This window comes from Hevea brasiliensis, chromosome 2 (genome assembly GCF_030052815.1).
Source record: "Hevea brasiliensis isolate MT/VB/25A 57/8 chromosome 2, ASM3005281v1, whole genome shotgun sequence".
Lineage (NCBI taxonomy): Eukaryota > Viridiplantae > Streptophyta > Magnoliopsida > Malpighiales > Euphorbiaceae > Hevea > Hevea brasiliensis.
In genome coordinates, this window is record NC_079494.1 from 7,691,305 (window position 1) to 7,835,483 (window position 144,179).

The 144,179-nt window shown below is 35.5% G+C and overlaps 4 protein-coding genes and 1 long non-coding RNA gene across 10 annotated transcripts; 2 read left to right on the forward strand and 3 right to left on the reverse strand.

Moving 5' to 3' along the window:
* The first annotated feature begins 39,828 nt into the window (after positions 1-39,828).
* LOC131170498 (uncharacterized) lies at positions 39,829-41,165 on the forward strand. The gene is made up of 3 exons (XR_009141227.1): positions 39,829-39,903; positions 40,352-40,409; positions 40,989-41,165. It is a non-coding gene; the product is annotated as an uncharacterized LOC131170498 (long non-coding RNA).
* Positions 41,166-49,132: 7,967 nt separating this feature from the next.
* Positions 49,133-62,737, reverse strand: LOC110649287 (uncharacterized). Of its 2 annotated transcripts, none has more exons than XM_058133526.1 (5): positions 62,527-62,737; positions 62,090-62,401; positions 61,750-61,945; positions 60,818-60,949; positions 49,133-49,598 (listed from the first exon to the last, which is right to left on the reverse strand). In XM_058133526.1, the coding sequence occupies exons 2-5, from the start codon at positions 62,386-62,388 to the stop codon at positions 49,476-49,478; spliced, it is 750 nt and encodes a 249-aa protein (XP_057989509.1). In that variant the 5' UTR covers positions 62,389-62,401; positions 62,527-62,737; the 3' UTR covers positions 49,133-49,475. The 2 variants fall into 2 exon arrangements, with proteins under 2 accessions (XP_057989509.1, XP_057989504.1); XM_058133521.1 differs by having other exon boundaries at positions 62,090-62,433; positions 62,527-62,736.
* A 26,692-nt stretch (positions 62,738-89,429) lies between these two features.
* LOC110649261 (cold-regulated protein 27) lies at positions 89,430-91,899 on the reverse strand. Of its 4 annotated transcripts, none has more exons than XM_021803793.2 (5): positions 91,677-91,895; positions 90,817-91,011; positions 90,431-90,716; positions 90,150-90,262; positions 89,430-89,723 (listed from the first exon to the last, which is right to left on the reverse strand). In XM_021803793.2, exons 1-5 carry the CDS (start codon positions 91,764-91,766, stop codon positions 89,718-89,720), a joined length of 690 nt encoding a protein of 229 aa, XP_021659485.1. In that variant the 5' UTR covers positions 91,767-91,895; the 3' UTR covers positions 89,430-89,717. The 4 variants fall into 4 exon arrangements, with proteins under 4 accessions (XP_021659485.1, XP_021659476.1, XP_021659469.1 ...); XM_021803784.2 differs by lacking the exon at positions 89,430-89,723 and adding an exon at positions 89,863-90,065 and having other exon boundaries at positions 90,847-91,011; positions 91,677-91,899; XM_021803777.2 differs by lacking the exon at positions 89,430-89,723 and adding an exon at positions 89,863-90,047 and having other exon boundaries at positions 91,677-91,896.
* A 1,905-nt stretch (positions 91,900-93,804) lies between these two features.
* On the forward strand, positions 93,805-95,146 carry LOC110648775 (uncharacterized). Of its 2 annotated transcripts, XM_058133544.1 has the most exons (3): positions 93,805-94,344; positions 94,417-94,565; positions 94,897-95,146. In XM_058133544.1, the coding sequence occupies exons 1-3, from the start codon at positions 94,166-94,168 to the stop codon at positions 94,902-94,904; spliced, it is 336 nt and encodes a 111-aa protein (XP_057989527.1). In that variant the 5' UTR covers positions 93,805-94,165; the 3' UTR covers positions 94,905-95,146. The 2 variants fall into 2 exon arrangements, 1 of the variants encoding a protein (XP_057989527.1); XR_002493629.2 differs by lacking the exon at positions 94,897-95,146 and having other exon boundaries at positions 94,428-94,691.
* Positions 95,147-108,187: 13,041 nt separating this feature from the next.
* On the reverse strand, positions 108,188-114,331 carry LOC110649250 (uncharacterized). The gene is made up of 12 exons (XM_058133548.1): positions 113,936-114,331; positions 113,453-113,627; positions 113,042-113,125; positions 112,152-112,393; positions 111,411-111,642; positions 110,988-111,152; positions 110,764-110,895; positions 110,335-110,448; positions 110,165-110,212; positions 109,815-109,893; positions 108,949-109,005; positions 108,188-108,500 (listed from the first exon to the last, which is right to left on the reverse strand). Exons 1-12 carry the CDS (start codon positions 114,127-114,129, stop codon positions 108,442-108,444), a joined length of 1,581 nt encoding a protein of 526 aa, XP_057989531.1. The 5' UTR covers positions 114,130-114,331; the 3' UTR covers positions 108,188-108,441.
* Positions 114,332-144,179: the final 29,848 nt, after the last annotated feature.

A 144,179-nucleotide genomic window follows, 5' to 3' on the forward strand; every position in this document is an offset into this window, starting at 1 on the left:
TAATTTAATAAAAAAATATGATATTGTTAATTATTTATATAATTATTACATATAATAATTGGACTTTTTGAACTTCAACTGAAAATCCCTTTTAGCAATCTTGCAGATCTTGTTTCTCCCTTGCCTCCCTTGAGGTTGATGCGCCTCTTTGAATGTAAATCGGCTCTTGAATGTTAATTCTCCTCTTTAGATGTAAATTCTATCTTCCCCCTCAATTCCTGACTTGTTCTATTTATATCTGGTGTAAAAACCATAATTTCAGAGGAGTCCATTCGGGTTGAGTTGGAGCGAAGAAAAGTCGCATCAGAATTATTGTCAGGGGACTTTACACGGCCCGTGTAGTGTCACATGCTCCTGCCCTGTGTAACTTTCTACCACTCTTTGTTTTTTAAGTTTTCTTTGTCCAGAAGGTTGCACGAGGTCCAGAAAGTTACATGAGGCAAGTTGCACGGCCCGTGTAATTTTTGGCACTGTATTTTTCACGTTGTGACCTCCAGATCTTTTCCAAACTCATCTTTAATTCTAGAACCACATAAAAACACCTGATACAATATAAAAATCAATGAATTGAGTTGGATTAACATGTTTTCTAAAATAATAATGAAAACATATAAAAATAAACTTAAGAAGAAACTAAATGCTAATAAAATGCAATGCATGTTAACCTTAAATGTCTATATAATTTAATACAATCAAATACCCCCAAACTCAAACCTTTGCTTGTCCTCAAGCAAATTAAAACTTTATAAAAACTCATTGGGGTACTTAAAAATATAACAGAAAACTTGCACATAATTAGACACTCTTCAACCTTCATACCAATTCCCACTTACAAGGCATAGAGACCTCAATAGTTACCTGCTTAGAGCTTCACTCCCTTCATGGTGCTTTAACTAATTATTCCTCTATGCAAGGCCAATAATAAGTCACAAATAACTTGTTTTATCAGAATAGACTTGAGAAATACTTACTTTCCTAAATTTGCCTCTATTATGGATAATTGTGATAAAATGACTCAATTCCAACTCAATAGGCATATCTCAATTTTCTATCTCCACTAATGTAGCATACACTTTTCAAAAGATCAAAAGGTCTTTAAAAGGGTTGTAATGGGGCTAAAGGGATAATAACTTGGTTACCAATGAAAAGTTTTTAGGGAATGCAAATATGAGGATATCATGTATACATAAAATATCAAGTATACTAAGTTTATTCTATTGATTTTGTATGGAGAGGAAGGGTTTTTGGTTTTTTATAGTGCCAAACATGCTTCCATGATACTTATCTTGGGACTTCTTTTTCTTTTTTTTTTTTTTCCTTTTCTTCTTCTTCTTTGCTTTTTTTTTTTTTTATTTATGTCCCTTTTGTCCTCTCCCTCAAACTTATTGTTTTTGCTGAGTTGGAAAGGCAAATTTTTCTTTGATTTCAATTGCACACTTGCACTCTTTCTTGAGTTCTACATCCTCTCTCCATTTTTTTTTGTTGCACTTAATATACTTTTTACTTATGCATTTAGCCTCCTCAAAAGGATAGGATAGGTATTTTAAATTTATGATTAAATTACATTATATTAAACATTTAAATGGTATTTATATTTAAGAAAATAAACTCTAATTTAATTTTAAAATTTAAATTAAATTATTATAGCTCAAAACTACATAATTTTAAAGTTTGTTGATTTAACAAAAATTTAAAATCCCATGAATGAAGTTATAAAAAATTTTAATTTTAATTTTAATTTTAATCTCTTAATATTTATTTTATTTTATTTTAATTTCTATATTTTTATTAAATTTTATTTAATTTTTTTAATATTTAGTTTTAACCCTTAAAATTGAATTTCTAATTTCGCCCATACTCACCCCCAAAAAAAGATTGGATATCTAACTAGAAACTTGGGTGTTGTGACACGATACCGAAATGTTCAATGATATATTTGATTGATTACACCAAAAGAGATTTACTTCCCAGTTTCGACTACAACCTCCTCCGGTGCTTTGATGCCATGTGTTTTGGTTGAATGCTAGGCAACGACCAACCCATGCATGATCATGTTTGTTAGGCGGTATTGAATTTGTGATGGGTGTCAGGATTCAGGAACTTGAACCCTTTTTTCTCCTAGCTGGCTAACACAATATTCTTTTGCCTTCTGCTTTGCCAATCAGAGAGATATCTTATCGAGCTTTCACGTTTTTCATTGTCTTTGTACATATTCTGTTGAATTTAACCAGCAAATTATTGATCGACAACGAGACTGATATGTTGCATATTTGTGGTGTTTTGTCTTGTTTTTGGTCTTCAGTCTTGACCATAATCACATCTGCCTGTCCTGTCTTGCGATGCAAACCTAACTTCAGTTGCCTTAGTTGGCAAGTCGCAAGTCGCGTAATCATAAATATTTAATCCAATTAACAATGTGATACATTTTTTTATAGGAAAAAAATATTTTATTAATAACATTCACGAAGAATTTAACATGAAAATATTTAATTATAACTAAGTCAGTAGATCAACTCAATTATATTTTGATCTATAACGTATCATGCTAAGTAAATAAAATTTAAAAACCCTAAAAAAAAAAAAAAACACAACCCAATCAAAATAAAACCAAAGCCATCTATGGACTGCACAAAATCAATAGCTAATTAATTAACAATATTTAAACCGTATGAATAGATTAATTTTAAAATTAAATTATAGTAAAACTAATTTTTAAATATTAATTTATCCGTAGCTTATAAATTAATTCAAAAGCTTTTATGCATGACAATTTAACAAATAATTTAAATTAGTATACAATTTGAAATGATCTAACATAAATTTGCTTAAAAATAGATGAGTCTAGAGTGAGCACCATCTAATTTTAGATTTTTCTTGCCTAGATTATTTGCATTGTAGTCGTACGATATAAAATATATAGTAAAACTTATATATGTGTGTGTGGATATGTTTGTGTGTGTGTGGATCTCCCATATTTGTGTTGGCAAAAATTTCCCTCTAATTTTATCCTACAATATCGATATATTGTTGGATTTTAAGTCTCTACTTCCTCTCATAGATGTAAAAGCAACTATCTTTATAAAAGATAAATGATCGTTTGAAAATTTATAGTATAAAATCGATGTATGTACAACGATTTTATTATAATTATTCATTACGGTGGATCTCAAAGAAATCTTACCATGATTAATGGCTATAATAAAATTATTATATGTATATCAATTTTGCTAAGTAAAAATTCCCGATGTATGGTATATTTCAACTCATCAACTTTATAGTTTGATACAATTTTATAACCTTTGCATAAGGAAAGAGTTCCATCAAGTGCGTGCATACGTTGGAAGTGGAAGCAACGATAAACAAGAAGAATCCTATATCCAAACAATGAACAAGAAGAGTCTTTCACGATTTCTTAAATGATTTAACGGGGAACACCAATATACATCAATCTTACTAGCTAAGATATATCTTTAATGTCGACAACTCACTTCTATTTTTACCTCTTATTTTTCTTGATGAAAAGAAACTTGCTCCTCTCATATATATCTTCCATCTTAACTTTATAGTTTATTACAATATATATATATATATATATATATATATATATATATATATATATATATATATACACTCTCTCTACTGTACAGTATAAAGAAAATTGTAGTTGGCTGGGAAAGGAGATTTACCAACTTTTATGAAATCTTAGACTAAGGAAATTCATTAAAGGCATCAATATATGATATGTCTGCAAAAGTTAGAGGCTAGCTAGAGATTTTCTGCATAATAAAATTAAAAAATAAATAAAAAGATAGAGATCTTGAAACATATGGCCTTGGTAGACTTAGGGTGAAATGTCTAGGGAGAAAGGACGTTCATGTCCATTAGTAACCTTGCATGCACATTTACAAGACTCGTAAATTATCAAAACAAAGTGTCAATTTAATCCACTTAATTTATATGTGGTATTTTCACCTTAGTATTAAGATAAAACCTTCTAATAAAAACGATTTTAATAGTTAAATCCTTAAATTTACACTTAAAGTTTGCCTGAAAATCACTTACACCCCACTATTCAACCTTATCATTGCTTTTTTATACATGAGTAAAACTTTCATGATATTTTTCTCATGATAGTGAAATTTTCACTTGAAATGTTATAAATATAACATGAAAAACCTATACAAAGTGCGGACATCACTATAAATATCAAAAGAAAAAAACAATAAATTCTTGAAAATACATTGAATAATTTGTTGTGGCGACACCTCACGTCGGTGCAAAGCATCATGTGTATGCATGCTAGCTAAGATTCAAATAAATAGTACAGATTAGGATCAACATAAAATTGTGAACGACCTTGCTTGATAATGGATCCAAAACCTGAACCTAAACCTAAACCTAAACCTAAACCGAGCTAGAGTCAGAGGAGGGCCGTGTTTACATAAATTTAACTTGAGTACTATCATGGCGTCCTTTGATCCTTTCAGATATGTCTGGAGGTTTCCTACTTTAATTTGGAAAATTTATTTTTTAATCTCTCTATAAAATAAAATTAACTATTTAAATTTTTATTTTAAAAAATATATTATCCAATCCCTTTATTTTTAATCTGTTAAATTATTTAATTTTTTTCATTAATTTTTCTGTTAATCAATGCTAGTTAAAATATTATTTAGTTTCTCTATTTTGATGAAATTAATTAGTTAATTTCTATATTTTAAAAAACACAATAGTTCTTATAATTTAATTCTATTAACTCTTTAGTCCTTTCGATTATTTTAAATATTCTAAAATGTCCTGACTCTCTCCTCTTTATTTATCTCTTTCTCTTTCTTATTTCTCTCTTCTCATGTTTCTTTCCCTCTCTTATTTCTCTCTTTTTATGCTTTTTTTCCTCTACATCCACACTCTTCTCCTTTTCATTCTCTCTATATTTTCCATCTTTTGATTGAAAATGGTATAAATTATCTATACAAAAAGGTTAATCAACTCCTCTATACCTCCAAGTAATCAAGGCGATAATTAAGGAAAATTGTGCCCCAACAGAGAAAATACAAAATCGACACTCAAAGAATTGAATGAAAATACTTGAACAATTTAAAAAAATATAAATTTATATTTAGTCTATACACTTTTATCTAAAAATATGTTTTTCAAGATATTTTATTTTTCAAAATATAAGAAACAATCAATAAGTTTCACAAAAATAAAAGAATAATAGTAGTATTTATCAAAATATAGAGATCAACTAATTTATTTCACTAAAATAAAGGACTAAGTAATAGTTTGTCTAGTATTAGAATCCATTAACCAATAGAAAATTCGATAGAATAACTAAAAAATTTAATAAAAATAAAATATAACAATTAAATAATATATTTTTTAAAATATAAAATTAAATAATTATTTTCTTTAAAATAAAAAACTAAATAATAACTTTCATATTTAGTTTTATTTGCACAGAATTCTGTCTAGATTCGTTTTGTCTGCTTAAAGGGAAAAATCCTCTCATATAAATTGTAGACGCGTGTGAAATGAACAATATTCCTTGTTGTCTTTTTTTGTATTCCTTGTTGTCTTTGTGTGTTTATTTTACAAGGAGACAAAATGAATAGAGATTAGAGAGCAACTCTCTTCTTATACAATGAGAAAAGAGGAAATAAATTTTGATTTAATAATATTAAAATAATCTTTAAAATAGTAAAGTAGTGAATTCAAACCTCAATCGAAATTCAATTAATTATAAAAAAAAATAAAAAAAAATTAAATAAAACAAATAACGAGTGTGAATGTATGATAATTATTAGAAAATGTTATTGATTATGGATATAAAAGAATAAATAATCATCTAATAAAATAAGGACTACTGTTCCAATGAGTATTTTTATTTTTTTTTTATGGTAGGGAACTACAATATAAATTATAATCCTTATTGAATAAGGATCCTTGGTTTGGCTTATAAATAGAGATTAGGAGAATGTTTAGCTTGACTATTACCTTTTAATTTTTAATTTAAAATATATTTTTTTATTTTATAAATTAATTTAAAAATAATTAATTAATTATTTAGTAAAATTAACCTAAAATTAACTTTTAAATAGTTTAAATATTTGATTAATAAGTACTTAAAAAAACTTAATCTATCAAAATAAGAAAAAGCGGTATATCATTTATTGTTGTGATTTTTAAAATCAGAATACTTTTGATATTTTTAAAAATTGTTAGGATAATATAATTTTTTACTTGGTTAAAGAGTAGTTTTAAAATAAGTAGATAAATTATAAGTAAAAATAGATAAATCATAAGTAAAAGATACCTCATTTATGAATTTTGACTTATTTTGATTAAAATTTTTAACTTAAAAATCAAACTAAATATTAATCTATTATAAATTTTTACTTGTAATTAAATAAATTTAATCGATTTATGAGTCAAATTAAATACTCTCTGAATTATTGTGTTTTGGGTATTCAATTTAGACATAAATTATATGAAGCTCTCTTATTCTTCTCGTTTGTCTCTTTCAATTTTATTTCCTCCATTTTGTTTTATAGCTTAATCAATATGATGGATGGAGGAACGTTCAATTTCATATTAATTATTTAAATATTAAACTTTATATGTTGTCCTTATACTGTGGTATGGCGTCCGATTTTATCTCCAGACCGTGGTATAGGATTCGGTCTAGAATCCAGACCGTGATACGGCATGCGGTTTGGTCTCACACCGCATTAAAGGATTCAGTCCAGAGCTAAAACTCTCACCGAGGTATGGCATATAGTCTGGGGAGTATCTAATTTAGCGAAATCCTAATAGAATGGATGTAATAACCTAATTTTTTATATATATATAAAATATTTATAATTAGGCTATTAATTTATTGCTATTTAATTCATAGTGTTAAATTAGCATTTTCATAATAATAATAATAATTTATTATTATTTTATAAATATTATTTTACATGTATTATTATTGCTATTATTACTTTAAATTGTTCTTTGTAATATTGCTATGATCAAAATCAATTAGAGTTGTTTAAGATTAAATTATATTATATGTAAAAATAATTAATTTCTTTGGAGTATTATTATTATTATTATTATTATTATTATTATTATTATTATTATTATTATTATTATTACCAAATTTTTATTTAATTTAAATATAATAAAAGAATTTTGCACCTATTTGAATATATCTAAAAATTTCAAGGACTGAAAGGGTAATTAAAAAAATCCAGATTTTTTTTTCCGAATACGAGTCAGCCCACCCCCCGCCCCCTTCATGTTCTCTCTCTCCTTGCTACTCTCTTCTCTCTCCTCTCCCTCACCTTACCGATAACCAAATGGCCGACAACTGCCCCAGGTGGCTGTAACCCCTCCAGGCGACCCTCAGAGGCTGAACAACAGAAGCTGGTGGTCAAAAATCTGGTACCCACATGAAGAGAGAGAAAACCCGCCATCTCCACTTCCAAGCTTCATTCTGAGTATTTTTGCCCTCCAAACGGAGTGTTGGACTCCTGGGAGCGGGAGCTTTCAAATGGGACCAACCTCATCGGATTTCATAAAGTTTCCAATGAGGTAGAGGAGATAGAAGGTAGCTGCATTTTGGCCATTTTCTTGACAATCTGACTGTCGGATCTGCGATTTGAGACCACCGTTGAGATCAGTGCAACGAAACCTTCGAGATGGGACTGACCCTGCTTCGATCGAATACCATTTGCAAAAGGCGATTACCGGACAGTTCAAATTGTTTGGTGAGATTTTCAACCCTTTTTAATGCCTATAAATTAATTATAATTATATGATAATTATTAACAACTTAGGGGCTTTGTTTATGTATGATCGGATCGGCGATAGCTCATCGACACTCGAGATTAAGTTTTTAGCCCGGTCTGGGTGTCTAGCTGGCTATTCTGGAAAGGGGTTGTGTTTACAATCATTTCTAGTGTTTTCAGACGTTCCAAATGCATTTTAGGTAACAAAATTTGTAAAGGTAGTCCCTAACTCAAGTTGTGTAGTTTGTGCCTTGATTAAGCCAGCTGATTAAATTTGTAAAATATTTTTGGCTTAGTAAAATTAAGTAAAATAACTTTAATTAATATAAGAACGATGTAGAGGACCTCCAGAAATATTTTTATAATTTTTAAAGTGCTGAAAATAATTATTTGGACTATAGAGGAGTCAGAGACCCAAGCTGAAATTTGAAGGATTGGACTTAGATTAGGATCCTTGTAGGCCCCGGAAGGGCATTATAATTATTGTTGTGGGCCTGATGTCTTGTGTGTTGCTATTGTTATATTTTTCTTGCAGGGGCTTAGGTCCAGTTATAGGAGAGACTCTACTGAAATTTTGGCAAGACATTAGGATTATTCTTGCTTCTTTAATTAAATTAATTGGTTAATTCTATCAATAAATTGATAGAGGTCAGTATGTCTATATAGGTGATCGGTGTCGGCTAGCCTTTCTTATCTTCAATCGGACCATCTGTAATCGGGTCGATTAGTCTTTGAGTTAGTTATTGATTATTTTTGTAATTTCAATATTAATTATATATCTGGCATGTTCTTATATTTTATAAATATTTAATTATGCACATAAATAGTTAATATATAGGAGCACTTTGGTTGCTGCATATTTAATTATTGTTATGTATTTGTGATTACGACTTTGAGGATAATTTAGAGCTAAGTGTGTTATTTATATATGGTATATATAGATATGAATTGGACAAGTAGTCACGGCTTGAGCTAGTCTCGCTGGAACTTGATCCTTATGGATATGAAAAAACGGGGTGAGCATAGGTTTGAGTTGATCTCGCTAGCCCCTGCACTTGGATTATTAAGCGAAAGTCTATCTTGAGTTAACCTTACTGGCAGGTCTTGAATTAAGAAAGCTGTATAGGGGATCAACTCCCATATATGTATTGATGTGATACACTGAATGTATGAGTAGCTCCAAATTATCTTCTTGTGTGAATATCAAATGAATTATCATTATATGTGATGGATGTGTATTTCATTGTAGGATTGCACTAGTTTTAGATTGTTATAGAAACTGCATCTATAATCAATATCTAAACTCTCTAAGTCGAATGCTCATTCCTATTTATTTTTTTTTTCCAGGTTGCAGGATGAGCGAGTTTATTTTTCAAGTTTAACTTGTATTTCCCTCTGCAGGTTGTGCTTTTTAGTTTAATAGTTTTTATTGTGTCTATTTATTTGTTCGTTTATTTATCTATTTATTTAGTTACTAAAACTCTGTTGTGACACTGATTTATGAATATGTTGCATTAATTAATGAAAAATTAATGATATTAAATGGTTTGTACAAGTTCTGTATCAGGGTTGAGCTAGACTTCCCTAGTAGTGAATTTCTGATAGTTATTGGGTTGACCTAAATAATTTTATAATATTTTATTTTTACTTTGTTCACATGTTGGGACTTGATTTTGGTCCTGGTTATAGGTTTGAGAATAGTGAGACTTACTACAAGCCTCGGGAACTTTATACTGGCCCAGGTCCTAGTGTCCATCCAACCTATGGATCAGGTCATGACAATTATGGAATCAGAGCTTAAGCTCTAGATTCATAGGAAAGTGTATATCTAGAGTTATCACATGCAGAGTATAGGTTCCTATTTCATCTTTTTCTGTAATTTCTTGTTTTTAGATTCTGCATTGTTCCTCGGATAGTGTAAGAGTGCTTTAGTTTAGTGTTTTAGTTTTTATGGAGTACATGGTGCTATGAGTTAGAGCTAGAAAACATGTTGAGGTTTGCCTTAGGGATATGTACTCCAAGAAATGTTGTGTTTCTATCATAATGGGGCTAAGTGGTGTGCCTATCTAGTGCAAGGCATGAGTACATAAAGGTGAGTTATGGCAGTATAGCTAACCTAGATAGGGGTGAGGGTACCACTGCTAGCAGTCATTAGTGGATAGCCCAGTCATAGTAAGTTTATAGTATCAGTGGGTTCAAGAGAGATTAGAAATTGGGAAACTTGGTCTGTTGGGATATATCATCGTAACTATATAATGTTCTCGATGTTTGCACTATAAGCTATAGGTTACAGCACTGATATGGGATTATTGTGTAGAGCTGCCTGCATCCCTATGGTGTTCCATGATAAGGGTGTTTGTAGACAACCTTTGGTTTGGTATAAATATGCTAAAACAAAGTTTTATATCTGCAAAGGAGTTGGGAACTCCTAGTTAGGGGCTTAAAACCCTTGAGCTAGAATATCGAAAGTCATAGTTGGGCAGCAACTAGAGTCAGAGACTCAGTCACCCTCACATGAGCTAGAGCAATATTAGGAGTTGCCATAAGATTAGAGGTTTCAATTTGGTCATAGAATAAAGGTAACACCTGCAGAGTGGGACCATCTGGTCTTCAATGCAGGGTCTTAGATAATTTTGGTATTATGATGGATGTTTTACCTAAAGTTTAGTGAGAATAATATCTCCCTTATGTGGCAACAAGGCGTAGAACATGACTTTGCTTCCAAAAGGAGACAAGATGTCATGGTTATGATAAAAGAGTTGTTATGGCAAGGTGACAGATGTAGTGTCTCTTTTACAGTTAGTTGTGATGTAAGGTATGGTCTTGTCTTTTCTGAAGAGACAAAAGGTTACTACTAGTGTTGGTGACCTACAGAATGACATCCTAGATAGGACTTAAACAGTAATAGAGAGTTGTTAGTTCAGGTACCCTAAAGAGGGCATAAATCTCACTATAGAATCATAAGTGATGAGATCATGATGTATATAAAGCTTTTGAATTAATAATGGGTTTGGGTAGCTCGTAACTTAAGTTTGGCTACTTGAATTGAAATGGGAAAATAGAATCCTCGTAGATCTTCTCCTCAAGGTAGTAAAGGGTAATCTGTAATCTTATGGGTAGGAATAGAGATTGTATAGTGAATGTATGACTGCTATTTCCTGAATATCTCCTTAGCTTATTACTGCGCATGACAAGAGTATACTCTCAAAAGAGAAAAGGGTAAAAGCAGTAAGTCAGCAGAGGTAAATTATAGGATAGTAGTAGATAGAATAGGTACATAAAAGGGGTGTTAAAATAGTCAGTTCAAATGTAACAAGAGAGATAACCCGAATTCCAGTGAAAGTACTAACTAAAGTCGTCAAAGGACCAATTCTAACTAACATTGAGGTGTAGATGACTTAGTAGAAACAGTAAAAAGATACAAGTTTCTGACATAACGGTCAGGTCAAGAAAGAAAATAGAGCTAAATAATAAAATAGTAAAAGTTTGATTTTGGGTAAGATAAAAGGACTTGGCTAAAGAACAAACTGAAAGGTCCAAATTAGGATAAGATTAGGAAGAGTATAGTCAAGTTATAGAGGAGGCAAAATGCAATTCTAGGAAAGGTAAACAAGATAAACAAAAGAATAAGGATAGAGAGCTTAGAAAGGATGACATTAGGGAGAACGTTTGTCAAGGTATAGAACCCAGAAGTGTAGAACTCATAGTAGGTCGTAATTAGTGCATTGTTAGGAGCTAGAACATGGAGCTCACAGTTGTAGAATCAGGAATAGACTTTGTCTATTTTCTGTCCCTAAGGTAGAATAAGGGGCAATGGGACAAGGACTTTTTAGATTATTAATAGTATGAGGAAAGTTAGGTGAGGTATGCAACCAAAGTAAGCAATAACCAGAGGGTGTGCAATGGTAACTAGAAATATCTTATCAGAAAAAGAAGCAAAGTCAATAGGTCGTAAGTTGAATAAAACTTAACCTAATGGAAATAAAACTCAACCTAATTGATTCAAATATGCTTGACGAGAGAAAAGAATGAGGGATAATGGCATAAAGATTTGATGTTAGAATTCAGAATAATGAGACCTAGAGTCTGTAATTAAGAGTTAAGCAAATATTTTCAAAGTGACCAACTGGGTAACTTTATAAGAAAACATGAGTGACAATTTGATAATAGGTAACAGAACAATGGTAGAGGACAGGATAGGTATAAATGTTACTTACAAGTTATTAAGAAGTATAAAGATCAAAATAATGAATATAGGTAAGACTAGAGATAGTTTTGGTAGGATTTGATAGTGAGAGGTATCTTCCAGAATACTGCAGAAAATAAAAACACAGGATAATGATGCTATGTATGAAATACAAATGGAGTGTAAACAGATATAGTAAATTATGAGATTATATGCCAGGCAGAGCAGCGGAACAATGAGGAGTTAATGCAGTGAAATCCTATATGTAGAGCACAATAATTACGAAGAGATAATGAAATTTGAAGGGGAGGATCAAGAGATATGGGTAGATTTGAAGCTTAAGTTTGAAAAGCTGTAGGCAATAGATGTGGCTATATCAAGAAGAATGAATGCGTAAAGTATCTTGTCTAAGATTGTGATACAACACACATTTTTCACTGCCATGATAGTTCAAGTGAAATTTATAGGTTCAAGGATACCTATCTAACCATGAAAAGCAATTCCCTATAAAGGACAGTGGGGAATAATAATGTTTTGATAGTCATAACAGTAAAGAGGTACAAGAAGAATCATCCATGGTGAATGGCTTGTATTCCTTAAAATGAATAGTAGGTTAGTACCATAGTATGATACTATATGGTGGATGTGCTAATGGAAAAAGTTAGAATTCTGGAAGTAATGGAGTTAGCAATTAAATTAGGATTAAGAAATAATAAAAAGGTTAAAGTTAACGTTAATGGGATCGATATCTTCAAAGGAAAAGGGACAAGGTGAGAAAAGACAAAATGGAATGATATGAGAGGGACACTAACGGATGTTCAAGACAAGTTATGATAAAATAGTAGGTTAAAGGCACAGTGGAGCCTCGATCTAAGTATTAATGTGTTAGGAAGTACGTCAAAAAGTAAGAAGTTTTAAGCAGAAGTCAAGGAACTCCCTTTTCAAAAAAGGACTAGGATATGATAAGTTATGTTGATTGGATGGCTCAAGAATACATAAACTTTTGTCATGTCAGAGAAAAGACCAGTTCTTTTTTTGATGTCGATAGATGGTGTAAGGAAGGTTTAGCTTTTGGATGGGACTCAACACAATAGATTACCTATGAGATAGGTAGGAGCTGGTATAAGGACCTTATTAGTAGCACAAAACAAGTGAAAAATTCACAATATCATGGAATTAAGAAGTACATGTGCTTTGAGCATGGAGAAAAGTCTTGCTAAAGCTCCAATGGCCAAACAGGATTAGCAAAGATCTCAGGTAAGGTGCATGTAAAAATAGTTATTTTAGAAAGGTGCTTCATGAAGCAGTAAAAGTTACTTTGGTGCACCACAAAGATTGGTAATAGAAGAAAACAAAGATTAGATTTTCAAGCTCCTACATTAGAGTGCAATGGGAAAATAAAGAGCACTAGAGATGTTAGAAAAAGATTAAAGAGTGATTGGAGGTACGAGTTTCGCTACGAAAGGATGATGATGGCTTAGATGCTACAGCAAAGTTAGAGAATAGTAGAATAGGTTCGATAGCATATGTAGAGTTCGAGGAGCAATCAACAACTACCTTCTTTTCCTTGGCCCTTTTTGTTTAAAAAAATTTGAGGATGAATTTTCTTAAGGGGGAAAGAATATAACAACCTGATTTTTTTAATATATAAAATATTTTTAATTGGACTATTAATTTATTGCTATTTAATTCATGGTGTTAAATTAGTATTTTCATAATAATAATATTTTTTTATTATTTTATGAATATTATTTTACATATATTATTATTATTACTTTAAATTGTTCTTTGTAATATTGTTATGATCAAAATCAATTAGAGTTGTTTAAGATTAAATTATATTATATATAAAAATAATTAATTTCTTTAGGGTATTATTATTATTATTATTATTATTATTATTATTATTATTATTATTATTACCAAATTATATTTAATTTAAATTTAATAAAAGAATTTTGGACCTATTTGAATATACCTAAAAAGTTCAAAGACTGAAAGAGTAATTAAAAAAAAAAACCTAAATTTTTTTTCGAATACCAGTCAACCCCCCCCCCCCCCTTATGCTCTCTCTCTCTCTCTCTCTCTCTCTCTCTCCTTGCTACTCTCTTCTCTCCCCTCTCCCTCACCTTATCGATGAGCAAATGGCCGGCAACCGCCCCAGGTGGCCACAGCTCCTCTAGGCGACCCTCAGAGGCCGAATAACAAAAGCCGACGGTGAGAAATTTGACACCCACGCGAAGAGAGGGAAAATTGCCATCTCCACTTCCAAGCTTCATTCCGGGTGTTTTCGACCTCCAAACGGAGTGTTTCCGACGGCATTGGACTCTTTAGAGCGGAAGCTCTCAAATGGGACCAACTTCGCTAGATTTCATAGAGTTTTTGACGAGGTGGAGGAGAGAGAAGGCAGTGGTGTTTTGGCTACTTTCCTAATGATCCGGCCATCAAATCGGTGATTTGAGATCACCATTGAGATCAGCGCGACGAAACCTTCAAGATGGGACCGACCTGCTTTAATCGGACACCGTTTAGAAAAGGCGATCATCAGACGGTCCAAATCGTTTGGTGAGATTTTCGACCTTTTTCAATGCCTATAAATTAAATATAATTATATAATAATTATTAACAACTTATGGGCTTCATTTAGATGCAATCGGATTGGCGATAGCTCACCGGCACTCAGGACTAATTTTTCAGCTCGGTCTGGGTGTTCGACGGGCTATTCCAGAAAGGGGTCATGTTTATAGTCATTCCTAGCATTTTCAGATGTTTCGGACATGTTCCAGGTACCAGAATTTACAAAGATAATCTCTAACTCAAGTTGTGCAGTTTGTGCATTGATTAAGCTAGCTGGTTAAATCTACAAAATATTCCTAACTTAGTAAAATTAAGTAAAATGACTTTAATTAATATAAGGACGATGTAGAGGATCTCCAGAAATATTTTTATAATTTTTAAAGTGCTAAAAATAATTATTTGGACTGCAGAGGAGTTAGGGACCTGAGCTAGAATTTGGAGAATTGAACCTAGATTAGGATTCTTGTAGGCCCCGAATAGGCATTATAATTATTGTTGTGGGCCTGAGGCCTAGTGTATTGCTATTGCTGCATTTTTCTTATGGGGGAGGGGGGGAGGTTAGGTCCAGTTATAGTGGAGACTCTATCGAAATTTCGGCAAGACTTTATGAATTATTCTTGCCTTTTTAATTAAATTAATTGATTAATTATGTTAGTAAATTGATAGAAGTCAATGTGTCTGTATAGGTGGTCATTGCTGGCTAGCCCTTCTTCTCTCCAACTGAACCATCTATAATCGGGTTTACTAACCTGTGAGTTAGATATTAATTATTTTTGTAATTTTAATATTAATTGTATATCTGACATGTTCATGCATTTTATAAATGTTTAATTGTGCACATAAATATTTAATAGACATTTTGGTTGCTGCATATTTAATTACTATTATTTATTTGTGATTGTCGCCTTGAGGATAATTTAGAGCTGAGTGTATTATTTATATATGGTTTGGACGGATAGTCGCGGCTTGAGCTAGTCTCGCTGGAACCCGATCCTTCTGGATATAAAAAGACGAGGTGAGCACGACTTTGAGTTGATTTCGTTGGCCCTCGCACTTAAATTATTAAGTGAAAGTCCGGCTTGAGTTGACGTCACTAGCAGGTATTGAATTAAGAAAGCTGTATAAGGGATCAGCTCCCATGTATGTATTGATGTGACACAGTGGGTGCGTGAGTGACTCCAAATTATTTTCTCGTACGAATATGAAATGAATTATTGTTATATGTGATGGATGTGCATTTCATAATAAGATTGCACTAGTTTTGTATTATTATAGAAATTGTATCTGTAATCAATATCTAAACTCTTTGAGTCGAACGCTTATTCAAATATTTTTTTCCCAGGTTGCAGGATGAGCAAGTTTATTTTTTGAGTTTAACCTACATTTTTTCTTCGCACGTTGTGCTTCTTAATTTAATAATTTTTATTGTGTCTATTTATTTTTTTATTTATTAATCTATTTGTTTAATTTCTAGAACTCCTTCATGACACTCGTTTATTAATATATTGTATTAATTAATAAAAAATTAATGATATTAAATGTTTTGTACAAGCTGTGTATCAGGGTTGAGCTAGACTCCCCTAGTAGTGGATTTCTGACAATTATCGGGTTGGTATGGGTTAGCCCAAATAATTTTATAATATTTTATTTTTATTTTGTTCACATGTTAGGCCTTGATTTTAGTCTGGTTATGAGTTTAGGAATTGTGAGGGTTACTACAGGCCTTGGGGCCTTTATGCCTGCCCAAATCCTAGTGCCCTTTTGGCCTGTGAGATCGAGTCGTGACAATGAATTTGAGATAGATTCGAGTTTGAGGGATATTACCCATATCGAGTTCAAGTTTTATATGTTGGATATATGTTATCAAACTCATTTATATAAATAAGTAATTAAATATAAAATATTTATTTTTTATAATAATAATTATAAATTTTATATATAATTTTTTAAATAAATCAAATTTTAATATTTTATAAAATTATTAAATTTTAAAAATAAATTATTAATAAATAACATTTACATATATATATATATTAATAATTAAAATTATAAAATTAAATAATTAAAAATAAATTTTAATCAAATTTAAAATAAATTCATATACAAATAAAGTAATTTTGGCGATGTCCTATCCTATCTATTTGCCATTTATAATCTAGAATAGGATTCATACTGCGGCTTGGGATTTGGTGACCATGACATCCGAATTTTCTTTGGATTTGCTGAGTATGACATCCGAATTGGAATTTATGCTAATAAAATATTTATATAAAGTTTCTAACTTTAGTCTATCTTGTTTTTATTTTTTATATTAGTGGCATTGGAGCCTACTCATTTTATATTGATTAAATATTGTATTTTTTAAAACTAATAATTTTATTAATAATTTAGAAAAAAAGTTTTAATAAATTAAGTTTATTCTATAATTAAGATTCGTAAGTCATCACAATACATTCAATTTAAAATCTAAACTATTAGGTAAAAAAATTTAGAGTGACATTAGAAAATAAGATATTACAAAGAGAACTCTTAAAGACTTAAATCACAATACGATACTAACATAGCTACCCTAATAAGAAAGTAAATTACTACTTTAATTTGTCTCTAAATCTAAATTAAAATCTAATTGGACCCTTACAATAAAAGACGTATGTAATCATAAACAATTTATCCAAACTCAGAAATCATCTTCCAAGGAACTAACAGTATCCACCCTTAGAATTCATTTCAATATCTACACCTCTCAAATTGAATTTGCCCAACCAAATAAGTGCCTCTCTAAGACCAAGAACTTCAGCCACATTTAGAGAATGCACACTTGTGATATCCGACTGCCCATTAGAATCTATAACAAGAGCACCAGACGATGGACCTGCATGGTTAAAAATAGCGGCGTCCATGTTCATTTCAAGTGACCTGTCGAAGGCTTACACCAAATAGAGCTCTGCACCTGCTGGGAGGCACGATGGACTTCTACAGGCTGATCATTGGCGTGAAGCCACTCCCTAAAACTCTTAAGAGCCGAGCAACGATATATATATATATATATATATATATATATATATATATATATATATATATATATATATATATATATATAATGGAATGTCCATCGGTTGATTATAGTATAAAATATGTGCATTAATTATTACATTTTTCAACGTTGTAACTATATTAAATTTATTTATGATTATTTTATTAAATAATAAATAATAATCATAAATAAATTTAATATAGTTACAACGTTGGAAAATGTAATAATTAATTCCATTATATATATATATATATATATATATATATATATATATATGTATGTATTAAAATTAAGAATTATATATTTTTAAAAGAAATTAATAATTTATTTTATAAATATACATATAAGACATAATTAATACAAATAAAAATTTATTTATTACATATTTCAAAAGCTTTCAAATTGTTGATTTTTTTGAATATATACAAATACAAAACACGTGTTAATATAATATCAAGTAAATAATATATAAAAAAAAAATGTTCGACACAACAATTCATCAAAATAAAATATGACATTTCATAATTTTTAATATTTCATATGTGGTGTATATATATATATATATATATATTTTTTTTTTTTTTTTGAATTGTTACATTTCTTTAATATATCAACTATATATAAAACATGTGTTAATATAATATCAAATATATATATTATATACAAAAATTTCCAACACAAACACTTCACCAAAAATATAGTATAATATAAGTGCTTCATGATTCTTAACACTTAGGTATATACATCACATGTGAACTTTTAAATTTTAATTAAAAAAAAAAAAAAGAAATTGTCACAACCCAAATTAAGAGCCAAATCGACACTAGAACTTGAGTCAGCATAAGGCCTCAAAGCCCGTAGTAAGCCTAACTATTCTCTAGCAAAACCTTAAAGCCCATATCCAAAGTCCATTTTCAAGAAATCAGCCGGACAGAGTCAGGCCATAAACTGGACTACCCAACGAGAAATTTTTAGCTCACCCGACCTGTGATCACAATATATATATATATATATATATATATATATATATATATATATATATATATATATATATATATATATATATATATATATATATATATATATATATTCATCTCATTCAACCATACATGCATAATATTAAGTTTACAATTTCAAAATAATAATCTTTTACAGTTTCTAAACTAAATAAAATACTCCTAGTACATGCGGAGTTCTAGATTTTGAAATAATAACATAAATTATAGGTATTGCAATTTTAAACCTGTGAGGAAGAAAGCAAGTTAAATCACAAGAAAAAAGTCCTCTTGTAACCTGAAAAAAAATGGGTGAACAGGAGTAAGCGTTCGACTCATAGAGTATGAAATTGATTTTAGTTACAATTTCTATAACTATCTAGTATTAATGCATCCTTAAGGAATGAAATGCAACACAGATCAGCATATTCAATCAAATTCAGACAAAGAATAATTTGGAGCACTCACACACCTGTATGTCACATCAATATATATATATATATATATATGGGAGCTAATGTCCTATACAACACTCTTACTCCAATGCCAGCCAGCGATATCAACTCAAGCCAGACTTTCTCTTAATAATCCAAATGTGGGGTCAGCGAGATCAACTCAAAACCATACTCACCCCGACTTAGCACAAAAAGGATGGGGCCCCCAAGCGAGACTAGCTCAAGCCGATTTGCTCATCCTACCCATATCCATTACCAGTACTCCACATACATGCCAACACACGTACACAGCTCTAAATTACTCTAAGGTGACACCCACATCCATATAATTAAGTAATAATGCAACACAAAGTGTGCCTATGATAACTAGATACATATATTTATATGTGATGCATAGGCATGCTTTGAATATAAAATAATAATATTAAAATTATAATTAAAATCAATATCTACTCATAGTACTCCAAAAGTCACTGCAGTGGTTAGGCAGAGGAGAAATACTGACCCGGCTTACCTAAAAATTATATCACAAATTTATCAATATTTACTTAAAATGAAATTTTAAAAAGTCAAAGGACAACCTAAGTTTTGCAGAAAATTCGGTAGAATTTCCTCTATACCTAGGACCTACCCAACTTATAAAGTGATTTAAATGACACTTCTAAAGGTCATAATCTCACATCCACAACTCAACAACAACACATGACCCCTTCTAAGCTCTCTAAACCAGACAAGTCTCACACAAACCAACAACTCTATTATAAGGCTTAAAATGGACATCTTGCAAAAGTCATTCAAACTAGCTCTAAAAATTTTAAATTTTGCTCCGCTATCCTTAATAATGCTATAAGACTATTGCCAAAGGAATTATAATTTTTTAAGCACCCATGAATATTTTACGGATTTTTATTCTAATCCCGATACTAAGTAAATAAGGAAATTTAGGGTTTGGGTTTGCTTATGCTGATTCTAATGCTTGGAACATGTTCGAGGAGTCTAAAAATGGTGGGGAGGACCACGATTTTGACTTGATTCTGAAACAGCTCCGGCAGCCTGTCTGCCAAGCCTGAAAATGAAGATCCGGGCACTAGTCAAATTTTCATGAAACGAAAATACCTACATAAAGCCTACAACACTAGGAGCTAGAATAAAATATTTATGAAATTAAAAAAGCTCATTTAAAGCTCGAAAAATTACTACAGTCTATGGGACCCACCAAATTTTTGGTATCAAAAAAATTTGAAATTTATATTACCGCAATGCTCTCATTAAATGGAGCACACTGGCACTCTCGAAATCTTCGTGGGGTTCCCAGTTTGGGAAAAATTTAACCTAAAAGTCAAAATAGACCAAAATTTTTCGGGCTAAAATTAGACAAACTACTCGATGAAAATTTATAATCTTAGTGTTTAGGAAAGCTCTCGAGGTATAGATAAGGTTTGGGATAAGACTCGGTCCAATTGTTGGCTGAATCGATATAATTTTAGCTGAGAAGGTGAGAAGTCGCGCGCTACTCATGAGGGACTTTAAGTCGATTTTTTGGTGACTTGGGGCGACGATAGGTGAGGGGGAGGTGTCCAGGTGGGCACCTGCAAGTGGGGAGGGGCTAGGGTGGTCGGCCGGCATGGGGGAGGGGAGAGGAGAGAGAAAAATGAGAGAAAAGGGAGAGGGTGCGCGATGCAGGAGAAGGGGAGGAGAAAAAGGGAAGGGGCGGTCCTACCCAGTTCAGTTCGATTCGACAGGTTCCGATTTAAGATATCTAAAATTGAATTTTTACTCTGCTCTGGGACCCAAAACGAGGCCCAAAAATTTCGAAAAAATTTCATAAAACTCAGAAAAAAATTTTAGAGTCTAAATATATTTTTGGTTTTAACACGTGGTCTTTAAATAAATTTTTAAAAATCAACAAAATTTATTATCTCAAGAAAAATCAAACCCAATTTTAAAAATCTAGAAAATTCGAATTTAATTTTCAGAATATTTAATAAAGTAAAATATTATAATTTATATATAAAATAAATTCATAGTGTTACAGAAATACATGTTTATATTGACACGAATATGAAAAATATAAATGTGTAATTAATAATATTAAAAAGATGGGGCATCTAATGTAATCTAATATATATATATATATATATATATATATATATATATATATATATACCATTAATTGATACTTGATATAATTAAAAAATAATATTTTTTAAATTTCTTTTTAATTTATTTTTTTCTATTTATAAATTTAATGCTTAACTTAATAACATTATTTTAACGAAAATTTAAATTTCATTTTAACTTATCTTTTTTTAATTATAAATTTATTTATTAATATATTTTTAGAGTTGGGAGATTAAATAAGTGAAGACTCATACTTTAGCCTACCAGACAAGTGATATGCTTTTAGCCACTAAACTAAGTAATTTATTATTAGATAATGCTTAACTTAAAATTTTTCTTAATTGAGTTTAAAATTTTATTTTTAATTATGAATTTAATTTTTATGAGACTTATTATTATAATTAATAACAAAAAATTTAATATATTAAGAACTTTTTTAAATAATTGAATTCATGTGACATTTTCAACTTTATTTCTATATGACTATTAAAAATATATTATTATTAAAAATAGTTTATTGTGTTAATAAATTATATTTTTTATTTTAGAGATTCAATTTTCAATCATATTTTTACTTAATACTTTGACATTATTTGACACTATCATGTTTATATATATTAAAAAAAATATTAATTATCTTTTAAATCAAAAATTACAATTTTTTCTTTTAAAAATCTTTATTCATAGAATTTCTTGTACCTTTATTCTTTTATTCAGTTTAAGCATAAATAAGAAGTTATCTTATTCTTATCATTTTTATCTAACAAATTTATTTCTCTCCATTTTGTTTTATAGGTGGATCAATATTATGGCCGTAGGTACATTTAATTTCATTTTTATTAATTTAAATAATAAAATTTTTATATTATTTCTAAACTGTGATATAAAATATAATATTCTTATTAAAATATAAAAATATTTATACATATATAATATAAACACATATTATTAATTTAACATTATAATAAAAAAAAAATATTTTTATAGAAAACATCCTCCGTAACCTTAGATACGATTATCCTGCTTCAATTATGTAATAGTTAGAAAGAACTAGGAGTGAGCAGATTTCTATTCAAACAAAAAAATCATATTGAATAGAATCAATTCGATTCAATCGGTTTAATTTTAAAATTCAATCAGTTCGGTTCGGTTTTATATTATAAAAATTTTGATTATTTCGATTCGGTTCGGCTTTGAAGAGAAAAAAATCAGTTAAATCGAACTGAACTGAATAATAATTTTATATATTCAAATTAAACTAAATCAAACTAAATCGATTTTTGAATTGATTTATTTTTATGGGAATTTATGAATTAATTATATATATATATTGTTTAATTTCATTAATTAATGGTTATTAGGTTCAAATCATAATCAAAATTAAACTAAATAATTTAAAAATCAAGTCTAAATTAAAAAATTAATAAAAAATATAACTGATTGATTTGAACCGAATCAAATGAAATAGAACGGTTCAGTTTAATTCGATTTTTTATCCATTTTAATTTAGTTTAATTTTTAAAATATATAATTTAATTTTTATAATTTAATTCAATTTGATTCATTTCGATTTGATTTGAATGGAAGGCTCACGCCTAAAAAGAACAAAGGAGGCAAACAATCCAAGTAATTTTTTTTTTTTTTCTTAACGATGAGAAAGGGTTTTTTTTTTTTTTTTAAAGGAGAAAGAGAAACGTTGACGTACTAGCGATAGGAAAGTTTGTCCTCATCTTTAAATTATAAATTATAACAAAGTCTATAGTAAAATCTCTCCCCACTATTAGAATAAAAACCAGTTGGACCAACTTTTGGAAGCAGCATTTTAAAAAAAAAAATTTCAAAAACTTAATAAAACAAAAATAATTATATTATATTACATGCCGACTAAACAGTATATATATATATATATATATATATTTTTTTTTTTTTTATGAAAGGCACATTCGCCACATTAATTTAGCACATTCATTATAAATAATTTTAAAGTTTCCCATCCAATCTTAGTTGATAAAGAATGGAAGCAAATTGTGCGTTGTACAGGAGAGATAGCGCCCTCTCTAGGCAAGCCTATTTCTATCACTACTTTAACTGGTGGCCCGGCCCATGGGCTACCCTACCACGGATTAATTTTATTTTTATTTATTTATTTTATTGTGCACAATGTTTGGCCTGAGTCAAAAAGGATGAATACGAATGGATTAAAGTAAAGGAAGGAAAAGATAATTACTCTTTTGAATATTACCAAAAAAAATTCATATATCCCTTTTTTATGTTAAAAAAAAAAAAAAACAACTTTATCTACTGGTGTCCAAGTACAGAAGTCGGCTCTATCCTCCATATCCATCCATCTCTTTATCACCCATTGACTATTGCCTGCAAGTGGATCATAACAAAATTTGCAACTTGCAATTATCAACATTCTTCAACTATTACCACTATCGACTTTTTTTTTTTTTTTAATATCTTTTATATATGTCAATCTCTTCTCAAATATTATATAAATATATTTTTTTTTAAATAAGAGAATTATAAAACACGAAGATGAGAATGGGCAATCTTAATCATGATTAAATAAATTAAGAGATGAACTCCGACGAGGGAATGTGAATCTTATGGGAACTCAGCGATACAAAACAGCAGCATTAGTTAGCCAATCAACACATGCATTAATTTCTCAAAAAAAAAATAAAAGGTAGAATTGAATTTTCTAATGTAAAAGAAACAAATTTTTTATTGAGATGAATAAAGAGCAAAAGCAATCTGGAAGTTTCAGTTGGAGTTCCATATTGGTTGGATAGAAAAAATTGAAAGAGAATATATAGCAACAGAAAAAGGTAAGTCAAATCGGTTTATTTAAGCTATTTTGGTGGAGATCATCCTAAATTCAATACGTAGCCCATGCGGACAATCTTTTGCACAATGTAGTGTTAAGTTCATGGGGATCTCTCTATTTTGAACTTACCAGATCTTTAACCAGTGGTATTAAAGCCGATGGTTTAACAAGGACAAGTATAGAGACAGTAGTCGGTGGTTTACGTGGTGCTCTGACACGTGGATAGAAAAATCGAGAGACTCCTGATAAGCCCAATGAAGTAGGATAGCACTCTTTCGGAGAAGAGTAGACTGATCGAGTGGAGACTCTCGATGCACGCAATGACTCTCGCATGACTCTTAGAGGCGCATGTTCAAGTGGGTTTGATGGAGTAATTGGGCTCTTAGTGTTTCGTAATACACAAGTTAAAAGAAAAAGTTTCCATTCGAGGGGGAACAGCTCAGTAAGCCCAATGTAGAAAATATTTACACTTGAGAATGAGATTATTAGAAATATTTAAGTGTTAGAATTTCAGAGATGAGTAAGAGACATATAAGTAGGAATAACCTATAGACTCATTACCTTGAGGTTTTAGATTGGATGTGGTATAAGTCCGTGATTGTGTTTTTTCACAAGGCCTACAAGAAGGATCTCCTTAACTATTTTGGACTCCCTAGATCTCTAACAATGTTATATTTCCAGATACTAAAAGACATGATAGGTAGTGCAGCATGCTTAATCAATAACACTGATTTTGCCATACTCAGTGATCACCCTTCTTCAGCTTAATGACCAAGCAGATTTCAAACCCTCATGGATAGCCCAAGTTTCAGCTCCTGTAATTGAACATTAACCCTCTAATCCGAAATAGAAAAACAAACAAATTATTTTTCTAATAATTATATAAATATGTAAAAACGAATTCGTTTTCAAGTTCCATGCATATAGCTGGACATTGGAATGAAACGAAAGGGGAATGAAAAGATGGGAGAAAAAGACTGAAAGGGGAGAGATATTCTACATAGCTGTTCATCATCATATGAGAAAAAAATTATGGTTGAGATGGAATCTTGATTAATATCCGTTTCTAATCATCTGAATTGTAACAAGTGAAAGAGGACCTACAATGAACCACATCACAAATTCCAGCTGGAGTGAATGAATTATTGTGGAGAGGTAAATGGGAATCCAACAACATTATTCAGCATATCGAAATGGTCAAGATCATGACAGCTCTTACTGTTTCCACTATATATATATATATATATATATATATATATATATATATATATATATATATATATATATCAATTCCTCAGTACATTTTTAAAGTTGCCCTTATCTTTATCATCAAATTAATCACTGTTTTTTGAGTTTGATTATCGATCCTAGTCTTGATTGTTCTCTTTTACTTAGTTTTCAAAGTTCTTTATTCCTCTTTCTATCTTTCTTTAACAGATGTTATACAAGCAAATGGGTAGGCAGTTGTCATATAAGATAAGCTGTAAAGAGTTAGATGAGTTGGCTAATTTCCATATCATTTGAAGGGCGCGCGCGCGTGTGCGTGCACACACACATATATATATTTATATTTTTTTTCTCATTATTTAATTTTCATTAAGACTTGATATATACACGAGTTATTCAAATTTAGCTTGAAATCCATCCACTTTAATTAAATTAACATTGAGTAACTTAGCAAGTTGAATTCAAATATCATAATACTTAATTTGAGTAACTTGCTGAGTCTAATCAAATTTATTTAGAATTATTTTTTATTTTTTATATTAGTTAAAAATATTAATGATCAATCTCTGATATGAACTCAATCAAGCTTATTTGAGCTTATATTTAATATTTTAAATTTCTAGACATAATTAGTTAGTTGAGTCGAATTGAATTGAGTTCAACATATAAAAACGTAGATTCAACCAAGTCAATTCGAGTTTTTTTAAAATCAAATTGAGCGCAAGTTTGGTGCTTGATTTACTCAGCTTGATTACACCTTTAAATTGAACTCAAATTTTCATAGTGTTAGAGCTGACCCTATATGGGCTATCACCGGTGAGTATGTAGCCAATGTGGCTCGAAAGCATGTCATGATCAACACCATCCAATTATCTCTGTTGTTTTTCTTTATACTTTCTTTGTACGTGACCCATTTCCTCTCTCTGCAACTCGGTTTCAAGGGCTACTGTTGGCCATTTAGCTCTTCCTTTTCTTAGTCTTTTACCTATTTTCTTAGTTAAAACAGCTAGTTTGTTGGTGTTATGTAACACTCCTAATTTTTAAAATACTTATTTTATATGTAAATATTAATATTTTCTTGTATTAAAATTTTGGGAATTTATTTGGAATTTTTGGAATTTTAAAAATCGGGTTTGATTTTTCAAAGACAATTAACTTTGTTGATTTTTAAAAATTAATTTAAGGATCAGATGGCAAAACTAAAAATATATTTGAACTCTAAAAATTTTTCTGAGATTTTCAAAATTTTTTTGAAATTTTTAGGCCTCATTTTTTATCCCAAGGCGAAGTAAAAATTCAATTTCGAGTATTCCTAATCAAACCGGCCGAATCAAACCGAACTAAATCGAACTAGTCGAATCGAACCGATCCCTTTTCTTCTTTTTCTCCATCTCCTTTCTCTTCCCCGATGCCTCCTCCTCCCTCTCGTTTCTCTCTCGTCCCTCTTCCTCCGCACTGGTCATAGCCTCCTCTCCCCTCCCCAGTTCGCCAGTGACCTTTCCCGCCCCTTCCCTACCGCCGATTGCCCTCCAGGTCGCCGGAAAATTAGCCCAAAGTCCCCTTCACGTGCACACAGCAGCGCCCCCTTTGGCCAAAATCTGGTCTATCTCGCTACCAATCGGACTGATTATTGTCCCAAACACCTTCTACTTGTTAAGAGCTTTCTGTAGACACCAAGAACACCAATTTTCATAAAGTAGATTATCTAATTTTTACTTGGAAAGTTTTAGCCCATTTTAATTTTTGGGCTAAATTTCTCCCAAACTGAAAACCCCACAAGAAATCTGAGAGTACCGGTGTGCTCTACACGACGAGAGCTTCACGAGGATATAAATTTCAAAATTTTCTGACACTAAAATTTTGGTTGGTCCCACGAGCTTCACTGTGATTTTTCGACCTTTAAAAGAGCTTAATTAATTCCGCAAATAATTTTTTTTTACTCTTGGTGTTGTGGACTTCGCGTATGTACCTTCGTTTCATGAAAATTTGATAGTTGCTCAGGTCTATAATTTCAGGCCAGACAGACAGGCTGTCTAAAATTCTTCGAAATCGGGTCAAAGTTATAGGCTATCCCATCATTTTCAGACGCACCGGACGCATCTCAAGCGTTGAAATTGGCATAGGTAAACCCAAAACCTAAGTTTTCTTAATTATTGAGTGTCTGAATTAGATTAAAAATCCATAAAATATTCGTGATAAGTTAGAAAATTATAATTCCTTTTGTATTAGCTTAGTAATATTGCTAAGGACTAGAAAGCAAAATTTTAGAATTTTGAAAGCTCGTTTATATGGTTTTTGCTAAAAAGTTAGTTATGGGGACTAAAATATAATTTTTTCAGATTGTGAGTTTTGACTGTATTGGAGGGCCCAGGAGGGGCCATACGTTATTGATGAGTTGTGGTTGTGAGAAATTAAGAATTTGAAGTGTTATTTAAACTTTTTTGCAAGTTGGGTAGGTTCTAGGTGCAGGGAGAACTCTGTCGGATTTTCGACAAAATCTTAGGGCTGTCTTTTGATTCTCTACAACTGACCTTTAAAGTGTTGTGAGTAGATATTTATTTTATTTATAATTTCAATATTATTATATTTCTGGCATGCTCATGCATCACTTATACTTATATTTATGTAGTTAAATATTAGGCATGCCCTGTTTTGCATTTATACTTAATGATATTACTTTGGTTGCCGTGTTTTGATAATCTAGAGCTGTGTGTCTGAGTTGCTATGTATGTGGCGTACATGAATATGGGTAGGACGGGTAGGCGCAGCTAGAGCTTGACTCGCTGAGACCCGATCCTTATTATGGATAGGTCAGGGTAGGCACGGCTTTGAGTTGATCTCGTTGGCCCTCGCATTTGGATAATAAGAGAAAGTCCGGCTTTGAGTTGATCTCGCTGGTAGAGGTTGGAACTAAGAAAGCTGGGTAGGAGGATCAGCTCCGCATTTATGTATGTGCGAGTATGGATTTGACACGTGTGCGTGAGTGCTCTAGATTATCTTTGATGTGACATGACTTGGTTTATATGACTTGTATGAAGATGATGCATTTCATTTCTAAGAATGCATTAGAATTAGATAGTTATAGAAATTGTATGTAAAATAAATATTTACTCACTGAGTCAAACACTCATTTCTATCACTATTTTTCTAGGTCACAGGAGTTTTTTTTCTTTGTTTTTAACCTACTTTCATTTTTTGCAGGTCTATTTATTATTATTTTTTAATGTTTTATACTGTCAAGTATAAATTCTACATCTCCTCATGTGTAGAAACATATCATTTAGTTTGGGACTGTTATATTTATTAATTTGGGATTGTAATTTATAAACTTTATGTATGTGTAATTGTGTGGTTGGATACCTATGATGGATGAGGGAGTTGAGCTCCCATTGATTTTATTTTGGATTGTGGATGATTGATGGGTGAGCTGAGCTCCCCAATTGGATTGGTTTGATATTACAAGTCGGGTGAGTTGTGAACTCCCCCGTTGGATGGTCCATTTTATGGTCGGACTCTGTCCAGTTGATTTCTTGAAATTGGGCTCAATATGGGCTTATTGATGGGTTAGAGTTTAGTTGGACTTACTACGGGCTTCGGGGGCCTTATGCTAACCCAAGTCCTAGTGCCAGTTCGGCCCATAATTTAGGTCGTGACAAGAGTGGTATCAGAGCTTAGGCTCCAGATTCATGGGGAATATATGTCTAAGGTTTTGAGAAGAGTCTAGTTAGGAGTCACATGCAGAGAATAGGGTCCACATTTGTCCTTGCATTATTATCCTTGCTTCTAGTTTCTGCTTTATATACCTCTGTGTAATTATGAGTCTGTAGAGTTGTGTAGCATGCTGTTTTGAATTTTGTAGGCTAATGCTGCTAAATTTCAAGAAAATGCATAAAAGTAGAAGAGCTATCACTGCACCAGAACGAGAGGTGCTAGACGAAGTGTCTACATAAGGTGAGGCACCTGCCCCAAGGAGACGGGGTAGGAGACCTAGAGCTATTCAACTAGAGAAGCAGCAACCACCAGTTCAGGATTAGCCTTTTGTGGCCTAGGGTCCTATGGATCCAATGGCAGCTTGTAACACCCCTATTTGCATAGCCTGATATATTTTACTGTTCCGGTAACCAGTATTGGTCTGGACAATTAAGAGGAATAGAATCATGTTTAAGTCACATAGAAAAGCCCTGAATAAAAATTAATAGTAATTACCAGAAGGTCAAGTCTAAATAAGAAAAACAAAGCATAAAAGATTAAACGAGCCGAGGGTCACAGTGATGAGTGACCTTACCGGGAAGTGACTACGAGGTTAATTGTAATCCTAATTTTTAACGAGAAAAATTGACACCGCGGTCCTAAGGACTATGGCGAAGCTAGTGGAAAAGAGAAAATTACAGAAAAGAGTTGATAAGTAGGTCAAATAGTTAGGTCAGGACTCTGGAAGAAATACCGAATTATATGCAAACCAGATCATACCGGTTAGGGGCAAATTGGTCAATTCACCCTTAGAGATGACCCATGACCTAACTGTCCAATAAAATCAGAGAAATAAAAATTTCAGAATATAGAATTAAATTAAAGAAGTTATGGAAAAACAAAAAGAAAAGAAAAGAAAAAAAAAAAATATATATATATATATATAGGAATTATGATGTCATGCATGATGCAATGAATTATAAATTTTAAAATTTTAAATTATGGGAATAAAATTAGCTTTATAAGATAAAAGAATTAAAAGACAAATAAAAAAATAAGAGAAAAAGTTGTCTTCCTTCTACATCATGCCGTCCCTCTCTCTCTCTTGAAATTCTCTCACAAAACCTCCATAACCAAGCTTAATCAAGCTCTTAAACTCTCAACTTAACCCTAAATTCCATAAAATTTTCCACTAAAAACCCTTAAGTATACCTTGGTAAGAAGGGTTAGAGAAAGAAAATCAAGGAAAGAGTGGAAATCAAGAAGGGAGAAAGCTCCACATAAGGTAAGCTAATTCAATCCTTTCCTTTAGTATAAGTGAGCTAATTGAGTGGTGAATTGATGTACTCATGTAATGAAAAGTGAAAAATCAAATATATATGGGACCAAGGGAAATTCGCCCAACACTAGAAGAACTAGGGTTTGATTGGGTTTGATGCAATTGAAAGTGTAAATGAGTGTAATTTAGTGTGTAGATGTTGAAAATGCACTTTAAATTCACTAATTGAATGAAATACATAAATTAGGGTTCTCGAGTTCATTAAATTAGGGGAAAAATTAAAGGAAATGGTTAATTGATGCAATTGACCCTAATTGAGGCTAGAAATGGTCAATTGTGACCAATTGAGATGTGTTGGAATGAGTAGAAATGCAATTCAATTCAGATTGGAGAGTGTACATACAGAGTAAGCTGTATGTATGTTTTGTAATTGGTCTTGAGCAGTTGTACAGTAAATTGTAATAGTATTATTTTTGGAGTTTATGTTGTAAATTAAACTTGTGGATGTAAAGTAAATATTTTAAATGCAATGTGATGAGTTGATTTAATTGTTTTGAAATATTGTGAATTGTGAAAATTTTAGTTGAATTGTGTTGATTTTAATTGTATTGATATATTGGAGGTTGGGAATTATGATTGGAAAATCATTGGAAGTGCATTTTACAAGTTTTAAAATTTTTGGTTTTTCTCAATTATAGACGGCACTCTGCCGAAATTTTTACAAAATTTACAGAAAAATAAAAATGGTCAAAAGTTTTACCTAGTTTTTATACTTCAAATAAAAGTTTTTAATACCTGTTAAAAGTGCTTACCACCTTCAAAAGACGATAAAATTGTTTTAAAATCCCTTTTAGTGTATTTAATGGGTTATCGGTAGATGAAGTTCAGTAATTCATTAAGTATACTACGAGATCATGTTATGCCTTACAGAGGGGTAAGGTGTGAGATGTTTTAGTGGTATCAGAGCAACTTTTTAAAGTATGTTTTGACTTGTGAATTTGCATAGTTTCTTTGATAAGTACAACTGCTCAATGTCCTTATTTGATACATACAGTGCATTACATTATAAATATGAACTAATGGAGGGAAATCTCCTTGTGTTATTTTTTCAGGAGGTACAATACCCTCGAATTGAAATGGAAGAAGGGGACCGCTCTGTTGAGTAATCTGTAGAGGCTGAGGCACAAGGGGAAGCCCCAGCCCTTCAAAATGTGAGTGGATTAGTGGCATCAGCCCCACCAATGCCGCAGTTTCCTGCACAGTTTGCCCAGCAGATGGCTGCGATGTTTCAATAAATGGCTGAAAGCATGCCTATTAAAGCTTCACTTCAGACACCCATAGTGCAGCCTCTGCCTCCAGCAAAACAGTATGATAAGTTGCTTAAGTATGGGGCTACAGGGTTCTATTGCAAATATTCCCCGACAGTCACACCTTGGCATTTCTAGCATGGCAAGTAGCCAGTTTAGAGGCCAACAGGGTCGAGGTCAGGGAGGACACAGTTTTGGAGGAAGATCAGGAGACAGGAGTCAGTACCAGGGTTCTACAGTGCAAGGTAAAGGTCAAGCTCAGGTTTTTATCCTAACACACCAAGATGCCCAGGCTTCTAATACAGTTGTGGCAGGTATTCTTCTGGTCTGTTCTTTTAAGGCACGCGTCTTAATAGATCCGAGTGCTATGCACTCATTTGTTTCCCCTATATTTTCCTTGAGGTTAGGTAGAAATCCTGTAACATTATAGTGTCCCTTGTTTATGTCTACCCCTCTTAGTGATAACATAGATGTAGACATGGCTTTTCCTAGTAGCCTAGTAGTTGTAGATGGGAAAAATCCTCCCGACAGATTTAGTTGCTCTACCAGTGATGGACTTTGATGTAATCTTAGGGATGGATTAGCTGTTAACTCATTATGCCACCCTAGATTACAGAAATAAAAAGGTATATTTTCACATACCAGGGATAAAAGAATTTAGTTTTGATGGTGATCGAAGTGTGGCTCCATACAGTCTAGTGTCAGTAATTAGCGATAGAAAGAAGTTAAGGCGTGGATGTTAGGGCTATTTGGCACTAGTAAAGTATACATCTGAAGAAGGTATAAGTATGGAAGATGTTTCTGTTATCAGGAAATTTAGAGATGTATTTCCTAAAGAGCTTCTAGGGTTGCCCCCAGAAAGGGAAATAGAGTTCTGCATAGATATTGTGCCGGGTACAAACACCATTTTTATGCCACCTTACAAGATGGCACCAGCAGAATTGAAGGAGCTAAAGGAGCAGTTACAGGAGCTTCTAGACAAGGGTTTTATTCATCTAAGCACTTCACCTTGGGGTGCTCCTATTTTGTTTATGAGGAAGAAGGATGGATCCCTAAGATTGTGCATTGATTATAGGCAGTTGAATAAAGTGACCATCCAAAATAAATATCTACTTCCTCGGATTGATAACCTGTTCAACTAGCTACAAGGAGCGAGGTACTTCTCCAAAATAGACCTCAGGTCAGGTTGTCATCAGCTGAGAATCCAGAGTGAAGATGTGCTAAAGACAGTGTTCAATATAAGACATGGTCATTATGAGTTCTTGGTGATGTCTTTTGGATTCACTAATGCACTAGCGACCTTCATGAACTTGATGAACAGGGTTTCAGACCGTTCCTGGACTGTTTTGTCATCGTATTCATAGGTGACATTCTAGTATATTCTCAGACCAAGGAGGAACATGTGTGGCATTTGAGGGAGCACTAGCTGTATGCAAAATTTTCAAAATATGAATTCTGGCTGGGAAGCATCTCATTCTTAGGACATGTGGTTTCTAATGAAGGTATTCAAGTGGATCCCAAGAATGTTGAGGTAGTAACTGATTAGCTTAGGCCTACAACTATCATGGAAGTGTGGAGTTTTCTAAGTCTGACAGGTTATTATAGGCGTTTTGTGTAGAATTTCTCCAGGATAGCAGCTACCCTAACTAAGCTAACTCGGAAGAATGTCCCATTCATCTGGACAAATGAGTGTGAGGAGAGTTTCTAGAAGCTTAAGAAATGTCTAACTACAGCCCCCATGTTGATATTACTGGTAAGTGGTGAAGGATATACCTTGTACTGTGATACCTCCAGAGTTAGTTTGGGATGTGTTTTGATGCAACATGGAAAAATAGTGGCTTATACTTCAAGATAGCTAAAGAGGCATGAGTAGAACTACCCCACCCATGATTTGGAAATAGCAGTTGTAGTCTTTGCATTAAAAATCTGGAGACATTATCTATATGGCAAAATATGTGAGATATACACTAACCACAAGAGCTTGAAGTATATTTTCCAGTAAAGGGACTTAAATCTGAGGCAAAGGAGATGGATGGAGCTTCTGAAGGATTATGACTGCACCATCCAATACTATCTTGGAAAGGCGAATGTAGTGGCAGATGCTTTGAGCAGGAAGTCTTCAGGCAGCTTGGTGTACATATCTACTGAAATGAGGCCATTGATCCAGGAGTTACATGGATTGATGGATCAAGGGCTAATCTTGGATATATCTAAGGAGGGTGTGTTGTTGGTGCATTGCAAAGTAAGGCCAGACTTTCGGGACAGAATCAGAATTTCTCAGCACAGAGACCCACAATTAATGAGAATTGTAAAAAGATTGCAACAAGGAGAAGATTGTAAATTTGAGTTTGGTGTAGATGGTGCTCTTATGCAAGGCTCCAGGATATGTGTGCCAGATGTAGATAACCTTAGAGCTGAAATCATGCAGGAGGCGCACTACACACCTTATAATGTCCATCCATGCTCCACTAAAATGTACCATGATGTGAAAGATAGACACTAAAATATCTAAGTGTTTAACTTGTCAGAAGGTAAAGTTTGAACATCAAAGGCCATCAAGGAAGTTGTAGGAGATCCCTATTCCAGAATTGAAGTAGGAAATGATTATAATAGATTTCGTAACTGGGTTGCCTCATACCACACGTGGATATTATTCAATATGGGTGATAGTGGATTGTTTGACCAAGTCAGCTCACTTCTTGCCTGCATGAACCACCTACTCTATTACCCAATATGCCAGGCTATATATTTGTGAGATATTCAGATTACATAGAGTTCCTGCTTCCATAATATTTGACAAGGGAGCCTAGTTCACTTCTCAATTTTAGAGAAAGCTGCAGGAGGCACTTGGCACACAATTAAACTTTAGTACCACTTTCCACCCTCAGACAGATGGACAGTCCAAAAGGACAATTTAGACACTGGAAGATATGCTTCGTATGTGTGTCCTGAATTTTGGAGGTCAATGGGGTGATCAACTACCTTTGGTGGAGTTTGCCTACAATAATAGCTATCATTCCAGTATCGAGATGGCACCCTATAAGGAACTGTATGGAAGAAGGTGTAGATCTCCTTCGTGTTGGATAGAAGTGGGTGAGATGAAGGTGCATGATCTAGATCTTGTGCAGTACACCTCAGAGATGTTTCCTAGGATCAAGGAACGTTTGAAAACTACCTTTAGAAGGAAAAAAAAGTTATGCAAATCCTAGGCGAAGGGATGTAGAGTTTGCAGTAGGTGTTTATATATTCCAGAAGGTATCTACAATGAAAGGAGTTATGAGATTCGAGAAGAAGGGCAAGCTAGCACCCCGATACATAGGGCCTTTTGAGATTACTGATAGAATTGGAGCAGTGGCCTATCGATTAGAGTTACCACCCAGCCTTTCTCATGTCCACCTTGTGTTTCACATCTCCATGCTTAGGAAATACATACCTGATCCTTCCCATGTGCTACAACTTGATACAGTGGAATTGAACGAAGACTTGTCTTTTGAGGAACAGCCAGTAGCCATAGTGGACTACCAGATGAGACAGCCAAGGTCAAAATAAGTCCCTATGGTTATGGTTTTGTAGAGGAGCCAGTCGGTGGAAGAATGCACCTGGGAGTCAGAGCAGAACATGCGTAGCAAGTACCCTTATCTGATCAATATGTAATTCTGTCATGTATTCTGCCTTGTGTAAAATTCGATGACCAATTTTCTGTAAGGAGGGAATAATGTAACACCCCTAATTTTTAAAGTACTTGTTTTATATGTAACTATTAATATTTTATTATATTAAAATTTTGGAAATTTATTTGGAATTTTTTGAATTTTAGAAATCGAGTTTGATTTTTCAAATACAATAAACTTTGTCAATTTTTAAAAATTAATTTAAAGACCACGTGGCAAAATATATATATATATTTGGACTCTAAAAATTTTTCTGAGATTTCTAAAATTTTTTCGAAATTTTTAAGCCTCGTTTTTTATCTCAGAATAGAGTAAAAATTCAATTTCGAGTATTCTGAATCAAATCGGTGAAATCAAACCAGATTGAATCGAACCGATCCCTTTTGTTCTTTTTCTCCCTCCCCTTTCTCTTCCCCAACACCTCCTTCTCCCTCCCGTTTCTCTCTCCTCCCTCTTCCTCCACGCTGGCCACCACCTCCCCTCGCCTCCCTAGTTAGCCGGCAACCTTCCCCGAAGCTTCCCCGCTGCTAGTTGCCCTCTAGGTCGCCGGAAAATCAGCCCAAAGTCCTCTTCATGTGCACTCTACAGTGCCTCCTTTTCGGCCAAAATTTGACCGATCCGGCTACCAATCAGATCGGGTCTTATCCCAAACACCTTTTACTCATCGAGAGCTTTTCATAGACACCAAGAACACCAATTTTCATCGAGTTGATTGCCCAAGTTTTGCTTGAAAAGTTTTAGCTTATTTTGACTTTTGGGCTAAATTTCTCCTAAACTGAAAACCCCACAGGAAATCCAAGAGTACCAATGTGCTCTACACGATGAGAACTTCGCGAGAATATAAATTTCAAAATTTTCTGATACCAAAATTTTGGTGGGTCCCACGAGCTTCACTGTGATTTTTCAAGCTTTAGACGAGCTTAATTAATTCCATAAATAATTTTTTCTAACTCCTGGTATTGTGGGCTTCGCGTAGGCACCTTCGTTTTGTGAAAATTCAATAGTTGCTCCGGTTTATAATTTCGGACTAGACAGACAGACTGTCGGAAATACTTCAGAACTAGGTCGAGGTTATAGGCTACCCCATCATTTTCAGATGCCCCGGACGCGTCCAAGAATTGGAATTACCGTAGGTAAACCCGAAACCTAAGTTTTCTTAATTATCGAGTGCTTGAATTAGATTAAAAATCCATAAAATATTTGTGGTAGGTTAGAAAATTATAATTCCTTTTGTATTAGCTTAGTAATATTGCTAAGGTTCACGGGGCAAAATTTTAGAATTTTTAAAGCTCGTTTAGGTGGTTTTTGCTGAAAAGTTAGTTTCGGGGATTAAAATATAATTTTTCTAGATTGTGAGTTTTGACTGTATTGCAGAGCCCAGGAGGGGCTATATGTTATTGATGAGTTGTGGTTGTGGAAAATTGAGAATTTGAAATATTATTTGAACCTTTTTACAGGTTGGGTAGGTCCTAGGTATAGGAAGAACTCTGCCAGATTTTCGACAAAATCTTAAGGCTGTCTTTTGATTCTCCACAACTTTGTTTCAAGTTGTTTATTGATAAATTTTGATATATTGCTTAGGTGAGCCGGGATAGCTTTCTTCCTCCGCCCAACCACCACACTGGCCTTTAAAGTGTTATGAGTAGATATTTATTTTATTTATAATTTTAATATTATTATATTTCTAGTATGCTCATGCATCACTTATATTTATGTAGTTAAATATTAGGCATGCCTTGTTTTGCATTTATACTTGATGATATTACTTTGGTTGCTGTGTTTTGATAATCTGAAGCTGTGTGTGTGAGTTGGTGTGTATGTGGAGTATATGGATATGGGTAGGACGGGTAGACGCAGCTGGAGCTTGACTCGCTAGGACCCGATCCTTATTATGGATAAGTCGGGGTAAGCATGGCTTTGAGTTGATCTCGCTAGCCCTCGCATTTGGATAATAAGAAAAAGTCCAGCTTTGAGTTGATCTTGCTGGCAGAGGTTGGAATTAAGAGAGATGGGTAGGGGGATCAACTCCCCATATATGTATGTGTGAGTATGGATTTGACACGGGTGCGTGAGTGCTCTAGATTATCTTTGATGTGACATGACTTGGTTTGTATGACTTGTATGAAGATGAAGCATTTCATTTCTAAGGATGCATTAGAATTAGATAGTTATAGAAATTGTATATAAAATAAATATTTACTCTTTGAGTTGAACGCTCACTCTTGTTTACTATTTTTCCAGGCTACAGAAGAAATTTTCCTTGTTTTTAACATGCTTTCATTCTTCGTAGGTCTACTTGTTATTATTTTTTTATGTTTTGTATTGTCAAGTATAAATTCTAAATCTCTGCATGTGTAGAAACATATCATTTAGTTTGAAACTGTAATATTTATTAATTTGGGATTGTAATTTATAAACTTTATGTATGTGTAATTGTGTGGTTGGATACCTATAATGGATGAGAGAGTTGAGCTCCCATTGATTTTATTTTAGATTGTGGATGATTGATGGGTGAGCTGAGCTCTCCAATTGGATTGGTTTGATATTACAGGTCAGATGAGTTGTGAACTCCCCGTTGGATGGTTCATTTTATGGCTAGACTCTGTCCAGTTGATTTCTTAAAATTGGGCTCAATATGGGCCTATTGATGGGTTAGAGTTTAGTTGAGCTTACTACGGACTTTGGGAGTCTTATGCTGACCCAAGTCCAGTGCCGTTCCAGCCCATAATTTGGGTCATGACATGTTATATACCGCTAAAGCGTGTAAACTATAAAAAAAAAAAAATAAAACAAACACATAAAATACCAATATTATGTGGTTCACCTGCTCCACATAAAATTACATTCACGAACATATCATCTTTCACTATTAATAAAATATAATCATCAATTACAAGCTTAAAGATATCTACCCTTCACCCAATTACACCCAAGAGAACCCTCATAACAACTTCTTATAGTAAATATATTAGTTAGTCTTCTCAATATCCTCTAGACATAACCCAATATATTTACTACTTTAGTCCTCTCACTAATGGGCAAGTATTTCTTTATCTTGAATTTTATGTCCTTCTCCACCTTAGGCCGAAAAAGCTTATGAAGATAGAGAAGGTCATTTACGGCATGGACTACCAGGGGTTCTAATCCCATTTGCTTGCTCATAGCGAAATTGCCTATTGTGCCTGTAGCTGTGAACTGTCTGGCTCTTTCCCTCCATGGAATTGCAATGGGCAAGAGCCCTTTATCAATGGGCAAAGCCAAATCCTCAGCAATTAACAAAGTCATTTACTCCATGGGTTGAAACCACTCTCTTCAATGGGCGAAGTCACTCTCCATGCATAAAGCTAAATAACCTTTTCACCATTCTCCTATGTATAGTGTTAATTTCCTCACTTAATTTAGTAATAATACTTAAATACAAGTTCTACATAATATAAGAAATATTCCTCTGCCTATAGAGAAATATTTCTTCTACTCAAATTAATAAAAGGTCTCTCCAAATCTCACTAGTATTTTGAGTCATAAATCTAATAGTGCAGATTAGAGGCGGATCTATTTCTATAAAAGAGGGGTCAATTGACCTCTCTTTTTTCTTAAATCACCCTTATACATTTACATATTGGTTTAAATTGACCCATCATAAGTTTAAATATTAACCTCTTGTTAATGGAGAACCTATTTTTATTAATAGGAAATCAATTGACCCATATATATTAAGCAAATTATTGTGTGCTTGTAGTGTATTGGCACATTCACCTAAAAGTGTGAGTCTTATCTTTTTAAATTTAAGACTTAACTGCTTTTATATAAGTATTTGGCATATTATTTTTGCGTGCCAAATATATCATATAATTTGCTTATGTATTGGTATCGGAAAAATTTTCTCCTAGATCCACCACTAGTTCAAATCTATGGATTTTTTCAAGATTTATTTAGTTTTCTCTCCTTTTGATGGAGTTGGCCTTATAGGGCTTTTGTATTTGTCTCTTCATAGGATTTCTAAGCTTTGGAAAGAGATCCATGATTCAACTTACTTAGTGGACAAGATGATTTTCAAACAATTGTATCTGTCAAGGTTCTTCAAGATATTTGTCTCAACTTACCTATTAGTCAAAGATATTTTTAAACAACCGAGGATATAAATGTGATCTTAACAAATAGTAGGATATTAATGCATTTCTCATCCGTTTACAACTTTTGTATATGCAAAACACATGAACAAAATACACTTTTTTATTCCTTAGATCATTGGAAGGAGTATCTTTTTTCTTCAAATTTTTTTTTTTAAGTGTAAATGTATGAGCAAGTTGATATACTTTATGATATGGGTTTAATCTCATATGTAGTCTGGATATATTAATGAAATTTCTATCTTGAAAAAAACAAAAAAAAAAAAAAAGAGTGATGAGAACATTTGTTGAAAATTTGGCTCGGAGTTTGTTTTTCCTATTTGTAGGCTACTTTGCCAAACCCCCTGATCTGTCATTTTCATGATCTTATAGCCTGTCATCCATTGCTGCAATTCTCTTTTAAGCCACCTTTAATTCTTTGTAACACCCCTGATTTTTTATATATTATTATTGGGCTTCGTGTAGGTATCCTCAATTCGCGGAAATTCGACAGTTGTGGGATGCGTGAATTTCCGGCGAACAGGACCACTACGGAAAAGTCTCCAAATTGGATCGAGGTTTTGGCTACCCCCCCATTGTCAGACATTCCGAGCGCGTTCCCGAAGTCGGAATCGGCAAAGGTAAACCCGAACCTTGCTTTTTCGTAATTTTCTAGTGCTTAAATAGGATTAAAAATTCATAAAATATTCGTGGTAGCTTAGAAAATTACGATTCTTTTTGCAATAGCTTAGTAATATTGCTAAGGACCGCGGGGCAAAGTTTTATAATTTTTAGAGCTTGTTTGGGCAATTTTTGCAAAAATGATCAATTATAAAGACTAAATTGAAATTTTTTCATATTGTGATGAATGATTGATTTGATGGGCCCAGGATGGGCTGTGTGATGTGATTGAGTTGTGGATATATGGATTGTGGATATAGAAGTGTGTTTTGAGCCCTTTTGCAGGTTGGGTAGGTCCTAGGTATAGGGGAGACTCTGCCGGATTTTCGGCATGACTTAGGACGTATTTGGTCTTTTCTTTATTTGTATTGAGTCATTTGTGTTAAATAAATGTAATGTAATTGTCAGGTGAGCCGGGACAGCCTTCTTCCTCCGCCCAGCCGCCACAGTGATTGTCGTCAAGTCTGTGAGTAAAATATTAATTTTAATTATAATTTCGATATTATTATATGTTCAGCATGCCCATGCATCACTTATATGCATATATTTATGTAGTTAAACTCTAGGCACGATTTATGTTGCATTCATAACTGTTAATGTGCCATGAGTGTTGTTGTGGTAATTTGGAGCAGTGTGCGTGCGTTGGCGTGCGTGTGATGTGGTGTGGACTATGGATAGGACGGGGTAGTCACGGCTTGAGTTCTTCGCTGGGACCCGTTCCTTCGAGGGGTAGTCACGGCTTGAGTTCTTCGCTGGGACCCTCGATTTGGTTTATTAAGCGAAAGTCCGGCTTGAGTTCTTCGCTGGCACCAGGTTGGATCTAAGAGAGCTGTATAGGGGATCAGCTCCCAATATATTATGATTGATGCTACAGGGTGCGTGAGTGCTCCAAATTACCTTTTTGATGCTATGATGTGAATATGATGTTGATGTTGCATTTCACGCTACAGGGTGCATTAGTTACAGATAGTTATAGAGATTATGGTTAAAATTGATATTTTACTCTCTGAGTCGAACGCTCACTCCTGTTCAAAAATTTTTACAGGCCACAGGAGGATATTTTTTTGAGGTTAACCTGCTTTCTCCCTCGCAGGTCGATTACTACTGTTTGTATAAACTTGTTAAATCTTAGAATTTCCGCATGTGTTAGAAATGTTTATTTGATTTGGGTCTGTAAACTAAATTATTATTTTTGGACCTGTAAACTTAAATGTGCTATGCATGTTTGATGGATTGGATGAGGGAGCTGAGCTCCCATTTATTTGCTGGTGCTGAGTAGGTGGCGGGTGAGCTGAGCTCCCCAAGTGACTATATATTGTGTTTACAGGTCGGGTGAGTCGAAAACTCCCCGTTGGAAAGTCCATTTTATGGCCGGACTCTGTCCGTTTGTTTTCTTGAATTTGGGCCCAATGGGCCTTAGAATTGGGTAAATGAACAGTTAAGGCTTACTACGGGCCTCGGGGGCTTTAGGCTGGCCCAGGTCCTAGTGCCGGTCCGGCCCATAGGTTGGGTCGTGACAAATGTGGTATCAGAGCTTAGGCTCCAGATTCTTAGGGAATGTTTGTCTAAAATGTTGGGAAGAGTCTACTAGGAGTCACATGCGGAGTATAGGATTCTGTTTCGTCTTTTCCTGTAATTCTTTGTTTCTAGATTCTACGTTATACCTCGGGAAATATAAGATTACCTCAGTTAGTGTCTTGATTTTCGTGGAGTACACAGAAATGTGAAATAGAGTTAGTAGACATGTGAGATCTATCATGAGGATACGTACTCCAAGAAATGTTATATTTTTGTCAGTATGGGTTTAAATGGTGTGCCCATTTCGTGTAAGACACGAGTACATAAAAGTGAGTCTTAAAAGTACAGTTGCCTAGATAAGGATGAGGATACCACTCTTGGCGGTCATCGGTAGATGACCCAGTCGAGAATAAGTTTGTGATAATAGAAGATTCGGAGAGATAAGAAATTAGGAGACCTAGTCCGTCAGACGTATCGTAGTAACTATACAATGTTCTCGATGTCCGCTCTGTAGCTGCAGTTACATGCACGACATGAGATTATTGTGTAGAGCTGCGTGCATCCCCGTGGTGCTCCATAATGAGGGTGTTTGAGATGGCTTCTGTTTTGCATGCAGTTATGCGGCAACGAGTTCTATATTTGCAGAGGAGTTGGGAACTCCTGGCTAAGAGTCTAGAGTTAGAATATTGAAAGGTCACGGTTGGGTGATAACTAGAGTCGATGACTCGATTACTGACATGAGCTAGAGTTACATCAAGAGTTGCCATCGGACTGCAGGTTTGGACTAGTTGCAAAGTAAAGGTGACACTTATAGAGTGAGAATAGTATACCTTGTGTGTATCAGTATGGAATAAAGTACAACTCTACTACCTAGAGAATGTCGAAACTATGAATTGATGATTTATAGATCTATGATATGATAAAATAGTCATTAACTTGACATGGTTCTGGCAAGGTGGTAGATCAAGTACCTTTGTTGAAGCAAGTTAGGATAAAGTACTATCTTTTCAGAATGGATCGAAGGTTATTACTTATAATGATGACTTATGGACTAGTGTCCCAGATGGGACTCTAGAGTGTGGTAGAGAGTAGTTGGCTCGGGTATCCTGGAGAGGATACAAGTTCCATTATAGGAATCATATATAATCGATCACGATGGATGTAAATCCTTTGAATTGGATGACGGGTTTGGGTGCCCCAAATCTTAAGTTTTGGAATTGAGTAAACATGGAAAATAATAATAATAATAATAGTGTTAAGAGTAATAAATTAGCGAAGATAAATCACAGAAGGCCAATGGATAAAGAAAGTGCAGAATGAAAGTTTGGGCAATTGATTGCAGATGCAATATAATCTAAATGCTAGTGGAAGTACTAGCTAGAGTGGTCAAAGGACCAAATCGAGTAGCACGGACATATGATAACGCGATAGAGACTCGAAAGATATAGTTAGCAAGTACAGCTATTATGTTAGGAAGAAGAATGGAACCAGGGATAGAATAGTCAAGTTCTATTTTGGGTAAGACAAAGGAAATAAATGAAAGGACAACCTAAAGAGCGCATAATAAAAGGAACAAAGTTAAGATATAGGATAGGCTAAGTGTTATTCTTGGCAAGGAGAATGACAAGGATGGAAAACCCAAAATGGGACCACATTAGTGAGAAAAGTGATGGAGGTATGGAATACAATAATAATGAGTAAATGTTAGAAGGTGTGCGATGGTATTGCGGACTACCTAAATAGGTAGAGAAAGAGAAGTTAGTAAGATCTAAGTTGAATAAAAGTCAGTCTAAGGTATCAAATAGGTATGATGAGATGAAAAGAATGATAGATAATGACACATAGGTTTTAGGTTAGACTTTTGAGATAGTGAGAAGGTAGTTAGAGGTTCGTTATGAATGTCAGTCAAACATTTTTAGTGTGATCAACAGAATCACTTTGTAGTGAAGCAATAACGACGGGACAATAGTAGGGTAGAGCGAAAAGTGACAAGTCCGGATGGTTATAAATCAGTAGAAAGTTCAAGGATCAAATTAATGACCCTAGATAAGGGTGGAATTAGTGTTGGAATAATTTATTAGTGAGAGAAATCTTTGAGAATCAACAAAAGTTAATGGCACAATAAAAACGATGATAGATATGAATCATAGGTCGAGTATAAGTAAAGTTAATAAATTATAAAATATTATGTCAAGAAGGAAAATGGTACAGTAAATGGTTCATGCGGATGATACCTTATAGGTAGAGCATAATTGTGCTAGGAGATGATGAAATTTGGAGAGAAAGACCAAGAAACTTAGGTGAAACGTTATAATATGACAATCGGGTGTAGTTGAATATAAGAGGATATTTTCTTTCTTTTCAAGTTTAGCTTGTGCTTTTGGTTCTAGAAGGTTATATAAGGAATGAGTCAAGGAGACCTAGTTATTGAGAGTTTAGTAGGCACAAATTCATACATAATTTCCTGATATGAGAATGACAGTAAGTGCATACCTAGTATTAAGTATGAAAGGACGAACAGAGTAATGACAGGAGTTAAATTGAGTTAGCTACTAAGGCTTGCAAATTTTAAACTATGAAATGGAGGAAGTACTATTTATGGTTGAGATTCAATAGATGAAATTGTTCTTGATGGGTAATTTGAGGTTGAAGTTTAGAAAGCTATGGGCGTATATATGATTATATTAAGGAGAATGAACACGTGAAGTATCTTGTTTGGAATTAAGGCATGACACATATTTCCTACTGTTAGTGTTAGTTCAGATGGAACTTATAGTTTATGGGGCTCATATTCATCCAGGATAAGCAATTTCCTACTAAGGCTGATAGGGAATGATAATGTTCTGATAGTTAAGTTGGAAAAAAAAAAAGGGGATACAAGAAAAAAAAAAAATTTCTATGGGTAATTATAAGTGTTACATAAGGTGAAGAATGTGCTGGTAGGAGTAAATCATAGGGTTAGAATTCTTGAAGTAATGAAACTAGTATTCAAGATAAGACTAAGAAATAAAAAGAAAGTTAAAGTTGATGATGGGATAGACATCTTTGAAGGAAAAGGTGTAAGGATGAGATAGGACTAAAATTAAGGAATAAGTACAAAGAGTTGAAATGATACCAACAATACCAAAAATAGGAAAAGGGAAGTGGATAAGATGCAAAGGACAGGAAGAGAGCTCGATAGAGTCAGTTATAATGATGAGGATAAGGAGTGTCTAACCATTGCCCCTGTGTTAACACTACCTATGAGCGGTGAAGGATACACCGTGTACTGTGACGCCTCCAGAGTTGGCCTAGGGTGTGTTTTGATGCGGAATGGAAAAGTAGTGGCTTATGCTTCAAGGCAGCTGAAGAGGCATGAGCAGAACTATCCCACCCATGATTTGGAAATGGCGGCTGTATTCTTTGCCCTAAAAATCTGGAGACACTACCTGTATGGTGAAGTGTGCGAGATATACACCGACCATAAGAGTTTGAAGTACATCTTCCAACAGAGGATTTAAACTTGAGACAGAGGAGATGGATGAAGCTTACGGAAGACTATGATTGCCCCATCCAGGTACCACCGGGAAGGCCAATGTAGTAGCAGATGCTTTAAGCGAGAAAATCTTACGCGCTTTGGCGCACATTTCGTGAGAGAAGAGACGTTGATTCAGAGGTACATGAGTTGATGGATCAAGGTTTAATCCTAGATCTTTCAGATGATGGGGTATTGTTGGCTCACTTTTCAGTGAGGCCAGACTTGAGGGACAGAGTTAGAGTTTCCCAGCACAGAGACCAACAATTGATGAAGATCATAGAAAGAGTACAGCAAGGTGAAGGTGGTGAGTTTGGGTTTGCCAATGATGGCGCCCTAGTGCAAGGTTCTAGGATATGTGTGCCCGATGTGGACAACCTCAGGAATGAAATCATGCGAGAGGCACACTATACAACATGCAAGATTCCACCTGTGTTCCACCAAGATGTACCATGATGTGAAAGATAGCTATTGGTGGAATGGCATGAAGAGAGACATAGCCGACTTTGTGTCCAAGTGCTTGACTTGTCAGAAGGTGAAGTTTGAACACCAGAGACCGTCAAGGAAGCTGCAAGAGCTCCCTATCCCAGAATGGAAGTGGGAAATGAGTACTATGGATTTTGTGACTGGGTTGCCTCGTACCACGCGAGGATATGATTCGATATGGGTAATTGTAGACCGCTTGACCAAATCAGCTTACTTCTTACCAGAAGACTACATACTACGTGGCACAAGATGCGGCTCTACATTCGAGAAATAGTCGATTGCATGGAGTTCCGCCCATAATATCCGATGAGGGTCCCAGTTGACTTATCGGTTTTGGATAAAGTTGCAGGAGGCACTTGGCACACAGCTTGAACTTCAAGACGGCTTTCCACCCTCGCATGCACGGACAAATTGAAGGACGATCCAAACATCGAAGACATGCTTCGCATGAGTGTTTTGGATTTTGGAGGTCAATGGGATGAGGCTAGCTTTAGTGGAGTTTGCCTACAACAACGATTATCACTCCAAAGATAGGGTTGGCACCCTATGAGGCACTATATGGAAGAAAGTGTAGGTCTCCTCTGTTAGACAGAAATGGGGGAAGCAAGGGTGCATGATGTAGACCTAGTGCAGTACACTTCAGAGGTAGTTCCTTTAATCGAGAACGGCGAGGCGGCTTTCGATGAAGCGAGAAAAGTTATGCAGACCCCAGACGGAGGGATGTGGAGTTTGCAGTGGGCGACTATGTATTCCTGAAGGTATCTCCAATGAAGGGAGTCATGAGATTCGGAAAGAAGGGCAAGTTGGCACCTCAGTATATCGGACATTTTGAGGTTACGGATAGAGTTGGAGCAGTTGCCTACCGGTTGGAGCTACCACCCAACCTCTCTCACGTTCATCCGTGTTTCACATCTCCATGCTCAGAAATACATTCCGATCATTCTCATGTCTGCAATAGGATGTGATAGAGCTAAAAGAAAATTTGACATTTGAGGAGCAGCCTGTAGCCATAGTGGACTACCAAGTGAGACAGCTGAGATCAAAACAGATCCCTATGGTTAAGGTTTTGTGGAGGAGTCAGTCGGTGGAAGAGTGCACCTGGAAGTCAGAACGGGACATGCGTAGCAAGTACCCTTATTTGTTCAATGTATAATCATGTGCTTTATTCTGCCTTGTGTAAAATTCGAGGACGAATTTTCTGTAAGGGGGGAAGAATGTAACACCCCTGATTTTTTATATATTATTATTGGGCTTCGTGTAGGTATCCTCAATTCGCGGAAATTCGACAGTTGTCCGGATCTGTGAATTTCCGGCCAGACAGACCAGCTACCGGAAAAGTCTCCGAATTGGATCGAGGTTTTGGCTACCCCACCATTGTCAGGCATCCCGAGCGCGTTCCCGAAGTCGGAATCGGCAAAGGTAAACCCGAACCTTGCTTTTTCGTAATTTTCTAGTGCTTAAATAGGATTAAAAATTCATAAAATATTCGTGGTAGCTTAGAAAATTACGATTCTTTTGCAATCTCTTAGTAATATTGCTAAGGACCGCGGGGCAAAGTTTTATAATTTTTAGAGCTTGTTTGGGCAATTTTTGCAAAAATGATCAATTATAAAGACTAAATTGAAATTTTTTCATATTGTGATGAATGATTGATTTGATGGGCCCAGGATGGGCTGTGTGATGTGATTGAGTTGTGGATATATGGATTGTGGATATAGAAGTGTGTTTTGAGCCCTTTTCTTTGGTTGGGTAGGTCCTAGGTATAGGGAGACTCTGGGATTTTCGCATGACTTAGGGCGTATTTGGTCTTTTCTTTATTTGTATTGAGTCATTTGTGTTAAATAAATGTAATGTAATTGTCAGTGGCCAGGACGACCTTCTTCCTTCGCCGCCGCCACGGTGATTGTCGTCAAGTCCGTGAGTAAAATATTAATTTTAATTATAATTTCGATATTATTATATGTTCACATGCCCATGCATCACTTATATGCATATATTTATGTAGTTAAACTCTAGGCACGATTTATGTTGCATTCATAACGTTAATGTGCCATGAGTGTTGTTGTGGTAATTTGGAGCAGTGTGCGAGCGTTGGCGTGCGTGTGATGTGGTGTGGACTATGGATAGGACGGGGTAGTCACGGATTGAGTTCTTCGCTGTGACCCGTTCCTTAGAGGGGTAGTCACGGCTTGAGTTCTTATTTGGGACCCTCGATTTGGTTTATTGCGAAAGTCCGGCTTGAGTTCTTCACGCACCAGTTGGATCTAAGAGAGTCGTATAGGGATCGGCTCCCAATATATTATGATTGATGCTACGAGTGCGTGAGTGCTCCAAATTACCTTTTGATGCTATGATGTGAATATGATGTTGATGTTGCATTTCACGCTACGAGTGCATTAGTTACGAGATAGTTATAGAGATTATGGTTACAATTGATTTTTGACTCTCTGAGTCTACCGCTCACTCCTGTTCAAAAATTTTACAAGCCACAGGAGGATATTTTTTTGAGGTTAACCTGCTTTCTCCCTCGCAGGTCGATTACTACTGTTTGTATAAACTTGTTAAATCTTAGAATTTCCGCATGTGTTAGAAATGTTTATTTGATTTGGGTCTGTAAACTAAATTATTATTTTTGGACCTGTAAACTTAAATGTGCTATGCATGTTTGATGGATTGGATGAGGGAGCTGAGCTCCCATTTATTTTATGTTGATGAGTATGTGGAGGGTGAGCTGAGCTCCCCAATTGACTATATATTGTGTTTACAGGTCGGATGAGTCGAAAACTCCCCGTTGGAAAGTCCATTTTATGGCCGGACTCTGTCCGTTTGTTTTCTTGAATTTGGGCCCAATGGGCCTTAGAATTGGGTAAATGAACAGTTAAGGCTTACTACGGGCCTCGGGGGCTTTAGGCTGGCCTAGGTCCTAGTGCCGGTCCGGCCCATAGGTTGGGTCGTGACATTCTTCATCTTTTAACGTAAGGCGACATAAAGATAGAATACAAGAGACTCTCATGTTATGTAAATTTATGGCTGATTTCATACCCTGTGAATTTATGATGTATAAAATATCTGCTCCTTGCTTTTCTGCCCAAATGAATCTGATTGCGGAGATCCAATTCAAACAATTATTCTATTATTTATTTGTTTGGTTTGCTTCATTACTGAATACTGAAGATGAACAACCTAGATTTCAAATAAGTAAATCGAACAGTGTCAATTTGATCCTTCAAATTGATAGTAAAATCAATTAGATTTTCAAATTGGCAAATTATATGAATTTGATACAATTTCATATTCATGGACCAAATAAAAATTTTAACATTTTACAATTTGTCTCTCGAAATTCATAAAAGGCTGTAATTTGATCATTCTCTTTAATACTTTGTATCTTTCTATTCTTTGTCTCTTACCCCTCCATCTTTATACTTTAAAAAAACTGCAAAATTGATTAAAAAAATTCAGTTGAAAATTAAACTAAAATTGCCATCAATAATAGTACAAAATTTCTTTTGGTTCTGGGGCTATCAATGGGTGCTACCTCGGTCTTCAGATTTGTTCTGTAATGTTCAGAGTAATGCCATCCAATTTAAAATTTAAAAGACAAGCCCGCGTTGTCCGATGTTATCAACCTATGCTTCCTTTCAGCAAATTAAATTAATGGATACAAGATAGAGTTTCAACAGCTCCCTCTGATGTTGCCGGAGCAAGTACACATTTATATTACTCGGATTTCAGCAAGAGTACATATAGAAATAATCCAATGATCACAAACAGAATATATCTTTAGGGTAAAAAATGCCTAATGTGGCAAGGTAGACGCTATAATCTTCTTGGTATGTGGCGCAGGGAGACATTAACGCCTTGAATTACAATCAACAAAAAGATCCATGGGCTGGGCAGCAAATAAAACAAAAACTGCCCAGAGGGGCCAGTGAGATTGTTCATTTGACACCACCAGTTTTCAAAATATACTCAGAAGCTTATTCTGCACTAAAATTATGTGATATGAAGCTCTTATGCCTTCTGTCCAAATGAGTTCTCGAGGACTGGGACTCCTGGTCCATATATCAAACGGCAACGCTCGCTGAATGAACCAACCAGTCGGGAGACCACTTCCTTGAAGAACATGGATGCTACCTGTCAAACATTGTCATCTCAGTATCAGTATGCCCACTATCGGAAATATTGATCTTCATCATAGCCTACCACAGATATTTTTTCAAGATAAATTTGATACATGAATGATGACACATTGTGAAGATTTGCCCCATTTCATTATAAAATTAAGTAGTTACACATGTAAAATGTAGAATGCATCTTCCAAGTTTCGATTAGACTAGTGTTATTATATTTCATTAGTACAGTAAATTTTTTGTGAATGATGAACACTCATATTATTGAATACATACCTACGCATTCAAGCAATTGAAACATTCATGAGAACCAAATAAGTAATTACAAGGATAAGTGGAGTGTTTTCCTGAAAATTTGTCCTAGCTTCACAACTTCTGTTATAAAAAGATGCACTCACGAGTGTCAAGACATTTTTCGATCAGTACTACACATCAGCAATTCTTTCTACACGTACATGCAATTTGAGAGTATGAAGCAAAATAATTGAGGAATAATTGAGGGAAATATAAATGAATGAAGAATAATAGAGTAAGGAATGAAGAATAATAGAGGGAAATATAAATGGAACTTGTATTGATTTCTAATATAACTGCGATTACAAAAGCAAAATGCCCTCAGCTCCCTCTCAATGAACCTCTACTGATCAAGAAATATAAAGAAATTAACTAGAATTCTTAATCCAGAAGCTTGCTCCCGAGCAAGAAAGAATTCTTAATCCAGAAGCTTGTTCCCGAGCAAGACCAATGTTCTTTCCCCAAGTACAAATGCTGGAAATTGAAGGAAACAAATGCATGCCCCTTCCCTCAATCATCTGCTCTATTTATAGGCTCCTAAAACCCTCCTTTTTCAGTTAGAATCTCCAGGTCATGACATCTTCCTTTCTCCTCTTTGCATGCTTCCTGAATCTTCCTTCGCTGCCCTTTCCATTAACGTATTGCTCGATTCCCTCATTTCTCTTTTCTTCCTTCTATAATATACTTTGAGCTGTCTTGAGCCTCTCACATTTCCTTCTGGTCTTTTTCCTTGATCAATAACACAGCCATCCCCAAAGAAAGTACCTTGTCCTCAAGGCTGAACTGAGGTAAGGAAATTGATTTTTGAGGTCTACAATGTCCAGCCATGTAGCTTCCTCTTTGGGCTAGCCCTTCCACTTAATCAGAACTTGTTCTATTTCTGTTCCTTCAACCTTCAATTTTTGTTTCTGCAGAACGACTTCTGGTCCCACCATGTCTTCATCCACCAACAGCTATTTGGGCAATTGATCAACCTCCTCATGTTCAACCATCACCTTTTTTAATTGTGAAACATGAAACACAAGATAGATACGAACTCCTTCAGGGAGTAGTAGATGGTAGGCCACAGACCCTACCCTAGCCTTTGGATCACTTTACAAGCGCCATAAAAGTGAGCTGCCAATTCTGGGTTGACTCTACTTCGAATAGAGTGTTGTCTATGTGGTTTGGGTTTGAGAAATACAGTCTCCCCAATATTGATTTGAACATCATGACTATGCTTATTAGCAGCCGTAGACATTCATTGTTGAGCCCTTCTAGGTTAAATTGCAGCTGCCTGTCTGCCCCAATATCTAATCCGTCAGCTAGCTCCTGGGCTACAACCTCAACCCTTGTTTCCCCTAGCAAATACTATGGGATGATGGGAGGACGTCTCCAGAAACAGCTTCACAAAGGGTGTCATTCCTAAAGCAGTATGGTAACCCAAGTTATACCAGTACTTGGCTGAGGTAACCATTTGTGCCACTACTTTGGTTGCTCTAATGCAAAACACCTCAAATAAGTTTCCAATCCTCTATTTAGAAATCAATCTGTCCATCCGTTTCTGAATGATAAGTTGTTTTCATCTTCAGCTTAGTGCCTGCAAACGGAATAATTCACTCCAGCAATGCTAAGAAACGGAGGGTCCATATCACTCACAATGGGCCTTGGCATTCCATGTAGCCTCACCACTTCCCTGACAAACAGGTCAACTACAAACATAGCAGTAAAGGGGTGCTTCAAACTTAAGAAACGTATGTATTTTGTTAGTCTATCTACCACAACCAACACACAATCTATTCCTTGAGACTGAGGAAGACCTGTAATAAAATCCACCAAGATGTCTTTCCATACTACATCTGGCATACCTAAGGACTACAATAAACCAACAGGTGAGTCTCATATTTCTAATTCTGGCAAATTAGACACAGCTACAAAGTACAAACTTCTGGATTGACTTCATCATCCCTCTCCATCACACATTGGGTGCTAGATGTCTGAAAGTCGGAGAAGCTCTAGAATTTCCAACTTAAGGGGCAAAGTGGAATTCATAAAGTAACCTGGTAACCAAACGCGAATGTTCTGGAATTACCAACATTCCAATGTAGCCTAACCTATTTTGTATTAGAGAGAAGTATCCATGGGAAGAAGGATCCCTCTTCAAATCAGTAATTATCCTCTATAAAAAAGAATCCTATTGAACGGCAATATCAATGTCATCCAATTCTAATCAACTAGGTCTAGAAATAACTTCTAATTCTTCCTCTCAACAAGATAGAGCATCTGCAGCCTTGTTACAGCCATCTTATAAATAATCTGGAAGTCATGACCTAATAACTTCACAACCCAGTGCTGTTGTGCCGAAGTAGTCACTACTTGTTGAAGAAGATGGCGAAGACATCATTGGTAAGTGTGTGTAGACCCTTATTTTGTGATGAGTATGTGCATTGAGGCCGTGGAAAACCCGATAATGAAAAATTGTATGATTGTAAGATATAATTGAAGGCATGGAACTGAATTATTAATTCCGTGGCATGATTTTGAAAAAAAAAAATTAATAATGTGTTTTTTTAGAAATTAATTTAATTTAAATAAAATTTTATTTTGTTTAAATTTAATATGGGTAGTACAGCATGACTTGGAGGAGAGTAGTACAGCATGACTTAGAAGCATTACACATTTCTGAGGATTTAACCCAAAATCGTTCAGAGTGGAAAAAGCGAATCCATATAGCCGACCCCAAATTTTTGGGATAAAGGCTTAGTTGAGTTGAGTTGAGTTGAGTTGAGTTGAGTTCTTAAATGGACCTAATTGAGTTTAATTGGGCGCTATGAGCCTAAGAAAGCCTAGTTAGGAATTTTAAATAGGACTCATATAATTTATTTTTGAAAATTAAAATAAGAAAATATATTTTTCTCTATCCCTCTCCTATATAAACTCTCTCTCCCCCTTTGGCCCCACCTCTTCCTCACTCCTTATTGGTGCCTTCCCCTTCCCCTCTCTTCCTATTGGTTGAAACACCTTATCCATATCTTAGTCTCATTCAAATTCTGCAATCCTAGTTGTTTAAGTTATCTGAACTTTATCACCTTAGGACTCCAAACCCTATCACACCTCTCTCCCAAAACCCTATAAATACCCTACTAGAGAAGAAAAAAAAAAAAAAAAAGAGGTGGAGGAGAAGAAAAAAAATTAAAGAGAGGTATAGCCAAAATTCTGTTGGCTCTTCTTTCTTTCTAGCGATATTTCTTAAAGGTTAGCTCTTTTATTTTCTTTTCAAGATCTATACCATTTAATATTTAATTCTATGTTCCTTGTTTTTAATTTATTTTATATGTTCATATAGATCATGTAATCATATTTAATTTGAGAGAGTACACAACTTTATACATGTTCAGTTTTCTGTCTCTCGTATTTTTATTATTTTTTATTATTTTCTGAATCAGTAAAAAATTTGTAAAAATTATATTCATATTCTACACGAAATTCTATTAATTTTAGGCTCAAGAATCAATAAAAAAAGCTTTAATATTTTTTAAGTTATGGCTATTTGAAGTTAGGGTTCCTGTAAAATCCGATTTGCAGGATACCCGATTTGTCAAGCCCATATCTCCCTTGTTTCTTAATATTTTTGTGTAAATCTGGTGTCTAAAATTAAGTTTGGAATCTTGTGAATCTTTTCTAATCAGTTTCGCATTCATATCTATTATGGTTGGTGAATTATGAATTTTACAAAAAAGTAGTGCAATTCTGTTACTGAAAAAAGTTAAGATTTGTGTAAACCATTCGGCTAGGGTTTTATTTGGTTTATAAATTTTATGATGTTGTATAATGTTTTGGCTATCTTATGCAATTTTTTCATGATTTTTAGGCTTGTCTAACTATTTTTCAAAAATTAAATTTCTTGCTACTATCAATCTGCCAGAATTTAAAAATTGTATGTTTATGCATGTTCTTGTATTTTGTTGGGTTTCAATTGATATTTGATCTATTTTTCTGTGCTTTTTTAATTTAAGAAGTATTATGAAGTGTTTGAAATACGTTAGAAGATGTGGAACTTTAGGTAGTTGTGACTAATTAGGAATCTTAACCCTTTAAAAGACTACAGTTAGAATCCAATGTAAATTGTTATTAATATTTTTTTATTTTTTTATTTTTTTTATTTTCTTTAGTTTCTTTATTTTTTATTACAAACAAAATTGGTAAGTAGCCCTAAGGTAAGTACCAAAGAAGACATTTGTGTGGAGCTTATATGGAGCTAAACGGGAGTAAGCCAGGGATATCATTGTCATACTAGAAGAGAAGACCCTTTTTTAATGGTAGTTTGCCCCCATGACAACTGCAATTACTAACAAATAAGTAATCCTAAATTCCTAGAATAACCATTGGCATGAAATTATAGCAATAATAGGATTTTTATTTGGTAAATTAAAATTAACTTTGTTTTTAATTTAATTGACGTTTGCATATAATTAATTTAAATAAATACTTTGCAAATTAAAATTAATCTTGTTTGTAAATTAAACTAACATTGACATGTAAAATAAATTTCATTTAATACTTAGTAATTGCAAAATAAATTTTCATATTAGAAATCTTTATTAGGTTGTTATTGTTTGGGCCTTATGTGATATTAAAATAAATTACGCATGCACAAAATTATAATATCCTTAGGGTAACTTTGTGAAAATTAATTAATTAGATTAAATAGAAATGTAGGGTTATTTGAAATTGAATTTGTTTGTAAATTAAATTCTCTAATAAATTAATTTTAGTCATTTGATAAATATCATTTAAATAATTAGCAACCCCATAGATAGAAATTACTTGTGCATGAAAATTGTTTGCAAACAACAACTCTTTTGTGAATTACATACGTATGTAGGATTAGAATTGCATTTTTTAGGATGAAATTTAATAAAAGAATAATAAACAAGACTTTTAGAAACATTAGTAGAGGACTAGCACTCGAATTAACAAGGTTAGATCAGGCGTAAAGGGTGCCTAACACCTTCCCCTTACATACTCACTATCCCGAACCTAGACATTGGGCTATGGTTATGACGGTTGTGGAAACTCTGTAAGGAGTAAGTTGCCATCCATGACCTTCGGAAGAAACACTGAATATGTCCTGGTTATTACCCAGGTGGCGACTCCTGTCTATCTATGCCTTCGTGGCATAAATCCTTAGTACCGTAATAGTGTTATGGGAAGACGGTACTTACTAGTGATTTGATTCTATTAGGATTGTATGAAGTGCATGTCTAGAAAATCCTGTCTGAGGAGGTGGTACTTAAGTGAGACTATTGTGACTCCACCATCTTTCCTAGGCATTACCTGGTGCATTTTATATAATTCTAATTGATGATATTTCGCCTCACGCCCCCTTTCCTACAGTGTGCACTACGAATTTCCTACCCACCAAATATGGATGCCAATGTTGCATAGCAATAACTAGTGCCATCATCTCCTCCTTGTATGCATACTTGGCCAAGGTGCTTTTTGATAATGTCTTGTTAAAATCAGCAATTGGACGTCATTCAGGACCACCCTTATTCCTTTTCCAAAAGCATTACACTCCAAAACGATAGGCTTGGTGAAGTTTGGAATTGCAACAAAAATGGGGTATAACCCATCGTCTTCTTCAAACTTCGAAGGATTGTTGGGCTTAAGTATTCTAGTCTCTCTGGTCTCCTTTTTAACTAATTTGGTTAATGGTTGGGCCAACTTCACATAGCCCTTAATGAATCAAAAAATAGCAACCCGTGAGGCCGAGAAATCCACGGACCACTTTAATCGTTTTGGGCCAAGGTCACTAGACAATGCCATTAATTTTGTCTGGATCCATTTCAACACCACAAGTAGAGATTATGTGGCTCATATACTCAACAATCTGATGGCCTAGGAAGTTTTTCTTCTTGTTAACTATAAATTGGTTCATCAACGACCGTAGAACCACATGTAGGTGACCGAAATACTTCTCCCAAGTTTTGCTATACACTAATATATCATTGAAGAAGACTAGCACAAATCAACGTAGATAGGCTCTAAAGAGGTTATTCATGGTGACTTGAAACATTGTCAGGGTATTGGTTAGGCCAAATAACATAACCATAAACTCTTAATGCCCTGAGTTCTAAAGGTCATTTTAGGTATATCCACGTCAACCACTCAAATTTGATGATACCTATATGCCAAATTCAGTTTAGAAAAGTATGTGGCATTTTAGAGCTTATCTAGCATTTCTTGAATCATTGGTATAAAGTATTTGTCTAGAATCGTAACTGCATTCAATGCTCGATAATCAACATAAAATCTCCAGCTACCATCTTTCTTACGAACAAAGAGCATAGTGCTAGAAAAGGGACTAGTGCTAAGGCGAATTATTCCAACTACTAGTACCTCGGCTACCAAGCGCTCGATCTCAAGCTTCTCCAAATGCCCATAATGATAGGGTTGTACACACACAAGCGAAGTTCTTGGGTTCAATGGAATGACAATATCAGTCGAATGATATGGAGGAAAGGTGATAGGTTCACCAAAGATGGATGCGTGTTGCATGAGGCGCGGGAGCTCCTATTGCTGGCGTGCAATAAGCTCTATTTCAAAGGAATTATTGAATTTGCTTCCAGAGTGTTCCAACAGCAAGGCATAAAACTTCATGTCTACAAATTTGTTCAAAGCGGACAAGAAAACCAAGGCTTTAGTTAACAAAGGATCTCCACTCAAGTAATTAAATTACCTTGGTGTTGAAATGACATCATCATATTGGCTGTATTACTTCGAACGTCACCTAAAGTTTACAGCCAACCAATACCTATAATGACTTCAACACCTCCCTAATGGAAATGCGTAGCAATTTGCTTCGTTATGCAAAGAATGCAATTCCAAAGGCAATTTTTTTGCAAATTCCCATATACTTAGCTCAACGTCCATCTCCCAATCAAAATCCAAAGGTTGGTGTCGGTTCCACTGGTAATTGCAGTTCTTTCACAAAATCGATGGCAAAGAATTTGTAGCCAGCTTCGCTATCAATCATTACCACCAGAGATTGTCCTTAGACCCCCGCCTTTCAACTTCATGGTTTTTGGTCTACAAAACCTCCTATTGAGTAAAAAAGAGTTCTAGCTAAGTAAAATGAGACTTGTCTAAGATTTCCAGAATCGCCACATCAGAGTCTGTGAGTCCATGGTACCCATCTGCTAGCACTTCCTCATCATCACTCATAAAAATCGCTCTTATTGTATTATTGGGCAATTCATGCATTGGGTGATAAGGCTGCATGCACAGATAACATAACCCTTTAGCTCGCAAATCAAAGCTGTGAGTAATGACGTGTTCCCTCGTTTTCAGTGTTCTTGCTGATAGTTTTTGTATAGAAATTGAAGGAGGACGGGTTAATTTTGGAGGCCCACCTTTCTATTTGTTTGGAGCTTTTGGTACAATCCCTTCAAGCTTCCATGGGTTAGGCCACTAATTAATGAACTAAACCCATCATGCGGGCCTAGTCCATAACCATGAGCCCATTTACCAACGCATTTCATCTTCTCTATTGCTCTAGAAAAAAAAAAGTATGCTACAACTCTCTTTCAATTTCTCATGCTAAGTTCATAGTGTGAAAGATATCAGTGGAGTCCTGTATACAAATCTGGATTCTGATCTTTTCGCATAACCCATTTGAAAATAACCAAATACTGTTGATTAGAGAAGCTCAAGGCCTATGTAGCCTATGCAACAAATGTGTCAATAAATTCACCCACAGAGTTCTCCTGTTGAACAATAGCTAGACATTCATAGGGGCTAGCCAGCATGTCTCCACCATATTGTTGCATCAATTCCACATATAGCTATTCCCAAATCACGGTGGAAGATCATTGACGCAACCATCACACCCAATGCAATGTGATGCTTTCCATACACATCATAGCTATGGGGACTTTCGCCTCATCACAGGTCTAATGAATGGCAAAATACTAGTCCACTCAAATTGCCCAATGTTGTCCTGGCAATAAAAAATGGGCAACTCCACTCTCTTCGCAACAAGAGGGAGGTGATCCCTTTTTGTAGTCCTTGGTTGGTCTCAATTGGTAGAAGCTTCTCCCTGGAGGCTGAAGCTTATGTGAGTCGCAGTCGCTATGTCCATATCTCTATCGGTAGACTTGTCCTTCACTAGAGAGGTAAGCAATCCCTCAATAGTATCCAACTTCCCCAGTCTCTTCCTTGTTTGTGCTGTCTCTTCCTTGATTCCATTTATTTTCCTTTTTTTTAAACCTTGTCCCCTTGCAATTGGAATAATCTCTCCTTCAAAGTTGCTAGGTTCCTCTATATCATCTCTTCTCGTGACTCCAATCAAGTAGTTGGCATTAACGATCTTGTCATGATCCAACAAGTCAAACCAAATTGATAAAGAGTAATGAATGAAGAAGAATTGAAAAGGGAATATAAACAAAACCTGCATTGATTTCTTAATATAACTATGATTAGAAAAGCAAAATACCCTCAACTATCTCTTAATGAACATCTAATCTAGAAATAAAAGAAATTAACAACTAGAATCCTTAATCCAGGAGCTTTCTCATGAGCAAGACCAATGTTTTTGTCTCAAGCACAAATGCTAGAAAATCAAAGGAAACAAATGCGTGCCCCTTCCCTCAATCTTTGGTTCTATTTGTAAGCTCCAAAAACCTTCCCTTCTAGCATGAGATCTTTCTTCCTTTCTCCTCTGTGCGTGCTTCTTAGATCTTCCTTTGCTGCCTTTTTCGTTAATATATTATTGGATTCCCTCATTTTTCTTTTCTTCCACTGTAATATCCTTTGAGCTGTCCTGAGCCTCTCACATTTCCTTTTGGGCATTTTCCTTGATTCATAACAAGGATTTATGCAAATTGTGATTTTTAATTATAAAATGACTACATTTTATGCCATGCAATGATTCATAAGTCCAGTGTTGTAAAAGGCGCAAAAGGGCGCCTAGCGAGGCAAGCCCCTGGCGCCTCGCTTGGTTGAGGCAAGGCAATTGAAAAAAGGTGAGCGCCTGAGACCTTCAAGACAATAGGCGATAGGGCGTTGAGGCTTAAAACTAACAGACACTTTCTCCCTTTTCTTAATTTTTTAATAGCATAAAACAAAAGAAAAACCTAAAGTAGCTCCACTTTACGCCACCAACAGAGTGCAGAATGCAAAGAGAAACAAAGCAGACCAGGGAAAGAAAGCAACCAGGTGTTTTTTTTTCCTTCCCTTCTCTCTCTCTCTCATCCTCACATTCTTTCCTCTCTCTCTCTCTCTCCTCTAATCTTATTCTATTCACCTGCGCAAATTAATCTCCTCCCCTCACCTACGCAACCAGGTATTTTCTCCTCACTTTTTTTTTTTTGCTTTTTAAATTTTTTTTTCTCCTCTCTCCTCTTCTTCTATTGGTCTATCTTCACTCTAGCAGTTCCAGAAATTTTTTTTTGTTTCTTTTTAATTTTTTTGTTTCTTTTTAATTTTTTTGTTAAATTTGTTAAATGGATAGTATGATATGCTTTTTTATTAAATAGGTATTGTTATAATATGCTTTTTTATTAAATGGGTATTGTGGTTATATGCTTTTTATTAAATGGATATTGTGATTTGTGATATGTTTTTATTAAATGGGTATTGATGCTTTTGCTATGATGTGTAATTGTGCAAATTATTGAAAAGATTCAATTTTTTAATACTTTAATTTCTTATTTGCTTGAATTGGGACAGCATTGATAGTTGTTTCTATGCTGTGCAATTGTGCAAATTATTGAAAAAAAAAAAATCAATTGTTTAATACTTTAATTTCTTATTCAATGATTCAACAACTCATTATTATTTATTTTGTTACTTATGCTATGAATTTCAATTTTACAACCTCATTTTGATCTTATACTTATGTTGGAAATGCAAGTAGGCACTCTTTTCAATTTATCTTATATTACATATAGACATAGTGCAAACAATATGTTTTTCTTTTCTTTTTAATATACTTTTTACTTATTACACTAGCTAAAAGTATGAAATTTTATGTTAGAAGCACACACACATATCTATATATAATTGGGCAATTTAGGCTCTGACACCTTACTTCAAAAAGACCATCGTCTGGCCTCTCGCCTAAGGCCATAGGGTATACTATCGCCTTTCTCCTTGATAACACTGATAGAGTCCCATTTTAGTCGTCTCTTGTGAATAGAAGACATACACCAAGAACAGGAGTTCATCGACCCACACACACGACTAAACAATAAAATCAAGGAGTAAAGTATTCATGATAGCATAAACATTGTTTCTAACAAACTGCCTCTCAAAATTGCAATTTTGATTTACAAATTGGTATCTCAAGCTTTCTAAAAAGTGGTCTTGTACATCAGTGTTTTAAGGAATTTTACCTAAAGCAGCAAACTTCTATGAAAAGCACAGGATGCATCTCTAAAATTTTTAGTAGTCCAACATCGTTGATAATGAAAGTTATGATATTGTATTCAACAAGGGGCATCCAGGTTTTTTTTCACCCCGATTGAATGGATGGGCAATTAGCACATAAATGGATAGTGTATATAGCTTTTTGAGAGTGCACAGATCCATCACCCGTGCAAATTGTAATCTACTTTAGCAAATTAATTTCTAAGATCCAAATTTCAACCACTTCAAAAACATTATATTGCATTAGTATTTTTGCAATTCTATATGCAGTTGCACAAAGATAACAATGCACTTCCAAGTGCATGTCATGATGTAGAAATATCTCACAATATTGCATGGATTAGTTCATTCATATGTAATTTGACTTAGAAGCTCTACTGTCTAAGTATTTTTAAGAAACAAAGTTGGACATCAGCACTTTTACAATCAGAATCAAACATAAAAAAGGAAAATGAAGACAAGCATCTTCCATCAATTCACAATAAAATGTTTCTAAAAGAAAAAAGGATGTGACCATACCTGTCTGTAAAGTGGCGATTGGAACTTAAAATCTACCAAAAAATAAAGGTCACAAGTTCCTGGAACAGGTCCTGGGTTGAATTCCCAAATATTTATCAAATGATCAAAGAGGGTACTCTCTGACACAGTTGTCTGGAGGTAAAGCAGAATGAAAATATAAGATCATCAACAATGAATTATGAAGCAGAAAAGGTTTAAACAAACTTCAAACTAAACAACATGCCAATAACATATTTAAGTTGACAAGAGTGAAAAGAAATCCATATTAGGACGTGTAAGTGTTAAATCTAATCAAGATATAAGCCACTTGAGGTTCACAAAAGCTGAAGCAACCATTATTAAGCTAGCAGAAATTTTTTGCTAAAAGGATTTTCCTCATAATTTTCATTTTAGTCTCAGTCAAACAATTGTACTATGAATACATGCATTAGAGACTGCTAACCAAGCAGATTCATTTAAGCACTGGTTGTTAAGGAATGGGAAACCTTTCTCCTATTACATGAATCCAATTTTCATTTCATCCAGGAAAAGCACCTGAACTTCAAGTACATGTTGACCTCAACCCCAGATCTGATGAATTATACCGACATTAAAACTCCAAATATCATGAAGTTTATAAGAAAGGTAGAATTCTTCTTTTCTTTCGATCTAATTTGTAAGGATTAATTTCAAAGCTAAAGAGATCAGTAAAATCATAGCCAAGTCTACATCAATCCAATCACAAATCAATCCTTCCTCTGGTAAATGCTTATTCTGAAACTATCAACAGATAATCAATATGTTATAGATCCTCAGCTAGAAATGCATCATCACATAAGAATATATCATTCTAAGTACATACAGAACAACATATAAGTGCCAAGTAAGGGTATCTATCTAAGCATCTAGTTCATATAACATCAAGTCTTCAAAAAGAAGAGGCCAGTGATTACCTTTATTGACTTAGGTCTGTTCAATTCTACATAAGAAACATAACTCTCAACCAGATATTTAAAACCAATCTCCAGCTCAGCATCAAATGATCCATCTGGATGGCGTCTGAGTATCTCAGACCGCTGACACCACGGGACAAACCCATGATACAAGTCAACAGCAGCAACCACATCAAATAACTGCTCTGGAGAATACCTGATACCAAAATTCATATCAGCTCAAAAGAAAGATATCAACTCAATTCAACCATCAACAATATATTCATAAAAGATGTAAATGTAATTACAAAGAAACCCTCATTATGTTGGATAGAAAAAAAAAGGGATTAGCTTAAATTACCCCAAAACACGCCTCTCTTCATAAACCTTGGATAAAACACCACCTTCCTCCCCGTCTCCGCAGCCAAGAAAGCGTCTCTTTTGAGACGCAGTAGTCTTATTGTATAAGCTTCCCAATGTGAAACTAAAATCCGTCTTCCGATCAATTACTCCACCGACCGATGGGGTTGAGATGCCAACAATGCTACTATAACATCGAATCTGATCAAATTTAGAATTATAGTCTTTCGGCGACCTGATCAAGTATTTGGCACCATTTCTACTCGTTATTAAGGAGCGGACAGCCTTCGAAGTCGACATAAATAGAGGCAAACTTTGAAACCGGAATTTGAAGAATCAAAAGAACTGGAAATCAGAAAGAATTGGAATTTCAGAATATTAAAGAAAAGGATTTCTTTGAATTTGAAACCCTAAGCAACGATTGAAGAGGAAACATACCTTGTCCAAGAGGACCGATAATGCGATAGCACCAAGTGATTTTCGACGGTAAGGCGCCAATATGTACAGAGAGCTAGATCGAAGGAAAGGATGTGCTCGAGCCTTTTAAATTAAGGATGGGGGTATATTCTGATTTCTCAGGCGTATAAATTTTGGGCTTTGTCAATTTTCAACTCATCTCTTTCCCCGGAAAAGCAAAGAAAATGGCATGTAAAACAGGTCTTCCTTTTTTTTTATTCAAACCAAACGGACAACTAATTATTTAATTTTTATATTTTAAAAAATATATTATATAACGTCAGAATTCATTAAAATTTTTAGAATCTGGTACTTTTTAGATTATTATTGAAAATTTTATTTTTTAAATGTATTAGTTAGATGTTATTAAAAAATAATTTAAAATTATATTTAATAAATTTTAATTTTAAAAATATTAAAATAATAAAATAATTTTTAAATAATATTTTTTAATAATATTTAAAATTATGCACTTATTTAGAATTTCGTCCTTTGAAATATAATGCATAATACACACTTAGTTTTTTCATTAAATTTTTTGATAACTAATTATTTTAATATTAGTTAAATTATTATTTAAATTTTTTATTTTAATAAAATTAATTAAGTAATCTATATATTTTAAAAAAATATTTCATGTCGATAATAAAAATTTCATTATATTGAAACTAAATCTAAATTTATATATTTTTTTAAATTGTTCAATTATTTCATTCAATTTCCTAAATATTTGTGTATTCTCTATTGGAAAATAAATTTTTTAAATTATGGCCTTGATTACATGGATATATAAATAAATTGATTAATCTTTTTGTACAAATAACTTTGTATCATTTTTTATCAAAAAAATAAAGAATGAAAAGAATTTTGGAGAGAAGGGAGAGTATCAATTTAGGTATAAAAAATAATTAGAGGACTAAAGAGTCAATAGAACCAAATAGTAGTTTAACTTATACTAAAATTCATTGAATAGTAAAAAATTAACAGAGTTATCAAATAATTTAATGGACTAAAAATAAAGAATTAAATAGTATATTTTTTCAAAAATATATTGATTAAGTAGTTAATTTCAAAGTAAATAATAATTTTTCCTTGTAATAAGTTACTATATATTCTTTTAATTGTGTTAAACTTATACTCATATATTTAAAAATTATGATTTTTTATTTAATATTATTAATCATTTAGTCTCTATACTAATTGTTTATAATTAACAATAAAAGTTAAAAAAAAAAAAAAGACAAAAGAATGAAAGTGTACAACGGAATCAAAATTTAGGGACCAAGTGATTAATTTTATTATAATACAAGAACTTAATAATAAATTTTTGTATGTAATTAACTTTGAAAGAGTGTGTCTTAACTTATGCATCAGTTTGAAGGAATAGAAGCGTGAAAAACACAAGTTTATACCATTGAATTCAAAAATTTTCACCTAGGGTCACATGCACCATATAATATTTATTTTTATCTATTTGATTTCAATGATAAACAACATATTAAAACTCTTTTACTATGTTTTTGGATCTGTATTTGCCATTTAAGATTTTAAAATTAATCAGATTAATTTTAGAACCCTAGATAAATCAAGAACGATTACACTAACCTCTTGATGCACTGCAGCGTGTCTGCGCCTTTGAGATTCGTCTTCAGGACACCAGATATTGTCCCTCGAGCTTGTCCACACCAAGAACACCTATGGCAGCTCTTGAACAGCTTCTAAAGCTTTTTCTATTAATTAGAAATTCAAGTTCTACCTTTTAAGATATTAGAGATGTAAACAGGACACTAGAAACAATTTTCTAGTGTTCTTAATTCAAGAGATTGATGGCTAATCTCTTTGAATTGATGAGAGATGAAGAATAATAGATGAAAAACCTCAAGGTGGCGTGACAAAGGAGAGGAGTGGCTGCTAGTTATTTTTTCTTTTCATAACCACACTTAAATAGCTAAGTTAACACATTAAATCCTTGCCACATGTCACCCTTTGATTAGCTCTAGGTTTAAGTGACCCAATCACATTGTACCAAGTGTCAAACCTATATTTAATCTTGATTTTAATCATCTTACATGATTAAAAAATATTTGGCAAGCTTATGTGTAATCCCATGTGTCACCATCTCAAGGTGCCACGTGTCACACTGTGAAATGACCAAAATGCCCCTGTGTCTTAATTTTGAGTTCTTAACCCAAAATAATTATTTTTCCTCTTCTAATTAATTTATATCAAATATAAATTAATTAATTAATCTCTATTAATTAATTTTTCATTAATTAAATTCATATTTAAACACTTTAAATATAAATTTAATTATACTACACATTCAATAATCTAGATTTGGTTTCAAGTCATGCTAGGGACTTTGCAATTTAATTGCAAATCAAACCTATTTAATTAATCAATTAAACTCTTTAATTAATTAATTAAATTATATTTAAATAGGTGATAACTTGTGCATGTGTGTGACTTACTAGGCTCATCACTAATTGGCAATGAGACATGATATCAACTCTTAATATCATCAGAACTCTTTCTTACCATAAATGATTTCTCTAAATCATTTTATGAACCTCATAGACCATGGTTAACACCTAGCATAGCATGCCATGGCCACCCAATTAGTAATAAGGTTTACCTTAAATGAACCTATAATCATATGTTACCATGCACTATAATCTCTCTGTTACAAAATCCCAACTCAAGTTGGAGTCATGGTTTATGTCAAACTCCATTTGCTATGAATATTATATTCTCTTTTAATTTCAGTTCTTGATTAAAAAGATTTTCTCATTAGAAACTCTTTTCTGAATAAATCTATCTATCCTGGCCAGGAACTTGAAACATCAAGAACAATTAAATGAACATAGGATTTTATCTCTATTTACTTAGAGGAACAGATTCCATCTTGATCAACACCTACCTCCATATATAACTAGTAGGAGCCAACACATGCCCATATACCCATATATAGTACAAGTATGAAAGCAGTATCAAACTCAAACTACCTATATACAAGATAACTGTGCTATCTCAGGTCTAAAGATTATATGCACTGATATGATTTATGACAAAACATTGACAAGAGTAAACTCCATGTGCTTGTCATAAGTGTCACTGGTTCGGCCTACTTATCATTTATAAGTGCCTATCATGTTTGTTATATGGCATGAGACTCACCATTCCATCTTATTTATATCTCATATAAATAACTTGGGAACAAACATGAATACAATCTTTCTGGATAAGTCATGTCCTTATTATGAAGTATCCTCGATTGTGAACCTATTTATGATACTTTGTGCTAGAAATATTGTCACTCATATTCTTAACAACTTAAGAATAATATTTCTAACAAAATATCAATGAACCTTTTCTATTACACATAAATATATTATGTAAACGGAAAAGTGGAAATGCCTTTTATTAATAAAAATATGTACAAGATACATACTAAATGATATGCTCTAGGGCATACTACTAACAATCTCCCACTAGCACTAGAGCCATTCATTACAATATCTTAGACTATCTTCTCAAGATGTCGGTCTAACTGAGTCTGTGACATAGGCTTAGTGAATGGATCAGCTAGATTTTCAGCTGATGCTATTTTCTGCATGACTACATCGCCTCGCCCAACTATTTCTCTGATAATGTGGTAGCGCCTTTCTATGTGTTTGGATTTCTGGTAAGACCTTGGTTCCTTAGCCTGTATGACTGCTCCATTATTGTCACAGTGTAGTGGAACTGCTGACTCAATGGAAGGAACTACTGTAAGTTCTGTCACGAACTTCTTTATCCAAACAGCTTCCTTTGTAGGATCTGATGCAGCAATATACTCAGCCTCTGTAGTGGAATCTGCAGTTGTGCTCTGTTTGGAACTCTTCCAATTGACTGCACCTCCATTAAAAATGAACACATATCCAGAGGTAGACTTTCTATCATCTATATCTGATTGGAAATTAGAATCAGTATAACCATCCAATTGCAAGTCTCCACCTCCATAAATCAAGAATAAATCCTTAGTTCTTCTCAAGTACTTAAGGATATTCTTGACAGCTATCCAGTGTTCCAAACCTGGATTGGATTGATACCTGCTAGTCAAACTAACAGCATATGCCATATCCGGCCTAGTACACAACATTACATACATTAAACTTCCGATAGCCGAAGCATATGGAATCCCGGCCATCTTATCTCTTTCTTCAGGTGTCTTTGGAGACATCTCTTTAGAAAGGTGGATACCATGTCTCACTGGTAACAATCCTCTCTTGGAATCAAACATGTTAAACCTCTTTAACACCTTTTTCAAGTATAGACTTTGGGATAAACCAATTATTCTTTTCGCTCTATCTCTATAGATGCGAATCCCAAGAATATAGGTTGCCTCCCCTAAGTCTTTCATGGAGAATGTATTTGACAACCATACCTTTATAGTCGTCAACATACCTTTGTCATTACCCATCAACAGTATGTCATCCACATATAAGACAAGGAAAGTGATAGCACTGTCACTAAACTTCTTATATACACATGGCTCATCCTCATTTTTTATAAAACCAAAGGATTTAATAGCTTCGTCAAAACGGATGTTCCAACTCCTCGAAGCTTGTTTCAACCCATAAATGGATCGCTTTAGCTTGCATACTTTGGAACCATCTTGGGATTCAAAACCCCTAGGTTGTTCCATGAAAATGTTTTCTTCAATGTATCCATTGAGAAAAGCTATTTTGACATCCATCTGCCAAATCTCATAATCATAGTATGCAGCTATTGCTAATAAAATCCTAATTGATTTAAGCATGACAACAGGCTAGAAAGTCTCCTCATAGTCGATTCTTTGCCTTTAGCGAAACCCTTTCGCTACTAACCTTGCCTTATAGGTCTCTACCTTTCCATCAGAACCAATTTTCTTCTTGAAAACCTATTTGTTCCCTATAGGTACAATACCTTCAGGTGGGTCAATAAGATCCCAAACTTGATTCTTATACATGGAATCAATCTCGAATTTCATAGCATCAATCTACTTTGAAGAGTCTATATCTGATATAGCTTCTTCATATGTAAGTGGATCATCTTCATGATCTACTTCTTGATGAGTAGACAACTCTTGTTCTTTTTCATGAAGAAAACCATATCTCACTGGTGGGTGAGATACCCTGGTTGTTCTACGAGGAACAGTTGTAGATGTTTCATCAATGGGTATAGGTTGACTAGATGGATCAATATCCATCTGATCTGTTGGTTGGTCAGAATTCTCCAATTCTAACTCTATTTGCCTTCCTTTGCCTCCTTCTTGAACAAACTGTTGTTCAAGAAATGTGGTATCTCTACTTATCACAACCTTTTGTGAAGTAGGCAAATAAAAATAATTCCAAAACTATCTTTTGGATATCCAACAAATCGACCTTTTTCTGATCTGGTCTCCAATTTATCAGTGTTCAGCTTTTTGATATAAGCTGGACAACCCCAAATCTTAACATGCTTAAGACTTGGTTTTCTTCCATGCCATATCTCATAAGGTGTGGAAGAAACTGATTTTGATGGAATCCTATTCAGAATATACAAAGCTGATTCTAATGCAAATCCCCAAAAGAAGATTGGCATATCAGTATAGCTCATCATACTACGTACCATATCCAATAGGGTACGATTTCTCCTTTCAGATACACCATTCAGTTGTGGCGTTCCTGGAGGAGTCAGCTGAGAAACAATGCCATGCTCTCTCAAGTATTCATCAAATTCAATACTCAAATATTCACCTCCACGATCTGATCGAAGAGCTTTAATACTCTTTCCTGTTTGATTTTCTACTTCAGATTTAAATTCCTTAAACTTTTCAAAGGATTCATGTTTGTATTTCATCAAATACAAATACCCAAACCTTGATTTATCATCAGTAAAGGTAATAAAATAATGAAAACCCCCTCTAGCCATTTCTTTAAATGGACCACATACATCACTATGTATTAGCTCCAAAATATTTTCAGCTCTTAGCCCTTGTCCAACAAAGGGTGATCTAGTCATTTTGCCCTGAAGGCAAGATTCACAAGTTGGAGTAGACTCAAAGCCCAATGAGGATAAAATTCCCATTTTCTCCAGTTTTGCAATCCTATGCAACATGACATAACCTTAAATGCCAAATATATTTTGAACTTGAATTGGTTTTCACCATGGCATCGCATTCTTTTAGATCACTTGCATTCAATTTGTGTTTGTCATTATTATCCAAATAATAAAGACCATCATTCATATAACCCGAACCAACATATTTATTTCCAAAATAAATATTGCAAACATCATCTGTGAACTGAAATTCATAGCCATTTCTAGTCAAACTAGATATAGAAATGATGTTCTTAAAAGCATCAGGTACATATAAAATATTATCCAAACACAAAACATGTCCAAACATGTAAAAGGATTTAGATCCTATTGCTAAAGCTTCAACAGTTGAGCCATTGCCAATCCGGACTCTAATATCTTGAGAACGTAAGCTGCTACTGTTTGCTAGTTCCTGCATATCATTAGAAATTTGAGAACAGGCACCAGTATCTAAAATCCAAGCTGTAGATGAACTATGAGTATCATCAGAATCTAAATAATAAGATATGGACATACCTTCAGAAGGTGCATCCTTCTTGTCCTTCAGAGAAGCAAGATACTTTGGGCAATTCCTTTTCCAGTGCCCATCCTTTTGGCAGTGGAAACACTTTCCTTTGCCTCCATCAGCTTTAGTATTCCTTTTCTGTTTAGTTATTTTCTTGGAAGGACCAGGAATCTGAGGTTTCTTTTTCTTATTGCTCGTCTTCTTGTTGGACTTTCCAGCAGAAGAAGATGTAACCAAAGCTACCTCTTTTCCTTTATTGCCTGGCATATTCTTTTGGGCAATAACCAGTAAGTTTAGTAAACCAGCTAAGGTGCATTCCTGTTTAGTCATATGGAAATTTGTCACAAAATTCCCAAAAGACTTAAGAAGGGACTGAAGGATCAAATCCGTCTGTAGTTGGAAATCCATGTTGAAGTCAAGATGTTCCAACTGCTCAATCAGCCGAATCATCTTGTGGACATGATCCCCAACATTCTGTCCCTCAAACATCCTCATACGGAATAGCTGTCTAGATATCTCATACCTAACATTCCTGCTGTGCTCACCATACAACTCTTGTAGGTGAAGGAGGATCTCACTCGCACTCTGCATGTTCTCATGTTGCTTCTGTAACTCATTACTCATGGAAGCAAGCATGTAACACTTAGCTCTCATATCATGCTCCTTCCACTTGTCCAAAGTTTCATGTTCCTCTTGTGTGGCCTTTGGAGGTAAGGGACCAGGAACATTTGAATCTAGAACATATCCTATATGTTCAAAGTTCAGGATAAGTTTCAAATTTCTTAGCCAATCAGACAGATTAGGTCCTGTCAACCTATTGTGATCAAGTATGCTTATAAGGATATTGGATGGTGGTGGTTGTTTTGTGCTCATTTTTATCAGAAAATTAACTGCAGAAAATAACCAGATTAATTTGTAAATGTATCATGTAATTAACCAAATTGATTATGGTCTTTTAATCAAATTGGTCCTCCCACTAACTTAGCGAATCCTATACTTCCAAAGTAGAAAACGGAAATCCTAGTTGGATGGATTTCTAGTGGGTGATTGAATTCTTATAATTCTATTGATCATCCTCAGGTACATCCATTATTGGAATTGCAATAAACTATAAGTGAGCAACTGTTTGCCCATCACATCTCATGTGAGGTTCAATCCTTTACTTGGCCCCTAATGCTAAAAATCTCAGGTACATCCATTATTGACTTATCTTGCATTAGTTAAGTTGATCCCATTGAGCCAGTAATTATGCAAATAATTTTAATATCCTCAGGTACATCCAATATTGGCCACTAAACCATTTACATATTTACAACATCTCCTGCTTAACAATTATTCTTAAGAAAATCTCTTAAATTAATTGCATCTTATGCAACTATTTAAAATTTCTTAAAATAATTGCCCCAATGGAGGGCCTATGTTATAATTACTTTAATTATAGCATTTCGAACTTAATCATTTGTTTGGAAGATTTTATGGTCATTCTAATTACTATTAAGGTCTCACTTTGCACATTAACCAATTAGCATGCATATATCATATAATAGCATACATTCCCATACATCTCATGCATTCATGGATAAGCAATAAATATGGTATGATCATGGACTTTCTAAGGGATTCAATTCTGAGCCACCAAGAATTGAATCAGGGCATTCCTAGGTGCATTTCATTCATTCATTCATTTTACAAGAGTTGCTGAAGGAGTACATAATCAACACTTGATCTTGAATTCCTCCCACTGGTCCCACCAATGCTCTTGACCTCCTTAAACTTCTTGCAATCCAATATTACATGGTAATCCTTGGCATACCAAGGCGAATTTACAAGATCTTAAATAAATGAAATTACAACCCAAAAATTATTACAAACTTAATAATACATGCCCAAAATATATTAAAATAAATTAATTAATTTACAATCCCAAAGAAACATAAAAGAAATAAATCCAATCACATTGGTCTTTTATAGTCCATGATCATCCATCATGCATATCACTATTTAACAATTAAATAAAATATACATACTTAAATTAAATTGAATATCTCATATTCAACTTAAAAATCCAGATTTGAATATGATTCAAATAAATTTAAAAATTCATATTTGAATCTCATTCAAACAAATTTAAAAATTCAAATTTGAATCACATTCAAACAACTTTAAAAATTCAGATTTGAATCACATTCAAACAATTTTTAAAATTCTGATTTGAATCATAATTTAATTGTGTGATTAAAACTACTAATTAAACACTTTAATTAGTCAAAGAATAAGCCTTAGATCATACAACAATTGCAGAATTAAAAGCCAAACCTTGAACCACCCATGGTAGCCAAACCATGCACACCATTGATGGTGTTTTTTCAAATATGCCGCCACCTTGCTTTGTAACCAGCAATGATCTTTTGATCTCATAATCAAACACACAATTAAATCATATAATCAACAATCTAAATGGCAAATATAGTGGCTCTGATACCAATTGAAGGAATGGAAGCGTGAAAAACACAAGTTTATACCATTGAATTCAAAAATTTTCACCTAGGGTCATATGCACCATGCAAGATTTATTTTTATCTATTTGATTTCAATGATAAACAACATATTAAAACTCTTTTAATATATTTTTGGATCTGTATTTGCCATTTAAGATTTTAAAATTAATCAGATTAATTTTAGAACCCTAGATAAATCAAGAACGATTACACTAACCTTTTGATGCACTGCAGCGTGTCTGCGCCTTTGAGATTCGTCTTCAGGACACCAGATGTTGTCCCTCTAGCTTGTCCACACCAAGAACACCTATGGCAGCCCTTAAACAGCTTCTAAAGCTTTTTCTATTAATTAGAAATTCAAGTTCTGCCTTTTAAGAGATTAGAGATGTAAACAGGACACTAGAAACAATTTCTAGTGTTCTTAATTCAAGAGATTGATGGCTAATCTCTTTGAATTGATGAGAGATGAAGAATAATAGATGAAAAACCTCAAGGTGGCGTGACAAAGGAGAGGAGTGGTTGCTGGTTATTTTTTCTTTTCATAACCAAACTTAAATAGCTAGGTTAACACATTAAACCCTTGCCACATGTCACCCTTTAATTAGCTCTAGGTTTAAGTGACCTAATCACATTGTGCCAAGTGTCAAACCTATATTTAATCTTGATTTTAATCATCTTACATGATTAAAAAATATTTGGCAAGCTTATGTGTAATCCCATATGTCACCATCTCATGGTGCCACGTGTCACACTGTGAAATGACCAAAATGCCCATGTGTCTTAATTTTGAGTTCTTAACCCAAAATAATTATTTTCCTTCTTCTAATTAATTTATATCAAATATAAATTAATTAATTAATCTCTATTAATTAATTTCTCATTAATTAAATTCATATTTAAATACTTTAAATATAAATTTAATTTATACTACACATCCAATAATCTAGATTTGGTTTCAAGTCATGCTAGGGACTTTGCAATTTAATTACAAATCAAACCTATTTAATTAATCAATTAAACTCTTTAATTAATTAATTAAATTATATTTAAATAGATGATAACTTGTGCATGTGTGTGACTTACTAGGCTCATCACTAATTGGCAATGAGACATGATATCAACTCTTAATATCATCAGAACTCTTTCTTACCATAAATGATTTCTCTAAATCATTTTATGAACCTCATAGACCATGGTTAACACCTAGCATAGCATGCCATGGCCACCCAATTAGTAATAAGGTTTACCTTAAATGAACCTATAATCATATGTTACCATGCACTATAATCTCTCTGTTACAAAATCCCAACTCAAGCTGGAGTCATGGTTTATGTCAAACTCCATTTGCTATGAATATTATGTTCTCTTTTAATTCTAGTTCTTGATTAAAAAGATTTTCTCATCAGAAACTCTTTTCTGAATAAATCTATCTATCTTGGCCAGGAACTTGAAACATCAAGAACAATTAAATGAACATAGGATTTTATCTCTATTTACTTAGAGGAACAGATTCTATCTTGATCAACACCTATCTCCATATATAACTAGTAGGAGCCAACACATGCCCATATACCCATATATAGTACAAGTATGAAAGCAGTATCAAACTCAAACTACCTATATACAAGATAACTGTGCTATCTCAGGTCTAAAGATTATATGCACTGATATGATTTATGACAAAACATTGACAAGAGTAAACTCCATGTGCTTGTCATAAGTGTCACTGGTTCGGCCTACTTATCATTTATAAGTGCCTATCATGTTTGTTATATGGCATGAGACTCACCATTCCATCTTATTTATATCTCATATAAATAACTTGGGAACAAACATGAATACAATCTTTCTGGATAAGTCATGTCCTTATTATGAAGTATCCTCAATTGTGAACCTATTTATGATACTTTGTGCTAGAAATATTGTCACTCATATTCTTAACAACTTAAGAATAATATTTCTAACAAAATATCAATGGACCTTTTCTATTACACATAAATATATTATGTAAACGGAAAAGTGAAAATGCCTTTTATTAATAAAAATATGTACAAGATACATACTAAATGATATGCTCTAGGGCATACTACTAACACAGTTAAATCAACTTTAAGCGCTATATATATGTTTATTTATTTGTTTATAATATTTTTTTAATTTTATAAATAGAGCTTGTAAAAAAAATAAATAAATTAGGAACTTACTTTTCATTTGATTTTTATAAACATTATGTTTATTGTAATACCCTTAATTTTTAAAATACTTATTTTATGAGTAAATATTAATATTTTATTTTATTAAAATTTTAGAAAATTATTTGAATTTTTTCGAATTTTAGAAATCGGGTTTGATTTTTCAAAGTCAATAAACTTTGTTAATTTTTACAAATTAATTTAAAAACCACGTGGCAAAACTAAAAATAAATTCGGACTCTAAAAATTTTTCTGAGTTTTCTGAAATTTTTTCGGAATTTTTGGGCCTCGCTTTTTGTCCTAGGGCAAAGTAAAAATTCAATTTCGAAAATCCTGAATAAGACCGACCGAATCGAACCAAACCGGGTCGGACCGATCGAATCGGACCGACCTTTTCTTTATTCCTCTTCCTTCCCCCGCGTCGCGCCCGACCTCCTCCTCCTTCTCTAGTAATTTCTGTCTCCTCCCTCCTCCCCACAACCAACCGTCACCACCTAGCCCTCCCCCACACGCCGACGCACCACCTCCACCCTTTTCCATCACCGACCGCCCTCCAAATCGTCGGAAAACTCCCCATTTCTCCCCTTGCGCGTACAGCGCGACCTCTCACCTTCCCAGCCAAAATCCGGCCAATTCGACTACTGATCTGATCGGGTCTTGTCCCAAACAACCTATACTCATTGGGAGTTTTTCATAGACACCAAAAACATAGATTTTCATCGAGTATTTTGTCTAATTTTTGCCCGAGAAGTTTTAGCTTATTTTGAATTTTAGGTTAAATTTCTCCCAAACTGAAAACCCCACAGGAAATTCGAGAGTACCAGCGCGCTCTGCACGATGAGAGTTTCGCGAGGATATAAATTTCAAAATTTTTTGACACTAAAATTTCGGTACCCTCGTTTCATGGAAATTTGACAGTTGTTCGGGTTTGCAATTTCTGACCAGGCAGGCAGGCTACCAGAAAAACTTCAGAACTGAGTCGAGATGATAGGCTACCCCATAATTTTTAGACGTCCCAAACGTGTTCCAAGCTTCGAAATTGGCATAGGTGAGCCGGGACAACCTCTTCCTCCGTTTAGCCATCGCATTAACTTGTAAAAGTGTTGTGAGTAGATATTTATTTTATTTATAATTTCAATATTATTATATTTCTGCTATGCTCATACATCACTTATACTTATATTTATGTAGTTAAATATTAGGCATGCACTGTTTTGCATTTATACTTGATGATATTACTTTGATTACTGTGTTTTAATAATCTGGAGCTGTGTGTGTGAGTTGGTGTGTATGTGGAGTACATGGATATGGGTAGGACCGATAGACATGGCTGGAGCTTGACTCGCTAGGACCCAATCCTTATTATAGATAAGTAGGGGTAGGCACAGCCTTGAGTTGATCTCGCTGGCCCCCGCATATGGATTATTAAGCGAAAGTCTAACTCGAGTTGATCTCGCTGGCAAGTTTTAGATTAAAAGAGTTGGGTAGGCGAATCAACTCCCCATATATATATGTGTGAGTATGAATATGACTTGGGTGCGTGAGTGCTCCAGATTATTTTTTATGTGACCTGACTTGTTTGCAAGACTTGTATGAAGATAATGCATTTCATTTCTAAGGATGCATTAGAATTAAATAGTTATAGAAATTGTAGGTAAAATAAATATTTACTCTCTGAGTCGAACACTCACTCCTATTCACTATTTTTTCAGGATACAGGAGAGCCTTGCTATAAATGACCTGTTCCTTTCCTCACAGGTCCACTTATGTTCATTTTGTATAATTTATGTAATCAAGGGAAGTTTTAGAACTTCGCATGTGTAGGGGTTATTTAATTTGATTTGAGCTGTAAAAGATTATGTCTCTTTTCTTTTGAAAATTTATAAACTTCTTATGATCCATGTGATGTTGAATGGACTGGGTATATGGCTTGGTTTGAGGGAGCTGAGATCCCATTGATCTTATTGTGATTTGTGGATGATTGTGAGGGTGAGCTGAGCTCCCCAATGGATTAAATTTTTGTGTTTACAGGTCGAGTGAGTCAAAAACTCCCCGTTGGATGGTTCATATTATGGTCAGACTCTGTCCGATTGTTTCCTTGAAATTAGACCAAATATGGGTTTACATTTGGGTTGAAAGATAATTGGGCTTACTACAGGCTTTGGGGGCCTTATGCTGACCCAAGTCCTAGTGCCGGTCAGACCCACAAGTTCGGGTCATGACAATATTAGTATCAGAGCTTAGGCTCCAGATTCATGGGGAATATATGTCTAAGGTTTTGAGAAGAGTCTAGTTAGGAGTTACATGCGGAGAATAAGGTCCACATTCATCCTTGCATTGTCATCCTTGCTTCTAGTTTTTGCTTCATATAACTATATATAATTATGAGTCTATAGAGCTACGTAACATACTATTTTGAATTTTGTGGGCTAATGTTGCTGAATTTCAGGAAATGAGTAGAAGTAGAAGAGCTGCCACTATACCAAAATAGGATGTGCCAGACGAGGTATCATGCTCAAGTAGAAGAGGAGCCGCCACTAGTTCAAGAACAGTCTTTTGTAGCCCAGGGTCCTATGGATCTAATGGCAGCTACCCTAGCCAGATTGCCAAGGACCATCGATATGATGGCACAATATATGGTCCACCCTCCACAACAGCAGCAGCCCACCGCACTAAGAGCATAACCTTACAAATAAATAATTAATTTTAAGAAATTGGTGCCTGGTATCTATGATGTAGCTGATGATGCCTACCAGTTTTTTGATTTTTACAAACAGGCGGGGGTGGAACTACAGTTAACTGATAGGAGATTGGTAGAGTGTGTGCAGCATGTATTGGGGCCAGTGCAAAGGTAGTGGATGACAGACTACGTACTACCTCGCATTGAGGGATTATCTTAGACCCAGTTTGTGAAACTGTTCATCAACAAATTTGTCGACACCATATTTTGGCCGATCCCTGGAATCAATAAACTTTGAAACCGATCCCCAGCACCAAGCCTCTCTTTGCTAGTTAATCACATTTCCGATCTCTCTTCAAAAGGAATCAAATTAGTACTAAGTCTCCATATCATTTAAATCCTATCCGATCTCTTGAATCAATTACCAAGTTTTTCGGCCGGTCAATCACATTTCCGATCTCTCTTGTCAAATGAAATTGAACCAACATTAACTCTTCATGCCATCCGATTTCCCATTCATAAATATTGTGGATAGCTGTTCAATAAAGTTAAAGTTTTAATCCGACTTAATGGTGCTTCCGATCTTAAGTGTTCAGATCAGGTTTTCAGTTTTAATAATCTTAAGTTCCGTTCAGTGTTTGTTCTCGGTTTAGGTCGATCTCATGTCTACAAAGTTTTACCGATCTCTCATACATAGGTTAATAATTGCTTTCAAGTTGTTCTAATATGTTCAGACAATCAGGCGCTCATGCAACTTAGATACTTTTCGATCTCATTCAGTCATTAAAAAAAAAAGGGAAACTTCATTTCATTTCAAATTAAAAATTTATACAAGTCATTCGGCTGGTGGATCACCCCTAGCCTGTTCTACATTTTGTTCACCCCCTCTATCACCTTCGGCCTCCTCCTCGCTATCCTCTTCGTCTTGCAGAGCCAGGTCTATCATCCAGGAAAAGTCCTCTTCGGGATAACGCTTCTTGAGTTCGGCCAAGAGATCCCCATGGGGCGTTCACATAAGCACCGGCCTCCCTTGTCACCGTCTTTTCTTCTTTTGCCTTGAGTTTGTCAGTGAGGCGAGCAACATCGGTGGCTCGGAGCGCTCGAACCTCTTCAAGAACATGGGCTTGCTCGGTCAACTTATCCTCGTAGAACTTCATCTGCCCCTCAATTTCAGCTATATAGTTTTGGGCGGATGAAAGTTGGGATCAGAGGGAAGCTGCTTCATGACCCACCTTCTCGATCTCCTGCCTCATACGGTGAGCCTTCTCCCCGACAATGTGTTGGTTTACCAAACTCTCCACACTCAGGCTCATAGTCTGGGTCAGGATATCATTGAGATCATTCGGGGTTAGCCTATCCCGATCCTCCCGAAGGCAGATGGAGGACCCCAAGACCTTAGCAAAGCCCGAATTCTCTCGAACCGTCCGGTTCTTCTCCAGCAAGTGGATCAAGATTCGAGCGCCATGGGAAAGGGTCCTCACAGGTGGTTGGGAAGGACCCCCTTCCGCACTTGAAGCAACCGGATGAGGTGGTGGCTGCTCTTCATGCCGAGGAGGAGACCGAACCACTTCTATTTCAGGAACCGGCGGTCTTGAAGGTCGGGACAAACCTCCCTGTATCTCACTCGAATCATGCCTCGGCGTCTGAGAGGCCTTGGCGTACTTCATCTCCCGCACTTTTCTGGAGACCTCTCTCTTGCGCTTTCGGCTTTCCTTGGAAGCCTCGCCGCTCGCCATACCTACAAAAAGAAAAGGTCAGTGAGATCGCTAAGGCCCAAAGATCAAAGATATAGAAAGTATCGAGGCCGGGGTCAGAGAGCTGAAGCCCGCGTTCTTCGCCAGTAATCAACTCCATTGTCCAATGCTGTAGTTCGGCCATCACTGTATCTAAACAAGAGAACTTCTGTCGGGCCGCCTGATCTTTCAGTTCCATCACCATTAGGCCTTCTTCCCTCAGGGTGATGCGCTTCGGAAGTAAGGGACCCTGGTGCAGCCAACTAAGTGGGAAACCCTCAAAGCCGTTCAGAATTTTGCTCCTCAGAATAAAGAAGCGATTCTTCCAATTCTTCAGGGAGGAGGGCAGATCGGTAAAAAGCCCACAATGTGGCTTCGCCTGAAAGAACCAATACTCGTCGTCCTTTCGACGAGTTAGCCTATGTAGTTCAGCGAACACCTTAGCTGTAGGACTGAGTCCTTTGACTCGGCAAAGGCCTCTGAAGGCTACTAGGATCCGCCATGAGTTCGAGTGAAATTGGGCTATGCACACTTGGTGAAATTTTAGAACTTCCTTGAAGAAGTCGTCAAGAGGGAATCGCAGCCCGACTTTTAATTGCTCTTCGTATACCATAATCATATCATTCTCTTCGAAGAAGTGATCGGCTCGAAGATTGCCGTGACACTTAATGAGTTCATATGAATCGGGCTGAATGTTATACTCTTGGCTGAACGACTGCAGGTCGGTTTCTTGAAGGATTGATGGCAGCTCGTCCATGGAGAGGTTTTCTCTCCCTGAAGAATGTGTTCGTCTTGAGGGTCCCGCTTGACCACGGGCTGGAATAGAGGATGTAGGAGGTTCAGATCGCCCGCTCGGTCCGACCACCTCAACTTCATCTGACGACCACGAGACATGAATGGAAGGGGGGCTCGCCGCTCTCTGACCCTCGGCGCCACTCATTTTCAAAGAAAAGAGGAAATTTAAACTGAAAGAAAGATCAAAACCCTTACCGGAGTGTGATCGGTGTCGGAAGAACTTGAAAAAACGAGAGGATTTTGGAATCTCTCGTGAGAGGCTGAAAATGACATAAGGGTGCAACTGGCGGACCCATCCCCTATTTATACCCATCTGAGCATTTAATGCTCACGGTGTCCCAAGCGGCGCATCGGTTAGCGGGATTCGCCAGCTTTTTCTGACACGTCTCATGAATAATCCGAAAATTCCATAATTGAATAAGGAGAGATCGGCTGGTTAAAGGACCAGTAGATTAAGGTAGTTGTTTGGAATGACAGATCAGCTAAGGGCTATTCAGTTAAGAATCGGATCGGATGAACACATCAGAGATCGGAAAATAACCAATGCAATAATAATAAAATGATAATTGTATTTCATTTCTAAAAGGGAGATTACATCATTTGGGTGATCTCTAGAGATCGGATTACATTAAAAGGGAGAATACATCATTTGGGCGATCTCTAGAGATCGAAGGGGAAATTACATCATTTGGGCGATCTCTAGAGATCGGCAGTACATCCTATTTAGCGAAGGCCTATGTCAAAGCCTAGTCTCATGGCTGAATCAAAAGATGTGTTTGATTAGGAGACCGGCCATCGACATCGGATAGATGTACAGCTCAGATGGGGTGACTATGACTCTCATGAGGATAAGAGAGATCACCATCAATATTATCGCTCAGAACCGAGCCGCTGTCGGGACACCCAATGTGGTGAGAAGCCAAATGAACTTCGAAGGGCAGTCACCAAAGATCGGAGGGAAATTAGCAGTCTTCTCGCCCGAAATCGGTTCGCCGATTACATCGGTCAATTGATTCGGGGTCAACATAATCGATATTTTTGATCTGGATGGGTGAATTAGTCTAGTTCTCTCACTGTCATCAAATATGGCCATAATGATTTTCTGATCACCGGGGTCGAAAATTGTCAGTCGGTGAACAAGGTGAACAGCCGGGAAAAGATCAAAAGCAGCTATCATGGCCGGGATTGTTACCGGAGCAGTTAGAACAGGAAAAGTGAGAGAGGAGAAAATGAAATGCGGGAGGATTTTCTGACGAGGGTATATATATAGAGAAGGTCTGAGCATTTATGGCTAGCAGAAAACGAAGCGGACGCCTCGGAAATTGAAAGAATAAATGCCCTGACTGAACCGACCCGGACAAAGGAAAAGACTTTGGAATGAGAGAGATCGAGAGAGGGGCCCGGCATGAGAGTTCGGAAAAAGAGCATATTGGAAAGATCGGAAGGGAGGGGAGATTGGAATGCAAAGAGAATAAGACAACTTCCCATGACTGTTGTCATAATCAGAGCCGAGGTAGTTAAAGCGTTGCAGACAAGATCAAATCTCCTCCGCATGCCTCATTTGCAGAATCGGCCACATTGCTGACAGGTGCCAGAGTATGTCATGACAGTCCTGTACATCTCAATCTCTACCATTGATCTTACTTGTAAGGACAAGTCCGGAGCCTTTGGATCAAAGAAGAAGACGACAAGACCGATGCCTTTTATTCCCAGCCCTCGGATCGCCCTTGACAAGAAAATTTTGGGCCGTCAGATTAGAAGAGAGAAAGGACAATTATTATGAAAAGGATCTCAGCCGTTCATTTTGATTCTCTTTGATTCTCAAACATCAGATCGTGTCCTTTAAGATCTAAACCTTCCATCTCCTTCAAGGGGAATCCTGACCCTTCATTGGGAGCACACGTTCCCTATAAATACCTGCATGAAAACTGTTGATAGAGGGGGACGAAGAAAAAGGGTGGTGATTATAGTGGAAAGGCTCTGAAAATTAATTCAATTTTGCTACTCTGCTATTTTTAAGCTATAAAGACTTTAGAAACTAGTTTTCTAAAGTATTTTCGTTGAAGAAGTGTTGGACACTGGAACTCTTGATTTTCAGTTTGTTTGCTGCTCTGCGATACCCTTTCTTAAGTTTCAGTTCTGTTTTCACCACCTTTATATCCACTTTTATTTTCTGAGCTCAATCTCATTCATTATCATTCCAGTTCAATTACATGCTAACTAGGCATTCATCATTTCAAGGCAAGTATTAGTCCGCTGACTATTAGCCCGAAACTTTGCAACATTCGTGACTCCATAGTCAGTTCAATAGGTTCAACTTCCTGCAGGTGAGTGTCTAAACCGTTGCCTTATCCAGTGTTCATTTTTATTTTCTTTTTACGCTCGTAATCTTTGTTAAAGTTTGTCTTATGTTAGAAGGTCCCACGTGGGTGGTTATTCTCGAGTTTATCTTTGATATATCAGTTCATGTTATTTATTTATTCTTGGTCTTTTATTATTTCCTAATGTAGGCATTCTGGTTACGGGTAACGTATAGGTAGTTTGATAAAATGATGGGTAGCAGTATCTTAACATAAGAGTTTTTTTTTTTAACAAACGTTCGGATAATAAATCAGAGAGTTATGAAGTCGAACCACTAGACTAGCTCAAGAAGGTGACTGGGTAAGGTGGGGAGTCAGAGTAAAATTGAATTTCAGACTAGCAAATGAAATAGAGCAAATGTTACCTGCCAAAAGGTATTGGTAAGGCAATCACATAGGATGTCGGTAAAATTCAGTCTGGTATCCCCTGTCTAGTCACGAGGTACCAATGAGTTAAAAGAAGCCTTATTCGGGTCCCCGGCATCTTCGAATGCCAGAACCCTTAGTCTTAGGCTCTTATGATGTGTAGCTGTAATCAAATTTTAAGAGGTCAGAAAAGTCCTTATCCGACTCTCATTCAAGTAAGAGAGATCGGAGGAGAGTTCTTATCTGATTCTCAACCAAAACTTTAATAAATATTTAAAAGAGATTAGAGGAGAGTTCTTATCCGATTCTCAATCAAAAATCTTAGTAAATGTCTAAAAGAGATTGGAGGAGAGTTCTTATCCGATTCTCAATAAAAAATTCTAATAAATATCTAAAAGAGATAGGAAAAGAGTTCTTATCCGATTCTCAATTAAAAGTTTTAATAAATATTTAAAGAGATCGAAGGAGAGTTCTTATCCGATTCTCAATTAAAAGTTTTAATAAATATTAAAGAGATCGGAGGAGAGTTCTTATCCGATTCTCAATTAAGAGTTTTAATAAATATTAAAAAAAGATCGGAGGAGAGTTCTTATCCGATCTACAATCAAAACTTTTAATAATCATTTAAAGAGATCAGAAGAGAGTTCTTATTCGATTCTCAACCAAAATTTTAATAAATATATGGAGATCGGAGGAGAGTTCTTATCCGAGATCCATCATTCAAACTTTAAATAGAGTATCCCCGGAGATCGGAAAAACTTTTACCCGGATTTTCTCAAATTCAAACTAAGACAGCACAATACGCAAAGTAACCCCCTAAATAAAACTGATACGCAACACCAACTCACTAAGGGTCGTCTCATTTATTTATGTATCTGGGTAACCCGAATTAGTGAAAAATCAAATATTCTCTTTTATCAAAGGGATTAACATCTTCATTCTAACCCTCCTAACCATCGATTTTAATTTATAAATAACGTAAGGTTAAATCTGCTCACCCTCATTGAGGGACGAGGTGGGGTGCCTAACACCTTCCCCACCCGTTTACGGACCCCGAACCTAGAATCTCTGTATTTGAAGTGGTATCATTTTAAGTTGCATTTCATAAATGGTTTTCTTTAATTTCCCTCAAAATTAAAGTGGCGACTCCTCATTCCTTCCCACTTCGGTGAGGGTTCGTCCAGGCGACCGCAAAACCCTTGCGACAAAATTTATACCAGAAAGCTTCAGAGACCAAAAGCAGTAGGCCTTTGAGGCCTTAAGGCCAAATGGCAGATTCGTTGATGAATATGCTTCAGAATTTTTGGAACTGAGTAGATATACACCTACAGCAGTTGCTACAGAAAGTATGAAGGTAAAGAGGTTCCTAAAGGGGCTAGACAGGAAGTATGCAAACCTGGTCATATTGTCTAATTAGTCTTTTGATGTAGTGGTGGATAGAGCCAGACAAATTGAGATTAGTTACCTAGGAGATGAGGGAAACAGAGTAAAGAAGAATCTAGTTGAAGGGTTATCTAGTCTCCCATAGATGCACAATATGGGTGGCAGCTAGAGCCACCTTAGTGGAAAAGCTAAAGGCAGTAGGAAGGCAGGTTATAAGCATAGAGCTAGAGGATTCAGGCCAAGATATGGCTCAAGCAGTGGTCAGAGTTTAGGATACAGCAGCTCAGGTTCTGGTTTGGGGTCTTCTTTGGCACCATGCAAGCAATGTGGCAGAAGTCATTCAGGGACTTGTTTAATGAGCTCTAGTGGATGCTTTAGATGTGGCCAACGGGATCACTTTGCTAGGGAATGCCCCATGTTCAGTGGGCACCTAATAGGGTCGTAGGGTTCTATTATAAATATTCCCCAACAATCACACCTTAGCATATCCAGCATGGCAGGTAGCTAGTATAGTGGCCAGCAGGGTCGTGGACAAGGAGGACATGGATTTGGAGGCAGCAGATTAGGAGGCAGAAGTCAATATCAGGGTTGTACAGTGTAGGGAAGAGGTCAAGCTCGGGTTTTCACCCTAACACACTAAGATGCCCAGGCTTCAAATGCAGTTGTGGCTGGTATTCTTTTGATATGTTCTTTTGAGGCACGTGTTTTAATAGATTTTGTGCTACGCACTCGTTTGTTTCCCTTGTATTTGCCTTGAGGTTGGGTCAAAATCTTGCTACATTAGAATGTCCTTTATCTGTAGCTACCCCTCTTAGTGATAACATAGACGTAAACATGGTTTTTCTGGGTAGCCTAGTGGTTGTAGATGGGAAGACCCTCCCGGCAGATTTAGTTCCTCTACCAGTAATGGACTTTGATGTAATCTTAGGGATGGATTGGCTATCAACTCATTATGCCACCCTAGATTACAGAAATAAAAAGGTGTATTCCCACAGACCAGGAGTATAAGAGTTTAGTTTTGATGGTAACAGAAGTGTGGCTCCGTACAACCTAGTGTCAGCCATTAGTGCTAGAAAGATGTTGAGGCACAGATGTCAAGGTTATTTGACAATAGTAAGGGACACATCTACTGAAGGTATAAGCATGGAAGATGTTCCTGTTATCCAAGAGTTCATTGATATTTTTCCTGAAGAGCTTCCAGGGTTGCCCCCAGAAAGGAAAATAGAATTCTGCATAGATATTGTGCTGGGTACAAACCCCATTTCTATGCCACTTTATAGAATGGCACCAGCAGAATTGAAGGAGCTAAAGGAGCAGCTATAGGAGCTTCTGAACAAGGGTTTCATACTTCCAAGCACTTCACCTTGGGGTGCTCCTATTCTGTTTGTAAAGAAGAATGATGGATCCTTAAGATTGTGCATTGATTACAGGTAGTTGAATAAGGTGACCATCAAGAATAAATATCCACTTTCTCGAATTGATGACCTGTTCGACCAGTTGCAAGGGGCGAGGTACTTCTCCAAAATAAACCTAAGGTCAGGTTATCATCAATTGAGAATCCGGGATAAGGATGTGCCCAAGACAGTGTTCAGGACAAGATATGGTCATTATGAGTTCTTGGTGATGTCTTTTGGACTCACTAATGCACTAATGGCCTTTATGGACTTGATGAATAGGGTGTTCAGACCATTCCTGGACTGTTTTGTCATCGTATTCATAGATGACATTTTGGTATATTCTCAAACTGAGGAAGAACATGTGTGATATTTGAGGATAGTGTTGCAGACCTTGAGGGAGCACCAACTATATGCAAAATTTTCAAAATGTGAATTTTGGCTAGAAAGCGTCTCATTCTTGGGACACGTGGTTTCTAGTGAAGGTATTCAAGTAGATCCCAAGAAAATTGAGGTAGTAACAAACTGGCTTAGGCTTACAATAGTCACTGAAGTACTGAGTTTTCTAGGTCTGATAGGTTATTACAGGCGTTTTGTGCAGAACTTCTCTAGGATAGCAACTCCCCAAACTAAGCTAACTAGGAAGAATGTTCCATTCATCTGGACTGATAAGTGTGAGGAGAGTTTCTAGAAGCTTAAGGAATATTTAACTACAGCCCCTGTGTTGACATTACCGATAAGTGGTGAAGGATATACCGTGTACTGTGATGCCTCTAGAGTTGGTTTAGGGTGTGTTTTGATGCAGCATGAGAAAGTAGTGGCTTATGCTTCAAGGCGGCTAAAGAGGCATGAACATAACTACTCCACCCATGATTTGGAAATGGCGGCTATAATCTTTGCATTAAAGATCTAGAGACACTATCTGTATAGTGAGGTGTGTGAGATATACACTGACCACAAGACCTTGAAGTATATTTTCCAGCAAAGGGACTTAAATCTGAGACAAAGGAGATGGATAGAGCTACTGAAGGATTATGACTGCACCATTCAATACCATCCTTGGAAGGTAAATGTGGTGGCAAATGCTTTGAGTAGGAATTCTTCAGGCAGCTTGGCACACATATCTAGTGAAAGGAGGCCATTAATTCAGGAGTTACATGGGTTGATCGATCAGAGACTAATCTTGGATATATCTAATGAAAGTGAGGAGCTTCAGTTAGACATCTCTTCAACTCATCAAAACTCTGCTGGCATTTATCAGTCCACTGAAATTTCACATCTTTTCGAAGCAGTTTGGTCAGTGGAGATGCCAACATGGAAAAACCCTTCACAAACCGACGGTAATATCCAGCTAAACCCAGAAAATAGCGAACTTATATAACATTTCTGGGTGGCTTCCAATTAAGGATAGCGTCAATCTTACTAGGATCTACCTTAATTCCCTCTGCTGATACTATGTGCCCCAAGAAAGAAATCTCTTTCAGCCAAAATTCACATTTCGACAATTTGGCATACAACTGTTTCTCCTTTAAGGTCTGTAGCACAATCTGCAGATGTCTATCATGCTTTTTGCATTTCTCGAATACACTAAGATGTCATCAATGAATACCATCACAAACTGATCTAAGTATGGCCTGAATCGGACCGACCAAATCAAATTGGACTGGGTCGAACCAGTTGAATTGGACTGGCTAATTCTTTGTTCCTCTTCCTTCCCCCGTGTCACACCTGACCCCCTCCTCCTTCTCTCGTAATTTCCCTCTCCTCTTTCCTCCCCACCGCCGGCGGTCGCCATCTAGCCCTCCCCCACACGTCGCCACACCACCTCCACCCTTCCCCATCACCGGCCACCCTCCAGATCATGGAAAAACTCCCCATTTCTCCCCTTACGTGCGCAGCATGACCTTTCACCTTCCCGACCAAAATTCAGCCAATTTGACTACCCATCGGATCGGGTCTTGTCCTAAATAACCTCTACTCGTTGAGAGCTTTCCATAGACACTAAAAACACAAATTTTCATTGAGTATTTTGTTTAATTTTTGCTCAGAAAGTTTTAGCCCATTTTAACTTTTGGACTAAATTTCTCTCAAATCAGAAACCCCACAAGAAATCCGAGAGTACCAGCGCGCTCTACACGATGAGAGCTTCATGAGGATATAAATTTCAAAATTTTTCGACACTGAAATTTTGGTACCCTCGTTTCATGGAAATTCGACAGTTATTCAGATCTACAATTTCGAGTCAGGCAGGCAGGCTACTAGGAAAACTTCAGAACCGGATTAAGATTATAGGCTACCCCACCATATTTAGACGTTCCAGAAGCATCCCAAGCTTCGAAATTGGCATAGGTGAGCCGGGACAACATTCTTCCTTTGCCTAGCCACCGCAGTAGCTGGTAAAAGTATTGTGAGTAAATATTTATTTTATTTATAATTTCAATATTATTATATTTCTGGCATGCTCATGCATCACTTATATTTATATTTAAGTAATTAAATATTAGGCATGCCTTATTTTGTATCTATACTTGATGATATTATTTTGATTGCTGTTTTTTGATAATTTGGACCCGTGTGTGTGAGTTGGTGTGTATGTGGAGTATATGGATATGGTTAGGACGGGTAGACACGACTGAAGCTTGACTCACTGAGACTCGATCCTTATTATAGATAAGTCGGGATAGGCATGGCTTTGAGTTGATCTCGGTGACCCCTACATATGGATTATTAAGCGAAAGTCCGGCTCAAGTTGATGTCACTAGCAGGTCTTGGATTAAGAGAGCTGAGTAGGGGGATCAGCTCTCTATATATGCATGCGTGAGTATGAATATGACTTGGGTGCGTGAGTGCTCCAAATTATTTTTGATGTGACCTGAATTGTTTGCATGACTTGTATGAAGATGATGCATTTCATTTCTAAGGATGCATTAGAATTAAATAGTTATAGAAATTGTAGGTTAAATAAATATTTACTCTCTGAGTTGAACGTTCACTGCTATTCACTCTTTTTCCAGGATACAGGAGAGCCTTGTTGTAAATGACCTGCGCCTTTCCTCACAAGTCCACTTATGTTCATTTTGTATAATTTATGTAATCAAGGGAAGTTTTAGAACTCAACATATGTAGGGGCTATTTAATTTGATTTGGGCTGTAAAAGATTATGTCTCTTTTCTTTTGAAAATTTATAAACTTCTTATGATGCATGTGATGTTGAATGGACTGGATATATGGCTTAGTTTGAGAGAGCTGAGCTTCCATTTGATCTTATTATGATTTGTGGATGATTGTGAGGGTGAGTTGAGCTCCCCAATGGATTGAATTTTTGTGTTTATAGGTCGAGTGAACCAAAAACTCCCTGTTGGATAGTCCACATTATGGCGAAACTCTGTCTGGTTGTTTCCTTAAAATTGGACCAAATATGGGTTTATGTTTGGGTTGAAAGATAATTGGGCTTACTACGAATTTCGGGAGCCTTATGTTGACCTAAGTTCTAGTATCGGTCCGACCCACGAGTTTGAATCGTGACATTTATAAGTTAATTTGATCAAATATTTTATCTCACAATCAAATGCAAAGAAAATAATTACACCTAATAGAATTTTTGACTTTCAAGAGAGGGAGAGAAATTGAATTGCTCAAATTCGCAGATACAAATCTCGCTACCAAACCAATTCAGCAACTTCTATATTACTTATCAATTATTTATAATTATTTATAATTGTTTAAGTTAAATATATAATATTAAATATTTATAACTTTCTATTGGCGTGTGCATACTAAAAATTTATAAATTAATTTTCATAAAGTAAAACACTGCATAGTAACACGCTTGCTGAGAATTTATTCATTATAATTATTATATGTGTAATAAATATATTAAATTAATCATAATTAATGATTATAATATAATAATAATAATAATAATAATAATAATAATAATAATAATAATAATAAAATAATCAGAACCGCATAACCCCATAAAAAAATAGAGGGAAGTTTGGTTGGAGGGATTATGATGCGTGATTTTGGAAAATTCACATATTTTATTTAAAATTCATGATTTGATTGGAAAAAGTGAATTATAATTTTTTTTATTTATGATTAAAATATCTTTACGTAAATTTAAAAATATATTTTCTCACATTAATTTAATATATTTAAAATAAAATAAATTTTGAAATCATCATAAAATAGAGATATTGCAAAATTAATTCGAAAATGAGAAACTTTAAAATTTCTCATAAGACAATAAAATTTATAAATAAAATTCATTTTATAAAATCCCTTATTTTAATGAAAGAGAAATTCTATAAATATTTTTCTTATTTCAAAAATATTCTTTTTATTTTGTGAATTTTATCGAAACACCTAGCAAATGAGATTAATTTTATCAATTGAATTAGATATTTATAGAAAACCAAATATATTGATTTTGACAAATCTTATGGATTTGAATAATAGAAAGCTTAAACTATGGGTTCAAAGTGGAAGCTTACGCTAAATCAAAGATGGCAATATAACAAGTTATCGACCCATGTAGAAATTTAATAAAAAAAAAACAAAATTTATAACTTAGTCACTAAATTTGACCCTATAGTTTTTAAATTCTTAAAAATTAATTATTAAATCTTTAAATTTTATATTATATTATATTTTAATCTTTGAATTTTAAAAATTAATTATTTAATGCCTTTAATTTTAATATATAAAATAATTTATTTCTCATAATTTTAATATTTATAATAATTATTTTATATATTAAAATTATAAAAATTAAATTATAATATAATAAAATATTCAGACACTTATAATATTATACAAAATTTATAAACTAAATAATTAATTTTTCAAAATCCACTTATAATGTAAGACTAAACTTACGGACCAAATTGTAAATCCCCATTAGAAAAAGCCATACAGTCAAAACCCCAATGAACGATGGCAAGTATTTCTATGCCGCGCTTGGATTCAACTTCTTTCTGGAAGAGTCTTAAATGCGAACAAGCAAAGTGAATTATATGCTTGGATGATTGTTCAGAGAAGCTTCTATAGCTCTTTTTGATTACATACTTGGAGAGTCGAACTCGGGTCTCTTAGATTGAACGTATATGCAATTATCATTGAATTATGCCCACGGCTCCTGCAACCTTCTCTTGCTTTTGTTTCTATTGCTAAATCAACACCGAGCCAAAAATCAATTTTAGACACGAGGAGAGGTATTACCAGAGTGCAACGCCATGATAGCCTATATATACATGCTTTCACTACAGATGAAAATCAAGTGAATTTATAAAGTATCAAATGCACATATGCACAAGAAAAAGAACAAGATTCATTCCTCACAGCAGCATCAAATTTATGCAAATTTTTGTTTGCCATAACCATATGAACAAATGTGCTCCTCAAAAATACCCCATGTGTATCAGATATGAACAAATTTTTATCTAGCTGCGGAAACACACTTCTCAGTTCTCAGTACCTGCAGTCACAGGGGACTTGATGTGTGGAACAACCTGTAAGAGGACTTCGACATGGATAAACGGAGAAAGCAACACTAACATTACATGAACCCATGTGCATATGTAAATGTAGATTACCTGATCATAACTCGAAGCACCATCTGTCTGAATTTTAGTTCTTTTTGAGCCGCATGTGCTGCTTGTCTTTTCACTTTTAACATCTTCATCCACAAAATTCTGATCTGACACCTCTATAAGAAGAGGAACAATGTTAAATTTTCATATTTAGCAAGCATATCATTAGCCCATGAAGCGGTTCTAGAGCTCCTTAGCATAGGCAGAAGGACCAATGATTACATTTACACAACTCAAAGAGAACCTTCAAGGAAGCACAACAGAATGTTGAAGTATGAGCTTACCTTTGTTGCTGTCAAGGCCTTGACTACATGAATAGCATCTACAAAGATAAGAATGTTTCAAACGAGTTGCTGTTCCACTTGCCGCTGCCTTCTTCCTGCTTAAGTTGGTTGCTTGACTTTGCGATGCAGCACTTTCATGGAGAGGGACATGGGGTTTTCTTGCAGACCTATAGTGCTGGATCCATGGATTTATCAGAAGGCCGCGGGGTTCATTTGCTATTTTTGCATGTGAATCAGACTTTTGAAAATTGATTTTCTTCCAGCAACCCCCTCGAAGAACCTTGAACTGGAATATAGAAGGCATTTTCATCAATAAATACACATCCTTTTGCATGTTTATGCGCAATATGAACGGCATATAAGCAAACAAAAGAGAAGTTTCCAACCTGGCCAGATGGAGCAGTGTTACAATGTACCTGCTGTGACAATTTAGGATCTGACATCTCCTCTTGGACTTGGCAGCCAAGAAGATCCATGGAACTATATAATTGATTAACAAATGATGCTTCCATGGATTTAAGGTAAAGACTATGTTTCTCATTTGTCCATTCTATAGACATAGAATCTTTCGTTGAAAAATCCTGATAATTATAGTTAAAATTATGATCAGAAATCCTCCAAAAACCAAAGACACTTTTAGCCACAAACTGTCAAAAGGGGTTTATAATCAAGAACTAATTGATATTAATTGAAAAAAAAAACAACATGGCAGTAACCTTGAATAACCCCCATCAATAAGACTTGGCAACAGCAACAAAATAGAGAGTATATATGCCAATAATTCTGTTAAAATTCAATCAAATAACTCCTCAGAAATCTAATTTCCAGTTAATTTTTTGATTTGTGTAGTTTTTGGGCTTGTGAATTATATTATTGGATGTTGTATGACCATCTATGGGACTAATCTGGTGCCTTCATGGGGTATATCATATATAATTCATAGCTCTATTTTGTTGCAAGCAGCGTGTCATTGCCATGATGGCATCAAAGCACAGGCCATTGGATGGGCCAACAAGCAGAGTAACTTCAAAACAAAACAAAAAGAAAATTGTTGAATCAGCCAACAACAGGACCAGGGTGTTTGGATATGGACCAAAACAACAGTCCTTAGATGAAGCAAAAGGACAGATCTTTTGAAAGGAAAACGCGACAGACCTTCCAGAAAAATGAAATTGAAGCGCGTCTTATCTCAAAAGAAACAAGAAAAGAAATTCAGGCAAAAAAGACACAGAAGAAATTGTGTTACCTGTTGAGCTTGATTGAACTCGCCTGACCCGCCACAGGCTGAGCCAGAAGATTCCGAACTCATCCGAGTTTCACTTCTACAACGATCCATCTCTATGTCTTCACAAAATCTAGAGGAATAGATGCCAGATTGAGAAGCAGAAGAAATGACGGAGAGAGGGAGAAGGAAAGAGATGAAAAGAAGAGAAAGAGGAGATGTGATGAAGTGGAGGGTGGCGTTGGGGACAAAAGCCCGTTACAGTTGTCACCGCTTTTACACGTGTAGTTGCCACGTCACTAAACGTGCTGATTGTCTTCAAGTAGAGAAGCAGATATTTTTTTTGAGTGCGTAGAAAATATCTATTGTCTCCTTTTATTTAGATAAATATCTATTGTCTTGGCTTGAGCGTTAAGGTTACGTGGCGGTGCGCATTTATTATCGTCAGGAAAACAATATGACCATCCGCTGTTTTCTGCTGATTGATAAACAATATTTTTCAATTATATATATATATATATATTATAAATTACATTATAGACATAGTTATTTATTATAATATTATTAAATAATTTATAATTTATATATTATAAAAAATATCACATATTTAATTTATATGTATATATATTTTATTTTTTATTAAAATAAAAAAAATTAAGAGAATAAAGATACAAATTTAAATTTATGAAATGGGGGATATATTTTTAATGATCGAATTAAATTAATTAGGCAAAATATCTTATTTGCTATTATTAGTTTATGTTTGACATGAACCTGCTACCCCATTTTCAGATTCAAAATGGACGGCAGGGCCAGGGAAAGTGCATACAAGCATAATTAAGAATTGATAAATTGATGGAGACAATAATATCTTAACAGATTTTATTCTATATAAAAGGAATATATAAATATAAATATAGAAGTATCCACGCCACGATTTGTAGATTAGAAAAGTAATGTGGGGCTTTTTGAAGATTATCAAAATCTGTTTATATAATTAATTAGTTAAATATAAAAAAATATATATTTTTATAATAATATTTTTAAATTTTTTTATTATAAATAAAAAATTTAAGTATTTTATTAAATTATTAAATTTTTAAATATAAATTATTAATAAAAATATAATTTAAATATTATTCACTAATAATTGAGTTTGAATATTAAAAATATTAATTAAATTTGAATTTGAATATGATAATTTTTATTTTTTTTATATATATATAAGTGAAAAATGGAGAACAATAGTACTTTTGTCATTAATTCACATAAATTCATTGCTAATAACTTTTAGTGTTATCTTTCATTAAACCTTTAAATAATTTTAATTTATAAATATTATTAAAATTAACATAAAATAAAATTTTAATACTATTTTAATAATAATTTTATTTATTCCAAAAATTTTATTATAATATTTAATTTAATGATTCTATATATAATCTTAATCATATAAATATTATTAAAACATCTTTAATGTAAATGGTTAAATTGATTTCCTATTTAAATTTAAATTCCACAATTTTATTAAAAAATATAATTTTGATTTCCTATTTAAATTTAAATTCTATATTTTTATTAAAAAATATAATTTCATTAAGAATTTTCTCAAAATTAATTAAAAGTTAAAATAAGTAATATAAATAATAACTTGTACTGCCCTAAAAATGTTAAAATTTAATAAATTGTGTAAATAATTATTTTAATTTTTTTATTTCTTTTAAATGTATTTTATAAAATTAATTTAAAATTTCAATCTTAAATTAAATGATTATTTTTTCTAAAGTTAATTTTATATTCATAATTATTATTATCGTAGTACTTATGTATTTATTTTATTAAAAATAATAAATGTTAGATATTGTGAATTAGATTATTATTATTAGTAGTAGTTATTATCGTAGTACTTATGTATTTATTTTATTAAAAATAATAAATGTTAGATATTGTGAATAGTAGTAGTAGTACTTTACTTAAATATGGTTTTAAGGGAATTTAAATAGGATGGGCTTAATTGAAAGGTATTTCGGACTTGATTGTAAAATCATAAAAAGTTAAGGGATTAAAAGATAAAAAAGAAAAAAAAATCAGATCGTGGTGAACTGCCCCCTTCCCAAAACACCCACCCCCCCACCCCGCCCCCTCCCCCTCCCCCTCCCCCCTTTCTCATCTCTCCCATCCATTCTCTCTTCCCCTCTTCTCCATTTTTTCTGGCAACCAACAAACCACCATCACTGACGAGGCTTCCAGCAACTATTCCATGACAAGACGACCACGATGAGACACTAAATGGTGGTGAACTGCAGCAGCGCCAGTGAGAAAGAAAGAGGAGAGAGAGAGAGAGAGAGTAATCGCATAAAAAGAGACCTAACTTTCTAACATCTTTCAGGCCGTTTTCAATGGCCATTTTTGGCAATTTCAAGTGCTATGAACTCCTAGGATGACAAGCTTTTCAGATGGGACCTGTGGTACTCCATTTGGTGGCCGGAGGAAGGAGATCCAACGAGTGAAAAATGAGAGAGAAAATGGGTCGCTGTGAGCTTTCCGGCTATTTTCCAGTGATCCAACTGTCAGATCAGCTATCCGAGACCACCATTAAACTTAAAGCGATGAAACCTTTAAGATGGGACAAACTCCGCTTCGATCGGATACCGTTTGGAAAAGACGATCATCGGACGGTTAAGATCACTCAGTGAGATTTTTTTTGAGTTTTCAATGCCCATAAATTAAATATAATTATATGATAATTATTAATAATTTATAGGCTTTATTTAGGTACAATCGGATCAATGATAGTTCATTGGCACTCGAGACCGAGTTTTCAGGCTAGTTCGAGCGTCCACGAGCTGTTCCAGAAAGGGATTGTGCCCACTGTCAATCTTATGGTTTTCAAATGTTCCGGAAAAGTTTCAGGTAGTAGAATTTACAAAGATAGTCCTAACTCAAGTTGTGTAGTTTATACCTCAATTAAGTACTGGTTAAATCTGTAAAATATTCCTAACTTAATAAAATTAAGTAAAATAACTTAAATTAATACAAGGATAATGTGGAGGACCTCCAAGAATATTTTTATAATTTTTAAAGTGTTGAAAATAATTATTTGGATTATAAAAGATTTAGGGATTGAAGCTGGAATTTGGAAGATTAAACTTAGATTAGGTTTCTTGTAGGCTCTGAATAGACATTATAATTATTATTGTGAGCCTAAGGCCCTATGTGTTGTTGTTATTGCATTTTCTTGCAGGGGGTTAGATCCAGTTATAAAGGAGACTCTGCCAAAATTTTAGCAAGAATGTAGGAAATTTTCTTGTTTCTTTAATTAAATTAATTAGTTAATTTTGTCAATAAATTAATAAAGAAGTCACTATGTCTGTATAGGTGATCGGTGTCAGCTAACCTTTTTCTCCAGTCGAACCAGCCACAATCAGGCCAATCAGTTTATGAATTGAATATTGATTATTTTTATAATTTCAATAAAAATTATATATCAAGCATGCGCATGTATTTTATAAATATTTAAGTATGTATACAAATAGTTAATTTATTAGGGGTATTTTGGTTGCTGCATTTTTAATTATTATTATTATTTATTTATAATTGTCACCCTAATGATAGTTTAGAGCTAGGTATGTTATTTATATATAGATATGGATACAGATTGAACAGGTAGTCGCTGCTTGAACTAATCTCGCTAGAACTTAGTTCTTATGGATATGAAAAATCGGGGTGAGACACGGCTTGAGTTGATCTTGTTGGCCCCTACATTTGAATTTAAGTGAAAGTTCGGTTTGAGTTGAGCTCGCTGGTAGGATTTGGATTGAGAGAGCTATATAGGGGATCAACTCCCATATTTATGTATTGATCTGACATATTGAGTGCATGAGTAGCTCTAAATTATATTCTCGTGCTAGTATTGAATAAATTATTGTTATATGTGATGGATGTGTATTTCATGGTAGGATTGCACTAATTTTTAGATAGTTATAGAAATTGCATATACAATCAACATCTAAACTCTCTGAGTCGAATGATCATTCTGTTCAAATATTTTTTCCAAATTTCCGAAGGAGCAAGTTTATTTTTTTGAGTCTAATTTACATTTTTCTCCGTAGGTCGTGGTGTTTCTTAGTTTAATAGTTTTTATTGTATCTATTTATTTATTTATTGATTTATCTATTTGTTTAATTACTAGAATTCCGCTGTGACATTAGTTTTTTAACATATTATATTAATTAATGAAAAACTAATGATATTCAATGGTTTGTACATACTATATATTAGGGTTGAGTTAAACTTCCCTAATAGTGAATTTAAACATATTTTATTTTATTTTATTTGTATGTTGGGCCTTGATTTTGGTCCTGGTAATAGATTTGAAAATAATAAGACTTACTATAGGCCTTAACTTAGGAGAATGAAAACTTAAATTTAAATTTATTAAATGAACGGTATATTTTTAATTACTAAATTAAATTAGTAAGACAAAATATCTTATTTACTATTATTAGTTAATGTTTGACATGAGCCTGCTACCCCACCTTCAGGTTCAAAATGGACAGCAGGCCAGGGAAAGTGCATACAAGCATAATTCTAAAAATTGAACAATTGATGGAGACAATAATATCTTAACAGATTTTATTCCTTATAAAAGGAATATATAAATATAAATATAGAAGTATCCACACCACGATTTGTAGATTAGAAAAGTAATGTGGGGCTTATTGAATTTATAAAGTAATATTTATATTAAGTTTGGGTTGAATTCAAATTTAATGAGTTAATTATGATTATCACAATCTGTTTATATAATTAATTAGTTAAATATAAAAAATATATTTTTTATAATAATATTTCTAATTTTTTTATAAATAAAAAATTTAAATATTTTATTAAATTATTAAATTTTTAAATATAAATTATTAATAAAAATTATTAATTAAAATGTGATTTAAATATTATTTGATAATAATTAGGTTTGAAATGAGTTTTATTATTGAAAATATTAATTAAATTTGAGTTTGAATATGGTAATTTTCATCTTTATATATATATATGAAAAATGGAGAACAATAGAATTGACAAAAATACAATGCCAATAAAACATATCTATAAGGACATTTATATGAATTCATCTCCATTAATAAAACTCACAACAACATATTTGTCACTAATTCACATAAATTTATTGCTAATAACTTTTAGCAATAATATAGACGTCCCGCTTTATCTTTCACTAAACCCTTAAAAAAGTTTAATTTCTAAATATCATTAAAATTAATCTAAAATAAAATTTTAATAATAATTCTATTTATAAAAAAAATTCTATTATAATATTTAATTTAATGATTCTATATATAATCTTAATCATATAAATATTATTAAAACATCTTTTATGTAAATGGTTAAATTGATTTCTTATTTAAATTTAAATTCTATAATTTTAAAAGCTGTTAAAAAAATTGTTAAAACTCGAATTTTACGTCGGATCGGTATTAGAACTTGGGTCAGCATAAGGCCCTGAAGCCCTTAGTAAGCTTAATTATTCCTAACCTATCCATAAAGCCCATAATTATAGTATAATTTAAAGACAATAAATAGACAGAATCCGACTATAAATTAGACTATCTAACGGGAAGTATCAACTCACCCAACCTGTAAACACCAAAATAACACAATTTGGGGAGTTCATCTCACCCTTACAATCCTTAAACAAATGAATAATCAAATGTGAGCTCAACTTCCTCATGCATAGAAACAATCTATCTCATGCACCCATGTTACAATCTATCTCATGCACCTATGTGCATTCATATAATAAATTTACAACACCAATAGTTTAATTTATTACAACCCCAGACAGGATTAATACATTACTGGTACATGCAGAGTTGTATAACACGAATAAGAAAAATAAAAGCACAATTAAACTTTCTAGTAAACCTGTGAGAAAGAAAGCAGGTTATTCTCAAAGAATTCATTTGTCACCTGAGGAAAAATAGTTGAGCAGGGGTGAACGTTCGACTTATAGAGTAAGATATTGATTTTCAATATAATTTCTATAACTATCTAAGCCTAAATGCATTTTTATGTATGAAATACAACATACACACATATTTCCAAATAATTCAAATAATATTCACACAAAAAATAATTTGGAGCACTCATACATCCGTGTGTCATATCAATGTGTATATACATATGGAAGCTGATCCCCTATACAACTCTCTTATTTCCAACACTTGCCAGCGAGATCAACTCAAACTGGACTTTCTCTTAATAATCCAAATGTAGGGGTCAATGAGATTAACTCAAAGTAGTACTCACCCTGAATTTTCATAAAAAAGAATCGTGTCCTAGCGAGTCAAGCTCTAGCTGTGACTATCCGTTCTATCCATATCCATAATCACACCACGCGCATGCCGACACATGCACACAGCTCCAAATTACCTTAAGTCTACATTCATAACAGTCTCATCAAATAAAAATATAATACTAGGACTCCAAATTACCTTAAGTCTACATTCATAACAGTCTCATCAAATAAAAATATAATACAAGGCGTGCCTAGTATTTAACTACATAAATATATTTATAAGTGAATGCATGAAGATGCCTTGAATATATAATAATATTAAAATTTTAAATAAAATCAATATTTACTCACAGATTATCCAAATGTCATTGGGGTAGCTAAAAAGATGAGAAAGGTTGATTTGGATCACTTAAACAATCATATTCAAGAAATTTATCAATATTAACTCAAAACAAAAAAACTAAAGAGCCTAAGATAACCTAGGTTTATACCGGAAATCTGGTAAAGTTTTTCCTATACCTAGGATATACCCAACCTGTAAAATAACTCAACTAACACTTTTCAATCCAAAAGGCCTTAGGCCCATAATACAATAACTACACAATGCCCCTCCTGGGCCTACCAAACTAGTCAATTTTCACATAAAATAATTATTTAAAAATTCAGAACGTTACATTCTTCCCTCCTTATAAAAAATTCATCTTCGAATTTTTATACAAGACAGAATAAATATATTGAGTTACATACTAAACAAGTATGGATACTTATTGCACATATCCTTCTCTGACTCCTAGGTGCATTCCTCTACAGATTGACTTCTCCGTAGGACTTTAACCATAAAGATCTGTTTTAACCGAAGCTGCCTCATCTAATAATCCACTATGGCCATTGGTTATTCCTCAAAAGTCAAGTTCTCATAACTCCACTGTGTCTGGTTGCAGCACATGAGAAGGGTCGGAACATATTTCCTAAGTATGAAAATATGGAACATTGAGTGAACACGAGAAAGGTTTAATGGCAACTTCAACCGATAAGCAACTGCTCTCACTCTGTCCATAATCTCAAAAGGTCCTATATAACGGGATGCGAATTTGCCTTTCTTTTCAAATCTCATAGCCCTTTTCATAGGAGAGCCTTTAAGAACACATAATCACCCACTATAAATTCTACATCTTTTCTCCTTAGATCTACATAACTCTTCTACCTGTTAAAAGTTGTCTTTAAATGTTCCCTGATCAAAATAACCATCTCTGAAGTGTACTACACTAGATCTAAATAATGTACTCTCGCCTCTCTAATTTCTGTCCAACATAGAGAGGACTTACACTTTCTGCCATATAATGCCTCATAGGGTGTCATTCCAATACTGGAATAATAGTTGTTATTATAAGTAAACTCCACTAATGGTAGATGATCATCCCATTGATCTCCAAAATCTATGACACACATGCAAAGCATATCCTCCAATATCTGAATTGTCATTTCAGACTATCCATCTATCTGTGAGTGGAAAGCTATAATAAAATTCAGCTGTGTGCCAAGTGCTTCTTTAAGTTTCCTCCAAAATCGAAAAGTGAACTAGAGCCCTCTATCAGATATTATGAAAGCAGGAATCCCTTACAATCTAACCATCCCATGGATATACAACCTTGCATACTGAACAATAGAATAGGTGGTCCATATAGGTAAAAAAATGAGCTGACTTGGTCGGATGGTTCACAATCACCCATATAGAATCATACCCTCAGGTAGTATGAAGCCAAACCCAATCACGAAGTCGATAGTGATCATTTCCCACTTCCACTCTAGGATGAGAATCTCCTGCAACTTTCCTGATGGCTTCTGATGCCCAAACTTTACTTTTTGACAAGCTAGGTACTTAGACACAAAGTTTGCTATGTCTTCCTTTATACCATTCCACCAGTACCTATCTTTCACATCATGGTACATTTTTATACATCCTAGGTGAACACTATAAGGTGTATAGTGTGCCTCTTACATAATTTCATTTCTTAGATTGTCCACATCTGGCACACATACCCTAGAGCCTTACATAAGGGTGCAATCTCTATCAAACCCAAATTCACAATCTTCTCCCTGCTGCACCCTTTTCACAATCTGCATTAATTGTGGGTCCCTATGCTAGAAAACTCTAATTTTGTTTTGCAGATCCAGCCATACTCTGAAATGTGCTAAAAGTGCACCCGAAGCAGTTATATCCAACATCAAACCCTGATCCATCAGTTTATGCAACTCCTGTATTAACGATTTTCTCTCTATTGCTATATGTGGCAAGCTACCAAAAGAGTTCCTACTCAAAGCATCTGCCACCACATTTGCTTTACCTGGGTGGTACTGGATAGTGCAATCATAGTCCTTCAGAAGTTCCATCCATCTCCTTTGCCTCAAATTTAAATCCCTCTACTGGAAGATGTACTTCAAGCTTTTATGGTCGATGTATATCTTGCACGTTTTGCCATACAAGTAGTACCTCCAAATTTTCAGTGCAAAGACAATAATCGTTATTTTTAGATCATGAGTGAAGTAATTTTGCTCGTGCTTCTTTAACTGTCTAGGAGCATAAGCCACTACTTTACCATGCCGCATCAAAACACACCCTAATTCAACTCTAAAAGTATCACAGTATAGCGTATACCCTTCTCCACTCATAGGCAAAGTTAACACAGGAGCTGAAATTAAATAGTCCTTAAGCTTCTAGAAGCTTTTCTCACCCTCATCTGACTAAAAAAATATGAAATTGTTTTGAGTCAACCATATCAGAGGAGCTACTATCCTGGAGAAGATCTGCACAAAGTGCCTGTAATAACCTGTTATGTCTAGAAAACTTCATACCTCGGTGACTGTAGTAGGCCTAAACCAATCAGTTACTGTTTCAATTTTCTTAGGATCCACTTAAATGCCTTTACCTAAGACCACATGTCACAAGAATGAAGTACTTTCGAGCCATAACTCACACTTTGAAAACTTAGCATATAGCTTATGCTTCCTCAAGGTCTGCAACGCCATCCATAAATGCCAAGCATGTTCTTCCTCAGTTCAAGAATATAAAATGTCATCTATAAAAACAATGACAAAGCTATCTAGGAATAGTCTAAACACCTTGTTCATTAAATCCATAAAGGCTGCTGGTGAATTAGTGAGTCCAAACGACATCATCAAGAACTCATAAGGACCATACCTAGTCCTGAATACTATTTTTGGCACATCCTCACTCCTTATTCTCAGCTAATGATAGCTTGATCGTAAGTCTATCTTAAAGAAATATCTTACTCCTTGCAGCTGGTTAAACAAGTTATCAATCCAAGGGAACAGATACTTATTCTTAACTGTCACCTTGTTCAGCTTGTCTGTAGTCAATGCACAACCTCAATGACCCATCCTTCTTTCTTACAAACAAAACAAGAGCACCCCAAGGTGATGTGCTTGGCCAGATAAAACTCTTGTCCATAAGCTTCTACAGCTGTTCTTTTAATTCTTTTAACTTTGTTGGCACCATCCTATAGGGTGGTACAGAAATAGGGTTTGTACCTGGCACAGTATCTATGCAAAATTCAATCTCCCTATTAGGTGGCATCCCAGGAAGCTCCTCAGGAAAAACATCTATAAATTCCCTAACAATACGTACATTTTCCACATAAGTACCTTCAATAGATGTATCCCTCACTAGTGCCACATAACCTTGAGAGTCACGCTTTAACATCTTTCTAGCACTTATAGCTGACACTAGATTGTATAGAGTTACACTCCTGTCATCATCAAAGCTAAGCTCTTCCACTCCAGGAAAATGAAAATACACCTTTTTATTACTTCTTAATCCTAATTTGATTGCTAACTCCATTACTTCCAAAATTTTAACTCTACGATTGGTTTCCACCAGCACATCTACCATATAGTATCATACTATAGTACTAACCTACTACTCATTTTATGGAACATGGGCCATTCACCATGGATGATTCTTCTTGTATCTCCTTCTTAACATAACCATAAAAACATTATCGTTCCCTACTATCCTTTGTAGAGAATTGCTCTTCATGGTTAGATAGGTATCCTTGAACCTATAATTTCCACCTGAACTATCATGGTAGTGAGAAATGGGTGTTGTATCACAATCCTAGACATTCATTCTTCTTGATATGGCCACATCTATTGCCTACAGCTTTCTAGACTTCAGCCTCAAATTTACCCATATTTCTTGATCCTGTTCTTCAATTTTCATCATCTCTTCTCAATTATTGTGCTCTACCTACAGCATTTTACTACACCAATTCCTTATTGTACCACTGCTCTACCTGGCATATAATCTCATAATTTACTATATCTGTTTACACCCCATTTGTATTTCATACCTAGCATCATTATCCTGTGTCCCTGTCTTCTGAAGTATTATGGAAAATATCTCTCACTATCAAATCCTTCCAGAACTATCTCTATTCTTACATTCATTACTTTGATCTTTGTACTTCTTAGTAACTTGTGAGTAACATTTATATCTATCTTGTCCTCTACTATTGTTCTGTTACCTATTATCAAACTGTCACTCATGTTTCCTTATAAAGTTACCCAGTTGGTCATACTGAAAACACTTGCCTAACTCTCAATTCCAGACTCTAGGTCTCACCATTCTAAATTCTAACATCAAATCTCTATGCCATTATCCCTCATTCTTTTCTTTCATCAAGCATATTTGAATATATTAAGTTGAGTTTTATTCAACTTACTATCTACTAACTTCGCATCTTTGTCTGATAAGACAGTTCAAGTTACCATTGCACACCCTCTGGTTATTACTTATTTTGATTGCATACCTCACCTAACTTTCCTTATATTATTAACAATCTAAAAGGTTCTTGTCGCATTGTCCCTTATTCTACCTTAGGGACAAAAAATAGATAAAGTCTATTCCAAATCCTATAACTTTGAGCTTCATGTTCTGGCTCCTAACACTGCACTAACTATGGCCTGCTCTGAGTTTTGCATTTTTGGATTCTATACCGCGATAAACGTTCTCTTATGTATCCTAACTCTACTCTTCCTAATCTTATCCTAATTTGAGCCTTTCAGTTTGTTCTTTAGCCAACTCCTTTTCATCTTATCTAAATCCGAACTTTGACTATTTTATTCTTTAGCTCTATTCTCTTTTTTGACTTGACTATCATGTCAAAAACTTATACCTTTTCACTATCCCTATCAAGTCATTTACACCTCGATGTTACTTAGAATTAGTCCTTTGACCACTCTAGCTAGTACTTTCACTAGCATTCAGGTTATGCTGCATCTGTAATCAACTGTCAAAATTTTCATTTCTATACTTTATATATTTACTGGCATTCTATAATTTGCCTTTGCTGACTTACTGCCCTTAACATTATTCTGTTTAGAGTATGCTCTTTTCTTGAGTAATAAGAAGTTGAAAAGGAGCTCAGAGAATTGCAGCCATGCATTTACAGTGTGATCTCTATCCTTATCCTTTAGAAAACATACTACCCCCTACTACCTTAAGGAGGGGATCTGCAGGGATTCTATTTTCCCATATTCACTCAATAAGCCAAAACTTAAGATATTAGGTACCCAAACTTATCATTCGATTCAAAGGCTTTACATCCATCATGATCTGATCACTTATGATTCCTACAATGGAACTTCTACCCTCTTTAGGATACCTAAGCTAACAACTCTCTACCTCACTCTATAGGTGCTACCTTTACTTGCGACTATACTAAAACCTCTAATCTTATGGCAAATTGTAATGTAACTCTAGCTCATGCCAGGTTAACCGAGTTACTGACTCTAGTTACCGTCCAATTTAGACCTTTGAAATTCTAGCTCAAGGGTTTTAAACCCCTAACTAGGAGTCCCAAACTCCTTTGCAAAAATAAAACTCTATTTTAGTATATTCAAACCAAAACAAAAGCTAGTTGCAAACATTCGCATAGAACACATTAGGGATGCACATATGCACATAGTTCTACACAATAATTTCATGTCAGTACTGTAATCTGTAACTTACCGCACAAACAATGAGAGCATTATGTAGGTCACTATAGTACGTCCCAACAGATCAGGTTTTCCAACCTCTTATCTCTCTTTAACCTACTGATACCATAAACTTGCCCTGACTGGGCTGTCCACTAATAACTGCCAGTAGGAATACCGTTACCTCCATTTAGGGTAGCTATACTGTCATAACTCATATTTATGTACTCGTGCCTTGCACTAAAAAGCCATGCTAATTAGCCCTATTTTGATAGAAACATGACATATCTTAGAGTACATATCCTCTTGGTAGACATCAACATCTACTAGCTTAAGTTCACATCAACATGTACTCTATGAAGACTGAGACACTAAATTGAAGCACTTTTACACTACCCAAAGAATAACACAGAATCTAAAAACAAGGAGTTATAGAAAAAGATGAAATAGGAACCTATACTCCGCATGTGAGAACCCCAGGTGCACACTTTTCTATGAATCTAGAGCCTAAGCTCTGATACCAACTTTGTCACTACCCGAATTTTGGGCTGAATCGGCATTAAGATTTGAGTCAGCATAAGGCCTTTAAAGCCCGTAGTAAGCCTAATTATTCCTAGCCCATCCATAAAGCCCATAATTATAGTCCAATTTTAAGACAACAAATGGATAAAGTTTAGCCATAAATTGGACTATCCAATAGGGAATATCAACTCACTTGACCTATAAACACCAAAATAACACAATTTGGGGAGCTCAGCTCATCCTCACAATCCTCAAACAAATGAATAATCAAATGGGAGCTTTAGCTCCATACAAAAACAATCTATCTCATGCACCCATGTGCATTCATATAATATATTTACAATACCAACAATTTAATTTATTATAACCCCAAACTGGATTAATATATTACTAGTACATGCGGAGTTCTAGAATATGAACAAGGAAAATAAAAGTACAATTAAACTTTCTGGTAAACCTATGAGAAAGAAAGTAGCTTATTCTCAAAGAATTCACCTGTCACCTGAGGAAAAATAGTTGAACAAAGGTGAGCATTTTGACTCATAGAGTAAGATATTGATTTTAAATACAATTTCTATAACTATCTAAGCCTAAATGCATTCCTATGTATGAAATGCAATATACACACATATTTCCAAACAATTCAAATAATATTTGCACAAAAGATAATTTGGAGTACTCACACACCTGTGTCCCACATCAATGTGTAAATATATATGGGAGCTGATCGCCTATACAACTCTCTTAATTCTAACACCTACCAGTGAGATCAACTTGAGCTGGACTTTCTCTTAATAATCTAAATTTTGAGGTCAACGAGATCTATTCAAAGCTATACTCACCCTAACTTTCCACAAAAAAAGATTGGATCTCAGTGAGTCAAGCTCCAATCGTGATTACCCATCCTACCCATATCCATAATCACACCACATGCATACCGACACACGCACACAACTCCAAATTACCTTAAGGCGACATTCACAATAGTCTCATCAAATAAAAATGTAATACAAGGCGTGCCTAGTATTTAACTACATAAATATATTTATAAGTAAATACATGAGTATGCCTTGAATATATAATAATATTGAAATTATAAATAAAATCAATATTTACTCACAGATTATCCAAATGTCACTAGGGCGACTGAGAAGATGAGGAAGGTTGACTCGGATTACCTAAATAATCATATTCAAGAAATTTATCAATATTAACTCAAAACAAAAAAACTAAAGAGTCTAAGACACCATAAGTTTATGCTGGAAATCTGACAGAGTTTTTCTGTACCTAGGACCTACCCAACCTGCAAAATAATTCAACTAACACTTTTCAATCCAAAAGGCCTTAGGCCCACAATACAATAACTATACAATGCCCCTCTGGGCTTGCCAAACCGGTCAATTCCCACATAAATAATTATTTAAAAATTCAAGACGTTACAAAAGTGGTTTGAAAAAAGCTGTTTTGTTATTTTGGTGTTTTTATGACTAAAACTTATCAAATTTAATTTTAAATTATTTTTTAATACTCTCTAACTATTATAACTAAAAAAATAATTTTCTCAATAGCAATGCCAAACAGGCCCCTAAAATGATATTTTTATTCAGAAAAATAGTTTCAGCCCTCTAAACACAATGCCAAACAAGCACTTAATTATATAAATATTATTAAAACATCTTTAATGTAAATGGTTAAATTGATTTCTTATTTAAATTTAAATTCTATAATTTTATTAAGAAATATAATTCCACTAAGAAATTTTTTCAAATTTAATTAAAAGTTAAAATAAGTAATATAAATAATAAATAATATTAATTAGAATGCTATAATTTCTAAGTCATAGTAGAAGCTGAATCGCTTTTATGCAAGCATGTACATTTTTCTAAGACATGGAGGGGCATCAATAACCTAACAAAAAATTTTCATATAATTAATTATCAATAATGATTAGATTATAAAGAAAATTAGAATTTGAGAATTTAATTATTATAACTAATTTTATTGCATTAAATTTTAAAATATATTCAAAATTTAAAGTTAATTACTTTTATATTTTTAACTTTTTATTAATTTTAATATTTATAATCTATTTATCCATCTATGAACTAAAATTTGTTTATAATATACTAATAATTATATGGAGAAAATTTTTAGAGACGAAGAAAAAGATTTTTAAAATGCTTAATTTATGGGATAAAAAGATACCAATTTTGTAACTATTCAAACTGGGAGCTGTTCTCGTTGGTAGGGATCGGTTCAACTCAAAGCTGTTGAAACTTGTAGTAAGTCTAAAAATCTATTAAATATAAAACATTTTCATCTTAACTATAAAATTATGTTTTGAAACTTTAGAATAGAAGAGAGAATAGGACCAGCAAAACTCACATCAACTACTAAAATCTCAGGTTTTGGCTGGCCTTTTAGTCCAGTAGTTACTGTGACTGTTAAGGTCCTAAATTTTGACAACTGCAGTGGCTATTGGATTGAAAATGGACTTTTTTGATGATTAAGTTTATATATATATATATCCATTGTTAAAATAAAAATATATATATATATAACTTTAATTTTTTTTTTCTACTACACAATAATTATATCATAATTGGATTAAAGATATATTTTAGAAGAAAAAATTATTAATATAAGATAAAACCACATTTCGTAAAGATCAAAAAAAAAAAAAAAAATAGCATAACATAACATAGAAAAAAAAAATAAAGATGTGTATAATTAAGTTAATATAGTAAAGAAATTGTCAAATACAATATTAATATATATTTATAAATCATTGATATTAAAAAAAATTCATTTGAAATAAAAAAATTATATCTTTTGCCAATAAATAATTAATGAATTTATTCAATTTTATAATAATACCATTGATATATTATATGTTATTTTTAATTAATAAGAAATTATACTATTTGCAATAAATGGTATTGAAAATTGAAATATAAAAATATGAATGAGGGGGAATTTATGAATGGAAAATATAGTATTAATTATTTATATTAAATTATTTAAGATATTAAAATTATAAATTCACTTTTAATATAATAATACATGAAAAAAATATAACTCTACTTCTAAACTACTAGAAATTCTATCTCCACAAATATTGTAACTAAGATAAAATTTTTTTTAATAAATTTAGATTCTTAATATGAAGAAATAATTTCTTGAGGACCCTATGTTTATAAGTTCTAATAAAAACCATTAATTTTATCAGTAAATTAATTAAAATAATATAAATTTATTCACTAATATGGATCAATTAGTATGAGATAGTAGACTTATATTTTACTGATCTCGTCTTTTAATATATTTTTTTTAAATATTTGGAAAATTATGACTAGCTTATCTTATTCCAGAATATGTCCATTGATATAAACCCATGAGCCTAGAGAATGGAATACACGCTTATCTTCTGATTTATGAGTGCTGCAAGTAGTTACAACTTGAAACCACAGAAATGTCACCTTCGACTGCAAGTAATTCCAAATCCACTGATGAATAACGAATATTTCAATATGAAAATGCAATTTGGTCATGTTGATGGCATGGTCAGGGAACAACATTCAAAATCCCTGAATTTCATGTAGACAATACCAGTACTGTAAAAGGAACAAAAGGAAAAGGATGTCTGTTTTAATGTACAAACTTGAATAAACAATACCCGACTTTGACACAGATAAGGGTTAAATAAGCTCTCAAAAAAATTGTATCCCAGTTGAATTGAACTATTTACTGGCTTTACAGTATCAGATCACGTTTGTTGCAAGAAAATAAAAAAGAATAGAACCCAACATCACATCAACTCTTGAGCTGATGTCCTTATTTATGTCTGCACAAAACTCTAGGCAATTCTGTCATGTATAATTTTACCTTTTGCAAATTTTGCTTGTGAAGAAACTTGGAACACCTATTGCAATCAAATCAAAATGTTATAGTGGGAGATTAAGTTTCCAGTGTCTGATCCTCTTTTGGTACCACAGTTTCTTGCAGGTCAATCTGGCCTGCAAATTAGAAGAAACAACATGGAGTTAATCCAACCAATACCAGATTCTGCATGTGTAAAATCAAGGACTAGCCTGGAATGTTTACTTCTTTTGTAACTCATGCTACGACCCGATCATGTAGAAAATAAAAATGCTACAATCCAATCATGTAAATAAAAACAAATCCCTTCCAGAGCCATGGTTCTTGACAGAAATGACTTTTATCAGAAATTCAAACCAATAAAAGTAGGGGTTTGTGATGCTAGACTAGGCACAACTGTCAAATGCATTGTTGAGTCACTTACAGAACTAGCACCAATACATGATGATGAGCAAAATAAGGATTAGTTCCTTCTTTTTGAGAACTAGATGATCTATCATGCATTAATATTCTACCGCACAACTGCATTGGTAACCCAGCTTTACCCTTCTACTAAGTTGAGGTGAGACTTTTGGGGGATCATACCTAATAAGGAAAGTAAAGATGGAGACTTTGAAGATACATTTGATTTCACATCAGCACCTGAAATCAAAGGAAAATCAATCATACTAGCTTTTATTAGTCATGCAATGCAAGACAATATACTTAAGCTTCATTAATTTGCTGTTTGAGCAGTGGTAATAAAGTGACTAAACTATTGAATAAATTTCTCAATTAAGATATAGTAAATTTGCATAATTATAATATGATATTATGATGACTGAATAAAGGAAGAACTTCCAAATTTTTATCAACAGTCATACACTCACAATCATGCAAAATCACATTTGACATTGTAAGTCGGTGACTTAATTCTTAATTATGAAGAATTTTTTGCTTCATCTCAAAGAACTTAGCTGGATCAAATTGGCTTGGTCAAAAGACTTAGCCATGAAAAATGTCCACAGCCCAAGTTGCCTTGATGTTAGTTAAATAATATCAATAATAATAATGATTATACAACTATCCAATTCCTTACCTGCAAAGAAAATTGCCGACTTTGGGTTTAGAAAGGTGAGCCAATTTTGTTGGCTATAAATAGGAGTTGATACTCTATTTTTCCGAGTAACCCAGTTTTTGATAGTGTAGTGTAGCACAATTTTGAGAGAGAAAAATTAGAGAGAATTTTTTTCTTGTGAGGTTCTGGGTGTAATTGGGTTTGAGGATTTGAGTGATTTGTGAGTGAGAAAAATATTTAGTGTTTGTAATTATTTTTCTCATAATAGAATATTTATTTGTGGACTAGACTTACACCGAACCACTTTAAATTTCGTGTTCGTTAATTGTGAGTTTTTATTTTCTTAACAGATATCATATACCTTAGTGAAATTGCCAAGCTTAAGAGTGGTTACCTGAACTTTCTAGCGATTTAAGGACATCAGATTTGTTGAAAGTAAATCCTATGAAATTGGTATCTTTTGAGGTCAACATCTGCATCATGAAACAAATAAAATATACAGGAAAAATTAGCATAATGCGCATATAAAACTATAGGCCAAAAGCTGAAAATAGGCATATGTAGTTCAATGAGAAAAATGATGCACATATATAGCAAAATTAGAACTATACAGCAAGGTTATTACATAGTTAACTTCTATTTTCCCCTATTATTATTATTATTATTATTATTTGGATATTAACCTGGTTCACAAGCTTTACCATAAATAGTGAATTAAAGTTCACACTCAAACAATGACATTACCTTCCTCCATGGTCCCACTCTTGGTATTGCAGATGGTGGGCCTTCCAACTGCCAAAGAAACAAAGTCTTAGCAAGGTTTCCTTTTCATATAGAGACAAGTAGGAGAGAAAAGAGGAGAATAAGATGAAAGAAAGAAAGAAGGAACACTAGAAAGTGAACTAAAAACTCACATCAGGAAATTTCTCAAAGTTTTGAGTATCCAAGTCTCCATTGACCGTAGGCTTATATGCAGCTTCCATTTCATACAGCGTATCCCACTGAATGCATCTGAACCATGGATGTGCCTGAAATATTGATGAATTAAGAATACTTGGCAGCTCAAACCACAATAAAAAAAGGTATTGATGAGAATATTAGAAAGTTCCATAATAATACAGCAAATGGCATGTGCCGATTTGCAAGATTAAGAACAAGATTAAGAACAAACATGTGGCAAGCATATTTTACAACTGGACAATTTCAATTTAGCAGAAACGTCTTTCATGAACCATTCCCTATGCTATTCAAAAGTTGACAGTTTGTAACAAGCACACAAAATTTCTTAAGTATCATTTGATGTTGGCAAGGAGGAATATTCTTATTCTTGGATAAGCAAATACCTTTAATTCATCCACTCCTCTGGTCCCCAGCCTTGTTTCAACATCACAGAGCAAGTGGCAGATAAGATCTCTGGCGTCATTTGATATCTTTGGTTCCTCAGGGAATTTGACGCATGTTTTCCAATTGATTATCTGATAGAAGATAGATATGTTCTGTATTTAGCAAATCCTTAAAAAGCTAAGCAAGTAACTGAGAAACACTGTTTAGGCATTAGCTGCACTACCTTGCGGCATGTGATTCTGGGATCATCAGAACAGAAGGGAGGGTAGCCTAAAAGCATCTCGTACATGATTGCACCCAGGGACCACCAATCACACTCCATTCCATATCCCTTCTTTAGCAACACTTCAGGCGCCATATAATCAAGAGTTCCAACAGTTGAATAAGCCTAAGGGAGAATTTATGTAAATCAACATGTAGAAATCATTTCTAAATTAGAATAACAATTGTAAAGTCAGGAAACTGCAAAATCTTCGTAAAAACGAGAAGTCGCAGCTTGATATGCTGGCATATTGCACCTTAGATAAAATAAATAGCATACTCTTTTTTTTTTAACAGAAAAAAGAGAGAATAACAGATTTATAGCTCAATCTTTTAGTTAGTGCCAAAATAAGATTTTAGAAGAAGAAATGTATTAAGCTAATACCAGTGCACGGCGATTACGTTTCCATTGTTGTAACTTTTCTTTGGGCATTGACCAAGGAGCTCGATCACTAACAGAATGTCCTCCAACATCAATTGCACATTCTTGAGTAGATATATCTTCATTTTCGAGTAAAATTGTTGAATACTTATCATCCAGGGTCTTGCACAGACCAAAATCTGAAAGCTTCAAATGGCCATTTTTGTCTAGTATCAGGTTATCAGGTTTTATATCCCTGCATGCAGAACATTCTCAGAGTAGAAAAAAAACAAGTAAAGATGAGAATTATAGTCTTGTCCTGCCAGCAAGACTGATGGTTATAAAATTGATTTGTGTTCTTCTAAAATTCTTCAAATATTGTCTTAAAGAACTTTGAGAAACTCGTAGCCTTTTGAGGCCATCTTCAACCAAAAAGTATGGCTTCAAAATGAAGCTTATGCTCTAGGCATTGATACACCTTCTCCATAAATATATATTTTTCTTGTCCTTACAAGAATAAAAACCATTCCATTCCACTCCACATAAAAACCATGAACAAGAAGTTAAGAACTAAAAAATTGGGCCTGGTATGAAGTATGAACTATAAACATGAAGACTAAACCAAATGGTTCCAATTCAGCAGGTCATAGGAGTTCAGACACAAAAAGACCCACTCTAATGTGGACAAATATGTGGATGAACTTGGTGTCCTAAAAAATATGATAAACTTGTAAAAGACACTACTGATATACATAATTATAATACCTATGAACATAACTGTGCTGATGAATTGAGTGTATAGCTAGAATGCTCTCTGCTATGTAAAAGCGTGCAACATCTTCAGAAAGAATATCTTCTCTCATCAATAGTGTCATTATGTCTCCACCAGGTAAGTACTCCATGATAAGGTATAAGAAATCAGAATCTTGAAAGGAATAGAAAAGTTTTACAATGCATCGACTATCAACCTCAGCAAGTAAGTTCCTCTCAGATCGGACATGCTCAACCTTAAAACAGGCAGGGAAAAAAAAGAAGAATTAGTATACATTAGATACAGATATTTCAGAGTTCAGGTGACTTAAAATGCTTCATCAAGTACCCAGAATTCTTACGATATTGGATCAAGTTGTTGTTGAGCTGAATGTTGTATTTAGATTATCAATGCAATCATATTTATTTATGATGGTCCAGAAAGAATCTCTTCTTTTTAGTTATTTTGTGAGAGTTTTCTTAATATTAGTTGCAGGTGATGGCATAATGCTAGCCAATCTTGGCACAAAAATATCCAATCATGTTGAATCAAACAACTATTTGGGAAAGACAAAGCATTTACTTTGTCAAAGCATGAGTTATTTTCCAATGCAAAAGCACAACAAAAGGCTAAATAAAGGTTGATGGGAACATGTGACACAATGATAAAGAAAGGCAGCAGGGGGTGCATCTAATGGATTGAGATCTGAAAGTGCTTTGATTAGAGGTATGCCCCAAAGTCAGCATTGCTTAAATGGATCATTGTTCATTAATGCATCAGCTGGTGCATTGGCCGAATTGAACAAAATTGCTTAAATGGATCATCTCATCAACAGACCCAAATTCAATAAAAGGGAGATCTTATTTTGAACATTAGTGAAACCCCCTTTTTTTTTTGGCCTCACCTGCCCACGGCTTAGCATCTCAGACTTCTTCAGTTTCTTCATGGCAAAAATCTCTCCAGTGCTTTTGGCTCGGCATAATCTGACCTGCGTTTGTTGAACACATTAATAGACAAGTGTTAGACGTACAAAGTCAGAGATACTGTCTTTCCACCATAGCTATGGTAAAAATAACACTACAGAAAAATGAAGTATGATAGTAAAATATCCAGAGCAGCTAGGCTCAGACTAAAGCTATGCCATTGGGCTTCGAATGGCAACAAATATATAGCAAAAACATAGCAAATCTTATATTTTATCCAAGTGCAACACTTCAATAACTACATTTTACTTTATCTCCTAAAATTCTATTGATCCATGAATCATACAAAAGAATGCTGGAAGTTGATATATAATAGTCATGTTTTCTTTTACCTCACCAAATGCACCTTTACCAATCACAGTTAATTGTTCAAAGTCATCAATTCCAATTTTACGTCGTTGCAGCCTCATGTACTCAGTTTCCCTGCGTTCCAAATTCCTCAGCATCTCCTCTTGTTCCTCATTTGATACCCGCGCTTCTTGTGCTCTCCTTTGAAGCGCTTGACGTCTAAAACAGAGTTGAGAAGTTAATGAAACAAAAGAGGCTTCGCTAATTCTTGTTTTTCTAATAATCCTTATAGGACTCAATTAATAAACCAGTAAGACAAATAAATGCTGATATGAAGGAACAAAATATGGACCATAATTTTCAAATCTACGGCAAAATAAATTGAAGAAAACGTATACATACAGTTTTAGGACCACATGCATTAAACATTGACCTCCTATTGACTTCAATTAAAGCAACAGAATTTATCGTAATTGAAGCAAATCTGAATTAGAAAGAAAATAAAGATCAAGGATTAAATTCTTTACCTCTCTTTACGATCTTGCAAACCTTGCAAGTAATTCTTATAGTGATTCTCTATGAACTGCTTCGCAGCAGCAGCTTTCTGTCTCGTCACTGGCGATGAAACGGACACATCCGGGCCCGATTCAACGCCACTCCGATCAGGCCTCAAGTTCAGAGCCCCTAGCCTCACGGTACCATCACCGCCCCCGCCGTCCATTTTGATCCGAAGTAGACCAAACTCAAAACGACAATTGAACTAGAGAAAATCAGAGGCCAACCATTTCGTAGATTGATATCGAAGCTTCAATGCTACAGTTTCGAGGAGAGATATAAGGGAAGGTGAGGGGGGGGTGTCAGTGTTTGAGAAAAAGACCGATGCATATAGAGAGAGAGAGAGAGAGAGAGAGAGAGAGAGAGAGAGACAGAGAGTGCGCTTAGAAGGGAAATTAACTGGCATGTATGTATGCCCATATATATATATGGGTTGAAAAAGCTGTCTTATCTACGGCCTTTTTGTTTGTTTGCGTACTGTTAATTGATTTGATTTTTATTTTTATTTTTATTTTTACAAATCTTGCTCTTTTTGAGGGGTTTCTTGGGAATGGAGTGCGATGAACGCCATCGTTTTGCTCGCATGAACTGGAACCGTTGAAGCATATTTTAATCATTTCTGACTTTTAAATAGAGGTGAAAAAAGAAAAAAAAGAAAAAAACGTGTAGACAGATAGAGAGACAGAGAGACTTCTGGGCCAGCCTTTTGGCGACTCTCTCAACTGTCGGCGGAGATATATAGAAGGGAAACACAATTGGATATATTATCAGAGCGTGAAATGTACGCATCTGCTGATTGGTGATTATGTATATTGTGATTTGCAGGTGGATTGTATGTGCTGGCGATGTGAGTGGGTATAATAATTTTCAATGGTGGAATATGCGAGTCTCATGGTAGTGCGTGCTCGTATGAAATCAAAGTACTTAGCTGTACTGGATTACAGAAGGTCGCATGGACTCGGCCAGGTCCTTGGTGACGTGAAATCAAAGCGTGAGGTTCACGGCTGGAATCGGGGTCCATCTAAAGCTGGTCGTCTTGGCTGGGCCTGGCCTGAGTCTCTCCCATTCTCTGTTGACATTGAGCGCGGCACGTGATCAACTCTTTTTAATTTTTGGATTTACGGTTACATGGTTCATTGAATTAATTATTTTTTATATTATTTTTTTAATTTTTTTTTAAAAGTTTATAATTGTAAATATTTTATTTTTATTATAAATAGTATTTATTTTAGTTTATTTAATTGTATGATATAATTAAAAAAATTAATATTACTTAAATTTTATTATAAAATCAATTTACTTAATTTTAATTTATTTAGGCTTAATGAAAAGCCTCTTTGATTTCCCTTATTTCAGGGTTTTTTTTTGTTATTTATCTAAATTTTTAGATGGGATAGATTTTGTTATTAATGCTCCATAATTTTTTAAAATTATTTTGTTTTTGTTTAGAATTCTTTTAATATTTTAAATGCTTAAAATGTAAAAGATTAATATTTTATTAATTTGTAGATTTAATGTATTAGAATTAAATTGATATTTATCTCCAATTTACATAACATGAGATGCAAATGATTAAATTTCGATTTAAACCTAATTACATAAATTAAAAAAAAAACTTTAAAATGCATTTTTTAGCTTTTAAAGAAAATATGAAAATTTAGTAAAATGAACATGGGATAAATTTCAAGGCTTTGATTTAATTGTTTGACTTCAAAACTATAAGACATTTCATAACACTAAATATAATTATGAAAGAATTAAAATAAGATTTTATATATAAAAAGTTTAGAGTTAGGAATAAAATTTTGTTTGATTATATAACATCATTGAAATTATTTGTAGAATTAGGATATCTTTTACTAATATAAAATTGTCACGACCCAACCTATGGGTCGGACCGACACTAGGACCTGGGCCTTTCAACGGGGAGTTTTTGACTCACCCGACTTGTAAAAATAATATATAATCAATTGGGAGCTCAGCTCACCCTTCACACATTCAAATGTCATAAAATTAAATGGGAGTTCAGCTCCCTCATCCAGTCCATCAAACATGCATAAAATAATAAGTTTACAGGTCCAAAATAATAATTTATATTACAGACCCAAATCAAATAAATATTTATAACACATGCGAAAATTCTAAGAGTTAACATATTTATACAAACATTAATAAACGACCTGCGAGGGAGAAAAGCAGGTTAACCTCAAAAATATTCTCCTATGGTCTGAAAAAATATTGAGCAGGAGTGAGCGTTTGACTCAGAGAATAAAATATCAATTTTAACCATAATCTCTATAACTATCTAAGCTAATGCATCATGTGGAGTGAAATGCAACATCGGTAACATTTTCACATCATAACAGCAAAAAGGTAATTTGGAGCATTCACACACCCAGTAATGTCAAACAATACATATATGGGAGCTGATCCCCTGTACAGCTCTCTTAATCCAACTTGTGCCAGCGAAGAACTCAGCTCGGACTTCCACTTAATAACCAAATCGGGGTCCCAACGAAGAACTCAAGTCGTGTCTACCCCGAAGGACCGGGTCCCAGCGAAGATCTCAAGCGATATCTACCCGTCCTATCCATAGCCAACACCACATCACACGCACGCCAACGCACGCACACTGCTCTAAATTACCACAACAACATACATGCCACTTTAACAGTTGTGAATGCAACATAAAACGTGCCTAGAGTTTAACTACATAGATATATACATATAAGTGATGCATGGGCATGCTTGAACATATAATAATAGTGAAATTATAATTAAAATTAAAATTTTACTCACAGACTCAATCGAAGTCACTGTGATGGCTGGGCAGAGGAAGAAGGCTGTCCCGGCTCACTTGACAATTTTATTACAATTATTTAATAAATTTGACTCAAGACAAACTAAGAAAAAGACCAAATACATCCTAAGTCGTGCCGAAAATCCGGCAGAGTCTCCCCTATACTTAGGACCTACCTAACCTGCAAAAGGGCTCAAAATGCACTTCTATATCCACAAACTATACACCCACAACTCAATCATATCACACAGCCCCTCCTGGGCCCATCCAAACAGTCATCAATCATAATATGTAAAATTACAGTTTAGTCCTTATAATTGATCCTTTTTGCAAAAACTACCCAAATGAACTCTAAAAATTCTAAAACTTTGCCCCGCTATCCTTAGCAATATTACTAGGATAATGCAAAAAGAATCATAATTTTCTGAGCTACCACGAATATTTTGTAGATTTTTAATCCCATTTAAGCACTAGAAAATTACGAAAAAGCAAGGTTCGGGTTTACCTATGCAGATTTTGACTTCGGGGACGCGCTTGGGATGTTTGATAATGATGGGGTAGACAAAATCCCGATCCAATTCTAAGACTTTTCCGGTAGCCGGTCTGTCTGACCGAAAATTCACAAACCTGGACAACTATCAAATTTCCTTGAATTGAAGATACCTACACGAAGCCCACAACACGGGGGTTAGTACATAAATTTTTCAGAATTTTCTAAGCTCATTTAATGCTCGAAAAAAATACTATGAAGTTCTGCGGGACCCACCGAAAAACGGTGTTGAAAAATTTTGAAATTTATATTGCCGCAAAGCTCTCGATGAGTGGAGCGCTCTGGTACTCTCGGTTTTCTCGTGGGGTTCACGGTTTGCGAGAAATCTAGCCCAAAAGTCAAAATGGGCTAAAATTTTCCGGACAAAAATTGAACAAACCGCTCGATGGATTTTGGTGTTCTTGGTATTTATGGAAAGCTCTTGAGGTGTAAATGGGATAAGACCCGGCTCAATCGGTGGCCGGATCAGTCGAATTTCGGCCGGGAAGACGAAGCGGTGCGCTGCGCGTCGCGTTGCTTCTCGTGACGTTTCCCTGTGTTCCAGGCGGCGGTCGGTGGTGGGAGGAGGCTGGGGTGGCATGCCGGCGAGGTGGGAGGCTGGGGAGGCGGCTGGCTGACGAAGGGAGGTGAGAGGAGAGAGAAAATGGGAGAGAAAGAGAGAGAGGCGACGTGACGCGTGAAGAAAAAGAAGAAGAAGAAGGACCTGGCCTGATTCGGCCAGTCCGATCCAGTCCAGTTCGATTCGGCCGGTTCGATTCAGGATACAAAATTTTAAATTTTTACTCTGCCTTGGGACCGAAAACGAGACTCAAAAATTTCGAAAAAATTCTAGAAAACTCAAAAATTCGTAGACTCCAAATATATTTTTAGTTTTGCCATGTGGTCTTTAAATTAATTTTTAAAAATCATCAAAGTTTTATATTTTTAAAAAATCGAACCCGATTTCTAAAACCCGAAAAATCTCAAATAATTTCCTAAAATTTAAATAAAACAAAATATTAATATTTATCCATAAAATGATAAAATTTTAAAAAATTAGGGGTGTTACATTCTTCCCCCCGTCCGCGAATTTACACAAGGCAAAATAAAGTACAGAATTACACATTGAATAGATAAGGGTACTTGCTACGCATGTCCCGCTCTGACTCTCAGGTACACTCTTCCACTGACTGGCTCCTCTACAAAACCTTAACCATAGGGATCTGTTTTGATCTTAGCTGCCTCACTTGGTAGTCCACTATGGCTACAGGTTGCTCCTCAAATGTCAGGTTTTCTTTCAGCTCTATTACATCCGGCTGTAGCACATGAGAAGGATCAGGAATGTATTTCCTGAGCATGGAGATGTGAAACACAGGATGAACGTGAGAAAGGTTGGGTGGTAGCTCCAACCGGTAGGCAACCGCTCCAACTCTATTAGTAACCTCAAAAAGTCCAATATACCGGGGTGCCAACTTGCCCTTCTTTCCAAATCTCATGACTCTCTTCATCGGAGAAACCTTCAAAAATATATTGTCACCTACTGCAAACTCTACATCCCTTCGTCTAGGGTCTGCATAACTCTTCTGCCTACTGAAAGCTGTTTTCAATCGTTCCCTGATTAAAGGAACTATCTCTGATGTGTACTGCACTAGGTCTACATCATGCACCTTCGCTTCTCCCATTTCCGTCCAACACAGAGGATACCTACACTTCCTGCCATATAGTGCCTCATAGGGTGCCACTCCTATACTGGAATGATAACTGTTGTTGTAGGCAAACTCCACCAAAGGTAGCTGATCATCCCATTGACCTCCAAAATCCAAAACACTCATGCGAAACATGTCTTTCAGTGTTTGGATTGTCCTTTCAGACTATCCATCTATCTAGGGGTGGAAAGCAGTACTAAAGTTCAACTGCGTGCCAAGTGCCTCCTGTAACTTCCTCTAAAATCGAGAAGTGAACTGGGGCCCTATGTCAGATATTATGGAAGCAAGAACTCCATGCAATTTGACTATTTCTCGAATGTAGAGCTGGGCGTACTGTGCAACAGAATATGTGGTCTTCACAGGCAAGAAGTGAGCTGATTTAGTCAAGCGATCTACAATTACTAATATCGAATCATATCCTCACGTGGTACGAGGCAACCTAGTCACAAAATCCATAGTAATCATTTTCCACTTCCATTCTGGGATAGGGAGCTCTTGCAGCTTCCCTGACGGTATCTGGTGTTCAAATTTCACCTTCTGACAAGTCAAGCACTTGGACACAAAGTCTGCTATGTCTCTCTTCATGCCATTCCACCAATAGCTATCTTTCACATCATGTTACATCTTAGTGGAGCCTGGGTGGATATTGTACAGTGTATAGTGTGCCTCTCGCATGATTTCATTTCTGAGATTGTCCACATCAGGCACACATATCCTAGAACCTTGCACTAGGGTGCCATCATTGGCAAATCCAAACTCACCACCTTCACCCTGCTGTACTCTTTCTATGATCTTCATCAATTGTTGGTCTCTGTGCTGGGAAGCTCTAACTCTGTCTGGCAGGTCTGGTCTCATTGAAAAATGAGCCAACAATACCCCCTCATCTGAAAGATCTAGGATTAAACCTTAATCCATCAACTCATGTACTTCCTGAATCAACGGTCTCTTCTCTGCTGAAATGTGCACCAAGCTACCAGAAGATTTTCTGATCAAAGCATCAGCTATTACATTGGCATTCCCAGGGTGGTACTGGATGGTACAATCATAGTCTTTCAGAAGCTCCATCCATCTCCTCTGTCTCAAGTTTAAATCCCTCTGTTGGAAGATGTACTTCAAACTCTTGTGGTCGGTGTATATCTCACACACTTCACCATACAGGTAGTACCTCTAGATTTTTAGTGCAAAGACTACAACCGCCATTTCCAAATCATGGGTGGGGTAGTTTTGCTCATGCCTCTTCACCTGTCTTGAAGCATAAGCCACTACTTTTCCATTCTGCATAAAACACACCCTAAGCCAACTCTGGAGGCATCATAATACACGGTATATCCTTCACCACTCATCAGTAGTGTCAACACCGAGGTGGTGGTTAGACACTCCTTAAGCTTCTGGAAACTTTCCTCACAGTCATTTGTCCAAATGAATGGAACATTCTTCCGAGTCAACTTAGTTAGGGGAGCTGCTATCCTAGAAAAATCTTGCACAAAACGCCTATAGTAGCCAGCTAGACCCAGAAAACTTCGCACCTCAGTGACTATTGTAGGCCTAAGCCAATAAGTTATAGCTTCAATTTTCTTGGGATCCACTTGAATGCCTTCACTAGAAATCACGTGTCCCAAGAATGAGATGCTTTCTAGCCAAAATTCACCTTTTGAAAATTTGGCATATAGCTGGTGCTCCCTCAAAGTCTGCGACACTATCCTCAAGTGCCACACGTGTTCTTCCTCGATCCGAGAGTATACCAAAATGTCATCTATGAATACGATGACAAAACGGTCCAAGAATGGCCTGAACACCCTGTTCATTAAGTCCATGAAGGCTGCTGGTGCATTAGTGAGTCCAAAAGACATCACCAAGAACTCATAATGACCATATCTTGTCCTGAATGTTGTTTTGGACACATCCTCATTCCTGATTCTCAACTGATGGTAGCCTAATCGCAGGTCTATCTTGGAAAAGAATCTAGCTCCTTGGAGCTGATCGAACAGATCATCGATCCGAGGAAGTGGATATTTGTTCTTCACAGTCACCTTGTTCAGCTGTCTATAGTCAATACACAACCTCAATGACCCATCCTTCTTTCTCACAAATAGAACAGGAGCAACCCAGGGTGAAGTGCTTGGACGTATGAAACCCTTATCCAAAAGCTCCTGTAGTTGCTCCTTTAACTCTTTCAATTATGCTGGTGCCATCCTGTAAGGCGGCATTGATATGGGGTTTGTACCCAGAACAACATCAATGCAGAGCTCTATTTCCCTTCCTGGTGGCAACCCTGGAAGCTCCTCAGGGAAGACATCCATAAATTCTCTGACAACAAGAACATTTTCCATGTTGACACCTTCTACAGATGTATCTCTTACCAATGCCAAATACCCTTGACATCTATTCCTCAACATTTTTCTAGCACTAATTGCTGACACCAAATTATATGGAGCCATGCTCCTGTCACCATCAAAGCTAAACTCTTCCACACCAGGTATGTGGAAATACACCTTTTTGTTCCTGCAGTCTAAAGTGGCATAATAAGTTGCCAACCAATCCATTCCCAAGATTACATCGAAATCTATTACTGGTAGAGGAACCAAGTTTACTGGGACGATTTTTCCATCCATTACTTCTGGGCTACCTAGAAAAACCATATATACATCTATGTTGTCACTAAGTGGGGTAGCTACAGACAAAGGACATTCTAAAGTTGTAGGATTTCTATCCAATCTCATAGCAAACACAGGGGAGACAAATGAGTGCGTAGCACCCAGATCTATCAAAACACGAGCCTCATAGGAACATACTAGAAGAATACCTGCCACAACTGCATTGAAAGCCTGAACGTCCTGGTGGGCAGGGTGAAAACCCAAGCTTGACCCCTACCCTGGGTGGCGTAACCACGACATCGACTTCTACCTCGACCGCCTCCAAATCCATGTCCCCTTGTCCTCACCCGGTTGGCTCTCGAATCGATCGCCGCCATCTTTGGAAGCACCAGGATACAACTGACGAGGAACATTCGCAATAGAACCCTGTGACCCCATCTCTGGCTTATTGAACACGGGGCATTCCCTAGCAAAGTGACCTTGTTGGCCACACCTGAAGCATACTCCTGAACCCATCATACAAGGTCCTGAATGTCCTCTTCCACATTGTGCACAAGGTGTAAAGGAAGATCCTGAACCAGACCCAGAACTGTTGTACCCCGAACTGTGACCACTGCTGGATCCGTACCTTGGTCTGAATCCTCGGGATTTGTGTTTAAAACCACTCCTCTTATTCCTGCTTCTTCCTCTATAATTAATTTGGCCACCACTATCCGTAGTACCCATGTGGGGAACACCTGAAGAACCCTCTGCTCTATTTTTCTTTGCTCTTTCGCTGTCATCCACAGCATAGGTAATCTCAATCTATTTGGCTCAATCAACCACCACATCAAAAAACTGATCCGACATCATGGCCAGGTTTGCATGCCTCCTGTCAAGTGCCTTTAGGAACCTCTTCACCTTCATAGTTTCTGTAGCTACTGCTGTAGGGGCATACCTGCTCAATTCCAGAAATTCTGTAGCATATTCATCTACAGACCTGCCATTCTGTCTTAAGGCCTCAAAGGCCCACTGCTTTTGATCTTTGAACTTTCTGGTACAAATCGGTTGATGAACAGTTCCACAAACTGAGTTCAAGACAAACCCTCCATCCGAGGTAATATGTAGTCATTCATCCATTGTCTAGGCATAGGCCCCATGACATGCTGCACGCACTCTATGAGTCTCCTATCAGTCAACTGCAACTATGTTCCTACCTGTCTGTAGGAATCCAAAAACCGATATGCATCTTCTGACATATCATAAGTACCAGGCACTAACTTCTTGAAATTGATTATCTGTTTGTAAGGTTCTTCTCTTGGTGCGGTGGACTGCTGCTGCTATGGAGGGTGGACCATATACTGTGCCATCATATCGATGGTTCTCTGCAACCCAGCTAGAGTAGCTGCCATTGGGTCCATGGGACCCTATGCCATAAACGACTGATCCTGAACTGGTGGCAGCTGCTCCTCTACTTGAGCAGCTCTAGGCCTCCTACCCCGCCTCCTCGGGGCAGGCGCCTCATCTTGTGCCGACACCTCGTCAAGCACATCTGGTTCTGGTACAGTGGCAGCTCTCCTGCTTCTATGCATTTTCCTGAAATTCAGTAGCATTAGCCCACAACATTCAAAATAGCATGTTACACAACTCTATAGACTCATATTTACACATAATTATAAGAAGCAGAAATTAGAAGCAAAGATGACAATGCAAGACGAATGTGGACCCTATTTTTCGCATGTGACTCCTAGTAGACTCTTCCCAATACTTTAGACAAACATTCCCTAAGAACCTGGAGCCTCAGCTCTGATACCACATTTGTCACGACCCAACCTATGGGCCGGACCGGCACTAGGACCTGGGCCAGCCTAAAGCCTCCGAAGCCCGTAGTAAGTCTAACTATTCTTTAACCCAACTCTAAGGCCCATTTGAGCCCAATTTTAAGAATTTAACCAAACAGAGTCCGGCCATAAAATGGACCTTTCAACGGGGAGTTTTTGACTCACCCGACCTGTAAACATAATATATAATCAATTGGAGAGCTCAGCTCACCCTCCACATACTCAAATGTTATAAAATTAAATGGGAGCTCAGCTTCCTCATCCAGTCCATCAAACATGCATAAAATAATAAGTTTACAGGTCCAAAATAACAACTTATATTACAGACCCAAATCAAATAAATATTTCTAACACATGCGAAAATTCTAAGAGTTAACAGATTTATACAAACATTAATAAATGACCTGCGAGGGAGAAAAGCAGGTTAACCTCAAAAATATCCTCCTGTGGCCTGGAAAAATATTGAACAGGAGTGAGCATTCGACTCAGACAGTAAAATATCAATTTTAACCATAATCTCTATAACTATCTAAGCTAATGCATCCTGTGGAGTGAAATGCAACATCGACAACATTTGCACATCATAACAGTAAAAAGGTAATTTGGAGCACTCACACACCCAGTAATGTAAAACAATACATATATGGGAGCTGATCCCCTATACAGCTCTCTTAATCAAACCTGTGCTAGTGAAGAACTCAGCTCGGACTTCCACTTTATAACCAAATCGGAGTCCTAGCGAAGAACTCAAGCCGTGTCTACCTTGAAGGACCGGGTCCCAGCGAAGATCTCAAGCCGTGTCTACCCGTCCTATCCATAGCCAACACCACATCACACGCACGCCAACGCAAGCACACTGCTCCAAATTACCTCAACAACATACATGGCACTTTAACAGTTGTGAATGCAACATAAAACGTGCCTAGAGTTTAACTACATAGATATATATATATATATATATATAAGTGATGCATGGACATGCTTGAACATATAATAATAGTGAAATTACAATTAAAATTAACATTTTACTCACAAACTCAATCGAAGTCACTGTGGCGGCTAGGCGGAGGAAAAAGGCTGTCCCAGCTCATCTGACAATTTTATTACAATGATTTAATAAATTTGACTCAATACAAACTAAGAAAAAGACCAAATACGTCCTAAGTCGTGCCGAAAATCCGGCAGAGTCTCCCCTATATCTAGGACCTACCCAACCTGCAAAAGGGCTCAAAACGCACTTCTATATCCACAAACCATACACCCACAACTCAATCATATCACACAGCCCCTCCTGGGCCTATCCAAATAGTCATCAATCACAATATGTAAAATTACAATTTAGTCCTTATAATTGACCCTTTTTGCAAAAACTATCCAAATGAACTCTAAAAATTCTAAAACTTTGCCTCGCGATCCTTAGCAATATGACTAGGCTAATGCAAAAAGAATCATAATTGTCTGAGCTACCACGAATATTTTATAGATTTTTAATCCCATTTAAGCACTAGAAAATTATGAAAAAGCAAGGTTCGGGTTTACCTATGCAGATTCTGACTTCGGGGACACGCTCGGGACGTCTGATAACGGTGGGGTAGCTAAAATCCCGATCCAATTCTAAGACTTTTTCGGTAGCCAGTCTGTCTGGCTGGAAATTCACAGACCCGGACAACTGTCGAATTTTTGCGAATTGAAGATACCTACACGAAGCACACAACACGGGGGTTAGTACATAAATTTTTTATTTTTTAGAATTTTTTAAGCTCATTTAATGCTCGAAAAAACACTACAAAGTTTCATGGGACCCACCGAAAAACGGTGTCGAAAAATTTTGAAATTTATATTGCCACGAAGCTCTCGACGAGTGGAGTGCTCTGGTACTCTCGGTTTTCTCTTGGGGTTCACGGTTTGCGAGAAATCTAGCCCAAAATTCAAAATGGGCTAAAACTTCCCGGACAAAAATTGGACAAACCGCTCATTGGATTTTGGTGTTCTTGGTGTCTATGGAAAGCTCTCGAGGTGTAGATGGGTTTAGACATAAGACCCGGCCCAATCTAGCCCAAACTACCCGTAGCGTCGCTTCGCGCGACGTTTCCAGGTGGCGGCCGGCAGTGGGAGGAGGCTGGGGTAGCGCGCCGGCGAGGTGGGGAGGCGGCTGGCAGGCGAGGGGAGATGAGAGGAGAGAGAAAACGGGAGAGAAAGAGAGAGAGGTGACGCGACGCGGGAAGAAAAAGAAGAAGGAGAAGGTGCTGGCCCGATTCGGTCGGTCCGATTCGATCTGGTTCGATTTAGCCGGTTCGATTCAGGATACAAAATTTTAAATTTTTACTTTGCCTTGAGACCAAAAACGAGGCCTAAAAATTCTGAAAAAATTCTAGAAAACTCAAAAAAATTCGTAGACTCCAAATATATTTTTAGTTTTGCCACGTGGTCTTTAAATTAATTTTTAAAAATCATCAAAGTTTTATATTTTCAAAAAATTGAACCCAATTTCTAAAACCTGAAAAATCTCAAATAATTTCCTAAAATTTAAATAAAACAAAATATTAATATTTATCCATAAAATGATCAAATTTAAAAAAATTAGGGGTGTTACATTCTTCCCCCCTTACAGAAAATTCGTCCGCGAATTTACACAAGGCAGAATAAAGTACAGAATTACACATTGAATAGATAAGGGTACTTGCTACATATGTCCCGCTCTGATTCCCAGGTACACTTTTCCACTGACTGGCTCCTCCACAAAACCTTAACCATAGGGATCTGTTTTGATCTTAGCTACCTCACTTGGTAGTCCACTATGGCTACAGGTTGCTCCTCAAACGTTAGATTTTCTTTCAGCTCTATTACATCTGGCTGTAGCACATGAGAAGGATCAGGAATGTATTTCCTGAGCATGGAGATGTGAAACACAGGATGAACATGAGAAAGGTTGGGTGGTAGCTCCAACCGGTAGGCAACTGCTCCAACTCTATCAGTAACCTTAAAAGGTCCAATATATCGGGGTGCCAACTTGCCCTTCTTTCCAAATCTCATGACTCTCTTCATCGGAGAAACCTTCAAAAATATATAGTTGCCTGCTGCAAACTCTACATCCCTCCATCTAGGGTCTGCATAACTCTTCTGGCTACTGAAAGCTATTTTCAATCGTTCCCTGATTAAAGGAACTATCTCTGAAGTGTACTGCACTAGGTCTACATCATGCACTTTCGCTTCTCCCATTTCCATCCAACACAGAGGAGACCTACACTTCTTGCCATATAGTGCCTCATAGGGTGCCACTCCTATACTGGAATGATAACTGTTGTTGTAGGCAAACTCCACCAAAGGTAGCTGATCATCCCATTGACCTCCAAAATCCAAAACACTCATGCGAAACATGTCTTCCAGTGTTTGGATTGTCCTTTCGAACTGTCCATCTGTCTGGGGGTGGAAAGCAGTACTAAAGTTCAACTACGTGCCAAGTGCCTCCTGTAACTTCCTCCAAAACCTTTAGAAACTTTTAATAGCTTAATTAAGTCCTAGCCAAACTTAAAGTGGCAAAATGTGTTTTTAGCCTTTAAATAAAATATGAAAATTTTGTAAAATGAATATGGCATGAATTTCAAGGCTTTGGATTTAATTGTTTAACTTTAAGAAATTTCATAACACTCAACATAATTATGCAAGTATTACAACCAAATTTTATAATAAAAAGTTTAGAGCTTAGGAATAAAATTTTGTTTGATTATATAACATCATTGTAATTATTTGTAGAATAAAGATAATGTAAAATTTTATCATATATTTTGTTATTTATTTATATATTTGGTGGACAATATATTTTGTCCGGATCCAAAAATAAAAATTTTAATAAAATAAAAATAAAAGTAAAGTAAAAAAAAAAGAAAAAGAAAAATCAATTTGTTTTGAATTTTTGGTTTTGACTTTAATTGATATTTTCGATTTTGATCTTTACTTTTTTATTTTCATTTTTAATTTTGCTTTTTAGATAGTAATTCTAATTTTTATTTAATTAAAAAGGTGCAAATTAAAAGTGAATGAAATTAATTTGTTTGGATTCAATTTTGATTTTGATCTCATTTTTTTTTTAAATTCAGTTTTCATTTTAAGGCCTTAATATGCTCCCTTTTATTTTATTTTTTTTAGAAGAAATAAAAGATAAAAACTAATTAATGAGGAATTAATTTTCGTTTAATTTTTTAGCTATCCTAATTATCAATAAAAGAAACTCTTTCTCTCCCTTTGACTCTCTCGGAAAATGTAACACCCCCGTTGTATAGCCTGGTATATTTCACTGTTCCGGAGACCGGTGTCGGTCCGGACAATTAATGGGATTAGGGCCACATTTAAGACAATTTGAGAAGCCATAAACACAAAAAATTAGTAATGTTTAATTAGTTAACTATAAATAAGAAAAACAGAACATAAGAGGTTAAACGAGCCGAGAGTCACAGCGATGAGTGACCTCCTCGGGAACGACTGCGAAGTCATTTTAAACTCAAATTTCGAACCGTAAAAAGTGACGCTGCGGTCCTTAGGACCCTTATGAACACAGTGGAAAAGAGAAAATCATGAAAAAGAACTGTTAAGTCGGTCAAATAATTAGGTCGTGAGCCTAAGAAATATTGGATTATTTGCAAACCGGGATGAACCGGCGAGGGGCAATTTGGTCAATTGACCCCGAGAGCTGACTCCTGACCTAACTGTCAAATAAAATCGGAGAAAAGAAAATTTCGGAATTGACAATAGAATTAAAGAACTAATAGAAAAAAAAAAAAAAAGAGAAAAGGAAAGAGTTTGGAAAAGTCAAAAGTTATGACATCATGCATGATGTCATAACTAAATTCATAAATTGGGATTTTTCTTGTGGTCTTCCATAACTAAAATTTATAAAAGAAAATAAAAGAAAAAAAAAGTTTAGAAAGCTCTTCTTCCCGTAGCTCACTTTCATTCTCCCTCTCCCTCACCCAAAACCTTCATTAAAGCTCATTTTGAGCTTGATTAAATCCCTAACTCCACCATAGAAAGTTAAACCTCCAATATTAAACCTTGATTTCAAGCCTTGATAGAGGACTTGACAACAAAAAAAAAAAAAAGAAAGGAAGAAGTTTGAAGGAAAGAAATTCTGCACTAAGGTTAGTAGATTAAATTTGATTTTTTTTGTTGAATTAGTTGTGTTATTAGTCTAATTAACTAGAAACTAAAGAAATGAAAAAAAAAAAATTGTGAAGGACAAACTGAAATTTGGGCAGCTTGAGAGGAGTATGATTTACATGAATTTGATGCATTAGAATAAGTTTAAAAGCTTTGATTAGTGAATGGTTAAGGTTAAGTGCACTAGTTGTGATTTAATGCATGAGATGGAAGAGCTAGGGTTTGAATGTTAGGGTTTTGAGGCAAAATTTAGGAGAAATGCATAAATGGCATATTTAACCTATTGTAAAATGAAATAATGGTCAATTATGACCAAATAAGTTGTGTGGGAATGGTAGGAAATTAAACCAAATTCGTAGGTTTAAAGGTCATGCTGCTGGCAGCATGACCAAACCCACTTTGAAGGACCAAAACTCAAATTTTACAAGTCCAATTGATATGCCACCAATTGGAGATGAAAATAGACATAAAAGAGCACAATTTTCATTAAGGAACCATGACCAAAAACTGACCAAAACTTGGTGAAACAATTGACCAAAGTGAATTGATTGCAGGCTGCCTGCACCAAAACTGTCCAAATGAACAGTAACTGTTCATTTGGTCATAACTCGAGCTAGGTAGGTCAAATTGACCTGAAATTTTACCAGCAATTAGATATGATATAGACCTAAAACTTTCATGAAGAACACCAACCCAAATTAGGCCATTAACTCATTCAAATCATTGAGAAAAGTTAAAATTACTGTACTGAAACTCTGCAGAATTATCAGTTGAGCAGCAATGTTTGGATGGCTATAACTCTCTCTAGAAAACTCGGATTTAGGCGATTCTTGAACCGATGGAAACGTAAGACATAGTACAACATTTCATATGAAGAAAGTGAGACCAAATTATGAACTTAACTTGATCAAATTATTAACCAAAGTTGGACCAAAAATCTGCCAGCACCAAAATCTCAGTATGAACAGTACACGTGAACAGTAAACTTATTTTGGCCATAACTTGAGCTACAAAACTCCGATTGAGGTGATCCAAAAATGAGAATATACTTAAGACAATAAGGAACATTTTCTATGAAGGAAGTTTTGTCAAATTCCAACAGTAGATCGACCAATGGAACAGTGCAACTTCGGAGAACCAAAACCGAAAATTGGCAATTTTGCCAAAATGACCTAAGCTTTAAACAAATGACCAAAACCAACAAGTTTGGTGACCAAAATGTGGTATGTGGGTGAAGTTGGAGTTCCCATACCTATTAATCCTTAGAAAGTCAATTATTTGACTTAAATAGTGCAGTGAATAGTAATTCGAAACACAAAATTTTGAGAACGTCGAATTTAACACGTTAGAAATAGGTAAATGCGAAGTTAAAATTCATTTTGGGATTTATGTTAAGTTCTAGTACTGAAACATTGTCAAATTTTGTGTTTCAGTTGAAAAGAATATCGGGAAGGAACCCGAGGAAACGAGTCGAGGCTAAGGGACGACTCGCTTGAGGTTTGTGCACAATAAACCCTATTTAAGCATTTTATCCTTGAAAAATTGATTTATTACGCATTATGAATTTATGAACTTTTGTGTTGCCACCTTGCGATCAAATTGTAACTTTGGAAATGGATTGATTTTTGTATGCAATATTTGAATGAAATGTTTGAAATGAATTTTTGATTCACACTTAGCATGACAGTTACTTATTATTCCTCCTCCATTTATGGGGTTGAGATCGTTTATTTTCCTCCCTCTCTGGCTTGCCAGTTGAGGTTGTAGATCGGATGAGTACTCATTAGCTAGCTAGCCACCTCCCTCATTGGTTTCGATTAATGGGGTTGAGATTGCTTTGTCGTGGTGTACAACACGGCATTGATCGGAAATTTTGTGTCATGGCTTAAGTTGTGTACGACTTTGGCAACACTGTGTTTACGCAATTGTTTGACTAAACTGTTGTTTAATATATTATTTGACAAAATGAGTTGTTATGAGCTTGATATTTGTGAAATGTGATTGTGAAGTATTCAAATTATGTTTCATCAATAAATGATTTATGTATCACATTTTAAATCTTTATTGTGCACCACTGAGTATGTTTATACTCAGCGATAGTTTAATTTACTGTCGCAGATCAAAGCAAGGAGAAAGCAGCAGAGTGAGCTGTGGAATTGACAAGATCTTTTTGATCCCTTTTTGTACGGGTATTATTTTATACCCTTATGGTTATTTTGATGTAAATCAGTAATGTCATAAGTATCAATGTAAATTGAGCAGTTGTAAATAAACTATAATAATATTATTTTAGATTTTCTTCTCAGAATTTAATATTTGTACATATGGATTTTCATTTATGTTTTGTGAATGGAATTATTGAACCTACTGAGTTGACAAATTTGACTTGGATTGTGAAACTGTTTTGAAATGGATTGACTTGAGTTGAATTGTGAATTATTGGAGGTTGGGAGTTGTAAAATAGTTTTGGAAGTGCTTTTTACAGGTATTTGAAGAACTGGTTTCTCAAAATACAGAGGGAACTCTGTCAAAATTTTTATAAAATTTGCAACAAAATTTGAATGGACAAAATTTTTTACTAGTATTTAAACTTTGAATAAATGGTTTTTAATTCTTACCAAAATGCTCACCACTTCCAAAATGTAAGAAAATTGTTTTAAAATCCCTTGTAGGGTACTTAATGAGTTATCGGTAGGTGAAGTTCGGTAGTTCATTAAGTATTCTACGGGAGCATGTTATGCCTTATGGAGGGATAAGGTGTGACAGAAAAGAACCCAACCTCTCTCCTAAAATAAAAACGATCTTCTCCTTCAGATGAAAGGGGGTATCCATTGACACCCATCATTCTCTATCCGAGTGACCTTCACTTCTAAAAACCCATCGTAAACCTAGCAACCAAGAACTCCACGATCAACCCCATTTCAATCCCACTACACCATCATCTTTCTTCCTCATCGTAGACTCACTTCAGCACTTTCTCGATTCAACCCTCATCAGATTCATTTTCGTATTATTTGTTTCTCCTCCAGGTAGTTTCTTTCACACCAACAGTGCCTCACATCGTCAGCAGTTCATCCATCGTCAACCCATCATGTTGAAGCCATCTATGAAGATTCACCTTGTCTCTTCTTCTCATTTCATCATCCTCTTTCTAGCATTTACACTTGTTAGAGTTTGAGGTGAAAATTCGATCTGTTCCATATAAACTTATATTGTGGAAAAATGAGTTTTCTTGATTTTATTTTGCTTTTGTTAATGATTAAATACTAATAAATTGATTAATCTCCATTTAATTTGCAAATTGATTGATATCTATTTGATTTTTGACATAGTTAATCTATCATTGTGGTGATTTAAATTATACAACTCTGTTCTTCACTTTTCCCTATTTATATTGTTTGATAATAAACATGGGTCAATACATATTGGTTGTGAGGTTAAATTTTGACACTGTATTTCATTCAGTTTTTATAAAAGGGTGATGTTTTTTATTGATTTCATGGGTTGATAGTTATATGAATGGGAGCCTTATACTGAAATTCATTGATAAATAATGGGTGAACTAGTGAAGACATTCAAAATGCTTCTTGGAGCCTACCAAGCTAGTTCGGTGTGGTTCCTTTAACAGAATGGTTTAATGGTACCATTTAGTGTGTTGGATATATGATCTTGGGGATGAATCCGTTGGGTGATGATGTGCGTAGAAGCTAAAGATTCCTAGTTGGGTACTTTAAAACATGATAATCTCAATATATTAATTCCTATCATGAATTTCGAAAGCATCAGTGGAGGAAATGATTTTCTGTTAGTTTATTTCGATGTCTGCATATGTGTATGATGTGTGACTAGTATGTTGGATGTATATGCTTAACCTTTTAAAATGGGATGATCTTGATAGCATGGAAGATGTGGATATTCAAATTCATTAAGCCTTGGATTATTTTCATTTTATGACAATGATTGTCGACACCATATTTTGGCCGATCCCCGAAATCAATAGACTTTGAAATCAAACCAATGCCAAGTCTCCATATCGTTCAATTCATTACCAATCTCTCAAACCAATTATCAAGTCTCCTTGCCAGTCAATCACATTTCCGATCTCTCTTCAAAGAAATCAAACCAATGCCAAGTCTCCATATCGTTCAATTCATTATCGATCTCTCAAACCAATTATCAAGTCTCCTTGCCAGTCAATCACATTTCCGATCTCTCATCAAACGAAATCAAACCAACATTAGGTCTTCGTGCCATCCAGTCTTATTTCCAATCTCCCTTTTATAAATATTGTGGATAATTGTTAAGGTTTTGATCCTGCTTAATGGTGCTTCCGATCTTAAGTGTTCAAATCAGGTTTCCAAATCTTAATAATCTTAAGTTCTGCTCGGTTTTGTACTCGGATTAGGCCGATCTCATGCTTACAATGTTTTTCCGATCTCTCATATATAGATTAATAAACGCTTTCAAGTTTGGTGTTCTAGTATGTTCAAACAATCAGGCACTTATACAATTTAGATACTTTCTGATCTCATCAAGTCATTGAACAAAAGAGAGAACTTCATTTCATTTCAAAGTAAAAAAATATAAGTCATTCGACTAGGGGATCACCTCCAGCCTGTTCTACATTTCGCTCACCCTCTCTATCTCCCTCGGCATGCTCTTCGCTCTCTTCTTCGTCTTGGGAAGCTAGGTCCACCATCTAGGAAAAGTCCTCCTCAGGATAACGCTTCTTGAGCTCAGCCAAAAGGTCCCCAAGGGTGTTCACATAAGCACCGGCCTCCCTCGTCACTGTCTCTTCTTCTTTCGCTCTAAGTTCTTCAGTAAGGCGAGCGACATCAGTAGCTCAGAGAGCCCGAGCTTCTTCAAGAGTATGAGCCTGCTCGGCCAATTTATCCTCATAGAATTTCATCCGCCCCTCAATTTCAGCTATATATTCCCGGGCGGATGAAAGTTGGGCTCGGGCGAAAGCTACTTTCTGACCCACCTTTTGGATCTCCTGCCTCAAATGATGAGCCTTTTCCCTGATGATATGCTGGTTCACTAAGCTCTCCATGCTCAAGCTCATTGTCTGGGCCAGGAGATTATCAATGTTGCCCTCGGTCAGCCTGTGCCGATCCTCCTGGAGGCATATGGAAGCTCCCAAAACCTTTGCCAAACCCGGATTCTCTCGAACAGATCGGTTCTTCTCCAGGGAGTGAATCAGGAGCTAAGCGCTACGGTAAAGGGTCCTCGAAGTAGGTTGGGAAGGACCCCCTTTCGCACTCGAAGCAACTGGTGGAGGTGGTGGCGGCTCTTCTTGTCGAGGAGGAGACCGAACCACTTCTATTTCTAGGATCGGCGGTCCCGAGGGTCGGGACGAGCCTCCCTGCATCTCTCCTGGATCGTGCCTTGGCGTCTGTGAGGCCTCGGCATGCTTCATCTCCCGCACTTTCTTGGAGACCTCCCTCTTACGCTTTTGGCTCTCTTTGGAAGCCTCGCTGCCCCCCATACCTGCACAAAGAAAAGTCAGTGAGTTCGCTAAGGCCCAGAGATCAGAGATATAGAAAGTACCGAGGCCGAGGTCAGAGAGCTGAAGCCCGCGTTCTTCGCCGGTAACCAGCCGCATCATCCAATGATACAGTTCAGCCATCACTGCATCTAAACAGGAAAACTTCTGAGTGGCCGCCTAATCTTTTAGCTCCATCACCATTATGCCCTCTTCCCTACTCAGGGCGATGTGCTTCGAAAGTGATGGGCCCAGATGTAGCCAACTACGTGGAAAACCCTGAAAACCGTTCGGAATCTTGCTCCTCAGTATAAAGAAGCGATTCTTCCAATTCTTCAGTGAGGAGGGCAGATCGGTAAAGAGCCCACAATGCGGTTTCGCCTGAAAGAACCAGTACTCATCGTCCTTTCGATGAGTGAGCCTATGTAGCTCAGCGAACACCTTTGCCGTAGGATTGAGTTCCTTAGCTCAGTAGAGGCCTCTGAAGGCTACCAGGATCTACCATGAGTTCAGATGTACTTGGGCTATGCATACTTGGTGGAATTTCAAAATGTCCTTAAAGAAGTCATCAAGAGGAAACCGCAGCCCGACTTTTAATTGCTCTTCGTATATCATGATCACATCATTTTCTTCGAAGAAGTGATCGGCTCGGAGATGGCCATGACATCTGATAAGCTCATATGAGTCGGTTCGAAGGTTGTATTCTTGGCTAATCGACTGCAGATCGATTTCTTAAAGGATTGCTGGAAGCTCATCCACGGAAAGGTTTTCTCTCCCTGAGGAATGTGTTCGTCTTGAGGGTGATGCTTGACCACGGGCTGAAACGAAGGTCGTAGGAGGTTCAGATTGCCCGATTGGTCCGACCACTTCGACTTCATTTAACGACCATGAGACATGGACGGAAGGGGGGCTCGCGGCTCTCTGACTCTCAGCGCTACTCATTTTCAAAGAAAAGAGAGAAATTTAACTAAGAGAAAGATCAAAACCCTTACCGGAGTGTGATCGGTGTCAGAAGAACTTGAAGAAATGAGAGAATTTTGGAATCGCTCGCGAGGTACTGAAAATGACATAAGGGAACAACTGGCTGACCCTTCCCCTATTTATACCCAACTGAGCATTCAATGCTCACAGTGTCCCAAGCGACGCATCGGTTAGCAAAATTCGCTAGCTTTTCTGACACATTGCAAGAACATTCCAGAAACTCCATAAATAAATAAGGGGAGATCGGCTAGTTAAAGATCGGCGAATTAAGGTAAATGTTCAGAATTATAGATCGGTTAAGGGTTATTGAGTTAGGAATCAGATCGGATATGCACATTAGAGATCGAAAAATAACCAATGCATTAATTAAATGATAATTGTTAAAATAAAATTTTATTTCATTTCCAAAAGGTCAGATTAAATCATTTGGGCGATCTTAAGAGATCGGATTACATCGTTAAGGACCTTTAAAGGTCGGATTACATCATTTGGGCGATCTCTAGAGATCGGCAGTACATCCTACCTAGCAGGAACCTATGTCAAAGCCTAGTCTCGTGGCTAAATCAAAAGATGTGTCTGATCAGAAAGCCAGACATAGGCGGCAGATAGATGTACAGCTCAGATGTAGTGACTATGACTCTCATGAGGATGAGGAGTCATCGTCAAAGTCATCGACCAGAACCGAGCTGCAGTCAAGACGCCCAATATTGTGAGGAGCCAAATGAACTTCAAAGGGCAGTCATAGATGTTAAGCAAGAAATTAGCAGTCTTCTCGCCCAAAATCTACTCACCGATTATATCGGTAGATCGACCCGAGATCGGTATGATCGATATTTTCGATCTTGATCGGTAAATTAGTCCTCTCACTGTCATCAAATATGGTTATCATGATTTTCCAATCACCGGAGTCGTAAATTTTCAGCGGGGGAGCTAAGAGAATAGTCAGAAAAAGATCAAAAGCAGTCACCATGGCCAGAATGTTACCGAAGAAATTTGAATGGAAAAAGAGAGAAATGGAAGGAGGAAGGAATGAAATGTGGGAGAAATTCCTCGATTGAGGCATATATATGTATAGGGGGGGGGGTCTGAGCATTTATTAATAGCGAAAATAGAAGCGGATGCCTCGGTAACCAAAGGAATAAATGCTTTGACTGAATCAGCCCGGATAGAGGAGAAGGTGCTAGAATGGGAGAGATCGGGAGAGGGGCTCGACATGAGAGATCGGAAAAAGGTTATAATGGAAAGATCGCAAGGGATGGGAGATCGGAAAGCGAAAAGAGAATGAGACAACTTCTAATAACCGTCGTCATAATCAGAGCCGAGGTAGTTAAAGCATTGCAAAAGAGATCAAATCTTCACCGCATGCCTCATTTGCAGAATCGCCCACATTGCTGACAGGTGCTAGGACATGTCATGATAGTCTTGTACATCTCGATCCACACCATTGATCTTACTTTTAAGGACAAGTCCGGAGCCCTTGGATCAAAGAGAAGACGATAAGACCGGCGTCTTTTATTCCCGGCCCTCGGATCTCCCTTGACAAGGAGATTTTGAACCATTGGATTAGAAAAGAGAAAGGATAAATATTCTGAATAGGATCTCAGCCCTTTATTTTGATTCTCTTCAATTCTCAGGCATCAGATCATGTCCTTTAAAATCCAAATCTTCCATCTCCCTTAGAGGAAATCTTGACCATTCATTGGGAGCACCCGTTCCCTATAAATACCTGCATGCAATACTGTTGAGGAGGACGAAAAAAAAGGGTGGTGATTATAGTGGAAAGGCTCTGAAACTTGATTCAGTCTTGCTACTCTGCTATTTTTAAGCTTTTAAAATAGGGAAACTTCAGAAACCAGTTTTCTAAAGTATTCCTATTGAAGGAGTGTTAAACACTGAAACTCTTTATTTTCAGTTTGTTCATTACTCTGCGATCCCATCTCTCAGTTTCAGTTTTGTCTTCATATCCATTTTTATTTTCCAAGCTCAATCTCATTCAAACTCGGTTACTGTCATTTTGGCTCGACTGCATTTTAACTTGGTATTCTTTATTTCAAAGCAAGCATTAGTCCCCAAACTATTAGCGCGCAGCTCTACTATATTTGTGACTCCATAGTTAGCTCAATAGATTCAACTCCCCACAGGTGAGCGTCTAGACCATTGCTTTATCAAGTGCTCATTTTTTTATTTTCTTTGTTTTCATGCTCGTAATTTTCGTCAAGTTTATGTTATGTTAAAGAGCTCCACGAAAGTGGTTATTCTCTTGAGTTTACCTTTTGTTTATCAGTTCATGTTATTTATTTTTAGCCTTTATTAACTTCAAATGTAGGTGTTCTGGTCACGAGTAACATATAGGTAGTTTGATAAAATGTTGGTAGCTGTATCTTAACACGAGAGTTTCTTTAAAATAATAAAAGTTTGGATAATAAATCAGAGGAAAATTATGAAGTCGAACCACAAGGCTAGCTCAGAAGATAACTGGGTATAGTGGAGGATCGAAGTAAGATCGGATCCCAGACTAGTAAACGAAAGAGATCGAATATTACCTGTCGAAAGGTACTGGTAAGGCGATCACATAGGAGATCGGTAAAATTCAGTCTGGTATCCCCTCCCTAGTTATAAGGTATCAATGGGTTAAGAGAAGCCTTGTTCGGGTTCTCAGCATCTTCGGATGCCAGAACCCTTAGTCTAAGGTTCTTACGATATACGATCGTGATTAAATTTTAAGAGGGTGGGAGAGAGTTCTTACCCGATCCTCATTCAAACAAAAAGAGATCGGAGGAGAGTTCTTATCCGGTCCTCAATCAAAAATTTTAATAATTATTTAAAGAGATCGGAGGAGAGTTCTTATCCGATTCTTAATCAAAATTTTAAATATTTAAAGAGATCAGAGGAGAGTTCTTATCCGATTCTCAATCAAATTTTAAATACTCAAAAAGATCGGAGGAGAGTTCTTATCCGATTTTCAATCAAATTTTTAATAAATATTTAAAGAGATCGGAGGAGAGTTCTTATCTGGTTCTCAATCAAAATTTTTACTAAATATTTAAAGAGATCGGAGGAGAGTTCTTATCCAATTCTCAATCAAAAATTTTAATAAATATTTAAAGAGATTGGAGGAGAGTTCTTATCCGGTCCTCAATAAAAAATTTTAATAATTATTTAAAGAGATCGGAAGAGAGTTCTTATCCGATTCTCAGTCAAATTTTAATAAATATGGAGAGATCGGAGGAGAGTTCTTATCCAAGATTCCTTACTCAAATTTTAAACAGATTATCCCTAGAGATCGGGAGAAGATTTTACCCGGATTCTCTCAAATCCAAACTAAAATGGCACAATACGCAAAGTAACCCTCTAAACAAAAACCACTATGCAACACCAACTCACTAAGGGTCGTCTCATGTACTTATGTATCTGGGTAACCTGAAATAGTGAAAAATCAAATATTCCCTTTTATCAAAGGGATTAACATCATCATTCTAACCCCCTAACTTCTGATTTTAACTTGTAAAGAGCATAATATTAAATTTGTTTACCCTCGTGGAGGGACGAGATGGGGTGCCTAACACCTTCCCTGCCCGTATATGGACCCCAAGCCTAGAATCTCTGTTTTCGAAGTGGTTTCTTTTAATATATTTTCGCAAATGGTTTTCTTTAATTTCCCTTAAAATTAAAGTGGCGACTCCTCACTCTTTCCCACTTCGGTGAGTGTTCGTCCAGGCGATCACAAAATACCTTGTGACAGCTTGGCGACTCCACTAGGGAATCGAACTTCACCTTAACCCCGGTTTAAAAGTCCAAAAGCAGATTTAATTTTATGCTCCTATAAACTAGAATTGTAGTTAGGTGGTTTTAATTTACAAAATTTGAAAACCTCAATCTATTGATTATTGTTATTTTCGCTAACCGCTTTGTTTATTTTTGTCTTATTTCCCTACAACACTTTTCATCTAAAAAAAAAGAAAAAAAAACTCCCCCGTATTAGGAAGAGGTAAAGGTGTCCCTTCACACACTAAACACTCACACAATGTCCTCACACACTTCAGCTCTGTACCCGGGCTTTCTTACCTTTTAGGAAAGTAGGAGGGAGTCATGTAGTGTTACCTGTGAGTTTTACTCCGTTAGTATCCGTGAAGGCTTCTGTTCAGATTGAAACTCGTTCCATTCACTGTGATACCCATGGAATTCTCCCGATTAGTATCATGGTGATGGAATGAGGCTTTACTGTTTACAGTAGGGGCAATTTGGGAACCTGTGGCTTTTAGAAAAAATTAGACCTTGAGCTAAACTATCACGATAGTTGGAAACCGTAGCAAACTACCTCATAAGATAGAACTATCCAATTAGGTAGCACCTACCTGGTACTAGGACCCTCTTTATTTTAGGACAAAAGGGGCACACTTACTTTCACCCTACTTTGTTTGTATTTTCTTATGTTTTTACCTTTTAAGGGTAATTTTGGATTATACTGTTAGGAGGATCTACACATTTTCCTACTTTGACAAATGTGTAGGTGTCACCCTGCCAACAATATAATTCAAAATTACCTGAATTTATCCTGCTAACAAGTTTCCTCCACAGGCATCATTGAGTTAGGGTCTGTAAAAGAATAAGCATCATTTTTCACATGGCATCCTCGAGTCGGTCGACAGAAGAAATCCTTAGACCGGAACAGAATGCTAAACCATGGTCCGAACTGCCTCATAGTTCAGTGCCCCCACGAAGTAATGTCACTAGGGCACGTACCAGCTTGTCACCTCCATTAGACCTAAGCAAAGTTAAGGTCAGAATGACCGATCTTGAAGGTCTATCTAGTAGTTGGAGATCGCTTTCCGATCACATCAAGGCAAAGTTCGAGGAAAAATACGGAAGGATTGCGACCTTGATATGAGTCAAAGTCCAAGTTTCGGCATTAAAGGCCATGCTGTCAGTTTGGAACCCCAAGTATGGAGTTTTCTCCTTCAATGACATCGATACGACTCCCACTATGAAAGAATATCAGGCGTTGCTAGAAATTCCTTATGTGGCACAGAATCGGATCTACCTATACCTCGAGCATAGGCAGACCTGGAAACAGTTAACACATATGTTGGGGATTCCCCCGAAAGAAGCAAAGGCGAGAGAAACTGTCAAAGGAAACACGCATGGATGGTATTGGACTCACCTCAAGAAGTGGTTGGATCGATACATCCAGAATGAACAATGGGAGTAAGCTTCATTGGCACTAGCTCTGGGGATTTATGGCTTGATCTTGTTCCTTGAGCCTTCGGGAATTATAACCTGCAGTGTAGCGGAAATGTTTTGGGCTGTAAAAAAACAGAAGATCAACCCAATACCAGTAATCCTTGCAGAGACTTTATTGATTCTTACTTACTGCAGACAACAAGGCAGGGAATCCATTAAGTGCTATTCTCAATTGTTGCACCTCTGGATCATCAGTCACATGTGTCTTGTAGAGACAAATGGGTTAACTTGGTATCTTGACCAGCCTCTTATTGAGAAGATGACCAGATTAGTAATCAGCCCAAAGGACGAGCTGCAGTGGCAAGAATGGATTCTGAGCTTCAACAGCCATGACTACTATTAGAAGAAATTGTGGACGTCGGGTCAACCCATTTTGTTCAGCACAGGGGGTAATTATTTAGTCTCTCTAATCGGAGTGACCGGATACACAAGTTACGTCCCAGCATTGGTAATGAGGCAGTTCGGTTCAACCCAGTCCGCAATCAGTATTGAAGAATACCACCAGGGTCACTACTATCATGAGCTCGATAATGGAGAAGAATTGAAAATAGCTCGCAAATCTTGGGAAAATATCACTATGATGGAAAAGGCACCTAAAGGTCCGAGTGCCATGGGCGATTATCTTAAATGGAGAGCCAGCAGGGATCAAGGACACTTAACTGCCGATCCAACCAAACTCGAAGGTAGCGGCCCTCGTCAAAACATCCTTTCAGAAGAAGCTGGAACTTGTTTGGCCGACTCTCTACAAAAGGCGAATACCAAAAATTGGCAATTACAAGAACGAATAAAATAGTTAGAGGACCAACAGCAGATCCTCAAAAGAAAAGTAGGAAGGCTCAGGGAAGAGGCAATGACCGAAAAGATAGAGTTTGAAGAGCAAGAAATAAGATGGGAAAGGGAAAAGAGCTCTCTCCAAGCTACAATGAGAGAGGTGGAAGTTCGGAATAGCAGGCTCCAAGAGAAAGTGGAATACCAAGAGATACTCATGGAAGAGTACAAACAAGAGGGGAAAAAGACGAAGCTTGAACTAAAGGAGCAAGCACAGCTTATCAATGATATTTTAAAAGAATGTGCTAAGGAAAGAAAGAAAAAAGAAAGACAAGCTACTCTCTATCAAGAGCTAAGAGAAAATGTTGACCAGCTGGAGAGAATGATAGCACAGGGGAAACAACAGCTCTTGCCGGAATACGAGTATGCCCTGAAGACATTCAACCCCGCCAGACAAGAAGAAAGGTTTTATGAGTATCCCAAAAAGTGTCATTACATTATAAAGAGTCTCCCTGAGCCCAGGCCAATGTAAAGAGTGCTATGTATGAACTATTCGATTAATGGAATAACTTTGAGCCATTGTTTAGCAAATTGTGAATGAATAGTATGACTCCCGTAGGAATCGCCCTCATTAGGGTTATGCGAAAAGTTGAATGTGCCATATGGACAAGTATCATAGATACGTATTCAATCCAGTCATTCACCGTCAGACTATCGAACGATGCCATGATAAAATTGATGCAATTATTCTTCTAAAGATTTCATTCCCGGCTTTCAGATACCACCGTATCCTTTGTCCAAACCAGGACCCTTTTAATTTTTAACAAAATTCACTAAAGTACTTCTTTTTTTACTCCCCACAGAAAATCAACATTGCTTCAAGCAAAGCAAGCCTGACCAGACACGCAGTTCAACCAAGACGAGTGTACTTAACAAGGTAACGAACAAGAAGGCTAATGGAAGATCAAGAGCAAGTCCAGAACCTACAAGGATAGGTTTCTGAATTGAAAGACCAAGTCTCAGAGCTCATGAGATTAATGAGAGAGATGTTCCAAAATAAGCCTGCATCAGAGCCCAACTTGCCACTACCTCCCCCACCTCCTACAACGGTTGATTCTCATCATGCTTCAACCTCTTTTACCTTCCAGCCACCTATCCCGGATCCGACGATCACTGACAATCCAACCCCCTTAAATAATGACCCACCTTTCTCCTATTACCCGGCTGTCCCAAATGTCGAGCCACACCCTTCAATCCTGATCCCTCCGGTTCATTCTACCCCTCATTTCCCAACTGGGGGAATATCTCATGCAATAGGAGGAGAAAATAAGACAAGAGAAAATGAGAAGTTATTTGCTCTAGAAGAGAGATTAAGAGTAATTGAGGGACTGAACATGTATGGTTCAGTTGATGTGGTATCACTGAGATTGGTGCCAGATGTGGTGGTGCTGTCCAAGTTAAAAGTCCCGGACTTCGACAAATATACTTGGAATTCAGATCCCCGCATTCATCTAGCTACTTACATTGCCAAAATGTCCACCCTGACAGAAGACGATAGACTCCTGGTCCACTTCTTTCACTAGAGTCTCTCCGGGACAGCCCTGAGATGGTGTATTCAGTTGGACAGGAGCAAATTGCGCTCCTGGAAAGATTTGGCCGATGCTTTCCTAAAATAATACAAGTTCAATTGCGACGTTGCCCCCACAAGGAGAGACCTCCAAAATCTGGTGCAGAGAGACTGGGAAAGTTTCAAAGAGTATGCCCAAAGGTGGAGAGAAAAGGCAACGGAGGTGTATCCTTCGGTTACTGATAATGAGCTTTGCTCCCTGTTCATTGAGACGTTGAAGGCTCCATATTTCAATCTGATGACTGGAAACACCTCCAATAGCTTCTCAGACATTATTCAAGCTGGCGAGAGGATTGAAGCTAACTTAAGAATGGGACAGCTGTAGGAGTTGACTGAGAATCCTGCAAAGAAGACTGCCACTTTTGGCAAAAAGAAGGAAGGTGATGTGCACTCCATCACTCGACATAATACCCAATCTTCATTCCCACAAAATAGTTTTCGGCCATATCCACCTCCTTATGGCCCAACAATTGCAAACATTCCACCCCCTTTCCCAAATTATCCTCATCCACGCCCACAGTATCCGCCACCACCAATTTACCAGCCTAGACCACCTCCTCAACCTACTCAACCCAGACCACCCCAAAATAACCCAAGACCACAAAGAAACCCTGATCCACCTCTTCCCCTCCCACTCAGCGAAATATACCGATACCTTGTCGGTATAAATCAAATAGTGCCAATCCCTCTTGACCCAATTCAGCCACCATACCCCAGGTGGTATGATGCCAGTGCCCGGTGCGAGTATCATGGAGGGGCACATGGACATTCAATCGATAACTGCGGGGCACTCAGGGGAGGAGTGCACGCCCTAATCAGAAATGAATGGTTAAAAATTGAAGGGAATGGCTCCCTTCCCAATGTCACCTCAAACCCATTGCCCAATCATGGTACGGGCAATGGCGTAAATATGATAGATTCGGAAGAAGAAAGGTCAACCTTGAAGGTAGATCAATTGATTCCTCACTTTGAGGAGATTTTTACAATGGTAGTAAGGGAAGGTTACCTCTACCCTCAAACACTGAGGTTTGAAGTTGACATAGGATGCCCCTATCACGGAGGAGCGGCTAACCACGAGCTGCGAAATTGTGGGGAGTTCAAACAAGAGGTCCAGAACTTGCTGTCCCTCAAAATTCTAAGATGCCAAGCAAGGTCAAAAATGGAGGGCGGAGTAAATACAGCCAGATTCGGCCAAAATGCCTCCACCTCTAGTCCCAGAATGACCTTCTCTGCCCCAGCATCATCACCACCAATAACAATCATCCGAACCTCGCCCCAGCTCCCAGTCACAAACACTCGTGCTGTGCCTTGGAACTACAACTTCCAAGTCTTCACCCAAGGAGCATCGAGCAGTACACTGACTCCTAGCCTTGACCTTACCTCACCCTCAACACCCCCTAAACCTTGTTTTGCTCCTCACGAGCATTTCAAAATCACTTACAATGGACCTTTCGGCAATGCTATTGCCCAACCAAACTCCAAACCTGTCACAACCAGTAGCTCCCACCCAC

What these genes read in the sequence shown, in the direction of transcription:
- LOC110649287 (XM_058133526.1), bottom strand. Translation starts at nt 62,388, where the DNA reads ATGTCGACTTCGAAGGCTGTCCGCTCCTTAATAACGAGTAGAAATGGT. An exon ending in GAAGAGAGGCGTGTTTTGGG is followed by an intron (nt 61,946 to 62,089) that starts GTAATTTAAGCT and finishes TTTTGGTATCAG; the next exon opens with GTATTCTCCAGAGCAGTTAT. An exon ending in ACAGACCTAAGTCAATAAAG is followed by an intron (nt 60,950 to 61,749) that starts GTAATCACTGGC and finishes CTTTACCTCCAG; the next exon opens with ACAACTGTGTCAGAGAGTAC.
- LOC110649261 (XM_021803773.2), bottom strand. Translation starts at nt 91,766, where the DNA reads ATGGATCGTTGTAGAAGTGAAACTCGGATGAGTTCGGAATCTTCTGGC. An exon ending in ACACTGCTCCATCTGGCCAG is followed by an intron (nt 90,717 to 90,816) that starts GTTGGAAACTTC and finishes TCTATATTCCAG; the next exon opens with TTCAAGGTTCTTCGAGGGGG. An exon ending in GTGCTTCGAGTTATGATCAG is followed by an intron (nt 90,066 to 90,149) that starts GTAATCTACATT and finishes GTCCTCTTACAG; the next exon opens with GTTGTTCCACACATCAAGTC.
- LOC110648775 (XM_058133544.1), top strand. Translation starts at nt 94,166, where the DNA reads ATGAGAGAGAAAATGGGTCGCTGTGAGCTTTCCGGCTATTTTCCAGTG. An exon ending in CGGACGGTTAAGATCACTCA is followed by an intron (nt 94,345 to 94,416) that starts GTGAGATTTTTT and finishes AATAATTTATAG; the next exon opens with GCTTTATTTAGGTACAATCG.
- LOC110649250 (XM_058133548.1), bottom strand. Translation starts at nt 114,129, where the DNA reads ATGGACGGCGGGGGCGGTGATGGTACCGTGAGGCTAGGGGCTCTGAAC. An exon ending in GAGTGGGACCATGGAGGAAG is followed by an intron (nt 109,894 to 110,164) that starts GTAATGTCATTG and finishes TTCATGATGCAG; the next exon opens with ATGTTGACCTCAAAAGATAC. An exon ending in ATCTTTACTTTCCTTATTAG is followed by an intron (nt 108,501 to 108,948) that starts GTATGATCCCCC and finishes TCTAATTTGCAG; the next exon opens with GCCAGATTGACCTGCAAGAA.